General features: G+C 47.4%; 1 protein-coding gene across 2 annotated transcripts; it reads right to left on the bottom strand.

The window, feature by feature from the left end:
• Positions 1-14,606: 14,606 nt before the first annotated feature.
• On the bottom strand, positions 14,607-102,164 carry lca5 (lebercilin LCA5). 2 transcript variants are annotated; one of them, XM_055873433.1, is made up of 10 exons: positions 101,755-102,164; positions 99,960-100,369; positions 97,670-97,917; positions 91,526-91,690; positions 91,184-91,324; positions 87,005-87,142; positions 81,874-81,967; positions 80,763-80,935; positions 18,914-19,067; positions 14,607-18,060 (listed from the first exon to the last, which is right to left on the bottom strand). In XM_055873433.1, the coding sequence occupies exons 2-10, from the start codon at positions 100,345-100,347 to the stop codon at positions 17,168-17,170; spliced, it is 2,394 nt and encodes a 797-aa protein (XP_055729408.1). In that variant the 5' UTR covers positions 100,348-100,369; positions 101,755-102,164; the 3' UTR covers positions 14,607-17,167. The 2 variants fall into 2 exon arrangements, with proteins under 2 accessions (XP_055729408.1, XP_055729409.1); XM_055873434.1 differs by having other exon boundaries at positions 101,769-102,164.
• Positions 102,165-111,506: the final 9,342 nt, after the last annotated feature.

Genomic DNA, 111,506 nt, shown 5'->3' with positions numbered 1-111,506 from the left:
TGCATAGTGAGGATCCCAGCCTATAGAATAACAGCTGTATAGTGAGGATCCCAGCCTATAGAATAACAGCTGTATAGTGTGGATCCCAGCCTATAGAATAACAGCTCCATAGTCCTGATCCCAGCCTATAGAATAACAGCTGCATAGTGTGGATCCCAGCCTATAGAATAACAGCTGCATAGTGAGGATCCCAGCCTATAGAATAACAGCTGTATAGTGTGGATCCCAGCCTATAGAATAACAGCTGCATAGTGAGGATCCCAGCCTATAGAATAACAGCTCCATAGTCCTGATCCCAGCCTATAGAATAACAGCTGCATAGTGTGGATCCCAGCCTATAGAATAACAGCTGCATAGTGTGGATCCCAGCCTATAGAATAACAGCTGTATAGTGAGGATCCCAGCCTATAGAATAACAGCTGTATAGTGTGGATCCCAGCCTATAGAATAACAGCTGCATAGTGAGGATCCCAGCCTATAGAATAACAGCTGTATAGTGTGGATCCCAGCCTATAGAATAACAGCTGTATAGTGTGGATCCCAGCCTATAGAATAACAGCTGCATAGTGAGGATCCCAGCCTATAGAATAACAGCTGCATTGTGTGGATCCCAGCCTATAGAATAACAGCTGCATAGTGAGGATCCCAGCCTATAGAATAACAGCTGCATAGTGTGGATCCCAGCCTACAGAATAACAGCTTCATAGTGTGGATCCCAGCCTATAGAATAACAGCTGTATAGTGTGGATCCCAGCCTATAGAATAACAGCTGTATAGTGTGGATCCCAGCCTATAGAATAACAGCTGTATAGTGTGGATCCCAGCCTATAGAATAACAGCTGCATAGTGTGGATCCCAGCCTATAGAATAACAGCTGCATAGTCCTGATCCCAGCCTATAGAATAACAGCTGCATAGTGAGGATCCCAGCCTATAGAATAACAGCTGCATAGTGAGGATCCCAGCCTATAGAATAACAGCTGCATAGTGAGGATCCCAGCCTATAGAATAACAGCTGTATAGTGTGGATCCCAGCCTATAGAATAACAGCTCCATAGTGTGGATCCCAGCCTATAGAATAACAGCTGTATAGTGAGGATCCCAGCCTATAGAATAACAGCTGTATAGTGTGGATCCCAGCCTATAGAATAGCAGCTGCATAGTGTGGATCCCAGCCTATAGAATAACAGCTGTATAGTGAGGATCCCAGCCTATAGAATAACAGCTGCATAGTGAGGATCCCAGCCTATAGAATAACAGCTGCATAGTGAGGATCCCAGCCTATAGAATAACAGCTGTATAGTGTGGATCCCAGCCTATAGAATAACAGCTGCATAGTGAGGATCCCAGCCTATAGAATAACAGCTGCATAGTGTGGATCCCAGCCTATAGAATAACAGCTGCATAGTGAGGATCCCAGCCTATAGAATAGCAGCTGCATAGTGAGGATCCCAGCCTATAGAATAGCAGCTGCATAGTGAGGATCCCAGCCTATAGAATAACAGCTGTATAGTGAGGATCCCAGCCTATAGAATAACAGCTGCATAGTGAGGATCCCAGCCTATAGAATAACAGCTGCATAGTGAGGATCCCAGCCTATAGAATAACAGCTGCATAGTGAGGATCCCAGCCTATAGAATAACAGCTGTATAGTGAGGATCCCAGCCTATAGAATAGCAGCTGCATAGTGTGGATCCCAGCCTATAGAATAACAGCTGTATAGTGAGGATCCCAGCCTATAGAATAACAGCTGCATAGTGAGGATCCCAGCCTATAGAATAACAGCTGCATAGTGTGGATCCCAGCCTATAGAATAACAGCTGCACGGTGTGGATCCCAGCCTATAGAATAACAGCTGCATAGTGTGGATCCCAGCCTATAGAATAACAGCTGCATAGTGAGGATCCCAGCCTACAGCTGTATAGTGTGGATCCCAGCCTATAGAATAACAGCTGTATAGTGAGGATCCCAGCCTATAGAATAACAGCTGCATAGTGTGGATCCCAGCCTATAGAATAACAGCTGTATAGTGTGGATCCCAGCCTATAGAATAACAGCTGTATAGTGTGGATCCCAGCCTATAGAATAACAGCTGCATAGTGAGGATCCCAGCCTATAGAATAACAGCTGCATAGTGAGGATCCCAGCCTATAGAATAACAGCTGCATAGTGAGGATCCCAGCCTATAGAATAACAGCTGCATAGTGTGGATCCCAGCCTATAGAATAACAGCTGTATAGTGTGGATCCCAGCCTATAGAATAACAGTTTGAGGTAGCTCCTCCCTTCTAAACTCCTCCGTGGTATTGTGCTCCACAAAGGAAAAACGATCTAATTTAAGAAGACCACGAGCAGGGCTTTTATTTCTCAGTCTATTCCGTGCTAATTCACTTTCTTCCCCATAGGCACAAACTCGCGCTGTTGATAGACTGAAATAGCTGCAAATGATCAAGATATCAAAGTCAGTACAAGCGAGGTCAGTACAGGTGCACCACTGCCTGTTCACCCCGCTATCATCCAGAAGGCGAGGTCAGTACAGGTGCATCAAAGCTGGGACTGAGAGACTGAAAAACAGCTTCTATCTCAAGGCCATCAGACTGTTTAAATAGCCATCAATAACACAGAGAGGCTGATGCCTACATACAGACTCAAATATCTGGCCACTTAAATAAATGGATTTAATAAAGGTATCACTAGTCACTTTAAATAATGCCACTTCAATAATGTTTACATATCCTACATTACTCATCTCATGTGTGTTTATATATATATATATATATATATATATATATATATATATATAATATCATCTTACCTATGCTACTCTGTCATTGCTCATCCATATATTTATATATTCTTATTCCATTCCTTTACTTAGATTTGTGTGTATTAGGTAGTTGTTGTGGATTTGTTAGATTACATGTTAGATATTGCTGCACTGTCGGAAAACTAGAAGCACAAGCATCTGCTAACCATATGTATGTGACCAATAACATCTGCTAACCATGTGACCAATAACATCTGCTAACCATGTGACCAATAACATCTGATAACCACGTGTATGTGACCAATAACATCTGCTAACCATGTGCATGTGACCAATAACATCTGCTAACCATGTGTATGTGACCAATAACATCTGCTAACCATGTGTATGTGACCAATAACATCTGCTAACCATGTGTATGTGACCATTAACATCTGCTAACCACGTGTATGTGACCAATAACATCTGCTAACCATGTGACCAATAACATCTGCTAACCATGTGTATGTGACCAATAACATCTGCTAACCATGTGACCAATAACATCTGCTAACCATGTGTATGTGACCAATAACATCTGCTAACCACGTGTATGTGACCAATAGCATCTGCTAACCATGTGTATGTGACCATTAACATCTGCTAACCACGTGTATGTGACCAATAACATCTGCTAACCATGTGTATGTGACCATTAACATCTGCTAACCATGTGACCAATAACATCTGCTAACCATGTGTATGTGACCAATAACATCTGCTAATCATGTGCATGTGACCAATAACATTTGATATGAAGTGTCACCAACAGAAAGGTAAACAATAGGCCTATAGCAAATGCAGCATATGGCATTAATTTTTTCACCTGTAAATAGTACTTTTCAGAGAGAGCAGCATTTATTATTCATCTAGAAGCAATGAGCTCAATCGATCCTCCACGACAACAAAATCATTAACAAACAAAAAAGGCTAATAAGGCTTTAGTTTTGGGGTAATGCTGAGGTAAAACAATTTGGCTAATCTATATTTCCATATTTCCAAGTCCTATTCTTGATGATCAAGGAGTATTAAATGAATTAGGATTACTGGAAATCTGACAGACACCTGTTTTTTTGTTATTACAGTGTATGTAAAGATATAGCCTAATCACACCATAATCTGTAGTAGAAATCAATGGGTTAGAAGAAGCCTACATAACCCATCAAGTAAAATGTAAAATTTTATTGGCCAGCTATGTAAACAAAACAAAAAAAATGGTATCCTGAAATAGATTCAATTTTTTATTGTCTTGTCATTTTAGGGGAAAGTAATTGCCTGAAAGTAATCAGATTACATTACTGAGTTCGGATACTCCAAAAGTTACATTACTTTTTGGACAGGTAACTAGTAACTGTAACAGATTACATTTACAAAGTTACTTTACCCCACTGTCTGTCGCCTTGAGTACTCCAATTTCTCTGTCGACCTGTGTGCACCTACATTATATACTTTAGTTTGTTGGCTAGGTTGTAGTAACCTCATGATGGATGTATGGTACATTCATGTAGTAGTCTAAACCTATTGATGTTACATTGAGCTGGGTGAATGGAATATGAATGGCAGTCATCCAATAGGCTGTTATAGAAATAAGGCCATAATCATTAAAAAAAATGTATCGTCCTCCCTCATCCTAAATGGCACCATCCGCCACTGGCCTCGCTATGTCATGAGTTGGAGTCAGGAAAGCAGTCCTTGAAGTGGCATTTATTAACTTCTTCAAGATGCAGGGTTTTTTTTCTACTAGTTTTAGTAAAAGGAAAAATAAGGAACAAGGTAACTCCCCCTCTGCCAAACCTTGAAATATTGTTGACTTTAAATTAGGCTTAAAGATGGCAAACCAACAATGAATGTGAACATGGGCAACAGTTCAATGTCGGAGCAACGTTTACTGTGCGTTTAACAATCACTGAACGTTTCTTTTCAACGTTGAAGGAAAGTTAAAATAATCTATTCTGGATTTCCTGCTGAACTTATTACAGTATATTTTATTATAGTATATACGTTATTATAGTATATAATTTATTATAGTATATGTTATTATAGTATGTTATTATAGTATATACGTTATTATAGTATATAATTTATTAAAGTATATGTTATTATAGATATGTTATTATAGTATATACGTTATTATAGAATATATGTTATAGTATATGGTATAGTATATATGTTATTATAGTATATGTTATTATAGAATATATGTTATAGTATATGGTATAGTATATATGTTATTATAGTATATATATTTTTAGAGTATACGTTATTATAGTGTATGTTATTATAGTATATGTTAAAGCATATATGGTATTATAGAATATGTCATTATAAAATGTTATTATAGTATGTGTAATTATAGTATATGTTATTATAGTATATGTTACAGTATATATGTTATTATAATATACATGTTATTATAGTATATGTTATTATATTATATGTTATTATAGTATATGTTACAGTATACATGTTATTATAGTATATGTTATTATAGTATATGTTATTATAGTATATGTTACAGTATATATGTTATTATAATATACATGTTATTATATTATATGTTATTATAGTATATGTTACAGTATATATGTTATTATACTATACATGTTATTATAGTATATGTTATTATAGTATATGTTACAGTATATATGTTATTATAATATACATGTTATTATATTATATGTTATTATAGTATATGTTACAGTATATATGTTATTATAATATACATGTTATTATAGTATATGTTATTATATTATATGTTATTATAGTATATGTTACAGTATATATGTTATTATAATATACATGTTATTATAGTATATGTTATTATAGTATATGTTATTATATTATATGTTATTATAGTATATGTTACAGTATATATGTTATTATACTATACATGTTATTATAGTATATGTTATTATAGTATATGTTACAGTATATATGTTATTATAATATACATGTTATTATATTATATGTTATTATAGTATATGTTACAGTATATATGTTATTATAATATACATGTTATTATAGTATATGTTATTATATTATATGTTATTATAGTATATGTTACAGTATATATGTTATTATAATATACATGTTATTATAGTATATGTTATTATAGTATATGTTATTATAGTATAAGTTATTAGAGACATGTTAATATAGTTATGTTATCATAGTATATACATTATTATAGTATATACAGTGGGGCAAAAAAGTATTTAGTCAGCCACCAATTGTGCAAGTTCTCCCACTTAAAAAGATGAGAGAGGCCTGTAATTTTCATCATAGGTACACTTCAACTATGACAGACAAAATGAGAAAAACAAATCCAGAAAATAACATTGTAGGATTTTTAATGAATTTATTTGAGTGGACCACAATAAATATCAAATGCTGAGGATGCTTAATAATAAATCTTGCAGGTAAAATACACCTCTTCAGAATGGCAAAAGGTCCCAAAGTTTTTATATTGATTCTCGGTAATACCAATTACCCCACCGAAGACATCCTTTAAAAAGTATACTCAGTCATAACAGACTTCATTCATACGGCCAACTAAAACTCATAGAATTAAAAAGGAACGTTTTACATCTTCCTGAGTCTGAGGGTGGTTTTAACCTTCCTGAGTCTGAGGGGGGTTTTAACCTTCCTGAGTCTGAGGGTGGTTTTAACCTTCCTGAGTCTGAGGGTGGTTTTAACCTTCCTGAGTCTGAGGGTGGTTTTAACCTTCCTGAGTCTGAGGGTGGTTTTAACCTTCCTGAGTCTGAGGGTGGTTTTAACCTTCCTGAGTCTGAGGGTGGTTTTAACCTTCCTGAGTCTGAGGGTGGTTTTAACCTTCCTGAGTCTGAGGGTGGTTTTAACCTTCCTGAGTCTGAGGGTGGTTTAACCTTCCTGAGTCTGGGGGGGGTTTTAACCTTCCTGAGTCTGAGGGTGGTTTTAACCAATACATAAAGGACAAAATTCACAAATTCTACAGCACACTGGCAGAGTCGTGTCTTAAATGTAAAACTAAAAATGACTCAATAATCCATCCATCATGCCTGCCTTCTGGGAATACTATAACGTCCGGAAGTTATGGGAGGAGTTAGAAAGTTGGCTGTCAGAAATATTACAACGTAACATTTACTTTTAATCCATCTGTCTGCACATTTCAAGACATAGCATGAGGGTGCAGTGAGATACCCGACGAGTTGGAAAATACTTTTCTCGTCAATCACCTTGAAAAAAAACGTATACTCTGGAAAACTGGAAATCAACCAATCCTCCATTGTTAACGCAATGGAAAGGCCAAATGCTTTATTATCTAAATGGTGAAAGTGCTTGGATGACGGAGAGTAACAAAATGGTGGAGTTTGAGGCCGTGTGGCGGAGAGTGATGCAGGAAGCTGAAGATGGGGGTGTGAACAGGTGGGTCTGGGCAGGGTGATGCAGGAAGCTGAAGATGGGGGTGTGAACAGGTGGGTCTGGGCAGGGTGATGCGGGCGCTGAAGATGGAGGTGTGAACAGGTAGGTCTGGGCAGGGTGATGCGGGCGCTGAAGATGGGGGTGTGAACAGGTGGGTCTGGGCAGGGTGAGGGTGGTTGTGGATTTTTGTGTGTCTGTATGTTGTCATTTGTATGAGGATGTTTTGTATCGTTTAAAAAATAGCTCAAAGGGTTAAGGTTAGGGGAAAGGTTAGCTAACAGGGTTAAGGTTAGGGGAAGGGTTAGCTAACAGGGTTAAGGTTAGGGGAAGGGTTAGCTAACAGGGTTAAGGTTAGGGGAAGGGTTAGCTAACAGGGTTAAGGTTAGGGGAAGGGTTAGCTAACAGGGTTAAGGTTAGGGGAAGGGTTAGCTAACAGGGTTAAGGTTAGGGGAAGGGTTAGCTAACAGGGTTAAGGTTAGGGGAAGGGTTAGCTAACAGGGTTAAGGTTATAGGAAGGGTTATCTAACAGGGTTAAGGTTAGGGAAAGGGTTAGAGGATGTTAGTTACTGCAAGAGCTCTGGTAGGTTCGAGGACGTCCTCCGGAAGTTGTCCTGATTACTGTGTAAGTCTATGGAACGGGGTGAGAACCATGAGCCTCCTAGGTTTTGTATTGAAGTCAATGTACCCAGAGGAGGACAGAAGCTAGCTGTCCTCCGGCTACACCATGGTGCTAGCCTACAGAGTGCTGTTGAGGCTACTGTAGACCTTCATTACAAAAACAGTGTGCTTTAGTCAGTTACAAGTGATGTGAATATATTTAATATAGTTTTATCTAAAAAAAGATAACTTTCCTGTTTCACTAGAAAGAAAAAAATGAAATTCACTGAGGAAGATGGTCCTCCCCTTCCTCCTCTGAGGAGCCTCCACCGGCGAGGACATAACGACAAGAACAATAACCCTTTGAGAAACAGTTAGTACTACGCCCCATATTCATACCCAGTGTTCTGATAGAAGATCATTGGGCCAGTATTCATACCCAGTGTTCTGATAGAAGATCATTGGCCCAGTATTCATACCCAGTGTTCTGATAGAAGATCATTGGCCCAGTATTCATACCCAGTGTTCTGATAGAAGATCATTGGGCCCAGTATTCATACCCAGTGTTCTGATAGAAGATCATTGGCCCAGTATTCATACCCAGTGTTCTGATAGAAGATCTTTGGGCCCAGTATTCATTCCCAGTGTTCTGATAGAAGATCATTGGCCCAGTATTCATACCCAGTGTTCTGATAGAAGATCATTGGGCCCAGTATTCATTCCCAGTGTTCTGATAGAAGATCATTGGCCCAGTATTCATACCCAGTGTTCTGATAGAAGATCATTGGCCCAGTATTCATACCCAGTGTTCTGATAGAAGATCATTGGCCCAGTATTCATACCCAGTGTTCTGATAGAAGATCACTGGCCCAGTATTCATACCCAGTGTTCTGATAGAAGTTGGGTGAATTTTGGCCCATTCCTGTCACGTTCCTGACCTTATTTCCTTTGTTTAGTCTTTGTTTAGTTGGTCAGGACGTGAGCTGGGTGGGCATTCTATGTTATGTGTTTCTATGTTGGGTTCATTCAACTAGCCTGATATGGTTCTCAATCAGGGGCAGGTGTTTTACGTTTCCTCTGATTGAGAACCATATTAAGGTAGGCTGTTCTCACTGTTTGTTGGTGGGTGATTGTTGCTGTGTCTGTGTTTGTTCGCCACACGGTACTGTTTCGTTCGTTCGTTTGTTCCTTCCTGTTCGTGCGTTCATTTTTATATGTTCTCAAGTTCAGGTCTGTTCACGTCGTTTATTGTTTTGTAGTTGGTTTAAGTGTTTTTCCGTCTTCGTTTAATAAACAATAAGTATGTATTCAAACCACGCTGCATTTTGGTCCAATCCTTGCTCCTCCTCAGACGAGGAGGAAGATGAGCGTTACAATTCCTCCTGACAGAGCTGGTGTAACTGAGTCAGGTTTGTAAGGCCTCCTTGCTCGCACACGCTTTTTCAGTTCTGCCCACACATTTCCTATAGGATTGAGGTCAGGGCTTTGTGATGGCCACTCCAATACCTTGACTTTGTTGTCCTTAAGCCATTTTGCCACAACTTTGGAAGTATGCTTGGGGTCATTGTCCATTTGGAAGACCCATTTGTGACCAAGCTTTAACTTCCTGACTGATGTCTTGAGATGTTGCTTCAATATATGCACATAATTGTCCCTCCTCATGATGCCATCTATTTTGTGAAGTGCACCAGTCCCTCCTGCAGTAAAGCACCCCCACAACATGATGCTGCCACCCCCGTTCTTCACGGTTGGGATGGTGTTCTTCGGCTTGCAAGCCTCCCCCTTTTTCATCCAAACATAACAATGGTCATTATGGCCAAACAGTTCTATTTTTGTTTTATCAGACCAGAGGACATTTCTCCAAAAAGTACGATCTTTGTTCCCATGTGCTGTTGCAAACCGTAGTCTGGCTTTTTTATGGCGGTTTTAGAGCAGTGGCTTCTTCCTTGCTGAGCGGCCTTTCAGGTTATGTCGATATAGGACTCGTTTTACTGTGGATATAGATACTTTTGCACCTGTTTCCTCCAGCATCTTCACAAGGTCCTTTGCTGTTGTTCTGGGATTGATTTGTACTTTTCGCACCAAAGTACATTCAGAACGCGTCTCCTTCCTGAGCGGTATGACGGCTGCGTGGTCCCATGGTGTTTATGTTTATACTTGTGTACTATTGTTTGTACAGATGAACGTGGTACCTTCAGGCGTTTGGAAATTGGTCCCAAGGAAGATCCAGACTTGTGGAGGTCTACAATTTTTTTCTTCTGAGGTCTTGGCTGATTTCTTTTGATTTTCCCATGGTGTCAAACAAAGAGGCACTGAGTTTGAAGGTAGGCCTTGAAATACATCCACAGGTACACCTCCAATTGACTCAAATTATGTCAATTAGCCTATCAGAAGCTTCTAAAGCCATGACCACATTTTCTGGAATGTTCCAAGCTGTTTAAAGGCACAGTCAACTTAGTGTATGTAAACTTCTGACCCACTGGAATTGTGATACAGTGAATTATAAGTGAAACAATCTTTCTGTAAACAATTGTTGGAAAAATGACTTGTGTTATGCACAATGTAGATGTCCTAACCGACTTGCCAAAACTATAGTTTGTTAACAAGTAATTTACGTACTGCAGGGGGTCTACGTACTGCAGGGGGTCTACGTACTGCAGGGGGTCTACGTACTGCAGGGGGTCTACGTACTGCGGGGGGGTCTACGTACTGCAGGTGGTCTACGTACTGCGGGGGGGTCTACGTACTGCAGGGGGTCTACGTACTGCAGGGGGTCTACGTACGGCAGGGGGTCTACGTACTGCGGGGGGTCTACGTACTGCAGGGGGTCTACGTACTGCAGGGGGTCTACGTACTACAGGGGGTCTACGTACTGCAGGGGGTCTACGTACTGCAGGGGGTCTACGTACTGCAGGGGGTCTACAGGGGGTCCACGTACTACAGGGGGTCTACGTACTGCAGGGGGTCTACGTACTGCAGGGGGTCTACGTACTGCAGGGGGTCTACGTACTGCAGGGGGTCCACAGGGGGTCTATGTACTGCAGGGGGTCTACGTACTACAGGGGGTCTACGTACTGCAGGGGGTCTACGTACTGCAGGGGGTCTACGTACTGCAGGGGGTCTACAGGGGGTCCACGTACTACAGGGGGTCTACGTACTGCAGGGGGTCTACGTACTGCAGGGGGTCTACGTACTGCAGGGGGTCTACGTACTGCAGGGGGTCCACAGGGGGTCTATGTACTGCAGGGGGTCCACGTACTGCAGGGGGTCTACGTACTGCGGGGGGTCTACGTACTGCAGGGGGTCTACGTACTGCGGGGGGTCTACGTACTGCGGGGGGTCCAAGTACTGCAGGGGGTCTACGTACTGCAGGGGGTCTACGTACTGCGGGGGGTCTACGTACTGCAGGGGGTCTACGTACTGCAGGGGGTCTACGTACTGCAGGGGGTTTACGTACTGCAGGGGGTCTACGTACTGCAGGGGGTCTACGTACTGCAGGGGGTCTGCGTACTGCAGGGGGTCTACGTACTGCAGGGGGTCTGCGTACTGCAGGGGGTCTACGTACTGCAGGGGGTCCACAGCTAGTTCTCAAAACATTACATTATTTATTTGTATATTTAGGAATATTACTAACAACAGATTAAACAAATTTGGGCCAAGAGATCTGTGGACTAATACCATTTAGAGGGTGTAATTCAATAAAATACAATGTCATATTATTATTATTAATCTACAATGTATGTTCTTAAACCTGGGAAACATGATCCTGTTAGTATCCACAGTACTCGGTTCTTAAACCTGGGAAACATGGGTCTTGGAAGCTCAGGCCTGGGAAGCTCACGGGGATATTGGTATCCACAGTACTCTGTTCTTAAACCTGGGAAACATGGGTCTGGGAAGCTCAGGCCTGGGAAGCTCACAGGGATATTGGTATCCACAGTACTCTGTTCTTAAACCTGGGAAACATGGGTCTGGGAAGCTCAGGCCTGGGAAGCTCACAGGGATATTGATATCCACAGTACTCTGTTCTTAAACCTGGGAAACATGGGTCTGGGAAGCTCACAGGGATATTGGTATCCACAGTACTCGGTTCTTAAACCTGGGAAACATGGGTCTGGGAAGCTCAGGTCTGGGAAGCTCACAGGGATATTGGTATCCACAGTACTCTGTTCTTAAACCTGGGCAACATGGGTCTGGGAAGCTCACAGGGATATTGATATCCACAGTACTCTGTTCTTAAACCTGGGAAACATGGGTCTGGGAAGCTCACAGGGATATTGGTATCCACAGTACTCTGTTCTTAAACCTGGGAAACATGGGTCTGGGAAGCTCAGGCCTGGGAAGCTCACAGGGATATTGATATCCACAGTACTCTGTTCTTAAACCTGGGAAACATGGGTCTGGGAAGCTCACAGGGATATTGGTATCCACAGTACTCTGTTCTTAAACCTGGGAAACATGGGTCTGGGAAGCTCACAGGGATATTGGTATCCACAGTACTCTGTTCTTAAACCTGGGAAACATGGGTCTGGGAAGCTCAGGCCTGGGAAGCTCACAGGGATATTGATATCCACAGTACTCTGTTCTTAAACCTGGGAAACATGGGTCTGGGAAGCTCACAGGGATATTGGTATCCACAGTACTCGGTTCTTAAACCTGGGAAACATGGGTCTGGGAAGCTCAGGTCTGGGAAGCTCACAGGGATATTGGTATCCACAGTACTCTGTTCTTAAACCTGGGCAACATGGGTCTGGGAAGCTCACAGGGATATTGATATCCACAGTACTCTGTTCTTAAACCTGGGAAACATGGGTCTGGGAAGCTCACAGGGATATTGGTATCCACAGTACTCCACCAACTCAATATGTGTTGTATTCCCCCTAAATGTATTTAATGTTTACATAACTGCACTGTAATTTAAGTGTTAAAACATGAATATTAGCTTTAAAGCTACAACAACAACAAAAATGTGTAGAAATGAAAACGGCAACATATTCTGTCCGATGCCAAGGGCCTTTAAAATGTTCCTTACGGGGCCCAAGACCTGGTTCGTCTGTCCGATGCCAAGGGCCTTTAAAACGTTCCTTCCGTGGCCCAAGACCTGGTTCGTCTGTCCGATGCACCGCCAAAGTCAAACTCCTTGTCTGCTCATTTTAACTGACTGGAGTCGTGTTGTGATTCTGAGGTGGTCCCTGATGAATTTACTATCACAACAGGGGTCCACGGGACACAAAGAGTTTGAGAACCGCTGTTATGGGGAATAAGGTGCAATTTTGGAATGCAGACCTCATGAACCCATATACGCACGCACGCACGCACGCACGCACGCACGCACGCACGCACGCACGCACGCACGCACGCACGCACGCACGCACGCACGCACGCACGCACACACACACACACACACACACACACACACACACACACACACACACACACACACTGAGGAGAGTCAACCATTCAGAGCAGTGGTCACCAACTTTTTCCTGAGTCAAGATCACTTTGAGTCAAAATGAATGCAGAGATCTACTGCTCTGATTCTTTATTAACATGACTTTAAAAAAAAAAAGTAAGCCTATGCAACATTAACCAATTAAAAACAGTTCTGTAGTAATGAGGTTTGTGCAGTAAGATATAGGCCCATTACATTATCACCACATATTGGCTTTGCTTGAATTTGTCAATGCATTGTTTATGTTGGACATTTAAAATATATATATATTTCAAAATTTGAGGTAGGCTATATGATCACACCGGTAATAGATCCATTGTTGGTACTACTTGTGAGACACAGCTTAGTGAGCATACATTTAAATGATTTGATTTCTTATTTTCACCAGGCTGATGGTGCCTGCATCAGTCTCAGCAGAGGGAGAGCGCAGCAGACTGAGGATCCGTCTCTCTACATCCCTCCGCTCTCCCTTTCCTCCACTGACACTGACCCAAAAGGGACACCGTCTTCCGGCAAAACTTGAGTCGCACTAGTTCTGCCTCGTGTACAAATTCATGTTGTTACTCCTATGAACAGAGAAAGTGAAATATTTCTCGATATAAAAAAAAAAAGACCCAAGCCGTTAATAATAACAGGGCCTATAGATAAACTTTCCTCCTCGTTCAATAACAAGCAGTGCTTGATGTAGCGTGGAAATAGGAAGAACAAGCATTTTATGGGTTATAAAAGTGTTGAATACAAAGTGTTGACAGAGCTGAGTAAGAACTTGAAACATGAACTCACTCATAAACACAGCAGCTCTTTGCTGTATTCGTTGACAGTCTCTCTCTAGTCATGGTTTGAAACGTTTAGAAATCTCACAGTATCATCTTTGCCGTAGCTTTCTTTTACGCCCGCTACGTTACTGCAGACTCGGTCATCTGAGCAATCTGATTGGCCAGCGTAGGCATAGTGCACTTGATTTCCTCTCCAGGCCCACCGGGAAGGCAGAGATTGTACCTTCAGACACATGAAATGGCGCGCAGGGAAACTGAATCGGCTGCACCTACCACCAACAGCCCACAGAAATGTTTGGCGATCGACTAGAAATGCCTTGGAGATCGCGATCGATTGGTGACCACTGCTTTAGAGGTTAAGACTGAGGGAGGGGGGGGGGGGGGGGGGGGTTCTACTAAGCTAACATATGCAATTGTTTTAAATTGGGTCATACATATATAAAAAATGATATATATTAAAATTATGAAACATTACATTTGGCCTTACTGCTATTAGCCCAGAGAAGCACTTTGAATAACAGATTCATACATGGAACAACAGATAGGCCCCCCCCCCAAAAAAAACTTTAAAGGAAGTTCTGAAATATCTGTCCTATATCAGAGATATAAAAAAGATCAGGAAACTATTTTATTTTTGACACATATTGAACCCCTTGGGTGTCCTAGAGCAACACAACATACATGCACGTGTTCGTGAGAGACTCACCTTCCCACAGAGGGGTCATATTAGCATGTAGCCTACAGACGTTTTTGTGAGAAGACTGATTTTTCCGGATGTCTCCTGATCTGACAAACACAGCTATTAGCTCGGCCACCCAGATATATCTCTAGGATTTTTTTGCATTATGTTAATTCCATTTCCATGTGGCCGGGGTAATTGACTCAAGAGGGTTAAGAGCAAATTAAAAAAGAGTCTATAAGTTTGAAACCTAACTGCCAAACACGTCAAACACCCTTTGGCCCTTTCAGGGCTCCGACTTAGGTAGTCCCAAATGGCACCCTATTCCCTATATAGTGCACTACTTTGGCCAGAGCTTGATGGGCTGGTTAAAACTAGTGCACCAAATATGGAAAAAAAAGGTGCCATTTGATGCACACTTTAAAATAAAAGGAATAGCTGCACACTCAAGTACACTACATGACCAAAAGTATGTGGACACCTGCTTGTCCAACATCTCATTCCAAAATCATGGGTATTAATATGGATTTGGTTCCCCCCTTAGCTGCTACAAAAGCCTCCACTCTTCTGGGAAGGCTTTCCACTAGATGTTGGAACATTGCTGCTACAACAGCCTCCACTCTTCTGGGAAGGCTTTCCACTAGATGTTGGAACATTGCTGCTATAACAGCCTCCACTCTTCTGGGAAGGCTTTCCACTAGATGTTGGAACATTGCTGCTATAACAGCCTCCACTCTTCTGGGAAGGCTTTCCACTAGATGTTGGAACATTGCTGCTATAACAGCCTCCACTCTTCTGGGAAGGCTTTCCACTAGATGTTGGAACATTGCTGCTATAACAGCCTCCACTCTTCTGGGAAGGCTTTCCACTAGATGTTGGAACATTGCTGCCTGGACTTGCTTCCATTCGGGCACTGATGTTGGGCGATTAGGCCTGGCTCGAAGTCGGCATTCCAATTCATCCCAAAGGTGTTCGATGGGGTTGAGGTCAGGGCTCTGTGCAGGTCAGTCAAGTTCTTCCACACCGATCTCGAACAAACCATTTCTGTATAGATCTAGCTTTGTGCACGGGGGCATTGTCATACTGGAACAGGAAAGGGCCTTCCCCAAACTGTTGCCACAACGTTGGAAGCACAGAAATGTCTAGAATATCATTGTATGCTGTAGCTTTAAGATTTCCCTTCACTGGAACTAAGGGGCCTGAACCATGAAAAACAGCCCCAGACCATTATTCCTCCTCCACCAAACTTTACAGTTGTCTGTATGCATAGGGGCAGGTAGTGTTCTCCTGGCATCCTCCAAACCCAGATTCGTCCGTCAGACTGCCAGATGGTGAAGCGTGATTCATCACTCCAGAGAATGCGTTTCCACTGCTCCAGAGTCCAATGGCGGCGAGCTTTACACCACTCCAGCCGACGCTTGGCATTGCGCATAGTGATATTAGGCTTGTGTGCGGCTGCTCGGCCATGGAAACCCTTTTCCTAAAGGTCCCGACTAACAGTTCTTGTGCTGACGTTGCTCCTAGAGGCAGTTTGGAACTCGGTAGTGAGTTTTGCAACCGAGGACAGACGATTTGTACACGCTATGTGCTTCAGCACTCGCTTGTCCCGTTCTGTGAGCTTGTGTGGCCTACCACTTTGCTGTTGAGCCGTTGTTGCTCCTAGACGTTTCCACATCACAATATCAGGACTTACAGTTGACCGGGGGCAGCTCTAGCAGGGCAGAAATTTGACGAACTGACTTGTTGGAAAGGTGGCATCCTATGACGGTGCCACGTTGAAAGTCACTGAGCTCTTCAGTACGGGCCATTCTACTGCCAATGTTTGTCTATGGAGATTGCATGGCTGTGTGCTACATGTTATATAACTGTCAGGAACGGGTGTGGCTGAAATAGTGAAATCCACTCATTTGAAGGGGTGTCCACATACACTATCTATACAAAATTATCTCTGATGCAACGTTAAAGCTGTCAACGATAAAGCTGCTTCATCAGGGCACCATTCAACGTTAAAGCTGTCAACGATAAAGCTGCTTCATCAGGGCATCATTTGAGGCGGAGCCTAAGTCTGTCTGAAAATGCTGATGTTCTTCCCTGATTTTACAGACTCCCCTGAGCAACATACACACACACACACACACACACACACACACACACACACACACACACACACACACACACACACACACACACACACACACACACACACACACTGAGAGACATTTATCTATCAGATTAAACAGTCCATAACCAGGCTTAGATTTATCTGATATCAGAACAAATACGACTTAGTGCTTTTATAAAACCCTGTGAAACCCCAACCACCGGGTCCACCCGTAGTATAGTGACTAACAGCCTCAACGGCCAATCCAAGTGTCACTTCCTCCTTCGTTGACGAATCAGACGGCGAGTTCCTACTCAACAGACGAATCATAAAATTTTTTTTAAAAAAGTGATTTGATCAAAGTTTGAGTTCCTCGATGTCGTCGTCGAAGGAAGCAATGGCTCGTACGGTCGGCCTGCTCTCGGTCACGTTGAGGGAGGAAAGGAAGGGTGCTGGGGACTTGGGCTCAAAGGGGAAAAAGCCTTCTCTGCAGTTGCGGGGCCCGGTGAGGGTGGAAGTGTGAGGGCTAAGGAGGACGTCTGGGGGGCTGTCGGAGATCGGGGAGGGGCTAGATGGGGGGCCAAACAGCTGCTGCAACAAAGTGGACTTCCTCTCCTTTCCCGGGCCTGGTCCTAGTCCTCCTCTCCCCTTCCCTCTCTCTGACCGCCCCAGCAGCGCGTCCAGAGCCGAGGGCGGGGGAGGGGTCGGGAAGCCTGTACCCCCTCGTGGGGCCGGCCGCCCAAAGGACGGGGCGTAGCTACCGAAAGCCAGGTCCTCGTTTGAGTTCTGAGCCCTCACCCCTCTCCTCCCAGTCCCTGTCCCCGCCCCTGGACCCAAACCGCTCTCTTCCCCCCCTCGCCCTGACTTGCCCCCCTCCCTGCTCCCCGCCTCCCCACGCAGAACGCTCATCTCCTCCGGCTCAGTGAAGCTGAAGACGGAAGGTTTCTGGTTCCGTGGGTCGGAGAACCGTGGAGGAGAACGTGCAGTGGAACCTGAGCTAGACTCCAGGGGTTCTGGGTCAACCTCGTAGAACAACCCGGCGTTCTGGGGGGGCTCGTTCTTCTTGTCAATTTCCCTCAGCTTTGCCAATAGCTGCTCCTTCCTGCGAAGCTCTGCCTCCGCCACTTCCTGACTGGCTAGCGCCTCTTGGTTCCGCCTCGCAACCTCTTCCAGGACTTGGCCACGCCTCTTCCTGTTCTCTTCCTCCTTATGGATCCGCCTCTTCCTCTCCTCCTCCTCTTTCTCCCAGCCTGTGGTGAGACAGAGACATATGGATCAGGATGTGTTTATACGTGCTGGTCAGAGTACGTTCAGGATATGGTTATACGTGTTGGTCAGAGTACGTTCAGGATGTGTTTATACGTGGTGGTCAGAGTACGTTCAGGATGTGTTTTATACGTGGTGGTCGGGGTACGTTCAGGATGTGTTTATACGTGGTGGTCGGAGTACGTTCAGGATGTGTTTATACGTGGTGGTCGGAGTACGTTCAGGATGTGTGGTGGTCAGAGTACGTTCAGGATGTGTTTATACGTGTTGGTCAGAGTACGTTCAGGATGTGGTTATACGTGCTGGTCAGAGTACGTTCAGGATGTGTTTATACGTGGTGGTGCTGGTCAGGGTACGTTCAGGATGTGTGGTGGTCAGAGTACGTTCAGGATGTGTTTATACGTGGTGGTCGGAGTACGTTCAGGATGTGTGCTGGTCAGAGTACGTTCAGGATGTGTTTATACGTGGTGGTGCTGGTCAGAGTACGTTCAGGATGTGTTTATACGTGGTGGTCGGAGTACGTTCAGGATGTGTGGTGGTCGGAGTACGTTCAGGATATGGTTATACGTGCTGGTCAGAGTACGTTCAGGATGTGTTTATACGTGGTGGTGCTGGTCAGAGTACGTTCAGGATGTGTTTATACGTGGTGGTGCTGGTCAGGGTACGTTCAGGATGTGTTTATACGTGGTGGTGCTGGTCAGGGTACGTTCAGGATGTGTTTATACGTGGTGGTGCTGGTCAGGGTACGTTCAGGATGTGTTTATACGTGGTGGTGCTGGTCAGGGTACGTTCAGGATGTGTTTATAGGTGGTGGTGTTGTGGTTGTAGTTCTCTCACCGTCTTTCAGTCTCTTGTTCTTTTCCTCAAGTGTGTCCAACTCCGGGTCAATCCTCTGCTTCTCCCTCTCTCTCTCCTTCTGTACACTCTCTCGGTCCTCTCTCTCCTTTCTCTCCTCAGTCTCCTTCGGCCTTCGCTCTCCTATGTCAACCTCCTGTCCAGAGAAGGAGAGAAAGGGAGAGAGGAAGAGAGGACATCCATCAACAAGCTGTTCAAAACCAGTGGGAACGGTTACATTTTTTCCTTTTTAATTCTATATTATAGGAGGTAGCAGCCTATCAGATTGGAGGAGTGGCTTATTGGAGGCATGGCTTTCTGATAGTTATTTTTGGTAACCCGTTAGCGTAAATGTTTTTGTACACTGAAAATTAAAGTGTTCCATAAACATGTATATTACACATTCTAATATAATATGAATAATATTAACATCGCTGATTACATACAGTAATAGAGTGGTAACTATTCCAACATTGTGATTTGCATAGGAACTCATATACCTCTGTTAGCATCATAGGCTCTTGAGGAACTCATGTACCTCTGTTAGCATCATAGGCTCTTGAGGAACTCATATACCTCAGTTAGCATCATAGGCTCTTGAGGAACTCATATACCTCAGTTAGCATCATAGGCTCTTGAGGAACTCATATACCTCTGTTAGCATCATAGGCTCTTGAGGAACTCATATACCTCTGTTAGCATCATAGGCTCTTGAGGAACTCATATACCTCTGTTAGCATCATAGGCTCTTGAGGAACTCATGTACCTCTGTTAGCATCATAGGCTCTTGAGGAACTCATATACCTCAGTTAGCATCATAGGCTCTTGAGGAACTCATATACCTCTGTTAGCATCATAGGCTCTTGAGGAACTCCTAATTTTATTTTTAAATTTAACCTTTATTTAACTAGGCATAACTGCTATAGCCTACCACCATCTGAATGGTTATGGGTCTGAATTAATAACTGCTATAGTCTACCACCATCTGAATGGGTCTGAATTAATAACTGCTATAGTCTACCACCATCTGAATGGTTATGGGTCTGAATTAATAACTGCTATGGTCTACCACCATCTGAATGGGTCTGAATTAATAACTGCTATAGTCTACCACCATCTGAATGGGTCTGAATTAATAACTGTTATAGTCTACCACCATCTGAATGGTTATGGGTCTGAATTAATAACTGTTATAGTCTACCACCATCTGAATGGTTATGGGTCTGAATTAATAACTGCTATAGTCTACCACCATCTGAATGGGTCTGAATTAATAACTGCTATAGTCTACCACCATCTGAATGGGTCTGAATTAATAACTGCTATAGCCTACCACCATCTGAATGGTTATGGGTCTGAATTAATAACTGTTACAGTCTACCACCATCTGAATGGTTATGGGTCTGAATTAATAACTGCTATAGTCTACCACCATCTGAATGGTTATGGGTCTGAATTAATAACTGCTATAGTCTACCACCATCTGAATGGGTCTGAATTAATAACTGCTATAGTCTACCACCATCTGAATGGTTATGGGTCTGAATTAATAACTGCTATAGTCTACCACCATCTGAATGGGTCTGAAATAATAACTGCTATAGTCTACCACCATCTGAATGGTTATGGGTCTGAATTAATAACTGCTATAGTCTACCACCATCTGAATGTGTCTGAATTAATAACTGCTATAGTCTACCACCATCTGAATGGGTCTGAATTAATTAACTGCTATAGTCTACCACCATCTCAATGGGGCTGAATTAATAACTGCTATAGTCTACCACCATCTGAATGGGTCTGAATTAATAACTGCTATAGTCTACCACCATCTGAATGGTTATGGGTCTGAATTAATAACTGTTATAGTCTACCACCATCTGAATGGGTCTGAATTAATAACTGCTATAGTCTACCACCATCTGAATGGGTCTGAATTAATAACTGCTATAGTCTACCACCATCTGAATGGGTCTGAATTAATAACTGTTATAGTCTACCACCATCTGAATGGTTATGGGTATGAATTAATAACTGTTATAGTCTACCACCATCTGAATGGGTCTGAATTAATAACTGTTATAGTCTACCACCATCTGAATGGTTATGGGTCTGAATTAATAACTGTTATAGTCTACCACCATCTGAATGGTTATGGATCTGAATTAATAACTGCTATAGTCTACCACCATCTGAATGGGTCTGAATTAATAACTGTTATAGTCTACCACCATCTGAATGGTTATGGGTCTGAATTAATAACTGTTATAGTCTACCACCATCTGAATGGTTATGGGTCTGAATTAATAACTGCTATAGTCTACCACCATCTGAATGGGTCTGAATTAATAACTGCTATAGTCTACCACCATCTGAATGGGTCTGAATTAATAACTGCTATAGCCTACCACCATCTGAATGGTTATGGGTCTGAATTAATAACTGTTACAGTCTACCACCATCTGAATGGTTATGGGTCTGAATTAATAACTGCTATAGTCTACCACCATCTGAATGGGTCTGAATTAATAACTGTTATAGTCTACCACCATCTGAATGGTTATGGGTCTGAATTAATAACTGCTATAGTCTACCACCATCTGAATGGGTCTGAATTAATAACTGCTATAGTCTACCACCATCTGAATGGTTATGGGTCTGAATTAATAACTGTTATAGTCTACCACCATCTGAATGGTTATGGGTCTGAATTAATAACTGCTATAGTCTACCACCATCTGAATGGGTCTGAATTAATAACTGTTATAGTCTACCACCATCTGAATGGGTCTGAATTAATAACTGCTATAGTCTACCACCATCTGAATGGGTCTGAATTAATAACTGCTATAGTCTACCACCATCTGAATGGGTCTGAATTAATAACTGCTATAGTCTACCACCATCTCAATGGGGCTGAATTAATAACTGCTATAGTCTACCACCATCTGAATGGGTCTGAATTAATAACTGCTATAGTCTACCACCATATGAATGGTTATGGGTCTGAATTAATAACTGTTATAGTCTACCACCATCTGAATGGGTCTGAATTAATAACTGCTATAGTCTACCACCATCTGAATGGGTCTGAATTAATAACTGCTATAGTCTACCACCATCTGAATGGGTCTGAATTAATAACTGTTATAGTCTACCACCATCTGAATGGTTATGGGTATGAATTAATAACTGTTATAGTCTACCACCATCTGAATGGGTCTGAATTAATAACTGTTATAGTCTACCACCATCTGAATGGTTATGGGTCTGAATTAATAACTGTTATAGTCTACCACCATCTGAATGGTTATGGGTCTGAATTAATAACTGCTATAGTCTACCACCATCTGAATGGGTCTGAATTAATAACTGTTATAGTCTACCACCATCTGAATGGGTCTGAATTAATAACTGCTATAGTCTACCACCATCTGAATGGGTCTGAATTAATAACTGCTATAGTCTACCACCATCTGAATGGGTCTGAATTAATAACTGCTATAGTCTACCACCATCTCAATGGGGCTGAATTAATAACTGCTATAGTCTACCACCATCTGAATGGGTCTGAATTAATAACTGCTATAGTCTACCACCATCTGAATGGTTATGGGTCTGAATTAATAACTGTTATAGTCTACCACCATCTGAATGGGTCTGAATTAATAACTGCTATAGTCTACCACCATCTGAATGGGTCTGAATTAATAACTGCTATAGTCTACCACCATCTGAATGGGTCTGAATTAATAACTGTTATAGTCTACCACCATCTGAATGGTTATGGGTATGAATTAATAACTGTTATAGTCTACCACCATCTGAATGGGTCTGAATTAATAACTGTTATAGTCTACCACCATCTGAATGGTTATGGGTCTGAATTAATAACTGTTATAGTCTACCACCATCTGAATGGGTCTGAATTAATAACTGTTATAGTCTACCACCATCTGAATGGTTATGGGTCTGAATTAATAACTGTTATAGTCTACCACCATCTGAATGGTTATGGGTCTGAATTAATAACTGCTATAGTCTACCACCATCTGAATGGGTCTGAATTAATAACTGCTATAGTCTACCACCATCTGAATGGGTCTGAATTAATAACTGCTATAGCCTACCACCATCTGAATGGTTATGGGTCTGAATTAATAACTGCTATAGTCTACCACCATCTGAATGGGTCTGAATTAATAACTGCTATAGTCTACCACCATCTGAATGGGTCTGAATTAATAACTGCTATAGCCTACCACCATCTGAATGGTTATGGGTCTGAATTAATAACTGTTACAGTCTACCACCATCTGAATGGTTATGGGTCTGAATTAATAACTGCTATAGTCTACCACCATCTGAATGGGTCTGAATTAATAACTGTTATAGTCTACCACCATCTGAATGGTTATGGGTCTGAATTAATAACTGCTATAGTCTACCACCATCTGAATGGGTCTGAATTAATAACTGCTATAGTCTACCACCATCTGAATGGGTCTGAATTAATAACTGCTATAGTCTACCACCATCTCAATGGGGCTGAATTAATAACTGCTATAGTCTACCACCATCTGAATGGGTCTGAATTAATAACTGCTATAGTCTACCACCATCTGAATGGTTATGGGTCTGAATTAATAACTGTTATAGTCTACCACCATCTGAATGGGTCTGAATTAATAACTGCTATAGTCTACCACCATCTGAATGGGTCTGAATTAATAACTGCTATAGTCTACCACCATCTGAATGGGTCTGAATTAATAACTGTTATAGTCTACCACCATCTGAATGGTTATGGGTATGAATTAATAACTGTTATAGTCTACCACCATCTGAATGGGTCTGAATTAATAACTGTTATAGTCTACCACCATCTGAATGGTTATGGGTCTGAATTAATAACTGTTATAGTCTACCACCATCTGAATGGTTATGGGTCTGAATTAATAACTGCTATAGTCTACCACCATCTGAATGGGTCTGAATTAATAACTGTTATAGTCTACCACCATCTGAATGGGTCTGAATTAATAACTGCTATAGTCTACCACCATCTGAATGGGTCTGAATTAATAACTGCTATAGTCTACCACCATCTGAATGGGTCTGAATTAATAACTGCTATAGTCTACCACCATCTCAATGGGGCTGAATTAATAACTGCTATAGTCTACCACCATCTGAATGGGTCTGAATTAATAACTGCTATAGTCTACCACCATCTGAATGGTTATGGGTCTGAATTAATAACTGTTATAGTCTACCACCATCTGAATGGGTCTGAATTAATAACTGCTATAGTCTACCACCATCTGAATGGGTCTGAATTAATAACTGCTATAGTCTACCACCATCTGAATGGGTCTGAATTAATAACTGTTATAGTCTACCACCATCTGAATGGTTATGGGTCTGAATTAATAACTGTTATAGTCTACCACCATCTGAATGGTTATGGGTCTGAATTAATAACTGTTATAGTCTACCACCATCTGAATGGGTCTGAATTAATAACTGTTATAGTCTACCACCATCTGAATGGTTATGGGTCTGAATTAATAACTGTTATAGTCTACCACCATCTGAATGGTTATGGGTCTGAATTAATAACTGCTATAGTCTACCACCATCTGAATGGGTCTGAATTAATAACTGCTATAGTCTACCACCATCTGAATGGGTCTGAATTAATAACTGCTATAGCCTACCACCATCTGAATGGTTATGGGTCTGAATTAATAACTGTTACAGTCTACCACCATCTGAATGGTTATGGGTCTGAATTAATAACTGCTATAGTCTACCACCATCTGAATGGGTCTGAATTAATAACTGTTATAGTCTACCACCATCTGAATGGTTATGGGTCTGAATTAATAACTGCTATAGTCTACCACCATCTGAATGGGTCTGAATTAATAACTGCTATAGTCTACCACCATCTGAATGGTTATGGGACTGAATTAATAACTGCTATAGTCTACCACCATCTGAATGGGTCTGAAATAATAACTGCTATAGTCTACCACCATCTGAATGGTTATGGGTCTGAATTAATACCTGCTATAGTCTACCACCATCTGAATGGGTCTGAATTAATAACTGCTATAGTCTACCACCATCTGAATGGGTCTGAATTAATAACTGCTATAGTCTACCACCATCTCAATGGGGCTGAATTAATAACTGCTATAGTCTACCACCATCTGAATGGGTCTGAATTAATAACTGCTATAGTCTACCACCATCTGAATGGTTATGGGTCTGAATTAATAACTGTTATAGTCTACCACCATCTGAATGGGTCTGAATTAATAACTGCTATAGTCTACCACCATCTGAATGGGTCTGAATTAATAACTGCTATAGTCTACCACCATCTGAATGGGTCTGAATTAATAACTGTTATAGTCTACCACCATCTGAATGGTTATGGGTATGAATTAATAACTGTTATAGTCTACCACCATCTGAATGGGTCTGAATTAATAACTGTTATAGTCTACCACCATCTGAATGGTTATGGGTCTGAATTAATAACTGTTATAGTCTACCACCATCTGAATGGTTATGGATCTGAATTAATAACTGCTATAGTCTACCACCATCTGAATGGGTCTGAATTAATAACTGTTATAGTCTACCACCATCTGAATGGTTATGGGTCTGAATTAATAACTGTTATAGTCTACCACCATCTGAATGGTTATGGGTCTGAATTAATAACTGCTATAGTCTACCACCATCTGAATGGGTCTGAATTAATAACTGTTATAGTCTACCACCATCTGAATGGGTCTGAATTAATAACTGCTATAGTCTACCACCATCTGAATGGGTCTGAATTAATAACTGCTATAGTCTACCACCATCTGAATGGGTCTGAATTAATAACTGCTATAGTCTACCACCATCTCAATGGGGCTGAATTAATAACTGCTATAGTCTACCACCATCTGAATGGGTCTGAATTAATAACTGCTATAGTCTACCACCATCTGAATGGTTATGGGTCTGAATTAATAACTGTTATAGTCTACCACCATCTGAATGGGTCTGAATTAATAACTGCTATAGTCTACCACCATCTGAATGGGTCTGAATTAATAACTGCTATAGTCTACCACCATCTGAATGGGTCTGAATTAATAACTGTTATAGTCTACCACCATCTGAATGGTTATGGGTATGAATTAATAACTGTTATAGTCTACCACCATCTGAATGGGTCTGAATTAATAACTGTTATAGTCTACCACCATCTGAATGGTTATGGGTCTGAATTAATAACTGTTATAGTCTACCACCATCTGAATGGGTCTGAATTAATAACTGTTATAGTCTACCACCATCTGAATGGTTATGGGTCTGAATTAATAACTGTTATAGTCTACCACCATCTGAATGGTTATGGGTCTGAATTAATAACTGCTATAGTCTACCACCATCTGAATGGGTCTGAATTAATAACTGCTATAGTCTACCACCATCTGAATGGGTCTGAATTAATAACTGCTATAGTCTACCACCATCTGAATGGGTCTGAATTAATAACTGTTATAGTCTACCACCATCTGAATGGTTATGGGTATGAATTAATAACTGTTATAGTCTACCACCATCTGAATGGGTCTGAATTAATAACTGTTATAGTCTACCACCATCTGAATGGTTATGGGTCTGAATTAATAACTGTTATAGTCTACCACCATCTGAATGGTTATGGGTCTGAATTAATAACTGCTATAGTCTACCACCATCTGAATGGGTCTGAATTAATAACTGTTATAGTCTACCACCATCTGAATGGGTCTGAATTAATAACTGCTATAGTCTACCACCATCTGAATGGGTCTGAATTAATAACTGCTATAGTCTACCACCATCTGAATGGGTCTGAATTAATAACTGCTATAGTCTACCACCATCTCAATGGGGCTGAATTAATAACTGCTATAGTCTACCACCATCTGAATGGGTCTGAATTAATAACTGCTATAGTCTACCACCATCTGAATGGTTATGGGTCTGAATTAATAACTGTTATAGTCTACCACCATCTGAATGGGTCTGAATTAATAACTGCTATAGTCTACCACCATCTGAATGGGTCTGAATTAATAACTGCTATAGTCTACCACCATCTGAATGGGTCTGAATTAATAACTGTTATAGTCTACCACCATCTGAATGGTTATGGGTATGAATTAATAACTGTTATAGTCTACCACCATCTGAATGGGTCTGAATTAATAACTGTTATAGTCTACCACCATCTGAATGGTTATGGGTCTGAATTAATAACTGTTATAGTCTACCACCATCTGAATGGGTCTGAATTAATAACTGCTATAGCCTACCACCATCTGAATGGTTATGGGTCTGAATTAATAACTGTTACAGTCTACCACCATCTGAATGGTTATGGGTCTGAATTAATAACTGCTATAGTCTACCACCATCTGAATGGGTCTGAATTAATAACTGTTATAGTCTACCACCATCTGAATGGTTATGGGTCTGAATTAATAACTGCTATAGTCTACCACCATCTGAATGGGTCTGAATTAATAACTGCTATAGTCTACCACCATCTGAATGGTTATGGGTCTGAATTAATAACTGCTATAGTCTACCACCATCTGAATGGGTCTGAAATAATAACTGCTATAGTCTACCACCATCTGAATGGTTATGGGTCTGAATTAATAACTGCTATAGTCTACCACCATCTGAATGGGTCTGAATTAATAACTGCTATAGTCTACCACCATCTGAATGGGTCTGAATTAATAACTGCTATATTCTACCACCATCTCAATGGGGCTGAATTAATAACTGCTATAGTCTACCACCATCTGAATGGGTCTGAATTAATAACTGCTATAGTCTACCACCATCTGAATGGTTATGGGTCTGAATTAATAACTGTTATAGTCTACCACCATCTGAATGGGTCTGAATTAATAACTGCTATAGTCTACCACCATCTAAATGGGTCTGAATTAATAACTGCTATAGTCTACCACCATCTGAATGGGTCTGAATTAATAACTGTTATAGTCTACCACCATCTGAATGGTTATGGGTATGAATTAATAACTGTTATAGTCTACCACCATCTGAATGGGTCTGAATTAATAACTGTTATAGTCTACCACCATCTGAATGGTTATGGGTCTGAATTAATAACTGTTATAGTCTACCACCATCTGAATGGTTATGGATCTGAATTAATAACTGCTATAGTCTACCACCATCTGAATGGGTCTGAATTAATAACTGTTATAGTCTACCACCATCTGAATGGTTATGGGTCTGAATTAATAACTGTTATAGTCTACCACCATCTGAATGGTTATGGGTCTGAATTAATAACTGCTATAGTCTACCACCATCTGAATGGGTCTGAATTAATAACTGTTATAGTCTACCACCATCTGAATGGGTCTGAATTAATAACTGCTATAGTCTACCACCATCTGAATGGGTCTGAATTAATAACTGCTATAGTCTACCACCATCTGAATGGGTCTGAATTAATAACTGCTATAGTCTACCACCATCTCAATGGGGCTGAATTAATAACTGCTATAGTCTACCACCATCTGAATGGGTCTGAATTAATAACTGCTATAGTCTACCACCATCTGAATGGTTATGGGTCTGAATTAATAACTGTTATAGTCTACCACCATCTGAATGGGTCTGAATTAATAACTGCTATAGTCTACCACCATCTGAATGGGTCTGAATTAATAACTGTTATAGTCTACCACCATCTGAATGGGTCTGAATTAATAACTGTTATAGTCTACCACCATCTGAATGGTTATGGGTATGAATTAATAACTGTTATAGTCTACCACCATCTGAATGGGTCTGAATTAATAACTGTTATAGTCTACCACCATCTGAATGGTTATGGGTCTGAATTAATAACTGTTATAGTCTACCACCATCTGAATGGGTCTGAATTAATAACTGTTATAGTCTACCACCATCTGAATGGTTATGGGTCTGAATTAATAACTGTTATAGTCTACCACCATCTGAATGGTTATGGGTCTGAATTAATAACTGCTATAGTCTACCACCATCTGAATGGGTCTGAATTAATAACTGCTATAGTCTACCACCATCTGAATGGGTCTGAATTAATAACTGCTATAGCCTACCACCATCTGAATGGTTATGGGTCTGAATTAATAACTGTTACAGTCTACCACCATCTGAATGGTTATGGGTCTGAATTAATAACTGCTATAGTCTACCACCATCTGAATGGGTCTGAATTAATAACTGTTATAGTCTACCACCATCTGAATGGTTATGGGTCTGAATTAATAACTGCTATAGTCTACCACCATCTGAATGGGTCTGAATTAATAACTGCTATAGACTACCACCATCTGAATGGTTATGGGTCTGAATTAATAACTGTTATAGTCTACCACCATCTGAATGGTTATGGGTCTGAATTAATAACTGCTATAGTCTACCACCATCTGAATGGGTCTGAATTATTAACTGCTATAGTATACCACCATCTGAATGGGTCTGAATTAATAACTGCTATAGTCTACCACCATCTGAATGGGTCTGAATTAATAACTGCTATAGTCTACCACCATCTGAATGGGTCTGAATTAATAACTGCTATAGTCTACCACCATCTGAATGGTTATGGGTCTGAATTAATAACTGCTATAGTCTACCACCATCTGAATGGGTCTGAATTAATAACTGCTATAGTCTACCACCATCTGAATGGTTATGGGTCTGAATTAATAACTGTTATAGTCTACCACCATCTGAATGGGTCTGAATTAATAACTGCTATAGTCTACCACCATCTGAATGGGTCTGAATTAATAACTGTTATAGTCTACCACCATCTGAATGGGTCTGAATTAATAACTGTTATAGTCTACCACCATCTGAATGGTTATGGGTCTGAATTAATAACTGTTATAGTCTACCACCATCTGAATGGTTATGGATCTGAATTAATAACTGCTATAGTCTACCACCATCTGAATGGGTCTGAATTAATAACTGCTATAGTCTACCACCATCTGAATGGGTCTGAATTAATAACTGTTATAGTCTACCACCATCTGAATGGTTATGGGTATGAATTAATAACTGTTATAGTCTACCACCATCTGAATGGGTCTGAATTAATAACTGTTATAGTCTACCACCATCTGAATGGTTATGGGTCTGAATTAATAACTGTTATAGCCTACCACCATCTGAATGGTCATGGGTCTGAATTAATAACTGCTATAGTCTACCACCATCTGAATGGGTCTGAATTAATAACTGTTATAGCCTACCACCATCTGAATGGGTCTGAATTAATAACTGCTATAGTCTACCACCATCTGAATGGGGCTAAATTAATAACTGCTATTGTCTACCACCATCTGAATGGGTCTGAATTAATAACTGTTATAGCCTACCACCATCTGAATGGTTATGGGTCTGAATTAATAACTGCTATAGTCTACCACCATCTGAATGGGTCTGAATTAATAACTGCTATAGTCTACCACCATCTGAATGGTTATGGGTCTGAATTAATAACTGTTATAGTCTACCACCATCTGAATGGGTCTGAATTAATAACTGCTATAGTCTACCACCATCTGAATGGTTATGGGTCTGAATTAATAACTGCTATAGTCTACCACCATCTGAATGGTTATGGGTTTGAATTAATAACTGCTATAGTCTACCACCATCTGAATGGGTCTGAATTAATAACTGTTATAGTCTACCACCATCTGAATGGGTCTGAATTAATAACTGTTATAGTCTACCACCATCTGAATGGTTATGGGTCTGAATTAATAACTGCTATAGTCTACCACCATCTGAATGGGTCTGAATTAATAACTGCTATAGTCTACCACCATCTGAATGGTTATGGGTCTGAATTAATAACTGTTATAGTCTACCACCATCTGAATGGGTCTGAATTAATAACTGCTATAGTCTACCACCATCTGAATGGGTCTGAATTAATAACTGCTATAGTCTACCACCATCTGAATGGTTATGGGTCTGAATTAATAACTGTTATAGTCTACCACCATCTGAATGGTTATGGATCTGAATTAATAACTGCTATAGTCTACCACCATCTGAATGGGTCTGAATTAATAACTGCTATAGTCTACCACCATCTGAATGGGTCTGAATTAATAACTGCTATAGTCTACCACCATCTGAATGGTTATGGGTCTGAATTAATAACTGCTATAGTCTACCACCATCTGAATGGGTCTGAATTAATAACTGTTATAGTCTACCACCATCTGAATGGGTCTGAATTAATAACTGTTATAGTCTACCACCATCTGAATGGGTCTGAATTAATAACTGCTATAGTCTACCACCATCTGAATGGTTATGGGTCTGAATTAATAACTGTTATAGTCTACCACCATCTGAATGGTTATGGATCTGAATTAATAACTGCTATAGTCTACCACCATCTGAATGGGTCTGAATTAATAACTGCTATAGTCTACCACCATCTGAATGGGTCTGAATTAATAACTGTTATAGCCTACCACCATCTGAATGGGTCTGAATTAATAACTGTTATAGTCTACCACCATCTGAATGGGTCTGAATTAATAACTGTTATAGTCTACCACCATCTGAATGGGTCTGAATTAATAACTGCTATAGTCTACCACCATCTGAATGGGTCTGAATTAATAACTGTTATAGTCTACCACCATCTGAATGGTTATGGGTCTGAATTAATAACTGCTATAGTCTACCACCATCTGAATGGGTCTGAACTAATAACTGATATAGTCTACCACCATCTGAATGGTTATGGGTCTGAATTAATAACTGTTATAGTCTACCACCATCTGAATGGGTCTGAATTAATAACTGTTATAGTCTACCACCATCTGAATGGGTCTGAATTAATAACTGCTATAGTCTACCACCATCTGAATGGGTCTGAATTAATAACTGCTATAGTCTACCACCATCTGAATGGGTCTGAATTAATAACTGTTATAGTCTACCACCATCTGAATGGTTATGGGTATGAATTAATAACTGTTATAGTCTACCACCATCTGAATGGGTCTGAATTAATAACTGTTATAGTCTACCACCATCTGAATGGTTATGGGTCTGAATTAATAACTGTTATAGTCTACCACCATCTGAATGGTTATGGATCTGAATTAATAACTGCTATAGTCTACCACCATCTGAATGGGTCTGAATTAATAACTGTTATAGTCTACCACCATCTGAATGGTTATGGGTCTGAATTAATAACTGTTATAGTCTACCACCATCTGAATGGTTATGGGTCTGAATTAATAACTGCTATAGTCTACCACCATCTGAATGGGTCTGAATTAATAACTGTTATAGTCTACCACCATCTGAATGGGTCTGAATTAATAACTGCTATAGTCTACCACCATCTGAATGGGTCTGAATTAATAACTGCTATAGTCTACCACCATCTGAATGGGTCTGAATTAATAACTGCTATAGTCTACCACCATCTCAATGGGGCTGAATTAATAACTGCTATAGTCTACCACCATCTGAATGGGTCTGAATTAATAACTGCTATAGTCTACCACCATCTGAATGGTTATGGGTCTGAATTAATAACTGTTATAGTCTACCACCATCTGAATGGGTCTGAATTAATAACTGCTATAGTCTACCACCATCTGAATGGGTCTGAATTAATAACTGCTATAGTCTACCACCATCTGAATGGGTCTGAATTAATAACTGTTATAGTCTACCACCATCTGAATGGTTATGGGTATGAATTAATAACTGTTATAGTCTACCACCATCTGAATGGGTCTGAATTAATAACTGTTATAGTCTACCACCATCTGAATGGTTATGGGTCTGAATTAATAACTGTTATAGTCTACCACCATCTGAATGGGTCTGAATTAATAACTGTTATAGTCTACCACCATCTGAATGGTTATGGGTCTGAATTAATAACTGTTATAGTCTACCACCATCTGAATGGTTATGGGTCTGAATTAATAACTGCTATAGTCTACCACCATCTGAATGGGTCTGAATTAATAACTGCTATAGTCTACCACCATCTGAATGGGTCTGAATTAATAACTGCTATAGTCTACCACCATCTGAATGGGTCTGAATTAATAACTGTTATAGTCTACCACCATCTGAATGGTTATGGGTATGAATTAATAACTGTTATAGTCTACCACCATCTGAATGGGTCTGAATTAATAACTGTTATAGTCTACCACCATCTGAATGGTTATGGGTCTGAATTAATAACTGTTATAGTCTACCACCATCTGAATGGTTATGGGTCTGAATTAATAACTGCTATAGTCTACCACCATCTGAATGGGTCTGAATTAATAACTGTTATAGTCTACCACCATCTGAATGGGTCTGAATTAATAACTGCTATAGTCTACCACCATCTGAATGGGTCTGAATTAATAACTGCTATAGTCTACCACCATCTGAATGGGTCTGAATTAATAACTGCTATAGTCTACCACCATCTCAATGGGGCTGAATTAATAACTGCTATAGTCTACCACCATCTGAATGGGTCTGAATTAATAACTGCTATAGTCTACCACCATCTGAATGGTTATGGGTCTGAATTAATAACTGTTATAGTCTACCACCATCTGAATGGGTCTGAATTAATAACTGCTATAGTCTACCACCATCTGAATGGGTCTGAATTAATAACTGCTATAGTCTACCACCATCTGAATGGGTCTGAATTAATAACTGTTATAGTCTACCACCATCTGAATGGTTATGGGTATGAATTAATAACTGTTATAGTCTACCACCATCTGAATGGGTCTGAATTAATAACTGTTATAGTCTACCACCATCTGAATGGTTATGGGTCTGAATTAATAACTGTTATAGTCTACCACCATCTGAATGGGTCTGAATTAATAACTGCTATAGCCTACCACCATCTGAATGGTTATGGGTCTGAATTAATAACTGTTACAGTCTACCACCATCTGAATGGTTATGGGTCTGAATTAATAACTGCTATAGTCTACCACCATCTGAATGGGTCTGAATTAATAACTGTTATAGTCTACCACCATCTGAATGGTTATGGGTCTGAATTAATAACTGCTATAGTCTACCACCATCTGAATGGGTCTGAATTAATAACTGCTATAGTCTACCACCATCTGAATGGTTATGGGTCTGAATTAATAACTGCTATAGTCTACCACCATCTGAATGGGTCTGAAATAATAACTGCTATAGTCTACCACCATCTGAATGGTTATGGGTCTGAATTAATAACTGCTATAGTCTACCACCATCTGAATGGGTCTGAATTAATAACTGCTATAGTCTACCACCATCTGAATGGGTCTGAATTAATAACTGCTATATTCTACCACCATCTCAATGGGGCTGAATTAATAACTGCTATAGTCTACCACCATCTGAATGGGTCTGAATTAATAACTGCTATAGTCTACCACCATCTGAATGGTTATGGGTCTGAATTAATAACTGTTATAGTCTACCACCATCTGAATGGGTCTGAATTAATAACTGCTATAGTCTACCACCATCTAAATGGGTCTGAATTAATAACTGCTATAGTCTACCACCATCTGAATGGGTCTGAATTAATAACTGTTATAGTCTACCACCATCTGAATGGTTATGGGTATGAATTAATAACTGTTATAGTCTACCACCATCTGAATGGGTCTGAATTAATAACTGTTATAGTCTACCACCATCTGAATGGTTATGGGTCTGAATTAATAACTGTTATAGTCTACCACCATCTGAATGGTTATGGATCTGAATTAATAACTGCTATAGTCTACCACCATCTGAATGGGTCTGAATTAATAACTGTTATAGTCTACCACCATCTGAATGGTTATGGGTCTGAATTAATAACTGTTATAGTCTACCACCATCTGAATGGTTATGGGTCTGAATTAATAACTGCTATAGTCTACCACCATCTGAATGGGTCTGAATTAATAACTGTTATAGTCTACCACCATCTGAATGGGTCTGAATTAATAACTGCTATAGTCTACCACCATCTGAATGGGTCTGAATTAATAACTGCTATAGTCTACCACCATCTGAATGGGTCTGAATTAATAACTGCTATAGTCTACCACCATCTCAATGGGGCTGAATTAATAACTGCTATAGTCTACCACCATCTGAATGGGTCTGAATTAATAACTGCTATAGTCTACCACCATCTGAATGGTTATGGGTCTGAATTAATAACTGTTATAGTCTACCACCATCTGAATGGGTCTGAATTAATAACTGCTATAGTCTACCACCATCTGAATGGGTCTGAATTAATAACTGTTATAGTCTACCACCATCTGAATGGGTCTGAATCAATAACTGTTATAGTCTACCACCATCTGAATGGTTATGGGTATGAATTAATAACTGTTATAGTCTACCACCATCTGAATGGGTCTGAATTAATAACTGTTATAGTCTACCACCATCTGAATGGTTATGGGTCTGAATTAATAACTGTTATAGTCTACCACCATCTGAATGGGTCTGAATTAATAACTGTTATAGTCTACCACCATCTGAATGGTTATGGGTCTGAATTAATAACTGTTATAGTCTACCACCATCTGAATGGTTATGGGTCTGAATTAATAACTGCTATAGTCTACCACCATCTGAATGGGTCTGAATTAATAACTGCTATAGTCTACCACCATCTGAATGGGTCTGAATTAATAACTGCTATAGCCTACCACCATCTGAATGGTTATGGGTCTGAATTAATAACTGTTACAGTCTACCACCATCTGAATGGTTATGGGTCTGAATTAATAACTGCTATAGTCTACCACCATCTGAATGGGTCTGAATTAATAACTGTTATAGTCTACCACCATCTGAATGGTTATGGGTCTGAATTAATAACTGCTATAGTCTACCACCATCTGAATGGGTCTGAATTAATAACTGCTATAGACTACCACCATCTGAATGGTTATGGGTCTGAATTAATAACTGTTATAGTCTACCACCATCTGAATGGTTATGGGTCTGAATTAATAACTGCTATAGTCTACCACCATCTGAATGGGTCTGAATTATTAACTGCTATAGTATACCACCATCTGAATGGGTCTGAATTAATAACTGCTATAGTCTACCACCATCTGAATGGGTCTGAATTAATAACTGCTATAGTCTACCACCATCTGAATGGGTCTGAATTAATAACTGCTATAGTCTACCACCATCTGAATGGTTATGGGTCTGAATTAATAACTGCTATAGTCTACCACCATCTGAATGGGTCTGAATTAATAACTGCTATAGTCTACCACCATCTGAATGGTTATGGGTCTGAATTAATAACTGTTATAGTCTACCACCATCTGAATGGGTCTGAATTAATAACTGCTATAGTCTACCACCATCTGAATGGGTCTGAATTAATAACTGTTATAGTCTACCACCATCTGAATGGGTCTGAATTAATAACTGTTATAGTCTACCACCATCTGAATGGTTATGGGTCTGAATTAATAACTGTTATAGTCTACCACCATCTGAATGGTTATGGATCTGAATTAATAACTGCTATAGTCTACCACCATCTGAATGGGTCTGAATTAATAACTGCTATAGTCTACCACCATCTGAATGGGTCTGAATTAATAACTGTTATAGTCTACCACCATCTGAATGGTTATGGGTATGAATTAATAACTGTTATAGTCTACCACCATCTGAATGGGTCTGAATTAATAACTGTTATAGTCTACCACCATCTGAATGGTTATGGGTCTGAATTAATAACTGTTATAGCCTACCACCATCTGAATGGTCATGGGTCTGAATTAATAACTGCTATAGTCTACCACCATCTGAATGGGTCTGAATTAATAACTGTTATAGCCTACCACCATCTGAATGGGTCTGAATTAATAACTGCTATAGTCTACCACCATCTGAATGGGGCTAAATTAATAACTGCTATTGTCTACCACCATCTGAATGGGTCTGAATTAATAACTGTTATAGCCTACCACCATCTGAATGGTTATGGGTCTGAATTAATAACTGCTATAGTCTACCACCATCTGAATGGGTCTGAATTAATAACTGCTATAGTCTACCACCATCTGAATGGTTATGGGTCTGAATTAATAACTGTTATAGTCTACCACCATCTGAATGGGTCTGAATTAATAACTGCTATAGTCTACCACCATCTGAATGGTTATGGGTCTGAATTAATAACTGCTATAGTCTACCACCATCTGAATGGTTATGGGTTTGAATTAATAACTGCTATAGTCTACCACCATCTGAATGGGTCTGAATTAATAACTGTTATAGTCTACCACCATCTGAATGGGTCTGAATTAATAACTGTTATAGTCTACCACCATCTGAATGGTTATGGGTCTGAATTAATAACTGCTATAGTCTACCACCATCTGAATGGGTCTGAATTAATAACTGCTATAGTCTACCACCATCTGAATGGTTATGGGTCTGAATTAATAACTGTTATAGTCTACCACCATCTGAATGGGTCTGAATTAATAACTGCTATAGTCTACCACCATCTGAATGGGTCTGAATTAATAACTGCTATAGTCTACCACCATCTGAATGGTTATGGGTCTGAATTAATAACTGTTATAGTCTACCACCATCTGAATGGTTATGGATCTGAATTAATAACTGCTATAGTCTACCACCATCTGAATGGGTCTGAATTAATAACTGCTATAGTCTACCACCATCTGAATGGGTCTGAATTAATAACTGCTATAGTCTACCACCATCTGAATGGTTATGGGTCTGAATTAATAACTGCTATAGTCTACCACCATCTGAATGGGTCTGAATTAATAACTGTTATAGTCTACCACCATCTGAATGGGTCTGAATTAATAACTGTTATAGTCTACCACCATCTGAATGGGTCTGAATTAATAACTGCTATAGTCTACCACCATCTGAATGGTTATGGGTCTGAATTAATAACTGTTATAGTCTACCACCATCTGAATGGTTATGGATCTGAATTAATAACTGCTATAGTCTACCACCATCTGAATGGGTCTGAATTAATAACTGCTATAGTCTACCACCATCTGAATGGGTCTGAATTAATAACTGTTATAGCCTACCACCATCTGAATGGGTCTGAATTAATAACTGTTATAGTCTACCACCATCTGAATGGGTCTGAATTAATAACTGTTATAGTCTACCACCATCTGAATGGGTCTGAATTAATAACTGCTATAGTCTACCACCATCTGAATGGGTCTGAATTAATAACTGTTATAGTCTACCACCATCTGAATGGTTATGGGTCTGAATTAATAACTGCTATAGTCTACCACCATCTGAATGGGTCTGAACTAATAACTGATATAGTCTACCACCATCTGAATGGTTATGGGTCTGAATTAATAACTGTTATAGTCTACCACCATCTGAATGGGTCTGAATTAATAACTGCTATAGTCTACCACCATCTGAATGGTTATGGGTCTGAATTAATAACTGCTATAGTCTACCACCATCTGAATGGTTATGGGTCTGGATTAATAACTGCTTTAGTCTACCACCATCTGAATGGTTATGGGTCTGAATTAATAACTGCTATAGTCTACCACCATCTGAATGGGTCTGAATTAATAACTGATAGTCTACCACCATCTGAATGGTTATGGGTCTGAATTAATAACTGCTTTAGTCTACCACCATCTGAATGGGTCTGAATTAATAACTGCTATAGTCTACCACCATCTGAATGGGTCTGAATTAATAACTGATATAGTCTACCACCATCTGAATGGTTATGGGTCTGAATTAATAACTGTTATAGTCTACCACCATCTGAATGGTTATGGGTCTGAATTAATACCTGCTATAGTCTACCACCATCTGAATGGTTATGGTCTGAATTAATAACTGCTATAGTCTACCACCATCTGAATGGGTCTGAATTAATAACTGCTATAGTCTACCACCATCTGAATGGTTATGGGTCTGAATTAATAACTGCTATAGTCTACCACCATCTGAATGGTTCTGAATTAATAACTGCTATAGTCTACCACCATCTGAATGGTTATGGGTCTGAATTAATAACTGCTATAGTCTACCACGATTGCGTGTTCACTCTTCTTTCAAACTATTGACTGCTGTATTTAACATTCAGCAAACAATATCTTGCTTCCGTCTTCAAATAGTCTAAAAGATTCTGCATGGCCCTCTCAGATCCTCAACAACGCCTCTCCCCCCTCAGGAGGCTATAAAGATTCTGCATGGCCCTCTCAGATCCTCAACTCAACAACGCCTCTCCCCCCCTCAGGAGGCTATAAATATTCTGCATGGCCCTCTCAGATCCTCAACTCAACAACGCCTCTCCCCCCCTCAGGAGGCTATAAAGATTCTGCATGGCCCTCTCAGATCCTCAACAACGCCTCTCCCCCCCTCAGGAGGCTATAAAGATTCTGCATGGCCCCCTCAGATCCTCAACAACACCTCTCCCCCCCTCAGGAGGCTATAAAGATTCTGCATGGCCCTCTCAGATCCTCAACAACGCCTCTCCCCCCCTCAGGAGGCTATAAAGATTCTCCATGGCCCTCTCAGATCCTCAACAACACCTCTCCCCCCCTCAGGAGGCTATAAAGATTCTGCATGGCCCTCTCAGATCCTCAACAACGCTTCTCCCCCCTCAGGAGGCTATAAAGATTCTGCATGGCCCCCTCAGATCCTCAACTCAACAACGCCTCTCCCCCCCTCAGGAGGCTATAAAGATTCTGCATGGCCCTCTCAGATCCTCAACAACGCCTCTCCCCCCCCTCAGGAGGCTATAAAGATTCTGCATGGCCCTCTCAGATCCTCAACAACGCCTCTCCCCCCCTCAGGAGGCTATAAAGATTCTCCATGGCCCCCTCAGATCCTCAACAACGCCTCTCCCCCCTCAGGAGGCTATAAAGATTCTGCATGGCCCCCTCAGATCCTCAACAACGCCTCTCCCCCCCTCAGGAGGCTATAAAGATTCTGCATGGCCCCCTCAGATCCTCAACAACGCCTCTCCCCCCTCAGGAGGCTATAAAGATTCTGCATGGCCCTCTCAGATCCTCAACCCAACAACGCCTCTCCCCCCTCAGGAGGCTATAAAGATTCTGCATGGCCCTCTCAGATCCTCAACAACGCCTCTCCCCCCCTCAGGAGGCTATAAAGATTCTGCATGGCCCCCTCAGATCCTCAACAACGCCTCTCCCCCCTCAGGAGGCTATAAAGATTCTGCATGGCCCCCTCAGATCCTCAACAACGCCTCTCCCCCCCTCAGGAGGCTATAAAGATTCTGCATGGCCCCCTCAGATCCTCAACTCAACAACGCCTCTCCCCCCTCAGGAGGCTATAAAGATTCTCCATGGCCCCCTCAGATCCTCAACAACGCCTCTCCCCCCCTCAGGAGGCTATAAAGATTCTGCATGGCCCTCTCAGATCCTCAACAACGCCTCTCCCCCCCTCAGGAGGCTATAAAGATTCTGCATGGCCCCCTCAGATCCTCAACAACGCCTCTCCCCCCTCAGGAGGCTATAAAGATTCTGCATGGCCCTCTCAGATCCTCAACAACGCCTCTCCCCCCCTCAGGATGCTATAAAGATTCTGCATGGCCCCCTCAGATCCTCAACAACGCCTCTCCCCCCTCAGGAGGCTATAAAGATTCTGCATGGCCCTCTCAGATCCTCAACAACGCCTCTCCCCCCCCTCAGGAGGCTATAAAGATTCTGCATGGCCCTCTCAGATCCTCAACAACGCCTCTCCCCCCCTCAGGAGGCTATAAAGATTCTGCATGGCCCTCTCAGATCCTCAACAACGCCTCTCCCCCCCCCAGGAGGCTATAAAGATTCTGCATGGCCCTCTCAGATCCTCAACAACGCCTCTCCCCCCTCAGGAGGCTATAAAGATTCTGCATGGCCCTCTCAGATCCTAAACAACGCCTCTCCCCCCCTCAGGAGGCTATAAAGATTCTGCATGGCCCCCTCAGATCCCCAACAACGCCTCTCCCCCCTCAGGAGGCTATAAAGATTCTGCATGGCCCTCTCAGATCCTCAACAACGCCTCTCCCCCCCTCAGGAGGCTATAAAGATTCTCCATGGCCCCCTCAGATCCCCAACAACGCCTCTCCCCCCCTCAGGAGGCTATAAAGATTCTGCATGGCCTCCTCAGATCCTCAACTCAACAACGCCTCTCCCCCCTCAGGAGGCTATAAAGATTCTGCATGGCCCCCTCAGATCCCCAACAACGCCTCTCCCCCCCTCAGGAGGCTATAAAGATTCTGCATGGCCCTCTCAGATCCTCAACAACGCCTCTCCCCCCCTCAGGAGGCTATAAAGATTCTGCATGGCCCTCTCAGATCCTCAACAATGCCTCTCCCCCCTCAGGAGGCTATAAAGATTCTGCATGGCCCTCTCAGATCCTCAACAACGCCTCTCCCCCCCTCAGGAGGCTATAAAGATTCTGCATGGCCCCCTCAGATCCTCAACCCAACAACGCCTCTCCCCCTCAGGAGGCTATAAAGATTCTGCATGGCCCTCTCAGATCCTCAACAACGCCTCTCCCCCCCTCAGGAGGCTATAAAGATTCTGCATGGCCCTCTCAGATCCTCAACAACGCCTCTCCCCCCTCAGGAGGCTATAAAGTTTCTGCATGGCCCCCTCAGATCCTCAACTCAACAACGCCTCTCCCCCCCTCAGGAGGCTATAAAGATTCTGCATGGCCCTCTCAGATCCCCAACAACGCCTCTCCCCCCTCAGGAGGCTATAAAGATGATGCATGGCCCTCTCAGATCCTCAACAACACCTCTTCCCCCTCAGGAGGCTATAAAGATTCTGCATGGCCCCCTCAGATCCTCAACAACGCCTCTCCCCCCCTCAGGAGGCTATAAAGATTCTCCATGGCCCTCTCAGATCCTCAACAACGCCTCTCCCCCCCTCAGGAGGCTATAAAGATTCTGCATGGCCCCCTCAGATCCTCAACAACGCCTCTCCCCCCCTCAGGAGGCTATAAAGATTCTGCATGGCCCCCTCAGATCCTCAACAACGCCTCTCCCCCCCTCAGGAGGCTATAAAGATTCTGCATGGCCCTCTCAGATCCTCAACAACGCCTCTCCCCCTCAGGAGGCTATAAAGATTCTGCATGGCACCCTCAGATCCTCAACAACGCCTCTCCCCCCCTCAGGAGGCTATAAAGATTCTGCATGGCCCTCTCAGATCCTAAACAACGCCTCTCCCCCCCTCAGGAGGCTATAAAGATTCTGCATGGCCCCCTCAGATCCTCAACAACGCCTCTCCCCCCCTCAGGAGGCTATAAAGATTCTGCATGGCCCCCTCAGATCCCCAACAACGCCTCTCCCCCCCTCAGGAGGCTATAAAGATTCTGCATGGCCCTCTCAGATCCTCAACAACGCCTCTCCCCCCCTCAGGAGGCTATAAAGATTCTGCATGGCCCCCTCAGATCCTCAACCCAACAACGCCTCTCCCCCCCTCAGGAGGCTATAAAGATTCTGCATGGCCCTCTCAGATCCTCAACAACGCCTCTCCCCCCCTCAGGAGGCTATAAAGATTCTGCATGGCCCTCTCAGATCCTCAACAACGCCTCTCCCCCCCTCAGGAGGCTATAAAGATTCTGCATGGCCCCCTCGGATCCTCAACTCAACAACGCCTCTCCCCCCCTCAGGAGGCTATAAAGATTCTGCATGGCCCTCTCAGATCCCCAACAACGCCTCTCCCCCCTCAGGAGGCTATAAAGATGATGCATGGCCCTCTCAGATCCTCAACAACACCTCTTCCCCCCTCAGGAGGCTATAAAGATTCTGCATGGCCCCCTCAGATCCTCAACAACGCCTCTCCCCCCCTCAGGAGGCTATAAAGATTCTGCATGGCCCTCTCAGATCCTCAACAACGCCTCTCCCCCCCTCAGGAGGCTATAAAGATTCTCCATGGCCCCCTCAGATCTTCAACAACGCCTCTCCCCCCTCAGGAGGCTATAAAGATTCTGCATGGCCCTCTCAGATCCTCAACAACGCCTCTCCCCCCTCAGGAGGCTATAAAGATTCTGCATGGCCCCCTCAGATCCTCAACAACGCCTCTCCCCCCCTCAGGAGGCTATAAAGATTCTGCATGGCCCTCTCAGATCCTCAACAACGCCTCTCCCCCCCTCAGGAGGCTATAAAGATTCTGCATGGCCCCCTCAGATTCTCAACAACGCCTCTCCCCCCCTCAGGAGGCTATAAAGATTCTGCATGGCCCCCTCAGATCCTCAACAACGCCTCTCCCCCCCTCAGGAGGCTATAAAGATTCTGCATGGCCCCCTCGGATCCTCAACAACGCCTCCCCCCCCTCAGGAGGCTATAAAGATTCTGCATGGCCCCCTCAGATCCTCAACAACGCCTCTCCCCCCTCAGGAGGCTATAAAGATTCTGCATGGCCCTCTCAGATCCTCAACAACGCCTCTCCCCCCCTCAGGAGGCTATAAAGATTCTGCATGGCCCTCTCAGATCCTCAACAACGCCTCTCCCCCCCTCAGGAGGCTATAAAGATTCTGCATGGCCCTCTCAGATCCTCAACAACGCCTCTCCCCCCCTCAGGAGGCTATAAAGATTCTGCATGGCCCTCTCAGATCCTCAACAACGCCTCTCCCCCCCTCAGGAGGCTATAAAGATTCTGCATGGCCCCCTCAGATCCTCAACAACGCCTCTCCCCCCCTCAGGAGGCTATAAAGATTCTGCATGGCCCCCTCAGATCCTCCAACAACGCCTCTCCCCCCTCAGGAGGCTATAAAGATTCTGCATGGCCCTCTCAGATCCTCAACAACGCCTCTCCCCCCCTCAGGAGGCTATAAAGATTCTGCATGGCCCTCTCAGATCCTCAACAACGCCTCTCCCCCCTCAGGAGGCTATAAAGATTCTGCATGGCCCCCTCAGATCCTCAACAACGCCTCTCCCCCCCTCAGGAGGCTATAAAGATTCTGCATGGCCCTCTCAGATCCTCAACAACGCCTCTCCCCCCCTCAGGAGGCTATAAAGATTCTGCATGGCCCCCTCAGATCCTCAACAACGCCTCTCCCCCCCTCAGGAGGCTATAAAGATTCTGCATGGCCCCCTCAGATCCCCAACAACGCCTCTCCCCCCCTCAGGAGGCTATAAAGATTCTGCATGGCCCTCTCAGATCCTCAACAACGCCTCTCCCCCCCTCAGGAGGCTATAAAGATTCTGCATGGCCCCCTCAGATCCTCAACCCAACAACGCCTCTCCCCCCCTCAGGAGGCTATAAAGATTCTGCATGGCCCTCTCAGATCCTCAACAACGCCTCTCCCCCCCTCAGGAGGCTATAAAGATTCTGCATGGCCCTCTCAGATCCTCAACAACGCCTCTCCCCCCCTCAGGAGGCTATAAAGATTCTGCATGGCCCCCTCAGATCCTCAACTCAACAACGCCTCTCCCCCCCTCAGGAGGCTATAAAGATTCTGCATGGCCCTCTCAGATCCCCAACAACGCCTCTCCCCCCTCAGGAGGCTATAAAGATGATGCATGGCCCTCTCAGATCCTCAACAACACCTCTTCCCCCTCAGGAGGCTATAAAGATTCTGCATGGCCCCCTCAGATCCTCAACAACGCCTCTCCCCCCCTCAGGAGGCTATAAAGATTCTGCATGGCCCTCTCAGATCCTCAACAACGCCTCTCCCCCCCTCAGGAGGCTATAAAGATTCTCCATGGCCCCCTCAGATCTTCAACAACGCCTCTCCCCCCTCAGGAGGCTATAAAGATTCTGCATGGCCCTCTCAGATCCTCAACAACGCCTCTCCCCCCTCAGGAGGCTATAAAGATTCTGCATGGCCCCCTCAGATCCTCAACAACGCCTCTCCCCCCCTCAGGAGGCTATAAAGATTCTGCATGGCCCTCTCAGATCCTCAACAACGCCTCTCCCCCCCTCAGGAGGCTATAAAGATTCTGCATGGCCCCCTCAGATCCTCAACAACGCCTCTCCCCCCCTCAGGAGGCTATAAAGATTCTGCATGGCCCCCTCAGATCCTCAACAACGCCTCTCCCCCCCTCAGGAGGCTATAAAGATTCTGCATGGCCCCCTCAGATCCTCAACAACGCCTCCCCCCCCTCAGGAGGCTATAAAGATTCTGCATGGCCCCCTCAGATCCTCAACAACGCCTCTCCCCCCCTCAGGAGGCTATAAAGATTCTGCATGGCCCTCTCAGATCCTCAACAACGCCTCTCCCCCCCTCAGGAGGCTATAAAGATTCTGCATGGCCCTCTCAGATCCTCAACAACGCCTCTCCCCCCTCAGGAGGCTATAAAGATTCTGCATGGCCCTCTCAGATCCTCAACAACGCCTCTCCCCCCTCAGGAGGCTATAAAGATTCTGCATGGCCCTCTCAGATCCTCAACAACGCCTCTCCCCCCCTCAGGAGGCTATAAAGATTCTGCATGGCCCCCTCAGATCCTCAACAACGCCTCTCCCCCCTCAGGAGGCTATAAAGATTCTGCATGGCCCCCTCAGATCCCCAACAACGCCTCTCCCCCCCTCAGGAGGCTATAAAGATTCTGCATGGCCCTCTCAGATCCTCAACAACGCCTCTCCCCCCCTCAGGAGGCTATAAAGATTCTGCATGGCCCCCTCAGATCCTCAACTCAACAACGCCTCTCCCCCCCTCAGGAGGCTATAAAGATTCTGCATGGCCCCCTCAGATCCTCAACAACGCCTCTCCCCCCCTCAGGAGGCTATAAAGATTCTGCATGGCCCTCTCAACTCAACAACGCCTCTCCCCCCCTCAGGAGGCTATAAAGATTCTGCATGGCCCCCTCAGATCCTCAACAACGCCTCTCCCCCCCTCAGGAGGCTATAAAGATTCTGCATGGCCCCCTCAGATCCTCAACAACGCCTCTCCCCCCCTCAGGAGGCTATAAAGATTCTGCATGGCCCCCTCAGATCCCAACTCAACAACGCCTCTCCCCCTCAGGAGGCTATAAAGATTCTGCATGGCCCTCTCAGATCCTCAACAACGCCTCTCCCCCCCTCAGGAGGCTATAAAGATTCTGCATGGCCCTCTCAGATCCTCAACAACGCCTCTCCCCCTCAGGAGGCTATAAAGATTCTGCATGGCCCCCTCAGATCCTCAACCCAACAACGCCTCTCCCTCCCTCAGGAGGCTATAAAGATTCTGTATGGCCCTCTCAGATCCTCAACAACGCCTCTCCCCCCCTCAGGAGGCTATAAAGATTCTGCATGGCCCCCTCAGATCCTCAACCAACAACGCCTCTCCCCCCTCAGGAGGCTATAAAGATTCTGCATGGCCCCCTCAGATCCTCAACCCAACAACGCCTCTCCCCCCTCAGGAGGCTATAAAGATTCTGCATGGCCCTCTCAGATCCTCAACAACGCCTCTCCCCCCCTCAGGAGGCTATAAAGATTCTGCATGGCCCTCTCAGATCCTCAACAACGCCTCTCCCCCCCTCAGGAGGCTATAAAGATTCTGCATGGCCCCCTCAGATCCTCAACAACGCCTCTCCCCCCCTCAGGAGGCTATAAAGATTCTGCATGGCCCCCTCAGATCCTCAACAACGCCTCTCCCCCCCTCAGGAGGCTATAAAGATTCTGCATGGCCCCCTCAGATCCTCAACCAACAACGCCTCTCCCCCCCTCAGGAGGCTATAAAGATTCTGCATGGCCCTCTCAGATCCTCAACAACGCCTCTCCCCCCCTCAGGAGGCTATAAAGATTCTGCATGGCCCTCTCAGATCCTCAACAACGCCTCTCCCCCCCTCAGGAGGCTATAAAGATTCTGCATGGCCCCCTCAGATCCTCAACAACGCCTCTCCCCCCCTCAGGAGGCTATAAAGATTCTGCATGGCCCTCTCAGATCCTCAACAACGCCTCTCCCCCCCTCAGGAGGCTATAAAGATTCTGCATGGCCCCCTCAGATCCTCAACAACGCCTCTCCCCCCCTCAGGAGGCTATAAAGATTCTGCATGGCCCCCTCAGATCCTCAACAACGCCTCTCCCCCCCTCAGGAGGCTATAAAGATTCTGCATGGCCCCCTCAGATCCCAACTCAACAACGCCTCTCCCCCCTCAGGAGGCTATAAAGATTCTGCATGGCCCTCTCAGATCCTCAACAACGCCTCTCCCCCCCTCAGGAGGCTATAAAGATTCTGCATGGCCCCCTCAGATCCTCAACCCAACAACGCCTCTCCCCCCCTCAGGAGGCTATAAAGATTCTGCATGGCCCTCTCAGATCCTCAACAACGCCTCTCCCCCCCTCAGGAGGCTATAAAGATTCTGCATGGCCCTCTCAGATCCTCAACAACGCCTCTCCCCCCCTCAGGAGGCTATAAAGATTCTGCATGGCCCCCTCAGATCCTCAACAACGCCTCTCCCCCCTCAGGAGGCTATAAAGATTCTGCATGGCCCTCTCAGATCCTCAACAACGCCTCTCCCCCCCTCAGGAGGCTATAAAGATTCTGCATGGCCCTCTCAGATCCTCAACAACGCCTCTCCCCCCCTCAGGAGGCTATAAAGATTCTCCATGGCCCCCTCAGATCCTCAACAACGCCTCTCCCCCCCTCAGGAGGCTATAAAGATTCTGCATGGCCCTCTCAGATCCTCAACAACGCCTCTCCCCCCCTCAGGAGGCTATAAAGATTCTGCATGGCCCTCTCAGATCCTCAACAACGCCTCTCCCCCCTCAGGAGGCTATAAAGATTCTGCATGGCCCTCTCAGATCCTCAACAACGCCTCTCCCCCCCTCAGGAGGCTATAAAGATTCTGCATGGCCCACTCAGATCCTCAACCCAACAACGCCTCTCCCCCCTCAGGAGGCTATAAAGATTCTGCATGGCCCTCTCAGATCCTCAACAACGCCTCTCCCCCCTCAGGAGGCTATAAAGATTCTCCATGGCCCTCTCAGATCCTCAACAACGCCTCTCCCCCCCTCAGGAGGCTATAAAGATTCTGCATGGCCCCCTCAGATCCTCAACAACGCCTCTCCCCCCCTCAGGAGGCTATAAAGATTCTGCATGGCCCTCTCAGATCCTCAACAACGCCTCTCCCCCCCTCAGGAGGCTATAAAGATTCTGCATGGCCCCCTCAGATCCTCAACAACGCCTCTCCCCCCCTCAGGAGGCTATAAAGATTCTGCATGGCCCCCTCAGATCCCCAACAACGCCTCTCCCCCCCTCAGGAGGCTATAAAGATTCTGCATGGCCCTCCTCAGATCCTCAACTCCAACAACGCCTCTCCCCCCCTCAGGAGGCTATAAAGATTCTGCATGGCCCTCTCAGATCCTCAACAACGCCTCTCCCCCCCTCAGGAGGCTATAAAGATTCTGCATAGCCTCCTCAGATCCTCAACCTCAACAACGCCTCTCCCCCCCTCAGGAGGCTATAAAGATTCTGCATGGCCCCCTCAGATCCTCAACAACGCCTCTCCCCCCCTCAGGAGGCTATAAAGATTCTGCATGGCCCTCTCAGATCCTCAACAACGCCTCTCCCCCCTCAGGAGGCTATAAAGATTCTGCATGGCCCTCTCAGATCCTCAACAACGCCTCTCCCCCCCTCAGGAGGCTATAAAGATTCTGCATGGCCCCCTCAGATCCCCTCAACAACGCCTCTCCCCCCTCAGGAGGCTATAAAGATTCTGCATGGCCCTCTCAGATCCTCAACAACGCCTCTCCCCCCCTCAGGAGGCTATAAAGATTCTGCATGGCCCCCTCAGATCCTCCCAACAACGCCTCTCCCCCCCTCAGGAGGCTATAAAGATTCTGCATGGCCCCCTCAGATCCTCAACAACGCCTCTCCCCCCTCAGGAGGCTATAAAGATTCTGCATGGCCCTCTCAGATCCTCAACAACGCCTCTCCCCCCCTCAGGAGGCTATAAAGATTCTGCATGGCCCCCTCAGATCCTCAACAACGCCTCTCCCCCCCTCAGGAGGCTATAAAGATTCTGCATGGCCCTCTCAGATCCTCAACAACGCCTCTCCCCCCCTCAGGAGGCTATAAAGATTCTGCATGGCCCCCTCAGATCCTCAACAACGCCTCTCCCCCCCTCAGGAGGCTATAAAGATTCTGCATGGCCCCCTCAGATCCTCAACAACGCCTCTCCCCCCCTCAGGAGGCTATAAAGATTCTGCATGGCCCCCTCAGATCCTCAACAACGCCTCTCCCCCCCTCAGGAGGCTATAAAGATTCTGCATGGCCCCCTCAGATCCTCAACAACGCCTCTCCCCCCTCAGGAGGCTATAAAGATTCTGCATGGCCCTCTCAGATCCTCAACAACGCCTCTCCCCCCCTCAGGAGGCTATAAAGATTCTGCATGGCCCTCTCAGATCCTCAACAACGCCTCTCCCCCCTCAGGAGGCTATAAAGATTCTGCATGGCCCTCTCAGATCCTCCAACAACGCCTCTCCCCCCCTCAGGAGGCTATAAAGATTCTGCATGGCCCCCTCAGATCCTCAACAACGCCTCTCCCCCCTCAGGAGGCTATAAAGATTCTGCATGGCCCCCTCAGATCCTCACCCAACAACGCCTCTCCCCCCTCAGGAGGCTATAAAGATTCTGCATGGCCCTCTCAGATCCTCAACAACGCCTCTCCCCCCCTCAGGAGGCTATAAAGATTCTGCATGGCCCTCTCAGATCCTCAACAACGCCTCTCCCCCCCTCAGGAGGCTATAAAGATTCTGCATGGCCCCCTCAGATCCTCAACAACGCCTCTCCCCCCCTCAGGAGGCTATAAAGATTCTGCATGGCCCCCTCAGATCCTCAACAACGCCTCTCCCCCCCTCAGGAGGCTATAAAGATTCTGCATGGCCCCCTCAGATCCTCAACCCAACAACGCCTCTCCCCCCTCAGGAGGCTATAAAGATTCTGCATGGCCCTCTCAGATCCTCAACAACGCCTCTCCCCCCCTCAGGAGGCTATAAAGATTCTGCATGGCCCTCTCAGATCCTCAACAACGCCTCTCCCCCCCTCAGGAGGCTATAAAGATTCTGCATGGCCCCCTCAGATCCTCAACAACGCCTCTCCCCCCCTCAGGAGGCTATAAAGATTCTGCATGGCCCTCTCAGATCCTCAACAACGCCTCTCCCCCCCTCAGGAGGCTATAAAGATTCTGCATGGCCCCCTCAGATCCTCAACAACGCCTCTCCCCCCCTCAGGAGGCTATAAAGATTCTGCATGGCCCCCTCAGATCCTCAACAACGCCTCTCCCCCCCTCAGGAGGCTATAAAGATTCTGCATGGCCCCCTCAGATCCCAACTCAACAACGCCTCTCCCCCCTCAGGAGGCTATAAAGATTCTGCATGGCCCTCTCAGATCCTCAACAACGCCTCTCCCCCCCTCAGGAGGCTATAAAGATTCTGCATGGCCCCCTCAGATCCTCAACCCAACAACGCCTCTCCCCCCCTCAGGAGGCTATAAAGATTCTGCATGGCCCTCTCAGATCCTCAACAACGCCTCTCCCCCCCTCAGGAGGCTATAAAGATTCTGCATGGCCCTCTCAGATCCTCAACTCAACAACGCCTCTCCCCCCATCAGGAGGCTATAAAGATTCTGCATGGCCCCCTCAGATCCTCAACACAACAACGCCTCTCCCCCCTCAGGAGGCTATAAAGATTCTGCATGGCCCTCTCAGATCCTCAACAACGCCTCTCCCCCCCTCAGGAGGCTATAAAGATTCTGCATGGCCCTCTCAGATCCTCAACAACGCCTCTCCCCCCCTCAGGAGGCTATAACGATTATGCATGGCCCACTCAGATCCTCAACCCAACAACGCCTCTCCCCCCTCAGGAGGCTATAAAGATTCTCCATGGCCCTCTCAGATCCTCAACAATGCCTCCCCCCCTCAGGAGGCTATAAAGATTCTCCATGGCCCTCTCAGATCCTCAACAACGCCTCTCCCCCCCTCAGGAGGCTATAAAGATTCTGCATGGCCCTCTCAGATCCTCAACAACGCCTCTCCCCCCCCTCAGGAGGCTATAAAGATTCTGCATGGCCCTCTCAGATCCTCAACAACGCCTCTCCCCCCCTCAGGAGGCTATAAAGATTCTGCATGGCCCCCTCAGATCCCCAACAACGCCTCTCCCCCCCTCAGGAGGCTATAAAGATTCTGCATAGCCTCCTCAGATCCTCAACTCAACTCAACAACGCCTCTCCCCCCCTCAGGAGGCTATAAAGATTCTGCATGGCCCTCTCAGATCCTCAACAACGCCTCTCCCCCCCTCAGGAGGCTATAAAGATTCTGCATGGCCCCCTCAGATCCTCAACAACGCCTCTCCCCCCTCAGGAGGCTATAAAGATTCTGCATGGCCCTCTCAGATCCTCAACCCAACAACGCCTCTCCCCCCTCAGGAGGCTATAAAGATTCTGCATGGCCCTCTCAGATCCTCAACAACGCCTCTCCCCCCCTCAGGAGGCTATAAAGATTCTGCATGGCCCCCTCAGATCCTCAACAACGCCTCTCCCCCCTCAGGAGGCTATAAAGATTCTGCATGGCCCCCTCAGATCCTCAACAACACCTCTCCCCCCTCAGGAGGCTATAAAGATTCTGCATGGCCCCCTCAGATCCTCAACAACGCCTCTCCCCCCCTCAGGAGGCTATAAAGATTCTGCATGGCCCCCTCAGATCCTCAACTCAACAACGCCTCTCCCCCCTCAGGAGGCTATAAAGATTCTCCATGGCCCCCTCAGATCCTCAACAACGCCTCTCCCCCCCTCAGGAGGCTATAAAGATTCTGCATGGCCCTCTCAGATCCTCAACAACGCCTCTCCCCCCCTCAGGAGGCTATAAAGATTCTGCATGGCCCCCTCAGATCCTCAACAACGCCTCTCCCCCCTCAGGAGGCTATAAAGATTCTGCATGGCCCTCTCAGATCCTCAACAACGCCTCTCCCCCCCTCAGGAGGCTATAAAGATTCTGCATGGCCCCCTCAGATCCTCAACAACGCCTCTCCCCCCTCAGGAGGCTGTAAAGATTCTGCATGGCCCTCTCAGATCCTCAACAACGCCTCTCCCCCCCCTCAGGAGGCTATAAAGATTCTGCATGGCCCTCTCAGATCCTCAACAACGCCTCTCCCCCCCTCAGGAGGCTATAAAGATTCTGCATGGCCCTCTCAGATCCTCAACAACGCCTCTCCCCCCCCCAGGAGGCTATAAAGATTCTGCATGGCCCTCTCAGATCCTCAACAACGCCTCTCCCCCCTCAGGAGGCTATAAAGATTCTGCATGGCCCTCTCAGATCCTAAACAACGCCTCTCCCCCCCTCAGGAGGCTATAAAGATTCTGCATGGCCCTCTCAGATCCTCAACAACGCCTCTCCCCCCCTCAGGAGGCTATAAAGATTCTCCATGGCCCCCTCAGATCCCCAACAACGCCTCTCCCCCCCTCAGGAGGCTATAAAGATTCTGCATGGCCCCCTCAGATCCCCAACAACGCCTCTCCCCCCCTCAGGAGGCTATAAAGATTCTGCATAGCCTCCTCAGATCCTCAACTCAACTCAACAACGCCTCTCCCCCCCTCAGGAGGCTATAAAGATTCTGCATGGCCCTCTCAGATCCTCAACAACGCCTCTCCCCCCCTCAGGAGGCTATAAAGATTCTGCATGGCCCCCTCAGATCCTCAACAACGCCTCTCCCCCCTCAGGAGGCTATAAAGATTCTGCATGGCCCTCTCAGATCCTCAACCCAACAATGCCTCTCCCCCCTCAGGAGGCTATAAAGATTCTGCATGGCCCTCTCAGATCCTCAACAACGCCTCTCCCCCCCTCAGGAGGCTATAAAGATTCTGCATGGCCCCCTCAGATCCTCAACAACGCCTCTCCCCCCTCAGGAGGCTATAAAGATTCTGCATGGCCCCCTCAGATCCTCAACAACGCCTCTCCCCCCGTCAGGAGGCTATAAAGATTCTGCATGGCCCCCTCAGATCCTCAACAACGCCTCTCCCCCCCTCAGGAGGCTATAAAGATTCTGCATGGCCCCCTCAGATCCTCAACTCAACAACGCCTCTCCCCCCTCAGGAGGCTATAAAGATTCTCCATGGCCCCCTCAGATCCTCAACAACGCCTCTCCCCCCCTCAGGAGGCTATAAAGATTCTGCATGGCCCTCTCAGATCCTCAACAACGCCTCTCCCCCCCTCAGGAGGCTATAAAGATTCTGCATGGCCCCCTCAGATCCTCAACAACGCCTCTCCCCCCTCAGGAGGCTATAAAGATTCTGCATGGCCCTCTCAGATCCTCAACAACGCCTCTCCCCCCCTCAGGAGGCTATAAAGATTCTGCATGGCCCCCTCAGATCCTCAACAACGCCTCTCCCCCCTCAGGAGGCTATAAAGATTCTGCATGGCCCTCTCAGATCCTCAACAACGCCTCTCCCCCCCCTCAGGAGGCTATAAAGATTCTGCATGGCCCTCTCAGATCCTCAACAACGCCTCTCCCCCCCTCAGGAGGCTATAAAGATTCTGCATGGCCCTCTCAGATCCTCAACAACGCCTCTCCCCCCCCCCAGGAGGCTATAAAGATTCTGCATGGCCCTCTCAGATCCTCAACAACGCCTCTCCCCCCTCAGGAGGCTATAAAGATTCTGCATGGCCCTCTCAGATCCTAAACAACGCCTCTCCCCCCCTCAGGAGGCTATAAAGATTCTGCATGGCCCCCTCAGATCCCCAACAACGCCTCTCCCCCCTCAGGAGGCTATAAAGATTCTGCATGGCCCTCTCAGATCCTCAACAACGCCTCTCCCCCCCTCAGGAGGCTATAAAGATTCTCCATGGCCCCCTCAGATCCCCAACAACGCCTCTCCCCCCTCAGGAGGCTATAAAGATTCTGCATGGCCTCCTCAGATCCTCAACTCAACAACGCCTCTCCCCCCTCAGGAGGCTATAAAGATTCTGCATGGCCCCCTCAGATCCCCAACAACGCCTCTCCCCCCCTCAGGAGGCTATAAAGATTCTGCATGGCCCTCTCAGATCCTCAACAACGCCTCTCCCCCCCTCAGGAGGCTATAAAGATTCTGCATGGCCCTCTCAGATCCTCAACAATGCCTCTCCCCCCTCAGGAGGCTATAAAGATTCTGCATGGCCCTCTCAGATCCTCAACTCAACAACGCCTCTCCCCCTCAGGAGGCTATAAAGATTCTGCATGGCCCTCTCAGATCCTCAACAACGCCTCTCCCCCCCTCAGGAGGCTATAAAGATTCTGCATGGCCCCCTCAGATCCTCAACCCAACAACGCCTCTCCCCCTCAGGAGGCTATAAAGATTCTGCATGGCCCTCTCAGATCCTCAACAACGCCTCTCCCCCCTCAGGAGGCTATAAAGATTCTGCATGGCCCTCTCAGATCCTCAACAACGCCTCTCCCCCCTCAGGAGGCTATAAAGTTTCTGCATGGCCCCCTCGGATCCTCAACTCAACAACGCCTCTCCCCCCCTCAGGAGGCTATAAAGATTCTGCATGGCCCTCTCAGATCCCCAACAACGCCTCTCCCCCCTCAGGAGGCTATAAAGATGATGCATGGCCCTCTCAGATCCTCAACAACACCTCTTCCCCCTCAGGAGGCTATAAAGATTCTGCATGGCCCCCTCAGATCCTCAACAACGCCTCTCCCCCCCTCAGGAGGCTATAAAGATTCTCCATGGCCCTCTCAGATCCTCAACAACGCCTCTCCCCCCCTCAGGAGGCTATAAAGATTCTGCATGGCCCCCTCAGATCCTCAACAACGCCTCTCCCCCCCTCAGGAGGCTATAAAGATTCTGCATGGCCCCCTCAGATCCTCAACAACGCCTCTCCCCCCCTCAGGAGGCTATAAAGATTCTGCATGGCCCCCTCAGATCCTCAACCCAACAACGCCTCTCCCCCCCTCAGGAGGCTATAAAGATTCTGCATGGCCCTCTCAGATCCTCAACAACGCCTCTCCCCCCCTCAGGAGGCTATAAAGATTCTGCATGGCCCTCTCAGATCCTCAACTCAACAACGCCTCTCCCCCCATCAGGAGGCTATAAAGATTCTGCATGGCCCCCTCAGATCCTCAACACAACAACGCCTCTCCCCCCTCAGGAGGCTATAAAGATTCTGCATGGCCCTCTCAGATCCTCAACAACGCCTCTCCCCCCTCAGGAGGCTATAAAGATTCTGCATGGCCCTCTCAGATCCTCAACAACGCCTCTCCCCCCCTCAGGAGGCTATAACGATTATGCATGGCCCACTCAGATCCTCAACCCAACAACGCCTCTCCCCCCTCAGGAGGTTATAAAGATTCTCCATGGCCCTCTCAGATCCTCAACAATGCCTCCCCCCCTCAGGAGGCTATAAAGATTCTCCATGGCCCTCTCAGATCCTCAACAACGCCTCTCCCCCCCTCAGGAGGCTATAAAGATTCTGCATGGCCCTCTCAGATCCTCAACAACGCCTCTCCCCCCCCTCAGGAGGCTATAAAGATTCTGCATGGCCCTCTCAGATCCTCAACAACGCCTCTCCCCCCCTCAGGAGGCTATAAAGATTCTGCATGGCCCCCTCAGATCCCCAACAACGCCTCTCCCCCCCTCAGGAGGCTATAAAGATTCTGCATAGCCTCCTCAGATCCTCAACTCAACTCAACAACGCCTCTCCCCCCCTCAGGAGGCTATAAAGATTCTGCATGGCCCTCTCAGATCCTCAACAACGCCTCTCCCCCCCTCAGGAGGCTATAAAGATTCTGCATGGCCCCCTCAGATCCTCAACAACGCCTCTCCCCCCCTCAGGAGGCTATAAAGATTCTGCATGGCCCTCTCAGATCCTCAACCCAACAACGCCTCTCCCCCCTCAGGAGGCTATAAAGATTCTGCATGGCCCTCTCAGATCCTCAACAACGCCTCTCCCCCCCTCAGGAGGCTATAAAGATTCTGCATGGCCCCCTCAGATCCTCAACAACGCCTCTCCCCCCTCAGGAGGCTATAAAGATTCTGCATGGCCCCCTCAGATCCTCAACAACACCTCTCCCCCCTCAGGAGGCTATAAAGATTCTGCATGGCCCCCTCAGATCCTCAACAACGCCTCTCCCCCCCTCAGGAGGCTATAAAGATTCTGCATGGCCCCCTCAGATCCTCAACTCAACAACGCCTCTCCCCCCTCAGGAGGCTATAAAGATTCTCCATGGCCCCCTCAGATCCTCAACAACGCCTCTCCCCCCCTCAGGAGGCTATAAAGATTCTGCATGGCCCTCTCAGATCCTCAACAACGCCTCTCCCCCCCTCAGGAGGCTATAAAGATTCTGCATGGCCCCCTCAGATCCTCAACAACGCCTCTCCCCCCTCAGGAGGCTATAAAGATTCTGCATGGCCCTCTCAGATCCTCAACAACGCCTCTCCCCCCCTCAGGAGGCTATAAAGATTCTGCATGGCCCCCTCAGATCCTCAACAACGCCTCTCCCCCCTCAGGAGGCTGTAAAGATTCTGCATGGCCCTCTCAGATCCTCAACAACGCCTCTCCCCCCCCTCAGGAGGCTATAAAGATTCTGCATGGCCCTCTCAGATCCTCAACAACGCCTCTCCCCCCCTCAGGAGGCTATAAAGATTCTGCATGGCCCTCTCAGATCCTCAACAACGCCTCTCCCCCCCTCAGGAGGCTATAAAGATTCTGCATGGCCCTCTCAGATCCTCAACAACGCCTCTCCCCCCCTCAGGAGGCTATAAAGATTCTGCATGGCCCTCTCAGATCCTAAACAACGCCTCTCCCCCCTCAGGAGGCTATAAAGATTCTGCATGGCCCTCTCAGATCCTCAACAACGCCTCTCCCCCCCTCAGGAGGCTATAAAGATTCTGCATGGCCCCCTCAGATCCCCAACAACGCCTCTCCCCCCCTCAGGAGGCTATAAAGATTCTGCATGGCCCCCTCAGATCCCCAACAACGCCTCTCCCCCCCTCAGGAGGCTATAAAGATTCTGCATAGCCTCCTCAGATCCTCAACTCAACTCAACAACGCCTCTCCCCCCCTCAGGAGGCTATAAAGATTCTGCATGGCCCTCTCAGATCCTCAACAACGCCTCTCCCCCCCTCAGGAGGCTATAAAGATTCTGCATGGCCCCCTCAGATCCTCAACAACGCCTCTCCCCCCTCAGGAGGCTATAAAGATTCTGCATGGCCCTCTCAGATCCTCAACCCAACAACGCCTCTCCCCCCTCAGGAGGCTATAAAGATTCTGCATGGCCCTCTCAGATCCTCAACAACGCCTCTCCCCCCCTCAGGAGGCTATAAAGATTCTGCATGGCCCCCTCAGATCCTCAACAACGCCTCTCCCCCCTCAGGAGGCTATAAAGATTCTGCATGGCCCCCTCAGATCCTCAACAACGCCTCTCCCCCCTCAGGAGGCTATAAAGATTCTGCATGGCCCCCTCAGATCCTCAACAACGCCTCTCCCCCCCTCAGGAGGCTATAAAGATTCTGCATGGCCCCCTCAGATCCTCAACTCAACAACGCCTCTCCCCCCTCAGGAGGCTATAAAGATTCTGCATGGCCCCCTCAGATCCTCAACAACGCCTCTCCCCCCCTCAGGAGGCTATAAAGATTCTGCATGGCCCTCTCAGATCCTCAACAACGCCTCTCCCCCCCTCAGGAGGCTATAAAGATTCTGCATGGCCCCCTCAGATCCTCAACAACGCCTCTCCCCCCTCAGGAGGCTATAAAGATTCTGCATGGCCCTCTCAGATCCTCAACAACGCCTCTCCCCCCCTCAGGAGGCTATAAAGATTCTGCATGGCCCCCTCAGATCCTCAACAACGCCTCTCCCCCCTCAGGAGGCTATAAAGATTCTGCATGGCCCTCTCAGATCCTCAACAACGCCTCTCCCCCCCCTCAGGAGGCTATAAAGATTCTGCATGGCCCTCTCAGATCCTCAACAACGCCTCTCCCCCCCTCAGGAGGCTATAAAGATTCTGCATGGCCCTCTCAGATCCTCAACAACGCCTCTCCCCCCCCTCAGGAGGCTATAAAGATTCTGCATGGCCCTCTCAGATCCTCAACAACGCCTCTCCCCCCCTCAGGAGGCTATAAAGATTCTGCATGGCCCTCTCAGATCCTCAACAACGCCTCTCCCCCCCTCAGGAGGCTATAAAGATTCTGCATGGCCCCCTCAGATCCTCCAACAACGCCTCTCCCCCCTCAGGAGGCTATAAAGATTCTGCATGGCCCTCTCAGATCCTCAACAACGCCTCTCCCCCCCTCAGGAGGCTATAAAGATTCTCCATGGCCCCCTCAGATCCCCAACAACGCCTCTCCCCCCCTCAGGAGGCTATAAAGATTCTGCATGGCCCTCCTCAGATCCTCAACTCAACAACGCCTCTCCCCCCTCAGGAGGCTATAAAGATTCTGCATGGCCCCCTCAGATCCTCCAACAACGCCTCTCCCCCCCTCAGGAGGCTATAAAGATTCTGCATGGCCCTCTCAGATCCTCAACAACGCCTCTCCCCCCCTCAGGAGGCTATAAAGATTCTGCATGGCCCTCTCAGATCCTCAACAACGCCTCTCCCCCCCTCAGGAGGCTATAAAGATTCTGCATGGCCCTCTCAGATCCTCAACTCAACAACGCCTCTCCCCCCTCAGGAGGCTATAAAGATTCTGCATGGCCCTCTCAGATCCTCAACAACGCCTCTCCCCCCCTCAGGAGGCTATAAAGATTCTGCATGGCCCCCTCAGATCCTCAACCCAACAACGCCTCTCCCCCCCTCAGGAGGCTATAAAGATTCTGCATGGCCCTCTCAGATCCTCAACAACGCCTCTCCCCCCCTCAGGAGGCTATAAAGATTCTGCATGGCCCTCTCAGATCCTCAACAACGCCTCTCCCCCCTCAGGAGGCTATAAAGATTCTGCATGGCCCCCTCAGATCCTCAACTCAACAACGCCTCTCCCCCCCTCAGGAGGCTATAAAGATTCTGCATGGCCCTCTCAGATCCTCAACAACGCCTCTCCCCCCTCAGGAGGCTATAAAGATTCTGCATGGCCCTCTCAGATCCTCAACAACGCCTCTCCCCCCTCAGGAGGCTATAAAGATTCTGCATGGCCCCCTCAGATCCTCAACAACGCCTCTCCCCCCCTCAGGAGGCTATAAAGATTCTCCATGGCCCTCTCAGATCCTCAACAACGCCTCTCCCCCCCTCAGGAGGCTATAAAGATTCTGCATGGCCCCCTCAGATCCTCAACAACGCCTCTCCCCCCCTCAGGAGGCTATAAAGATTCTGCATGGCCCCCTCAGATCCTCAACAACGCCTCTCCCCCCCTCAGGAGGCTATAAAGATTCTGCATGGCCCCCTCAGATCCTCAACAACGCCTCTCCCCCCCTCAGGAGGCTATAAAGATTCTGCATGGCCCTCTCAGATCCTCAACAACGCCTCTCCCCCCCTCAGGAGGCTATAAAGATTCTGCATGGCCCCCTCAGATCCTCAACAACGCCTCTCCCCCCCTCAGGAGGCTATAAAGATTCTGCATGGCCCCCTCAGATCCTCAACAACGCCTCTCCCCCCCTCAGGAGGCTATAAAGATTCTGCATGGCCCTCTCAGATCCTCAACAACGCCTCTCCCCCCCTCAGGAGGCTATAAAGATTCTGCATGGCCCCCTCAGATCCTCCAACAACGCCTCTCCCCCCCTCAGGAGGCTATAAAGATTCTGCATGGCCCTCTCAGATCCTCAACAACGCCTCTCCCCCCCTCAGGAGGCTATAAAGATTCTGCATGGCCCTCTCAGATCCTCAACAACGCCTCTCCCCCCTCAGGAGGCTATAAAGATTCTGCATGGCCCCCTCAGATCCCTCAACAACGCCTCTCCCCCCCTCAGGAGGCTATAAAGATTCTGCATGGCCCTCTCAGATCCTCAACAACGCCTCTCCCCCCCTCAGGAGGCTATAAAGATTCTGCATGGCCCTCTCAGATCCTCAACAACGCCTCTCCCCCCTCAGGAGGCTATAAAGATTCTGCATGGCCCCCTCAGATCCTCAACAACGCCTCTCCCCCCCTCAGGAGGCTATAAAGATTCTGCATGGCCCTCTCAGATCCTCAACAACGCCTCTCCCCCCCTCAGGAGGCTATAAAGATTCTGCATGGCCCCCTCAGATCCTCAACAACGCCTCTCCCCCCCTCAGGAGGCTATAAAGATTCTGCATGGCCCTCTCAGATCCTCAACAACGCCTCTCCCCCCCTCAGGAGGCTATAAAGATTCTGCATGGCCCCCTCAGATCCTCAACAACGCCTCTCCCCCCTCAGGAGGCTATAAAGATTCTGCATGGCCCTCTCAGATCCTCAACAACGCCTCTCCCCCCTCAGGAGGCTATAAAGATTCTGCATGGCCCTCTCAGATCCTCAACAACGCCTCTCCCCCCCTCAGGAGGCTATAAAGATTCTGCATGGCCCCCTCAGATCCTCAACAACGCCTCTCCCCCCTCAGGAGGCTATAAAGATTCTGCATGGCCCTCTCAGATCCTCAACAACGCCTCTCCCCCCCTCAGGAGGCTATAAAGATTCTGCATGGCCCCCTCAGATCCTCAACAACGCCTCTCCCCCCCTCAGGAGGCTATAAAGATTCTGCATGGCCCTCTCAGATCCTCAACAACGCCTCTCCCCCCCTCAGGAGGCTATAAAGATTCTGCATGGCCCCCTCAGATCCTCAACAACGCCTCTCCCCCCCTCAGGAGGCTATAAAGATTCTGCATGGCCCCCTCAGATCCTCAACAACGCCTCTCCCCCCCTCAGGAGGCTATAAAGATTCTGCATGGCCCCCTCAGATCCTCAACAACGCCTCTCCCCCCCTCAGGAGGCTATAAAGATTCTGCATGGCCCCCTCAGATCCTCAACAACGCCTCTCCCCCCCTCAGGAGGCTATAAAGATTCTGCATGGCCCTCTCAGATCCTCAACAACGCCTCTCCCCCCCTCAGGAGGCTATAAAGATTCTGCATGGCCCTCTCAGATCCTCAACAACGCCTCTCCCCCCCTCAGGAGGCTATAAAGATTCTGCATGGCCCTCTCAGATCCTCAACAACGCCTCTCCCCCCCTCAGGAGGCTATAAAGATTCTGCATGGCCCTCTCAGATCCCCAACAACGCCTCTCCCCCCCTCAGGAGGCTATAAAGATTCTGCATGGCCCCCTCAGATCCTCAACAACGCCTCTCCCCCCTCAGGAGGCTATAAAGATTCTGCATGGCCCCCTCAGATCCTCAACAACGCCTCTCCCCCCCTCAGGAGGCTATAAAGATTCTGCATGGCCCTCTCAGATCCTCAACAACGCCTCTCCCCCCCTCAGGAGGCTATAAAGATTCTGCATGGCCCCCTCAGATCCTCAACAACGCCTCTCCCCCCCTCAGGAGGCTATAAAGATTCTGCATGGCCCCCTCAGATCCTCAACAACGCCTCTCCCCCCCTCAGGAGGCTATAAAGATTCTGCATGGCCCCCTCAGATCCCAACTCAACAACGCCTCTCCCCCCTCAGGAGGCTATAAAGATTCTGCATGGCCCTCTCAGATCCTCAACAACGCCTCTCCCCCCCTCAGGAGGCTATAAAGATTCTGCATGGCCCCCTCAGATCCTCAACCCAACAACGCCTCTCCCCCCTCAGGAGGCTATAAAGATTCTGCATGGCCCCCTCAGATCCTCAACCCAACAACGCCTCTCCCCCCTCAGGAGGCTATAAAGATTCTGCATGGCCCTCTCAGATCCTCAACAACGCCTCTCCCCCCCTCAGGAGGCTATAAAGATTCTGCATGGCCCTCTCAGATCCTCAACAACGCCTCTCCCCCCCTCAGGAGGCTATAAAGATTCTGCATGGCCCCCTCAGATTCTCAACAACGCCTCTCCCCCCCTCAGGAGGCTATAAAGATTCTGCATGGCCCCCTCAGATCCTCAACAACGCCTCTCCCCCCCTCAGGAGGCTATAAAGATTCTGCATGGCCCCCTCAGATCCTCAACCCAACAACGCCTCTCCCCCCTCAGGAGGCTATAAAGATTCTGCATGGCCCTCTCAGATCCTCAACAACGCCTCTCCCCCCCTCAGGAGGCTATAAAGATTCTGCATGGCCCTCTCAGATCCTCAACAACGCCTCTCCCCCCCTCAGGAGGCTATAAAGATTCTGCATGGCCCCCTCAGATCCTCAACAACGCCTCTCCCCCCCTCAGGAGGCTATAAAGATTCTGCATGGCCCTCTCAGATCCTCAACAACGCCTCTCCCCCCCTCAGGAGGCTATAAAGATTCTGCATGGCCCCCTCAGATCCTCAACAACGCCTCTCCCCCCCTCAGGAGGCTATAAAGATTCTGCATGGCCCCCTCAGATCCTCAACAACGCCTCTCCCCCCCTCAGGAGGCTATAAAGATTCTGCATGGCCCCCTCAGATCCCAACTCAACAACGCCTCTCCCCCCTCAGGAGGCTATAAAGATTCTGCATGGCCCTCTCAGATCCTCAACAACGCCTCTCCCCCCCTCAGGAGGCTATAAAGATTCTGCATGGCCCCCTCAGATCCTCAACCCAACAACGCCTCTCCCCCCCTCAGGAGGCTATAAAGATTCTGCATGGCCCTCTCAGATCCTCAACAACGCCTCTCCCCCCCTCAGGAGGCTATAAAGATTCTGCATGGCCCTCTCAGATCCTCAACTCAACAACGCCTCTCCCCCCCTCAGGAGGCTATAAAGATTCTGCATGGCCCCCTCAGATCCTCAACACAACAACGCCTCTCCCCCCTCAGGAGGCTATAAAGATTCTGCATGGCCCTCTCAGATCCTCAACAACGCCTCTCCCCCCCTCAGGAGGCTATAAAGATTCTGCATGGCCCTCTCAGATCCTCAACAACGCCTCTCCCCCCCTCAGGAGGCTATAAAGATTCTCCATGGCCCCCTCAGATCCTCAACAACGCCTCTCCCCCCCTCAGGAGGCTATAAAGATTCTCCATGGCCCTCTCAGATCCTCAACAACGCCTCTCCCCCCCTCAGGAGGCTATAAAGATTCTGCATGGCCCCCTCAGATCCTCAACAACGCCTCTCCCCCCCTCAGGAGGCTATAAAGATTCTGCATGGCCCTCTCAGATCCTCAACAACGCCTCTCCCCCCCTCAGGAGGCTATAAAGATTCTGCATGGCCCCCTCAGATCCTCAACAACGCCTCTCCCCCCCTCAGGAGGCTATAAAGATTCTGCATGGCCCCCTCAGATCCCCAACAACGCCTCTCCCCCCCTCAGGAGGCTATAAAGATTCTGCATAGCCTCCTCAGATCCTCAACTCAACTCAACAACGCCTCTCCCCCCCTCAGGAGGCTATAAAGATTCTGCATGGCCCTCTCAGATCCTCAACAACGCCTCTCCCCCCCTCAGGAGGCTATAAAGATTCTGCATGGCCCCCTCAGATCCTCAACAACGCCTCTCCCCCCCTCAGGAGGCTATAAAGATTCTGCATGGCCCCCTCAGATCCTCAACAACGCCTCTCCCCCCCTCAGGAGGCTATAAAGATTCTGCATGGCCCTCTCAGATCCTCAACAACGCCTCTCCCCCCCTCAGGAGGCTATAAAGATTCTGCATGGCCCTCTCAGATCCTCAACAACGCCTCTCCCCCCCTCAGGAGGCTATAAAGATTCTGCATGGCCCCCTCAGATCCTCAACAACGCCTCTCCCCCCTCAGGAGGCTATAAAGATTCTGCATGGCCCTCTCAGATCCTCAACAACGCCTCTCCCCCCCTCAGGAGGCTATAAAGATTCTGCATGGCCCCCTCAGATCCTCAACCAACAACGCCTCTCCCCCCCTCAGGAGGCTATAAAGATTCTGCATGGCCCCCTCAGATCCTCAACAACGCCTCTCCCCCCTCAGGAGGCTATAAAGATTCTGCATGGCCCTCTCAGATCCTCAACAACGCCTCTCCCCCCCTCAGGAGGCTATAAAGATTCTGCATGGCCCTCTCAGATCCTCAACAACGCCTCTCCCCCCCTCAGGAGGCTATAAAGATTCTGCATGGCCCCCTCAGATCCTCAACAACGCCTCTCCCCCCCTCAGGAGGCTATAAAGATTCTGCATGGCCCTCTCAGATCCTCAACAACGCCTCTCCCCCCCTCAGGAGGCTATAAAGATTCTGCATGGCCCCCTCAGATCCTCAACAACGCCTCTCCCCCCCTCAGGAGGCTATAAAGATTCTGCATGGCCCTCTCAGATCCTCAACAACGCCTCTCCCCCCCTCAGGAGGCTATAAAGATTCTGCATGGCCCCCTCAGATCCTCAACAACGCCTCTCCCCCCCTCAGGAGGCTATAAAGATTCTGCATGGCCCCCTCAGATCCCCAACAACGCCTCTCCCCCCCTCAGGAGGCTATAAAGATTCTGCATGGCCTCCTCAGATCCTCAACTCAACTCAACAACGCCTCTCCCCCCCTCAGGAGGCTATAAAGATTCTGCATGGCCCTCTCAGATCCTCAACAACGCCTCTCCCCCCCTCAGGAGGCTATAAAGATTCTGCATGGCCCCCTCAGATCCCCAACAACGCCTCTCCCCCCCTCAGGAGGCTATAAAGATTCTGCATGGCCCCCTCAGATCCTCAACAACGCCTCTCCCCCCCTCAGGAGGCTATAAAGATTCTGCATGGCCCTCTCAGATCCTCAACAACGCCTCTCCCCCCTCAGGAGGCTATAAAGATTCTGCATGGCCCTCTCAGATCCTCAACAACGCCTCTCCCCCCCTCAAGAGGCTATAAAGATTCTGCATGGCCCCCTCAGATCCCCAACTCAACAACGCCTCTCCCCCCTCAGGAGGCTATAAAGATTCTGCATGGCCCTCTCAGATCCTCAACAACGCCTCTCCCCCCCTCAGGAGGCTATAAAGATTCTGCATGGCCCCCTCAGATCCTCAACCCAACAACGCCTCTCCCCCCCTCAGGAGGCTATAAAGATTCTGCATGGCCCCCTCAGATCCTCAACAACGCCTCTCCCCCCTCAGGAGGCTATAAAGATTCTGCATGGCCCTCTCAGATCCTCAACAACGCCTCTCCCCCCCTCAGGAGGCTATAAAGATTCTGCATGGCCCCCTCAGATCCTCAACAACGCCTCTCCCCCCCTCAGGAGGCTATAAAGATTCTGCATGGCCCTCTCAGATCCTCAACAACGCCTCTCCCCCCCTCAGGAGGCTATAAAGATTCTGCATGGCCCCCTCAGATCCTCAACAACGCCTCTCCCCCCCTCAGGAGGCTATAAAGATTCTGCATGGCCCCCTCAGATCCTCAACAACGCCTCTCCCCCCTCAGGAGGCTATAAAGATTCTGCATGGCCCTCTCAGATCCTCAACAACGCCTCTCCCCCCCTCAGGAGGCTATAAAGATTCTGCATGGCCCTCTCAGATCCTCAACAACGCCTCTCCCCCCTCAGGAGGCTATAAAGATTCTGCATGGCCCTCTCAGATCCTCAACAACGCCTCTCCCCCCCTCAGGAGGCTATAAAGATTCTGCATGGCCCTCTCAGATCCTCAACAACGCCTCTCCCCCCCTCAGGAGGCTATAAAGATTCTGCATGGCCCTCTCAGATCCTCAACAACGCCTCTCCCCCCCTCAGGAGGCTATAAAGATTCTGCATGGCCCCCTCAGATCCTCAACAACGCCTCTCCCCCCCTCAGGAGGCTATAAAGATTCTGCATGGCCCCCTCAGATCCTCAACAACGCCTCTCCCCCCCCTCAGGAGGCTATAAAGATTCTGCATGGCCCCTCAGATCCTCAACTCAACAACGCCTCTCCCCCCCTCAGGAGGCTATAAAGATTCTGCATGGCCCCCTCAGATCCCCAACAACGCCTCTCCCCCCCTCAGGAGGCTATAAAGATTCTGCATGGCCCTCTCAGATCCTCAACCCAACAACGCCTCTCCCCCCCTCAGGAGGCTATAAAGATTCTGCATGGCCCCCTCAGATCCTCAACTCAACAACGCCTCTCCCCCCCTCAGGAGGCTATAAAGATTCTGCATGGCCCCCTCAGATCCTCAACCCAACAACGCCTCTCCCCCCTCAGGAGGCTATAAAGATTCTGCATGGCCCCCTCAGATCCTCAACAACGCCTCTCCCCCCCTCAGGAGGCTATAAAGATTCTGCATGGCCCCCTCAGATCCTCAACAACGCCTCTCCCCCCCTCAGGAGGCTATAAAGATTCTGCATGGCCCCCTCAGATCCTCAACAACGCCTCTCCCCCCTCAGGAGGCTATAAAGATTCTGCATGGCCCTCTCAGATCCTCAACTCAACAACGCCTCTCCCCCCCTCAGGAGGCTATAAAGATTCTGCATGGCCCTCTCAGATCCTCAACAACGCCTCTCCTCCCCTCAGGAGGCTATAAAGATTCTGCATGGCCCTCTCAGATCCTCAACAACGCCTCTCCCCCCCTCAGGAGGCTATAAAGATTCTCCATGGCCCCCTCAGATCCTCAACAACGCCTCTCCCCCCCTCAGGAGGCTATAAAGATTCTGCATGGCCCCCTCAGATCCTCCCAACAACGCCTCTCCCCCCCTCAGGAGGCTATAAAGATTCTGCATGGCCCTCTCAGATCCTCAACAACGCCTCTCCCCCCCTCAGGAGGCTATAAAGATTCTGCATGGCCCCCTCAGATCCTCAACAACGCCTCTCCCCCCCTCAGGAGGCTATAAAGATTCTGCATGGCCCCCTCAGATCCTCAACTCAACAACGCCTCTCCCCCCCTCAGGAGGCTATAAAGATTCTGCATGGCCCTCTCAGATCCTCAACAACGCCTCTCCCCCCCTCAGGAGGCTATAAAGATTCTGCATGGCCCCCTCAGATCCTCCCAACAACGCCTCTCCCCCCCTCAGGAGGCTATAAAGATTCTGCATGGCCCCCTCAGATCCTCAACCAACAACGCCTCTCCCCCCCTCAGGAGGCTATAAAGATTCTGCATGGCCCTCTCAGATCCTCAACAACGCCTCTCCCCCCCTCAGGAGGCTATAAAGATTCTGCATGGCCCCCTCAGATCCTCAACAACGCCTCTCCCCCCCTCAGGAGGCTATAAAGATTCTGCATGGCCCCCTCAGATCCTCAACAACGCCTCTCCCCCCCTCAGGAGGCTATAAAGATTCTGCATGGCCCTCTCAGATCCTCAACAACGCCTCTCCCCCCCTCAGGAGGCTATAAAGATTCTGCATGGCCCCCTCAGATCCTCAACCCAACAACGCCTCTCCCCCCCTCAGGAGGCTATAAAGATTCTGCATGGCCCTCTCAGATCCTCAACAACGCCTCTCCCCCCCTCAGGAGGCTATAAAGATTCTGCATGGCCCTCTCAGATCCTCAACTCAACAACGCCTCTCCCCCCCTCAGGAGGCTATAAAGATTCTGCATGGCCCCCTCAGATCCTCAACCCAACAACGCCTCTCCCCCCTCAGGAGGCTATAAAGATTCTGCATGGCCCTCTCAGATCCTCAACAACGCCCCCCCCCCCCCCAGGAGGCTATAAAGATTCTGCATGGCCCTCTCAGATCCTCAACAACGCCTCTCCCCCCCTCAGGAGGCTATAAAGATTCTCCATGGCCCCCTCAGATCCTCAACAACGCCTCTCCCCCCTCAGGAGGCTATAAAGATTCTGCATGGCCCCCTCAGATCCTCAACCCAACAACGCCTCTCCCCCTCAGGAGGCTATAAAGATTCTGCATGGCCCTCTCAGATCCTCAACAACGCCTCTCCCCCCTCAGGAGGCTATAAAGATTCTGCATGGCCCCCTCAGATCCTCAACCCAACAACGCCTCTCCCCCCTCAGGAGGCTATAAAGATTCTGCATTTTCCCCTCAGATCCTCAACAACGCCTCTCCCCCCCTCAGGAGGCTATAAAGATTCTGCATGGCCCTCTCAGATCCTCAACAACGCCTCTCCCCCCTCAGGAGGCTATAAAGATTCTGCATGGCCCTCTCAGATCCTCAACAACGCCTCTCCCCCCCTCAGGAGGCTATAAAGATTCTGCATGGCCCTCTCAGATCCTCAACAACGCCTCTCCCCCCCTCAGGAGGCTATAAAGATTCTCCATGGCCCCCTCAGATCCTCAACAACGCCTCTCCCCCCCTCAGGAGGCTATAAAGATTCTGCATGGCCCTCTCAGATCCTCAACAACGCCTCTCCCCCCCTCAGGAGGCTATAAAGATTCTGCATGGCCCCCTCAGATCCTCAACAACGCCTCTCCCCCCTCAGGAGGCTACAAAGATTCTGCATGGCCCCCTCAGATCCTCAACAACGCCTCTCCCCCCTCAGGAGGCTATAAAGATTCTGCATGGCCCCCTCAGATCCTCAACAACGCCTCTCCCCCCCTCAGGAGGCTATAAAGATTCTGCATGGCCCCCTCAGATCCCCAACTCAACAACGCCTCTCCCCCTCAGGAGGCTATAAAGACTCTGCATGGCCCTCTCAGATCCTCAACAACGCCTCTCCCCCCCTCAGGAGGCTATAAAGATTCTGCATGGCCCCCTCAGATCCTCAACAACGCCCCCCCCCCCCCCCAGGAGGCTATAAAGATTCTGCATGGCCCCCTCAGATCCTCAACAACGCCTCTCCCCCCCTCAGGAGGCTATAAAGATTCTAAATGGCCCTCTCAGATCCTCAACTCAACAACGCCTCTCCCCCCCTCAGGAGGCTATAAAGATTCTGCATGGCCCCCTCAGATCCTCAACCCAACAACGCCTCTCCCCCCTCAGGAGGCTATAAAGATTCTGCATGGCCCTCTCAGATCCTCAACAACGCCTCTCCCCCCCTCAGGAGGCTATAAAGATTCTGCATGGCCCCCTCAGATCCTCAACAATGCCTCTCCCCCCCTCAGGAGGCTATAAAGATTCTGCATGGCCCTCTCAGATCCTCAACTCAACAACGCCTCTCCCCCCCTCAGGAGGCTATAAAAATTCTGCAGGGCCCTCTCAGATCCCCAACAACGCCTCTCCCCCCTCAGGAGGCTATAAAGATTCTCCATGGCCCCCTCAGATCCTCAACCCAACAACGCCTCTCCCCCCCTCAGGAGGCTATAAAGATTCTCCATGGCCCCCTCAGATCCTCAACTCAACAACGCCTCTCCCCCCCTCAGGAGGCTATAAAGATTCTGCATGGCCCCCTCAGATTCTCAACAACGCCTCTCCCCCCCTCAGGAGGCTATAAAGATTCTGCATGGCCCCCTCAGATTCTCAACAACGCCTCTCCCCCCCTCAGGAGGCTATAAAGATTCTGCATGGCCCCCTCAGATCCCCAACTCAACAACGCCTCTCCCCCTCAGGAGGCTATAAAGACTCTGCATGGCCCTCTCAGATCCTCAACAACGCCTCTCCCCCCCTCAGGAGGCTATAAAGATTCTGCATGGCCCCCTCAGATCCTCAACCCAACAACGCCTCTCCCCCCCTCAGGAGGCTATAAAGATTCTGCATGGCCCTCTCAGATCCTCAACAACGCCTCTCCCCCCCTCAGGAGGCTATAAAGATTCTGCATGGCCCTCTCAGATCCTCAACTCAACAACGCCTCTCCCCCCCTCAGGAGGCTATAAAGATTCTGCATGGCCCCCTCAGATCCTCAACCCAACAACGCCTCTCCCCCCTCAGGAGGCTATAAAGATTCTGCATGGCCCTCTCAGATCCTCAACAACGCCTCTCCCCCCCTCAGGAGGCTATAAAGATTCTGCATGGCCCTCTCAGATCCTCAACAACGCCTCTCCCCCCCTCAGGAGGCTATAAAGATTCTGCATGGCCCTCTCAGATCCTCAACAACGCCTCTCCCCCCCTCAGGAGGCTATAAAGATTCTGTATGGCCCCCTCAGATCCTCAACAACGCCTCTCCCCCCCTCAGGAGGCTATAAAGATTCTGCATGGCCCCCTCAGATCCTCAACAATGCCTCTCCCCCCCTCAGGAGGCTATAAAGATTCTGCATGGCCCTCTCAGATCCTCAACTCAACAACGCCTCTCCCCCCCTCAGGAGGCTATAAAAATTCTGCAGGGCCCTCTCAGATCCCCAACAACGCCTCTCCCCCCTCAGGAGGCTATAAAGATTCTCCATGGCCCCCTCAGATCCTCAACCCAACAACGCCTCTCCCCCCCTCAGGAGGCTATAAAGATTCTCCATGGCCCCCTCAGATCCTCAACTCAACAACGCCTCTCCCCCCCTCAGGAGGCTATAAAGATTCTGCATGGCCCCCTCAGATTCTCAACAACGCCTCTCCCCCCCTCAGGAGGCTATAAAGATTCTGCATGGCCCCCTCAGATCCCCAACTCAACAACGCCTCTCCCCCTCAGGAGGCTATAAAGATTCTGCATGGCCCCCTCAGATTCTCAACAACGCCTCTCCCCCCCTCAGGAGGCTATAAAGATTCTGCATGGCCCTCTCAGATCCTCAACAACGCCTCTCTCCCCCTCAGGAGGCTATAAAGATTCTGCATGGCCCTCTCAGATCCTCAACTCAACAACGCCTCTCCCCCCCCTCAGGAGGCTATAAAGATTCTGCATGGCCCCCTCAGATCCTCAACCCAACAACGCCTCTCCTTCCTCAGGAGGCTATAAAGATTCTGCATGGCCCTCTCAGATCCTCAACAACGCCCCCCCCCCCCCCCCCCCAGGAGGCTATAAAGATTCTGCATGGCCCTCTCAGATCCTCAACAACGCCTCTCCCCCCTCAGGAGGCTATAAAGATTCTGCATGGCCCTCTCAGATCCTCAACAACGCCCCCCCCCCCCCCCAGGAGGCTATAAAGATTCTGCATGGCCCCCTCAGATCCTCAACAACGCCTCTCCCCCCTCAGGAGGCTATAAAGATTCTGCATGGCCCCCTCAGATCCTCAACCCAACAACGCCTCTCCCCCTCAGGAGGCTATAACGATTCTGCATGGCCCTCTCAGATCCTCAACAACGCCTCTCCCCCCCTCAGGAGGCTATAAAGATTCTGCATGGCCCCCTCAGATCCCCAACAAACGCCTCTCCCCCCCTCAGGAGGCTATAACGATTCTGCATGGCCCTCTCAGATCCTCAACCCAACAACGCCTCTCCCCCCTCAGGAGGCTATAAAGATTCTCCATGGCCCTCTCAGATCCTCAACAACGCCTCTCCCCCCTCAGGAGGCTATAAAGATTCTGCATGGCCCCCTCAGATCCTCAACAATGCCTCTCCCCCCCTCAGGAGGCTATAAAGATTCTGCATGGCCCCCTCAGATTCTCAACAACGCCTCTCCCCCCCTCAGGAGGCTATAAAGATTCTGCATGGCCCTCTCAGATCCTCAACAACGCCTCTCCCCCCCTCAGGAGGCTATAAAGATTCTGCATGGCCCCCTCAGATCCTCAACTCAACAACGCCTCTCCCCCCCTCAGGAGGCTATAAAGATTCTGCATGGCCCTCTCAGATCCTCAACAACGCCTCTCCCCCCCTCAGGAGGCTATAAAGATTCTGCATGGCCCTCTCAGATCCTCAACTCAACAACGCCTCTCCCCCCCTCAGGAGGCTATAAAGATTCTGCATGGCCCCCTCAGATCCTCAACCCAACAACGCCTCTCCCCCCTCAGGAGGCTATAAAGATTCTGCATGGCCCTCTCAGATCCTCAACAACGCCCCCCCCCCCCCCAGGAGGCTATAAAGATTCTGCATGGCCCTCTCAGATCCTCAACAACGCCTCTCCCCCCCTCAGGAGGCTATAAAGATTCTCCATGGCCCCCTCAGATCCTCAACAACGCCTCTCCCCCCTCAGGAGGCTATAAAGATTCTGCATGGCCCCCTCAGATCCTCAACCCAACAACGCCTCTCCCCCTCAGGAGGCTATAAAGATTCTGCATGGCCCTCTCAGATCCTCAACAACGCCTCTCCCCCCTCAGGAGGCTATAAAGATTCTGCATGGCCCCCTCAGATCCTCAACCCAACAACGCCTCTCCCCCCTCAGGAGGCTATAAAGATTCTGCATTTTCCCCTCAGATCCTCAACAACGCCTCTCCCCCCCTCAGGAGGCTATAAAGATTCTGCATGGCCCTCTCAGATCCTCAACAACGCCTCTCCCCCCTCAGGAGGCTATAAAGATTCTGCATGGCCCTCTCAGATCCTCAACAACGCCTCTCCCCCCCTCAGGAGGCTATAAAGATTCTGCATGGCCCTCTCAGATCCTCAACAACGCCTCTCCCCCCCTCAGGAGGCTATAAAGATTCTCCATGGCCCCCTCAGATCCTCAACAACGCCTCTCCCCCCCTCAGGAGGCTATAAAGATTCTGCATGGCCCTCTCAGATCCTCAACAACGCCTCTCCCCCCCTCAGGAGGCTATAAAGATTCTGCATGGCCCCCTCAGATCCTCAACAACGCCTCTCCCCCCTCAGGAGGCTACAAAGATTCTGCATGGCCCCCTCAGATCCTCAACAACGCCTCTCCCCCCTCAGGAGGCTATAAAGATTCTGCATGGCCCCCTCAGATCCTCAACAACGCCTCTCCCCCCCTCAGGAGGCTATAAAGATTCTGCATGGCCCCCTCAGATCCCCAACTCAACAACGCCTCTCCCCCTCAGGAGGCTATAAAGACTCTGCATGGCCCTCTCAGATCCTCAACAACGCCTCTCCCCCCCTCAGGAGGCTATAAAGATTCTGCATGGCCCCCTCAGATCCTCAACAACGCCCCCCCCCCCCCCCCCCCAGGAGGCTATAAAGATTCTGCATGGCCCCCTCAGATCCTCAACAACGCCTCTCCCCCCCTCAGGAGGCTATAAAGATTCTAAATGGCCCTCTCAGATCCTCAACTCAACAACGCCTCTCCCCCCCTCAGGAGGCTATAAAGATTCTGCATGGCCCCCTCAGATCCTCAACCCAACAACGCCTCTCCCCCCTCAGGAGGCTATAAAGATTCTGCATGGCCCTCTCAGATCCTCAACAACGCCTCTCCCCCCCTCAGGAGGCTATAAAGATTCTGCATGGCCCCCTCAGATCCTCAACAATGCCTCTCCCCCCCTCAGGAGGCTATAAAGATTCTGCATGGCCCTCTCAGATCCTCAACTCAACAACGCCTCTCCCCCCCTCAGGAGGCTATAAAAATTCTGCAGGGCCCTCTCAGATCCCCAACAACGCCTCTCCCCCCTCAGGAGGCTATAAAGATTCTCCATGGCCCCCTCAGATCCTCAACCCAACAACGCCTCTCCCCCCCTCAGGAGGCTATAAAGATTCTCCATGGCCCCCTCAGATCCTCAACTCAACAACGCCTCTCCCCCCCTCAGGAGGCTATAAAGATTCTGCATGGCCCCCTCAGATTCTCAACAACGCCTCTCCCCCCCTCAGGAGGCTATAAAGATTCTGCATGGCCCCCTCAGATTCTCAACAACGCCTCTCCCCCCCTCAGGAGGCTATAAAGATTCTGCATGTTCCCCTCAGATCCCCAACTCAACAACGCCTCTCCCCCTCAGGAGGCTATAAAGACTCTGCATGGCCCTCTCAGATCCTCAACAACGCCTCTCCCCCCCTCAGGAGGCTATAAAGATTCTGCATGGCCCCCTCAGATCCTCAACCCAACAACGCCTCTCCCCCCCTCAGGAGGCTATAAAGATTCTGCATGGCCCTCTCAGATCCTCAACAACGCCTCTCCCCCCCTCAGGAGGCTATAAAGATTCTGCATGGCCCTCTCAGATCCTCAACTCAACAACGCCTCTCCCCCCCTCAGGAGGCTATAAAGATTCTGCATGGCCCCCTCAGATCCTCAACCCAACAACGCCTCTCCCCCCTCAGGAGGCTATAAAGATTCTGCATGGCCCTCTCAGATCCTCAACAACGCCTCTCCCCCCCTCAGGAGGCTATAAAGATTCTGCATGGCCCTCTCAGATCCTCAACAACGCCTCTCCCCCCCTCAGGAGGCTATAAAGATTCTGCATGGCCCTCTCAGATCCTCAACAACGCCTCTCCCCCCCTCAGGAGGCTATAAAGATTCTGTATGGCCCCCTCAGATCCTCAACAACGCCTCTCCCCCCCTCAGGAGGCTATAAAGATTCTGCATGGCCCCCTCAGATCCTCAACAATGCCTCTCCCCCCCTCAGGAGGCTATAAAGATTCTGCATGGCCCTCTCAGATCCTCAACTCAACAACGCCTCTCCCCCCCTCAGGAGGCTATAAAAATTCTGCAGGGCCCTCTCAGATCCCCAACAACGCCTCTCCCCCCTCAGGAGGCTATAAAGATTCTCCATGGCCCCCTCAGATCCTCAACCCAACAACGCCTCTCCCCCCCTCAGGAGGCTATAAAGATTCTCCATGGCCCCCTCAGATCCTCAACTCAACAACGCCTCTCCCCCCCTCAGGAGGCTATAAAGATTCTGCATGGCCCCCTCAGATTCTCAACAACGCCTCTCCCCCCCTCAGGAGGCTATAAAGATTCTGCATGGCCCCCTCAGATCCCCAACTCAACAACGCCTCTCCCCCTCAGGAGGCTATAAAGATTCTGCATGGCCCCCTCAGATTCTCAACAACGCCTCTCCCCCCCTCAGGAGGCTATAAAGATTCTGCATGGCCCTCTCAGATCCTCAACAACGCCTCTCTCCCCCTCAGGAGGCTATAAAGATTCTGCATGGCCCTCTCAGATCCTCAACTCAACAACGCCTCTCCCCCCCTCAGGAGGCTATAAAGATTCTGCATGGCCCCCTCAGATCCTCAACCCAACAACGCCTCTCCCCCCTCAGGAGGCTATAAAGATTCTGCATGGCCCTCTCAGATCCTCAACAACGCCCCCCCCCCCCCCCCCCCCCAGGAGGCTATAAAGATTCTGCATGGCCCTCTCAGATCCTCAACAACGCCTCTCCCCCCTCAGGAGGCTATAAAGATTCTGCATGGCCCTCTCAGATCCTCAACAACGCCCCCCCCCCCCCCCAGGAGGCTATAAAGATTCTGCATGGCCCCCTCAGATCCTCAACAACGCCTCTCCCCCCTCAGGAGGCTATAAAGATTCTGCATGGCCCCCTCAGATCCTCAACCCAACAACGCCTCTCCCCCTCAGGAGGCTATAACGATTCTGCATGGCCCTCTCAGATCCTCAACAACGCCTCTCCCCCCCTCAGGAGGCTATAAAGATTCTGCATGGCCCCCTCAGATCCCCAACAAACGCCTCTCCCCCCCTCAGGAGGCTATAACGATTCTGCATGGCCCTCTCAGATCCTCAACCCAACAACGCCTCTCCCCCCTCAGGAGGCTATAAAGATTCTCCATGGCCCTCTCAGATCCTCAACAACGCCTCTCCCCCCTCAGGAGGCTATAAAGATTCTGCATGGCCCCCTCAGATCCTCAACAATGCCTCTCCCCCCCTCAGGAGGCTATAAAGATTCTGCATGGCCCCCTCAGATTCTCAACAACGCCTCTCCCCCCCTCAGGAGGCTATAAAGATTCTGCATGGCCCTCTCAGATCCTCAACAACGCCTCTCCCCCCCTCAGGAGGCTATAAAGATTCTGCATGGCCCCCTCAGATCCTCAACTCAACAACGCCTCTCCCCCCCTCAGGAGGCTATAAAGATTCTGCATGGCCCTCTCAGATCCTCAACAACGCCTCTCCCCCCCTCAGGAGGCTATAAAGATTCTGCATGGCCCTCTCAGATCCTCAACTCAACAACGCCTCTCCCCCCCTCAGGAGGCTATAAAGATTCTGCATGGCCCCCTCAGATCCTCAACCCAACAACGCCTCTCCCCCCTCAGGAGGCTATAAAGATTCTGCATGGCCCTCTCAGATCCTCAACAACGCCCCCCCCCCCCCCAGGAGGCTATAAAGATTCTGCATGGCCCTCTCAGATCCTCAACAACGCCTCTCCCCCCCTCAGGAGGCTATAAAGATTCTCCATGGCCCCCTCAGATCCTCAACAACGCCTCTCCCCCCTCAGGAGGCTATAAAGATTCTGCATGGCCCCCTCAGATCCTCAACCCAACAACGCCTCTCCCCCTCAGGAGGCTATAAAGATTCTGCATGGCCCTCTCAGATCCTCAACAACGCCTCTCCCCCCTCAGGAGGCTATAAAGATTCTGCATGGCCCCCTCAGATCCTCAACCCAACAACGCCTCTCCCCCCTCAGGAGGCTATAAAGATTCTGCATTTTCCCCTCAGATCCTCAACAACGCCTCTCCCCCCCTCAGGAGGCTATAAAGATTCTGCATGGCCCTCTCAGATCCTCAACAACGCCTCTCCCCCCTCAGGAGGCTATAAAGATTCTGCATGGCCCTCTCAGATCCTCAACAACGCCTCTCCCCCCCTCAGGAGGCTATAAAGATTCTGCATGGCCCTCTCAGATCCTCAACAACGCCTCTCCCCCCCTCAGGAGGCTATAAAGATTCTCCATGGCCCCCTCAGATCCTCAACAACGCCTCTCCCCCCCTCAGGAGGCTATAAAGATTCTGCATGGCCCTCTCAGATCCTCAACAACGCCTCTCCCCCCCTCAGGAGGCTATAAAGATTCTGCATGGCCCCCTCAGATCCTCAACAACGCCTCTCCCCCCTCAGGAGGCTACAAAGATTCTGCATGGCCCCCTCAGATCCTCAACAACGCCTCTCCCCCCTCAGGAGGCTATAAAGATTCTGCATGGCCCCCTCAGATCCTCAACAACGCCTCTCCCCCCCTCAGGAGGCTATAAAGATTCTGCATGGCCCCCTCAGATCCCCAACTCAACAACGCCTCTCCCCCTCAGGAGGCTATAAAGACTCTGCATGGCCCTCTCAGATCCTCAACAACGCCTCTCCCCCCCTCAGGAGGCTATAAAGATTCTGCATGGCCCCCTCAGATCCTCAACAACGCCCCCCCCCCCCCCCCCCCCAGGAGGCTATAAAGATTCTGCATGGCCCCCTCAGATCCTCAACAACGCCTCTCCCCCCCTCAGGAGGCTATAAAGATTCTAAATGGCCCTCTCAGATCCTCAACTCAACAACGCCTCTCCCCCCCTCAGGAGGCTATAAAGATTCTGCATGGCCCCCTCAGATCCTCAACCCAACAACGCCTCTCCCCCCTCAGGAGGCTATAAAGATTCTGCATGGCCCTCTCAGATCCTCAACAACGCCTCTCCCCCCCTCAGGAGGCTATAAAGATTCTGCATGGCCCCCTCAGATCCTCAACAATGCCTCTCCCCCCCTCAGGAGGCTATAAAGATTCTGCATGGCCCTCTCAGATCCTCAACTCAACAACGCCTCTCCCCCCCTCAGGAGGCTATAAAAATTCTGCAGGGCCCTCTCAGATCCCCAACAACGCCTCTCCCCCCTCAGGAGGCTATAAAGATTCTCCATGGCCCCCTCAGATCCTCAACCCAACAACGCCTCTCCCCCCCTCAGGAGGCTATAAAGATTCTCCATGGCCCCCTCAGATCCTCAACTCAACAACGCCTCTCCCCCCCTCAGGAGGCTATAAAGATTCTGCATGGCCCCCTCAGATTCTCAACAACGCCTCTCCCCCCCTCAGGAGGCTATAAAGATTCTGCATGGCCCCCTCAGATTCTCAACAACGCCTCTCCCCCCCTCAGGAGGCTATAAAGATTCTGCATGTTCCCCTCAGATCCCCAACTCAACAACGCCTCTCCCCCTCAGGAGGCTATAAAGACTCTGCATGGCCCTCTCAGATCCTCAACAACGCCTCTCCCCCCCTCAGGAGGCTATAAAGATTCTGCATGGCCCCCTCAGATCCTCAACCCAACAACGCCTCTCCCCCCCTCAGGAGGCTATAAAGATTCTGCATGGCCCTCTCAGATCCTCAACAACGCCTCTCCCCCCCTCAGGAGGCTATAAAGATTCTGCATGGCCCTCTCAGATCCTCAACTCAACAACGCCTCTCCCCCCCTCAGGAGGCTATAAAGATTCTGCATGGCCCCCTCAGATCCTCAACCCAACAACGCCTCTCCCCCCTCAGGAGGCTATAAAGATTCTGCATGGCCCTCTCAGATCCTCAACAACGCCTCTCCCCCCCTCAGGAGGCTATAAAGATTCTGCATGGCCCTCTCAGATCCTCAACAACGCCTCTCCCCCCCTCAGGAGGCTATAAAGATTCTGCATGGCCCTCTCAGATCCTCAACAACGCCTCTCCCCCCCTCAGGAGGCTATAAAGATTCTGTATGGCCCCCTCAGATCCTCAACAACGCCTCTCCCCCCCTCAGGAGGCTATAAAGATTCTGCATGGCCCCCTCAGATCCTCAACAATGCCTCTCCCCCCCTCAGGAGGCTATAAAGATTCTGCATGGCCCTCTCAGATCCTCAACTCAACAACGCCTCTCCCCCCCTCAGGAGGCTATAAAAATTCTGCAGGGCCCTCTCAGATCCCCAACAACGCCTCTCCCCCCTCAGGAGGCTATAAAGATTCTCCATGGCCCCCTCAGATCCTCAACCCAACAACGCCTCTCCCCCCCTCAGGAGGCTATAAAGATTCTCCATGGCCCCCTCAGATCCTCAACTCAACAACGCCTCTCCCCCCCTCAGGAGGCTATAAAGATTCTGCATGGCCCCCTCAGATTCTCAACAACGCCTCTCCCCCCCTCAGGAGGCTATAAAGATTCTGCATGGCCCCCTCAGATCCCCAACTCAACAACGCCTCTCCCCCTCAGGAGGCTATAAAGATTCTGCATGGCCCCCTCAGATTCTCAACAACGCCTCTCCCCCCCTCAGGAGGCTATAAAGATTCTGCATGGCCCTCTCAGATCCTCAACAACGCCTCTCTCCCCCTCAGGAGGCTATAAAGATTCTGCATGGCCCTCTCAGATCCTCAACTCAACAACGCCTCTCCCCCCCTCAGGAGGCTATAAAGATTCTGCATGGCCCCCTCAGATCCTCAACCCAACAACGCCTCTCCCCCCTCAGGAGGCTATAAAGATTCTGCATGGCCCTCTCAGATCCTCAACAACGCCCCCCCCCCCCCCCCCCCAGGAGGCTATAAAGATTCTGCATGGCCCTCTCAGATCCTCAACAACGCCTCTCCCCCCTCAGGAGGCTATAAAGATTCTGCATGGCCCTCTCAGATCCTCAACAACGCCCCCCCCCCCCCCCCAGGAGGCTATAAAGATTCTGCATGGCCCCCTCAGATCCTCAACAACGCCTCTCCCCCCTCAGGAGGCTATAAAGATTCTGCATGGCCCCCTCAGATCCTCAACCCAACAACGCCTCTCCCCCTCAGGAGGCTATAACGATTCTGCATGGCCCTCTCAGATCCTCAACAACGCCTCTCCCCCCCTCAGGAGGCTATAAAGATTCTGCATGGCCCCCTCAGATCCCCAACAAACGCCTCTCCCCCCCTCAGGAGGCTATAACGATTCTGCATGGCCCTCTCAGATCCTCAACCCAACAACGCCTCTCCCCCCTCAGGAGGCTATAAAGATTCTCCATGGCCCTCTCAGATCCTCAACAACGCCTCTCCCCCCTCAGGAGGCTATAAAGATTCTGCATGGCCCCCTCAGATCCTCAACAATGCCTCTCCCCCCCTCAGGAGGCTATAAAGATTCTGCATGGCCCCCTCAGATTCTCAACAACGCCTCTCCCCCCCTCAGGAGGCTATAAAGATTCTGCATGGCCCTCTCAGATCCTCAACAACGCCTCTCCCCCCCTCAGGAGGCTATAAAGATTCTGCATGGCCCCCTCAGATCCTCAACTCAACAACGCCTCTCCCCCCCTCAGGAGGCTATAAAGATTCTGCATGGCCCTCTCAGATCCTCCACAACGCCTCTCCCCCCCTCAGGAGGCTATAAAGATTCTGCATGGCCCCCTCAGATCCCCAACAACGCCTCTCCCCCCCTCAGGAGGCTATAAAGATTCTGCATAGCCCCCTCGGATCCTCATAAAGTTCTACACCTGCATCATTTAGAGCATCTTGACTGGCTGCCTAAAAATGATCAAAAGACTCCAGCCACCCAAGACAAACTGTTCTCTCTGCTACCGTCTAGAACCAACAGGACCCTGAATAGATTCTACCTCCATGCCATAAGACTACTAAATAGTTCAATAGCTACCCGGACTTTCTGCATTGATCCTTTCTGCACTCTTTTTGACTCGTCACATACGTTGCTGCTACTGTTTATTATCTGTCATTTTATTCCTAGTCATATGTACATCTCTACCTCAAACTACCTCGTACCGCTGCACATCGACTCGGTACTGGTACCCCGTGTACATAGCCATGTTATCGTTACTCATTGTGTATATATTCTTTGTGTTATTATTTTTCTATTTTCTTGTAAATATTTTTTCTTTTGCATTGTTGGGAAGCGTTAGTAAGCATTTGACTGTTGGTCTTACACCTGTTGTTTACGCATGTAACAAAATGACATTTGATTTGTATCTGATGTGTCTAGGTGGTTTAATACATAATCCACAGAATAATTATTAACTTGACCATGCTTAAAGAGATATTCAATGTCTAGATTTGTTATTGTTACCAATCCACCAATCACTGCTCTTCTTTATGAGGCTTTCAAAAAGTTTAATATGTGCTTGAAATTCAATAGTTGACCGAGGGACCTTGCAGATGTTGTATGTACGAGGGACAGAGGAAGGGGTTAGTCATTCTAAAAGCATGTCAACCCCTATTATTTCACACATAGTATGACTATACTATACTATACTATAGTTATGAATTTATTATTTATCCTAAAATATATGTACTTCCCCCCCACACTTTGACAGAGTATTTTCTGTAGATTGTTGACAAAAAAATTACAATTAAATCAATTTTAATCCCACTTTGTAACACTTGGAAGAAATCCAAGGGATCTGAATACCTTTGTAAGGCACTGTATGTAGGGAATAAGGTTCAAAAGTAGTGCACTATAGAGCAAATAGGGTACAATTTGTGACTCACGCTAGAGCTGTAAGGTGTACTAGAGACACCTGGCTTGAGTGACAGGTAGTCATCAGGGGCTTGGTCGTTGTAGTGATAGTTGCCCTCGGTGACGGCCGGGGGCGGTGACGGGAAGTCTAGACTTGAGTTCTCGTTCACTGTCTGTACTGCCTTAGAGCTGGACTTACTGGGGCCTATACACACACAGTATAGATTCACGTAAACACAGACAGACAGAGCAGTAGGGTGCAACCAAACTTGACATTTTAGTACAATTTATTTATTACAATTTCTTCTCTCTAACTGTGTATTATTATTATTACCTTTAGGCTCCCCTACTGGTGTATATATATATATAAACAATATACCTTTAATCTCCCCTACTGGTATATATATATAAATTAAACAATATACCTTCAATCTCCCCTACTGGTATATAAATATATATAAATTAAACAATATACCTTCAATCTCCCCTACTGGTATATATATATATATATAAATTAAACAATATACCTTTAATCTCCCCTAGTGGTGTATATATATAAATTAAACAATATACCTTTAGCCTCCCCTAGTGGTATATATATATAAATTAAACAATATACCTTTAATCTCCCCTACTGGTATATATATATAAATTAAACAATATACCTTTAGCCTCCCCTAGTGGTATATATATATATAAATTAAACAATATACCTTTAGCCTCCCCTAGTGGTATATATATATATAAATTAAACAATATACCTTTAGCCTCCCCTAGTGGTGTATATATATAAATTAAACAATATACCTTTAATCTCCCCTAGTGGTGTATATATATAAATTAAACAATATACCTTTAGCCTCCCCTAGTGGTATATATATATATAAATTAAACAATATACCTTTAGCCTCCCCTACTGGTATATATTATATAAACAACGTCACTTTCTCCAAATGACAAATTATTAAATACATGTACCTCAATAGTTTTCTTGGAGTGACTTAAATTTTTTCTTAGTTGAGCAGGACTAGTGGCATCCAGGGAAAGTGTTATTTTTTTTGGGGGGTGACAAAATGGTTTCTGTGAGACTTACAGGAGGGGGACGTTTAACCCTGGAGTGCGTTTAACGCCAAGCGACCCTACCTTTCCTCTTTGTGGTGTTGTCCATGTTCCTGGGCGATGGTTTCAACAAGCGGTTGGCATAGATATTCCTAGTGTCCAGTTCCCTCTCCTTCTCCTACAAGGGTTAGAGTTCGCTTTTATAAACGCACCGTACAGTGTGTGTGTGTGTGTGTGTGTGTGTGTGTGTGTGTGTGTGTGTGTGTGTGTGTGTGTGTGTGCCTTCATGTGTGTGTTTGTGTGTGTGTCCAGGTGTGCATTCGGAAAGTTTTCAGACCCCTTGACTTTTTCCCACATTTTGTTACATTACAGCCTTATTCTGAAACGGATTAAATAGAAAATGTTCCTCATCAATCTACACATAATACCTCATAATGACAAAGCGAAAACACTTGTGAAGAATTTTTGGAAAATTGATTAATAAAAAAAATATATGAAATACCTTATTTAAATACATACATATTTACAAACGTTTGGACACACCTACTCATTCAAGTTTTTTTTTAACATGTTTTACTATGTATTACATTGTAGAATAATAGTGGAGACATCAAAACTATGAAATAACACATATGGAATCATGTAGTAACCAAAAAAAGTGTTAAACAAATAAAAATATATTTTAGATTCTTCAAAGTAGCCACCCTTTGCACACTCTTGGCATTCTCTCAACCAGTTTCATGAGGAATGCTTTTCCAACAGTCTTGAAGGATTTCCCACATATACTGAGCACTTCTTGGCTGTTTTTCCTTCACTCTGTGGTCCAACTCCTCCCAAACCATCTCAGTTGGGTTGAGTTCGGGTGATTGTGGAGGCCAGGTCATCTGATGCAGCACTCCATCACTCTCCTTCTTGGTCAAATGGCCCTTACACAGCCTGGAGGTGTGTTTTGGGTCATTGTCCTGTTGAAAAACAAATGATAGTCCCACTAAGCGCAAACTGGAGGGGATGGCGTATCCCTGCAGCATGCTGTGGTAGCCATGCTGATTAAGTGTGCCTTGAATTCTAAATAAATCACCGATAGTGTCACCAGCAAAGCACCTCCTCCTCCATGCTTCACGGTGGGAACCACACATGTGGAGATCATCTGTTCACCTACTCTGCGTCTCACAAAGACATGGCGGTTGGAACCAAAAATCTCAAATTTGGACTCATCAAATCAAAGGACATATTTCCACCAGTCTAATGTCTGTTGTTTCTTGGCCCAAGCAAGTCTCTTCTTCTTATTGGTATCCTTAGTAGTGGTTTCTTTGCAGCAATTCAACCATGAAGGACTGACTCACGTAGTCTCCTCTGAACAGTTGATGTTGAGATGTGTCTGTTACTTGAACTCTGTGAAGCATTTATTTGGGCTGCAAGCTCGGGTGCACTTAACTCTAATGAACTTATCCTCTGCAGCAGAGGTAACTCTGGGTCTTTCCTTTCCTGTGGCGGTCCTCATCGGAGCAAGTTTCATCATAGCGCTTGATGGTTTTTGTGACTGCACTTGAAGAAACTTTCAAAGTTCTTGGAATTTTCCGGATTGACTGGCCTTCATGTCTAAAAGTAATGATGGACTTTGAGCTGTTCATGCCGTAATATGGACTTGGTCTTTTACCAAATAGGGCTATCTTCTGTATACCACCCGTACCTTGTCACAACACAACTGATTGGCTCAAATGCATAAAGGAAAGAAATTCCAAAAATTAACTTTTAACAAGGCACACCTATTAAATGAAATGCATTCCAGGTGACTACCTCATGAAGCAGGTTGAGAGAATGCCAAAAGTGTGCAAAGCTGTCATCAAGGCAAAGGATGGCTACTTTGAAGAACCTAAAATATAAAATATATTTAGATTTGTTTAACACTTTTTTTGGTTCCTACATGATTCCATGTGTGTTATTTCATAATTTTGATGTCTTCACTATTATGTAAAATGTTTAAAAAAAATCAAAATAAAGAAAAACCCTGGAATGAGTAGGTGTGTCCAAACTTTTCACTGGTACTATAACAATTCAGACCCTTTGCTATGAGACTCGAAATTGAGCTCAGGTGCATCATGTTTCCATTGATCATTCCTGTGGTAATTCAATTGATTGGACATGCTTTGGAAAGGCACACACCTGTCTAAATAAAGTCCCATAGTTGACAGTGAATGTCAGAGCAAAAATGAACCTATGAGGTCAAAGGAATTGTCCGTAGAGGTCCGGGACAGGACTGTGTCGAGGCACAGATCTGGGGAGGAATACCAAAAAATGTCTGCAGCATTGAAGGTCCCCAAGAACACAGTGGCCTCCATCATTCTTAAATGGAAGAAGTTTGGAACCACCAACTCTTCCTAGAGCTGGCCACTCGGCCAAACTGAGCAATCAGGGGAGAAGGGCCTTGGTCAGGGAGGTGACCAAGAACCCGATGGTCACTCTGACAGAGCTCCAGAGTTCCCCTGTGGAGATGGGAGAACCTTCCAGAAGGACAACCATCTCTGCAGCACTCCACCAATCAGGCTTTTATGGTAGAGTGGCCAGACGGAAGCCACTCCTCAGGAAAAGGCACATGACAGCCTGCTTGGAGTTTGCCAAAAGGCACCTAAAGACTCTCGGACCATGAGAAACAAGATTCCCTGGTCTGATGAAACCAAGATTGAACTCTTTGGCCTGAATGCCAAGCGTCACGTCTGGAGGAAACCTGGCACCATCCCTACGGTGAAGCATGGTGGTGGCAGCATCATGCTGTGGGGATGTTTTTCAGCGGCAGGGACTGGGAGACTAGTCAGGATTGAGGTAAGGATGAATGTAGCAAAGTACAGAGATCCTTGATGAAAACTTGTTTCAAAGAGCTCGGGACCTCAGACTCGGTCGAAAGTTCACCTTCCAACAGGACAACACACGCAAGAGTGGCTTCGGGACAAGTATCTGAATGTCCTTGAGTGGCCCAGACTTGTACCCTACCGAACATCTCTGGAGAGACCTGAAAATACGACACTACAGCGGTAGGCTTGATTACCAACAACGACGAGACGGCCTACAGGGAGGAGGTGAGGGCCCTCGGAGTGTGGTGTCAGGAAAATAACCTCACACTCAACGTCAAAAAAACAAAGGAGATGATTGTGGACTTCAGGAAACAGCAGAGGGAGCACCCCCCTATCCACATCGACGGGTCAGTAGTGGAGAAGGTGGAAAGTTTTAAGTTCCTCGGTGTACACATCACGGACAACCTGAATTGGTCCACCCACACAGACAGCGTTGTGAAGAAGGCGCAGTAGCGCCTCTTCAACCTCAGGAGGCTGAAGAAATTCGGCTTGTCACCAAAAGCACTCACAAACTTCTACAGATGCACAATCGAGAGCATCCTGTCGGGCTGTATCACCGCCTGGTACGGCAACTGCTCCGCTCACAACCGCAAGGCTCTCCAGAGGGTAGTGGGGTCTGCACAACGCATCACCGGGGGCAAACTACCTGCCCTCCAGGACACCTACACCACCCGATGTCACAGGAAGGCCATAAAGATCATCAAGGACAACAACCACCCAAGCCACTGCCTGTTCACCCCGCTATCATCCAGAAGGCGAGGTCAGTACAGATGCATCAAAGCAGGGACCGAGAGACTGAAAAACAGCTTCTATCTCAAGGCCATCAGACTGTTAAACAGCCACCACTAACTTTTAGTGGCCGCTGCCAACATACTGACTCAACTCCCGCCACTTTAATAATGGGAATTGATGGAAATTATGTAAAAATGTACCACTAGCCACTTTAAACAATGGCACTTAATATAATGTTTACATATCCTACATTACTCATCTTATATGTATATACTGTACTCTATATCATCTACTGCACCTTGCCATCTTTATGTAATACATGTATCACTAGCCACTTTAAACTATGCCACTTTATGTTTTTTATTTTTTTTACCTTTATTTAACTAGGCAAGTCAGTTAAGAACAAATTCTTATTTTCAATGACGGCCTAGGAACAGTGGGTTAACAGCCTGTTCAGGGGCAGAACGACAGATTTGTACCTTGTCAGCTCGGGGATTTGAACTTGCAACCTTCCGGTTACTGGTCCAACGCTCTAACCACTAGGCTACGCTGCCGCCCCAATTATGTTTATATACCCCACATTACTCATCTCATATGTATATACTGTACTCTATACCATCTACTGCATCTTGCCATCTTTATGTAATCCATGTATCACTAGCCACTTTAAACTATGCCACTCTATGTTTATATACCCTACATTACTCATCTCATATGTATATACTGTACTCTATACCATCTACTGCATCTTGCCTATGCCGTTCTGTACCATCACTCATTCATATATCTTTATGTACATATTCTTTATCCCTTTACACTTGTGTGTATAAGGTAGTAGTTGTGGAATTGTTAGGTTAGATTACTCGTTGGTTATTACCGCATTGTCGGAACAAGCATTTCACTACACTCGCATTAACATCTGCTAACCATGTGTATGTGACAAATAATTTTTTTGATTTTATTTTATTTGAAAATAGCTGTGCAGCGACGCTCCCCATCCAACCTGACAGAGCTTGAGAGGATCTGCAGAGAAGAATGGGAGAAACTCCCCAAATACAGGTGTGCCAAGCTTGTAGCATCATACCCAAGAAGACTCGAGGCTGTAATAACTGCCAAAGGTGCTTCAACAAAGTACTGAGTAAAGTGTCTGAATACTTATGTAAATATTATTATTTTAGGGTTTTATTTTAAATACATTTGAAAAAAAAAATGAAAAGAAACATTTTCGCTTTGTCATTATGGGGTATTGTGTGTAGATTGGTGAGGGAAAAAAACTATTGAATCTATTTTAGAATAAGGCTGAAGCATAAAAATTGTAGCATAAAAATTGTGGAAAAATTTATGGGCTCTGAATAGTTTTCAGAATGCAGTGTACACATGATATACAGTAGATGGAGTATAAAGGTCAATAAGCAACGTACAGTGTGTGTGTGTGTGTGTGTATCCGTGTATGTTTGTCCATGTGTGTGTTTGTCTGTGTGTGTGTCCGTGTGTGTGTGTGTGTGTCCGTGTGTGTGTGTGTGTATCCGTGTATGTTTGTCCATGGGTATGTCCGTGTGTGTGTGTGTGTGTGTGTGTGTGTGTGTGTGTGTGTGTGTGTGTGTGTGTCCGTGTGTGTCCGTGTGTGTGTGTACCTTGAGTTTGTTGCTGAGTCGTTCCACCTCCTCCTGTAGATCTGAGACCTGGTCCTGGGAACTGATGGTCTTCCTCCTCTCTGTAGCTAGCTGTCTCTGGTAACTACTGCTGCTCAGTTCCACTCTGCGCTCCAGATCCTAAACACACACACACTATAATTTGCCTTATAGAAGCTAACTCTAACCCTTGTAGGAGAAGGAACTGGACACTAGGAACATCAACAACTAAGTTTTAAAAGGAGAAGTAGACATTGATCTGAAGCCGGGAAAAGAAAGGAAATTCACATGAGCACCACAATGCCTACTCCACCCATGCTCTACCAAGGTTTTACAGCACCACAATGCCTACTCCACCCATGCTCTACCAAGGTTTTACAGCACCACAATGCCTACTCCACCCATGCTCTACCAAGGTTTTACAGCACCACAATGCCTACTCCACCCATGCTCTACCAAGGTTTTACAGCACCACAATGCCTACTCCACCCATGCTCTACCAAGGTTTTACAGCACCACAATGCCTACTCCACCCATGCTCTACCAAGGTTTTACAGCACCACAATGCCTACTCCACCCATGCTCTACCAAGGTTTTACAGCACCACAATGCCTACTCCACCCATGCTCTACCAAGGTTTTACAGCACCACAATGCCTATTCCACCCATGCTCTACTAAGGTTTTACAGCACCACAATGCCTACTCCACCCATGCTCTACCAAGGTTTTACACCACCACAATGCCTACTCCACCCATGCTCTACCAAGGTTTTACCGCACCACAATGCCTACTCCACCCATGCTCCACCAAGGTTTTACAGCACCACAATGCCTATTCCACCCATGCTCCACCAAGGTTTCCCAGCACCACAATGCCTACTCCACCCATGCTCCACCAAGGTTTTACAGCACCACAATGCCTATTCCACCCATGCTCCACCAAGGTTTCCCAGCACCACAATGCCTACTCCACCCATGCTCCACCAAGGTTTTACAGCACCACAATGCCTACTCCACCCATGCTCCACCAAGGTTTCCCAGCACACAGCTTTGACCTACTACAGTAGCTACGTTGTCCTCTTGTACTTCAGACAATGTAGGCAGGTTGCTTAGAATTCAAACCTTCTCAAACAGCATCATTCATACTCCCACAGTAATGTGATTTGTACCCCATACAAGGTAATGTATTGCATTACTCCCACCCCACACTAAGACATTATCCCATTCCACTATCTTTTCAAGCTTTGTTGTTGTACTTACAACACCACCAGGCTTGATTGGGTGAGCTGTTTTCTAGTAATGTGGTGGCTGCCTGTATTTATGCCTCTACCTACACCACGTCCTATATCTACTGACCAAAAAATAAGTTATGAAATATATTTATTGCTAAATTAAAGGTTTAAAACCTGTTACGATTAGGGGTTCCGCTATCGGTGAAATTGCAGAGCGCAAAACACTAATTAAATTATTAGAAATATTTTACTTTCATAAAATCACAAGTGCAATACACCAAAATGAAGCTTAACTTCTTGTTAATCCAGCCACCGTGTCAGATTTCAAAAAGGCTTTACGGCGAAAGCAAAGCATGCCATTATCTGAGGCCAGTGCCATACCAACACATGAAAATCATATTTCAACCGTGCAGGTGCGACATGAAAGTCAGAAATAAGGATATAATTAATGCCTTACCTTTGAAGATCTTCTTCTGTTGACACTCCAATATGTCCCAGAAACATCACAAATGGTCGTTTTGTTCGATAAATTCCTTCGCTATATCCCCAAAATATCCATTTATTTGGCGCGTTTGATTCAGAAAATACACCGGTTCCAACTCGCCCAACATGACTACAAAGTATCTAATAAGTTACCTATAAACTTGGTCCAAACATTTCAAACAACTTTCCTAATCCAACTTTAGGTATTTTAAAACGTAAATAATCGATAAAATTTAAGACAGAATATACTGTGTTCAATAGCGGATCAAATTAAAGTGGAGCGAGTTCCAGGTCGTGCGCACTAAACAAAAAAGTACACTTGGCTTGACACTCAGAAAGGAAAACATCAACCAATTTCTAAAGACTGTTGACATCTAGTGGAAGCCATAGGAACTGCAACCAGGTGCCTCATAAATCTAGTTCCCCATAGAAAACCAATTGAAAACACAGTGATCTCAACAACAAAAAAATCCCTGGATGGGTTTTTGCCTGACAAATAAGTTCTGTTATACTCACAGACATGATTTTAACAGTTTTAGAAACTTTAGAGTGTTTTCTATCGGAATCTACCAATTATATGCATATCCTAGCTTCTGGGCCTGAGGAACAGGCAGTTTACTTTGGGCACGCTTTTCATCCGGTTGTGAAAATACTGCCGCCTAGCCCAAAGAGGATAACAACATGTGGTGGTGTGTTGGACTCAGTCTCTCAGATAGATACAGAGGTCTACAGAGCATGTCTGCATTACTGGTTTCTGGAGCCGTTAGCGTACCTGGAACCGTTAGCGTACCTGGAACCGTTAGCGTACCTGGAACCGTTAGCGTACCGGGAACCGTTAGTGTACCTGGAACCGTTAGCATACCAGGAACCGTTAGAGTACCTGGAACCGTTAGCGTACCTGGAACCGTTAGCGTACCTGGAACCGTTAGCGTACCTGGAACCGTTAGCGTACCTGGAACCGTTAGCGTACCTGGAGCCGTTAGCGTACCTGGAGCCGTTAGCGTACCTGGAACCGTTAGCGTACCTGGAACCGTTAGCGTACCTGGAGCCGTTAGCGTACCTGGAGCCGTTAGCGTACCTGGAGCCGTTAGCGTACCTGGAGCCGTTAGCGTACCTGGAACCGTTAGCTACCTGGAACCGTTAGCGTACCTGGAGCCGTTAGCGTACCTGGAGCCGTTAGCGTACCTGGAGCCGTTAGCGTACCTGGAACCGTTAGCGTACCTGGAACCGTTAGCGTACCTGGAACCGTTAGCGTACCTGGAACCGTTAGCTTACCTGGAACCGTTAGCGTACCTGGAACCGTTAGCTTACCTGGAACCGTTAGCGTACCTGGAACCGTTAGCGTACCTGGAACCGTTAGCGTACCTGGAGCCGTTAGCGTACCTGGAACCGTTAGCGTACCTGGAGCCGTTAGCGTACCTGGAACCGTTAGCGTACCTGGAACCGTTAGCGTACCTGGAGCCGTTAGCGTACCTGGAACCGTTAGCGTTCCCTGGAGCCGTTAGCGTTCCCTGGACCCGTTAGCGTACCTGGAACCGTTAGCGTTCCCTGGAGCCGTTAGCGTTCCCTGGACCCGTTAGCGTACCTGGAACCGTTAGCGTACCTGGAACCGTTAGCGTACCTGGAACCGTTAGCGTACCTGGAGCCGTTAGCTTACCTGGAGCCGTTAGCTTACCTGGAACCGTTAGCGTACCTTGAGATAAACATTTCAAACATGGTCCTGGTTTATCAGTTGCTGTGCTGATCAATGGACAATTCATTACCTCTATCAAATTTAATATGGAGCTTAAAGTTGTGTGTATTTGTATATTTTTTTTGCAATGAAGAATATACATTAAAAAAAACATACAGCCTAATGAGATTATATATATATATATATAGATTTGTTTATGATACTACATGATTCCATATGTGCTATTTGATAGTTTTGATGTCTTCACTATTATTCTACAATGTAGAAAATAGTTAAAATAAAGAAAAACCCTTGAATGAGCTTTTGACTGGCACTGTATCAGAAATGCTACAAAAAGGTAGCACATCGTTGGTTCTTAATGGACAGAAATTAGCATGTGAAACCGATAAATGATACATTTAATAAAACTGTTGCACCCACAAACTTAAGATAATCTGAATTTTTTTTAAAGTCCAATAGTCGCTTTATGGACGCTATAGTCTCGTTGTAATCCGGTAGGTGCAGGAAATACTCTGAAAACTAAAATGCTAACGACCCTGTTAAAAATCTGGTATGTGGAATTCTCTGCTCTGCCTGCCTGTGTGTGTGTCTGTGTGTGAACTAGTGTCCTGTACTTCACCTTTAGAGCTCTGTGATGTGTGATCTTCGTTTAACAGGTGCAGGAGATGGACTCTGTAGTGTGTCAGTAGCTACTGTACCTTGATCCTTAGTTGGTTCTCCTGGTCTTTGGTCCTGCTCCTGCTCCAGTCTGTAGTGTGTCAGTAGCTACTGTACCTTGATCCTTAGTTGGTTCTCCTGGTCTTTGGTCCTCTCCTGCTCCAGTCTCCTGGTGAGCTCCTCCCTGGGACCTAGCTCCTGCTGTTCTGCCAGACGCCTCAGACGACCCAGGGACGACTGGCTACGCTGCAGCTGCTCCTGGAGGGAGGGAGGATGAAGGGAGGACGGAGGGAGGATGTAGGGATGGAAGGAGGATGGAGGGACAGTCAGACAGACAGACAGACACCTCTGCTCAGCTCACACTTAAACCTATTTGATTTATTTCGTACTCTTCCAACAAAAAGCCAACACTTTCTACATTTAGATCTGGTCAAGTATGAGCCCTTTGGCTTTCCGTACCTGTGTGTCTTTGAGACGCCTCTCAGCGTCCCTCTCCCTCTCCTGTGTCCGCCGTAGACGTTCCCGCAGAGCTGTGGTCTCGTTGGCGTGGCGCGACAGCAGCTGGGAGATCTCACTCTCCGTATCGTCGTATCGCTGCAGCGCCCTCTCCTGGCGGTGCTGTAGCTTTAGGAATCACACACACACACACAGGCTCATTGAAATAGAGGATTCTGGGTTATTATGGCGTCTGTGACAGCACCATTGAGGCTATCTCCATTTTAAAGTAGTCCATTTTATTCTACTTTTAATGTTTTTGAAAAAAAAGCATAAACCTTATATTGGTGATTGACCTAAACCAAATATCATATGTCATTAATTTGTTGTGGCCACTAAATGGCAGTGATATAGCTTTAAAGTAATTTACAAATCACAGGCAACCCAACATGGAAAACACAATACTCTGATCATTGGCTGATCCCATTGGAAACCATACAGAGTTGACTACTTTTAAATTGTGGAAGCCCTTGGCAATGCCCATGCTAAAAGGGGTTTTATCCATCAATAGTCCTCTATCTCTATGGACAGGCTGTATTATAGTAACTGTACAATAAAAATGACATTGGAGGGACACAAGGCGACTAAGTACCGTCGCTGTTACCTGATTTAGAGTTAGAAAACATGGGAATTGTTTTGAAGTTACTGGAATTTTTCAACCCTAGTCAGAACGTTAGGCAATACATGTCTGAGGGTCAGGGCTAGTTAGGTTACCTGTCTGAGGGTCAGGGCTAGTTATGTTACCTGTCTGAGGGTCAGGGTTAGTTATGTTACCTGTCTGAGGGTCAGGGGTTAGTTAGGTTACCTGTCTGAGGGTCAGGGTTAGGGGATAGTTAGGTAACATGTCTGAGGGTTAGGGGATAGTTAGGTAACATGTCTGAGGGTTAGGGGATAGTTATGTTACCTGTCTGAGGGTCAGGGTTAGTTAGGTTACATGTCTGAGGGTCAGGGATAGTTAGGTTACCTGTCTGAGGGTCAGGGTTAGTTAGGTTACCTGTCTGAGGGTCAGGGTTAGTTATGTTACCTGTCTGAGGGTCAGGGCTAGTTATGTTACCTGTCTGAGGGTCAGGGCTAGTTATGTTACCTGTCTGAGGGTCAGGGCTAGTTATGTTACCTGTCTGAGGGTTAGGGGTTAGTTAGGTTACCTGTCTGAGGGTCAGGGTTAGGGGATAGTTAGGTAACATGTCTGAGGGTTAGGGCTAGTTATGTTACCTGTCTGAGGGTCAGGGCTAGTTATGTTACCTGTCTGAGGGTCAGGGTTAGTTATGTTACCTGTCTGAGGGTCAGGGCTAGTTATGTTACCTGTCTGAGGGTCAGGGCTAGTTATGTTACCTGTCTGAGGGTCAGGGTTAATTATGTTACCTGTCTGAGGGTCAGGGCTAGTTATGTTACCTGTCTGAGGGTCAGGGCTAGTTATGTTACCTGTCTGAGGGTCAGGGTTAGTTATGTTACCTGTCTGAGGGTCAGGGTTAGTTAGGTTACCTGTCTGAGGGTCAGGGCTAGTTATGTTACCTGTCTGAGGGTTAGGGTTAGTTATGTTACCTGTCTGAGGGTCAGGGTTAGTTATGTTACCTGTCTGAGGGTCAGGGCTAGTTATGTTACCTGTCTGAGGGTTAGGGTTAGTTATGTTACCTGTCTGAGGGTCAGGGCAAGTTATGTTACCTGTCTGAGGGTCAGGGCTAGTTATGTTACCTGTCTGAGGGTCAGGGCTAGTTATGTTACCTGTCTGAGGGTCAGGGTTAGTTATGTTACCTGTCTGAGGGTCAGGGTTAGTTATGTTACCTGTCTGAGGGTCAGGGCTAGTTATGTTACCTGTCTGAGGGTCAGGGTTAGTTATGTTACCTGTCTGAGGGTCAGGGTTAGTTATGTTACCTGTCTGAGGGTCAGGGTTAGTTATGTTACCTGTCTGAGGGTCAGGGTTAGTTATGTTACCTGTCTGAGGGTCAGGGCTAGTTATGTTACCTGTCTGAGGGTCAGGGCTAGTTATGTTACCTGTCTGAGGGTCAGGGTTAGTTATGTTACCTGTCTGAGGGTCAGGGGTTAGTTAGGTTACCTGTCTGAGGGTCAGGGTTAGTTATGTTACCTGTCTGAGGGTCAGGGCTAGTTATGTTACCTGTCTGAGGGTCAGGGCTAGTTATGTTACCTGTCTGAGGGTCAGGGTTAGTTATGTTACCTGTCTGAGGGTCAGGGGCTAGTTATGTTACCTGTCTGAGGGTCAGGGCTAGTTATGTTACCTGTCTGAGGGTCAGGGTTAGTTATGTTACCTGTCTGAGGGTCAGGGTTAGTTATGTTACCTGTCTGAGGGTCAGGGTTAGTTATGTTACCTGTCTGAGGGTCAGGGCTAGTTATGTTACCTGTCTGACGGTCAGGGTTAGTTATGTTACCTGTCTGAGGGTCAGGGCTAGTTATGTTACCTGTCTGAGGGTCAGGGCTAGTTATGTTACCTGTCTGAGGGTCAGGGCTAGTTATGTTACCTGTCTGAGGGTCAGGGTTAGTTATGTTACCTGTCTGAGGGTCAGGGCTAGTTATGTTACCTGTCTGAGGGTTAGGGTTAGTTATGTTACCTGTCTGAGGGTCAGGGCTAGTTATGTTACCTGTCTGAGGGTCAGGGCTAGTTATGTTACCTGTCTGAGGGTCAGGGCTAGTTATGTTACCTGTCTGAGGGTCAGGGTTAGTTATGTTACCTGTCTGAGGGTCAGGGCTAGTTATGTTACCTGTCTGAGGGTCAGGGTTAGTTAGGTTACCTGTCTGAGGGTCAGGGTTAGTTATGTTACCTGTCTGAGGGTCAGGGTTAGTTAGGTTACCTGTCTGAGGGTCAGGGCTAGTTATGTTACCTGTCTGAGGGTCAGGGTTAGTTAGGTTACCTGTATGAGGGTCAGGGTTAGTTAGGTTACCTGTCTGAGGGTCAGGGTTAGTTAGGTTACCTGTCTGAGGGTCAGGGTTAGTTAGGTTACCTGTATGAGGGTCAGGGTTAGTTAGGTTACCTGTCTGAGGGTCAGGGTTAGTTATGTTACCTGTCTGAGGGTCAGGGTTAGTTAGGTTACCTGTCTGAGGGTCAGGGCTAGTTAGGTTACCTGTCTGAGGGTCAGGGCTAGTTATGTTACCTGTCTGAGGGTCAGGGCAAGTTATGTTACCTGTCTGAGGGTCAGGGTTAGTTAGGTTACCTGTATGAGGGTCAGGGTTAGTTAGGTTACCTGTCTGAGGGTCAGGGCTAGTTATGTTACCTGTCTGAGGGTCAGGGTTAGTTATGTTACCTGTCTGAGGGTCAGGGTTAGTTAGGTTACCTGTATGAGGGTCAGGGTTAGTTAGGTTACCTGTCTGAGGGTCAGGGTTAGTTATGTTACCTGTCTGAGGGTCAGGGTTAGTAGGTTACCTGTCTGAGGGTTAGGGGTTAGTTAGGTTACCTGTCTGAGGGTTAGGGGTTAGTTAGGTTACCTGTCTGAGGGTCAGGGTTAGGGTTAGTTAGGTTACCTGTCTGAGGGTCAGGGTTAGGGGATAGTTAGGTAACATGTCTGAGGGTCAGGGTTAGTAGGTTACCTGTCTGAGGGTCAGGGTTAGTTAGGTTACCTGTCTGAGGGTCAGGGTTAGGGTTAGTTAGGTTACCTGTCTGAGGGTTAGGGGATAGTTAGGTTACCTGTCTGAGGGTCAGGGTTAGTTAGGTTACCTGTCTGAGGGTCAGGGCTAGTTATGTTACCTGTCTGAGGGTCAGGGCTAGTTATGTTACCTGTCTGAGGGTCAGGGCTAGTTATGTTACCTGTCTGAGGGTCAGGGTTAGGGGATAGTTAGGTAACATGTCTGAGGGTTAGGGGATAGTTAGGTTACCTGTCTGAGGGTCAGGGTTAGGGGATAGTTAGGTTACCTGTCTGAGGGTCAGGGTTAGTTAGGTTACCTGTCTGAGGGTCAGGGTTAGGGTTAGTTAGGTTACCTGTCTGAGGGTCAGGGTTAGTTAGGTTACCTGTCTGAGGGTCAGGGTTAGGGGATAGTTAGGTTACCTGTCTGAGGGTCAGGGTTAGGGGATAGTTAGGTAACATGTCTGAGGGTTAGGGGATAGTTAGGTTACCTGTCTGAGGGTCAGGGTTAGTTAGGTTACCTGTCTGAGGGTCAGTGTTAGTTAGGTTACCTGTCTGAGGGTTAGGGTTAGTTAGGTTACCTGTCTGAGGGTCAGGGTTAGTTAGGTTACCTGTCTGAGGGTCAGGGTTAGTTAGGTTACCTGTCTGAGGGTCAGGGTTAGTAGGTTACCTGTCTGAGGGTTAGGGGTTAGTTAGGTTACCTGTCTGAGGGTCAGGGTTAGTAGGTTACCTGTCTGAGGGTTAGGGTTAGTTAGGTTACCTGTCTGAGGGTCAGGGTTAGGGGTTAGTTAGGTTACCTGTCTGAGGGTCAGGGTTAGTTAGGTTACCTGTCTGAGGGTTAGGGGTTAGTTAGGTTACCTGTCTGAGGGTCAAGGTTAGTTAGGTTACCTGTCTGAGGGTCAGGGTTAGTTAGGTTACCTGTCTGAGGGTCAGGGGTTAGTTAGGTTACCTGTCTGAGGGTTTGGGTTAGTTAGGTTACCTGTCTGAGGGTTAGGGGTTAGTTAGGTTACCTGTCTGAGGGTCAGGGTTAGTTAGGTTACCTGTCTGAGGGTTAGGGGTTAGTTAGGTTACCTGTCTGAGGGTCAGGGTTAGTTAGGTTACCTGTCTGAGGGTTAGGGGTTAGTTAGGTTACCTGTCTGAGGGTCAGGGTTAGTTAGGTTACCTGTCTGAGGGTCAGGGTTAGTTAGGTTACCTGTCTGAGGGTCAGGGTTAGTTAGGTTACCTGTCTGAGGGTCAGGGTTAGTTAGGTTACCTGTCTGAGGGTCAGGGCTAGTTATGTTACCTGTCTGAGGGTCAGGGTTAGTTAGGTTACCTGTCTGAGGGTCAGGGTTAGTTAGATTACCTGTCTGAGGGTCAGGGTTAGTTAGGTTACCTGTCTGAGGGTCAGGGTTAGTTAGGTTACCTGTCTGAGGGTCAGGGTTAGTTAGGTTACCTGTCTGAGGGTCAGGGTTAGTTAGGTTACCTGTCTGAGGGTTAGGGTTAGTAGGTTACCTGTCTGAGGGTCAGGGTTAGTTAGGTTACCTGTCAGACTACAGGGTTAGTTAGGTTACCTGTCTGAGGGTCAGGGTTAGTAGGTTACCTGTCTGAGGATGCGTTTCTCCTTGGTTACCTGTCTGAGGGTGCGGTTCTCCTTGGTTACCGGTCTGAGGGTGCGGTTCTCCTTGGTTACCTGTCTGAGGATGCGGTTCTCCTTGGTTACCTGTCTGAGGATGCGGTTCTCCTTGGTTACCTGTCTGAGGATGCGGTTCTCCTTGGTTACCTGTCTGAGGATGCGGTTCTCCTTGGTTACCTGTCTGAGGATGCGGTTCTCCTTGGTTACCTGTCTGAGGATGCGGTTCTCCTTGGTTACCTGTCTGAGGATGCGGTTCTCCTTGGTTACCTGTCTGAGGATGCGGTTCTCCTTGGTTACCTGTCTGAGGATGCGGTTCTCCTTGGTTACCTGTCTGAGGATGCGGTTCTCCTTGGTTACCTGTCTGAGGATGCGGTTCTCCTTGGTTACCTGTCTGAGGATGCGGTTCTCCTTGGTTACCTGTCTGAGGATGCGGTTCTCCTTGGTTACCTGTCTGAGGATGCGGTTCTCCTTGGTTACCTGTCTGAGGATGCGGTTCTCCTTGGTTACCTGTCTGAGGATGCGGTTCTCCTTGGTTACCTGTCTGAGGATGCGGTTCTCCTTGGTTACCTGTCTGAGGATGCGGTTCTCCTTGGTTACCTGTCTGAGGATGCGGTTCTCCTTGGTTACCTGTCTGAGGATGCGGTTCTCCTTGGTTACCTGTCTGAGGATGCGGTTCTCCTTGGTTACCTGTCTGAGGATGCGGTTCTCCTTGGTTACCTGTCTGAGGATGCGGTTCTCCTTGGTTACCTGTCTGAGGATGCGGTTCTCCTTGGTTACCTGTCTGAGGATGCGGTTCTCCTTGGTTACCTGTCTGAGGATGCGGTTCTCCTTGGTTACCTGTCTGAGGATGCGGTTCTCCTTGGTTACCTGTCTGAGGATGCGGTTCTCCTTGGTTACCTGTCTGAGGATGCGGTTCTCCTTGGTTACCTGTCTGAGGATGCGGTTCTCCTTGGTTAGCTGGTCGGTGTGGAGCTGTAGCTCAGCCAGGGTGTTGCGTAGCTCGTTGATCTTCAACAGGCGGGCCGACAGCATGCGTTTGGTCACCAGGTCAAGATCTTTAGGGGGCGCCGTGGAGTCCTTGATCAGGCTCTGGGACTCGGTCCGTACCCCCCAACGCTGAGGCCGCTGGGGCTGGGCACCCAAACGGGGAGGGCGAGACACACCCCGACGCACACCTATGGAGGAGAAACACACACACACAGGGTTACACAGAGTACACACCTGGGGGACACACACAGGGTTACACACAGTACACACCTGGGACACACAGGGTGACACACAGTACACACCTGGGACACACACAGGGTAACACACAGTACACACCTGGGGGACACACACAGGGTTACACAGAGTACACACCTGGGACACACACAAGACAAAGGACATGAAACTATGCATCACTCCCTCAGGATGTCACGCTTAGCCAGTACCACATCCTTCTGATTCAGCACATACCTGGATCCAACCCAGGCCCTCTGCATTACAAACACACATGACTGTCCTCCCTCAAGCGTCTCACCCGGTCGCTCCACTCAAAAGCTAGCTCTTACATCTGAGGAGTAAGTTTCATACATCTCTCTGTGTTACACCTACATAACGAGGACATCTCTCTGTGTTACACCTACATAACGAGGACATCTCTGTGTGTTACACCTACATAACAACGAGGACATCTCTCTGTGTTACACCTACATAACAACGAGGACATCTCTCTCTGTGTTACACCTACATAACAACAGGGACATCTCTCTGTGTTACACCTACATAACAACAGGGACATCTCTCTGTGTTACACCTACATAACAACAGGGACATCTCTGTGTGTTACACCTACATAACAACAGGGACATCTCTGTGTGTTACACCTACATAACAACAGGGACATCTCTCTGTGTTACACCTACAAAACAACGAGGACATCTCTCTGTGTTACACCTACATAACAACGAGGACATCTCTCTGTGTTACACCTACATAACAACGAGGACATCTCTCTGTGTTACACCTACATAACAACGAGGACATCTCTCTCTGTGTTACACCTACATAACAACGAGGACATCTCTCTGTGTGTTACACCTACATAACAACGAGGACATCTCTGTGTTACACCTACATAACAACGAGGACATCTCTCTGTGTTACACCTACATAACAACTAGGACATCTCTGTGTGTTACACCTACATAGCAACGAGGACATCTCTCTGTGTTACACCTACATAACAACAGGGACATCTCTCTGTGTTACACCTACATAACAACTAGGACATCTCTGTGTGTTACACCTACATAACAACAGGGACATCTCTCTGTGTTACACCTACATAACAACAGGGACATCTCTGTGTGTTACACCTACATAACAACGAGGACATCTCTCTGTGTTACACCTACATAACAACGAGGACATCTCTCTGTGTTACACCTACATAACAACGAGGACATCTCTCTCTGTGTTACACCTACATAACAACGAGGACATCTCTCTCTGTGTTACACCTACATAACAACGAGGACATCTCTCTGTGTGTTACACCTACATAACAACGAGGACATCTCTGTGTGTTACACCTACATAGCAACGAGGACATCTCTCTCTGTGTTACACCTACATAACAACGAGGACATCTCTGTGTTACACCTACATAACAACGAGGACATCTCTCTGTGTTACACCTACATAGCAACGAGGACATCTCTCTGTGTTACACCTACATAACAACAGGGACATCTCTCTCTGTGTTACACCTACATAACAACAGGGACATCTCTCTCTGTGTTACACCTACATAACAACGAGGACATCTCTCTGTGTTACACCTACATAACAACGAGGACATCTCTCTGTGTTACACCTACATAACAACGAGGACATCTCTCTCTGTGTTACACCTACATAACAACGAGGACATCTCTCTCTGTGTTACACCTACATAACAACAGGGACATCTCTCTGTGTTACACCTACATAACAACGAGGACATCTCTCTGTGTTACACCTACATAACAACGAGGACATCTCTCTGTGTTACACCTACATAACAACGAGGACATCTCTCTGTGTTACACCTACATAACAACGAGGACATCTCTCTGTGTTACACCTACAAAACAACGAGGACAGGAGTAGTACAGAGACCCTATTTGAAGTGTGCTAGCTAGCTACACTGCTATCTACTGGACACATTGCGTGGGTGGGTGTGGGTGTAGAGTACCTGTTTTGTGTAGAGGACTGCTGGACACCCTCTTGGCACGAGGTCCCTTTCTGCGAGGGCTGGGGGAGGGCGTACGGGAGTAGGGCGACAGCGTGTGTTCCGAGGGTGTTAGGTTCTCGTAGTCCTCAGAGTAGAATGAGCTGCTCCTCCTATGCTCTCTGTCTGACATGCGATCCCGGTCCGGATCCGGTTCCTGTGTCCGTGTCTTAGCCTGGTCCCCAGCACGGCTATCCCTCTCATCTCTTTCTCCGTCCCGACTCTTGTCCCGTTTCAGAGTTCGTACGGACGCCTCGGAACCTTTCCCGGCCGTGCTCCTGCGGGACTGACGACTCTGGCGCTCCGCATCACGGTTGTCCTCGTAAGGGTGAGGAATGTTCTCGGTATCCATGTTGTCCCTCTGACAGGAGATTCTTCATGGATATGGATAGATGGATACACAGAAGAAGTCATCCGATGATTCTAGTCCTATTACACTGTCTGTATCACTGACTGTGTAGGCTCCCTACCAGTCAATAACATTGATATAACCTAGTGTACTACAAAGGCAATAGGGTGCCATTTGGTACACAGCCTTAATCATTCTCTCTAAGGCATAACATCCTAGCCTAGTCAGTCTGTTGATTGCTTTAGCCATTTTGTCATTGTATTTCACAGTAATGCAATTCAGTAGGACACATTTTTTGGACAGGTCTGAGAAGCTTTCACTTTAAAAAAAAATGTATGTAACCTTTATTTAACTGGGCAAGTCAGTTAAGAACAAATTCTTATTTACAATGACGGCTTACACCGGCCAAACACGGACAACGCCGGGCCAATTGTGCGCCGCCCTATGGGACTCCCAATCACGGCCGGTTGTGATACAGCCTGGATTCGAACCAGGGTGTCTGTAGTGACATCTCTAGCACTGAGATGCAGTGCCTTAGACCACTGGGATGTTCAAATCAAATACACAAATATGAATAAAGTGACAGATAGTGAACAGTAGCAGTTGCGTGTGATGAGTCCAAAAAGTTAACTCAAACAAACGTTTTGAACAAAAAATTGTGTTTCTATTGGACAAATTCAGGTAGGTCCTGCCCCGTTTCGTTCTGTTTCCTCTGTTTGGTTCTTAAACAGTAAACGTACAGATATTTCACTGGATGTATAAATGTGAAGCATCCGGTTGGCGTTTCCTCTCACTACCAAATTTGGTAGTGCCCACTGGCGGGCAGTGGGAGAAGACGGAACGAGATGGATTTTGGCCGAGATTCTGCAAATCTTCTCATCAATTAAACATTTGATCTCCATACAGTTTTCTGTTACCAAAACTAAAATATGTTATGAACAGAACGGACTACGTTTTGTAGACTTCACCCTTTGCAAAAGTTTTTATTTTATTTTAATCACGCTGTTTATAAAGGAGTGCAAAGGTGAGTTAAGTTATTGCATACCCGCATTTCAAAGAGTATGCGTTCCCTAACGGAAATATGCAGATGTATACTTGACTGCGTCAATAAGATATCCCCAGCGGGTGTTTCGCTTAGCAAGCCACCTTCTTGCTTCTTCCGGACACTATGACTCATTTATTCCCATTGGAAACGACAAGCTGTGGTCTATCTTGGTTTAGGTATAAAAGCCTTTCCGTTGCAAAACGTAATCCCCAGCTAGCCCCCCATCATTGTTAAGAAAGCAACATGGGGCTAATGTTAGCTAGCTGCTACGTCACCTGATTTAATCAACATTTATTTGAGTCAATTTGCTATTTGTTTAGGCAAATTTTAAATTAAAAGTTTGGAAAGAGGCATTATCAACCCACCTCGTTTAGATTACCTTGGCGTCACGTCTCCATGACTTCTCCCTTTCGCGGAATGGTCTCTGTCTGGTCAACTTGGTAGCTAACTAGTCTAGATATTTGTCTTGCTACCTAGCACCGGTCGTTAGCTCTGAATAGCTAGTTATATAGCTAACGACGTTAACGTGTTAACTAAATTAGCAACCTAGCTAACAACAACAAAGCCTGCCACCCTAGTAACATTTTACCCTGCATTTATGCCAGAATATGTCCATGGCTCTTTAGCTATCTATTTAGGATATTGGTAATGTATAGCCCTCGAATTGGGGTGGATCTACTAAAAGCTAGCTAGGGATAGGCACAGGACTCGCCGCCAGCTACATGGCAGATTCCACGCCTAGCCCTTTGGTCGGTCCGCTCTGGTCACTGTGACGCGGTGCCATGGCAACCCCCGTACCACTTTACGGTGTAGTTCCGCAGTTGCGCCAGGGAGAGACGCTGTGACCACTTGTTGCATGAACCCAGAGATCATCCAGATTAATTCATTCCAGGAACCGAAGGGATCCATCCTGATATATTTGCATGTTAAAAAAAAAGGTGGATTTTGTAGCATTTATTGCAATGGTCATAAACTGTACACACAAGCACAAACGGAGAATAAATTGGAAAACATTTTATTTATTCAGCAGCAGAATGCTTTTTGGGTCTCAATGAGTTTACAGTCGAGGCAATGCAAAAAAATCATGTCAAAGGATGTGACTTGAATTTGAATGTGACTTTTTTTTATTGTATGTGTCTGTTTTTGTATTTTTTTATTATGGATTTGTTTTTCTTCTATAGTTTAGCAACCCATACAGTAGGTAGCAGCATGCGCCTCAAATCAAAGTTTATTTGTCACGTGCGCCGAATACAACAGGTGTAGTAGACCTTACAGTGAATTGCTTCCTTACAGGCTCTAACCAACAGTGCAAAAAAGGTATTAGGTGAACAATAGATAAGTAAAGAAATAAAACAACAGTAAAAAGACAGTGAAAAATAACAGTAGCGAGGCTATATACAGTAGAGAGGCTATATACAGTAGAGAGGCTATATACAGTAGAGAGGCTATATACTGTAGCGAGGCTATAAACAGTAGTGAGGCTACATACAGTAGAGAGGCTATATACAGTAGAGAGGCTATATACAGTAGAGAGGCTATATACAGTAGTGAGGCTATATACAGTAGAGAGGCTATATACAGTAGAGAGGCTATATACAGTAGAGAGACTATATACAGTAGAGAGGCTATATACAGTAGTGAGGCTATATACAGTAGAGAGGCTATATAGAGACACCGGTTAGTCAGGCTGATTGAGGTAGTATGTACATGTAGATATGGTTAAAGTGACTATGCATATATGATGAACAAAGAGTAGCAGTAGCATAAAAGAGGGGTTGGCGGGTGGTGGGTGGCGAGACAATGCAGATAGCCAGGTTAGCCAATGTGCGGGGGCACTGGTTGGTTGGGCCAATTGAGATAGTATGTACATGAATGCATAGTTAAAGTGACTATGCATATATGATAAACATAGAGTAGCAGCAGCGTAAAAGAGGGGTTGGGGGGGAGGGCACACAATGCAAATAGTCTGGGTAGCCATTTGATTACCTGTTCAGGAGTCTTATGGCTTGGGGGTAAAAACTGTTGAGAAGCCTTTTTGTCCTAGACTTGGCACTCCGGTACCGCTTGCCATGCGGTTGTAGAGAGAACAGTCTATGACTAGGGTGGCTGGGATCTTTGACCATTTTTAGGGCCTTCCTCTGACACTGCCTGGTGTAGAGGTCCTGGATGGCAGGCAGCTCAGCCCCAGTGATGTACTGGGCCTTACTCACTACCCTCTGTAGTGCCTTGCGGTCGGAGGCCGAGGAATTGCTGTACCAGGCAGTGATGTAACCAGTCAGGATGCTCTCGATGTTGCAGCTGTAGAACCTTTTGAGAATCTGAGGACCCATGCCAAATCTTTTAAGTTTCCTGAGGGGGAATAGGTTTTGTCGTGCCATCTTCACGACTGTCTTGGTGTGTTTGGACCATGATAGTTTGTTGGTGATGTGGACACCAAACAACTTGAAGCTCTCAACCTGCTCCTCTACAACCCAGTCGATGAGAATGGGGACGTGCTCGGTCCTTCTTTTCCTGCAGTCCACAATTATCTCCTTAGTCTTGGTTACGTTGAGGGATAGGTTGTTGTCCTGGCACCACACAGCCAGGTCTCTGACCTCCTCCCTATAGGCTGTCTCATCGTTGTCGGTGATCAGGCCTACCACTGTTGTGTCATCGGCAAACTTGATGATGGTGTTGGAGTCATGCCTGGCCGTGCAGTCATGAGTGAACAGGGAGTACAGGAGGGGACTGAGCACGCACCCCTGAGGGGCTCCAGTGTTGAGGATCAGCATGAGCGACATCTAGCTAGAGGCCTGCCCAGCGTTATACAATTGCTAGCGGGCTGGCCCACATGGGGGGAAATGTAGGGAAAATGGCACAGCTACAGGTAAAGTCACTTTCAAACTAGGGATTTCATGGCTAATTGACCCATACTTGGGGTAAGTTGTTCCAAGAGACCACTTTTTTGGGGGGGGTGGGAAAAAGCTATGTTTTCTAAATGAATGTGTACATGAATTCTGTTTATTTCCAGGGATACACAGCCAGTTTATAAATCAGAATATATCATCATTAATATAATATAACTGCTTTATACTTTCTGTCAATAAAATAATCATGTTATTCCATTAGGCTTGACTGACTTGTCGAATGTGAGACGAACTCCAATGTGAAGATTATACTGTGATAGTGTTCAGCAGGCCTGCCTCTTTTAGTCTGAATACTACACGTTTGCTGTGTGTTCCTGGGCCCAGGGTTACAATGTCGTTTGCTGTGTGTTCCTGGGCCCAGGGTTACAGTGTCGTTTGCTGTGTGTTCCTGGGCCCAGGGTTACAATGTCGTTTGCTGTGTGTTCCTGGGCCCAGGGTTACAATGTCGTTTGCTGTGTGTTCCTGGGCCCAGGGTTACAATGTCGTTTGCTGTGTGTTCCTGGGCCCAGGGTTACAATGTCGTTTACTGTGTGTTCCTGGGCCCAGGGTTACAATGTCGTTTACTGTGTGTTCCTGGGCCCAGGGTTACAATGTCGTTTACTGTGTGTTCCTGGGCCCAGGGTTACAATGTCGTTTGCTGTGTGTTCCTGGGCCCAGGGTTACAATGTCGTTTGCTGTGTGTTCCTGGGCCCAGGGTTACAATGTCGTTTGCTGTGTGTTCCTGGGCCCAGGGTTACAATGTCGTTTACTGTGTGTTCCTGGGCCCAGGGTTACAATGTCGTTTGCTGTGTGTTCCTGGGCCCAGGGTTACAATGTCGTTTACTGTGTGTTCCTGGGCCCAGGGTTTCAATGTCGTTTGCTGTGTGTTCCTGGGCCCAGGGTTACAATGTCGTTTACTGTGTGTTCCTGGGCCCAGGGTTACAGTGTCGTTTGCTGTGTGTTCCTGGGCCCAGGGTTACAATGTCGTTTACTGTGTGTTCCTGGGCCCAGGGTTTCAATGTCGTTTACTGTGTGTTCCTGGGCCCAGGGTTACAATGTCACAAAATATCTCTCGTTGTGCAACATTGTGACCAGAATGTCTTTCAAAACAACGGGAGTATTTAACAATGTCTGTCTATTCCAGCTTCCCTCCCTTTTCTTAGTTTCTTGCTCTCCTCTCTGTATGACTTCTTCCTTCTTCCTCTTTCTTTCTTTTAGTATTTGTATTTATTATAGATCCCCATTAGTTCCTGCCAAGGCAGCAGCTACTCTCCCTGGGGTCTATTATAGATCCCCATTAGTTCCTGCCAAGGCAGCAGCTACTCTTCCTGGGGTTTATTATGGATCCCCATTAGTTCCTGCCAAGGCAGCAGCTACTCTTCCTGGGGTTTATTATGGACCCCAATTAGTTCCTGCCAAGGCAGCAGCTACTCTTCCAGGGGTTTATTATGGATCCCCATTAGTTCCTGCCAAGGCAGCAGCTACTCTTCCTGGGGTTTATTATGGATCCCCATTAGTTCCTGCCAAGGCAGCAGCTACTCTTCCTGGGGTTTATTATGGATCCCCATTAGTTCCTGTCAAGGCAGCAGCTACTCTTCCTGGGGTTTATTATGGATCCCCATTAGTTCCTGCCAAGGCCACAGCTACTCTTCCTGGGGTTTATTATGGATCATCATTAGTTCCTGCCAAGGCAGCAGCTACTCTTCCCGGGGTTTATTATGGATCCCCATTAGTTCCTGCCAAGGCAGCAGCTACTCTTCCTGGGGTTTATTATGTATCCCCATTAGTTCCTGCCAAGGCAGCAGCTACTCTTCCTGGGGTTTATTATGGATTCCCATTAGTTGCTGTCAAGGCAGCAGCTACTCTTCCTGGGGTTTATTATGGATCCCCATTAGTTCCTGCCAAGGCAGCAGCTACTCTTCCTGGGGTTTATTATGGATCCCCATTAGTTCCTGCCAAGGCAGCAGCTACTCTTCCTGGGGTTTATTATGGATTCCCATTAGTTGCTGTCAAGGCAGCAGCTACTCTTCCTGGGGTTTATTATGGATCCCCATTAGTTCCTATCAAGGCAGCAGCTACTCTTCCTGGCGTTTATTATGTATCCCCATTAGTTCCTGTCAAGGCAGCAGCTACTCTTCCTGGGGTTTATTATGGATCCCCATTAGTTCCTATCAAGGCAGCAGCTACTCTTCCTGGCGTTTATTATGTATCCCCATTAGTTCCTGTCAAGGCAGCAGCTACTCTTCCTAGGGTTTATTATGGATCCCCATTAGTTCCTGCCAAGGCAGCAGCTACTCTTCCTGGGGTTTATTATGGATCCCCATTAGTTCCTGCCAAGGCAGCAGCTACTCTTCCTGGGGTTTATTATGGATCCCCATTAGTTCCTGTCAAGGCAGCAGCTACTCTTCCTGGGGTTTCTTATTACATTTCAAAACAGATTTCACAACATATTAAGTGTTTTCTCTCAGGCCACTACTCTACTACCACATATCTACAATACAAAATACGTGTATGTGTCACGGGTTACACCACGATCCTGGTCGTTGTGGATCGGTTCTCTAAGTCCTGTCGTCTTCTCCCTTTGCCCGGTCTCCCTACGGCCTTACAAACTGCGGAGGCTCTGTTTACACATGTTTTCCGGCATTATGGGGTGCCTGAGGATATAGTGTCTGATCGGGGTCCCCAGTTCACGTCAAGGGTCTGGAAGGCGTTCATGGAACGTCTGGGGATCTCGGTTAGTCTTACCTCAGGTTTTCACCCCGAGAGTAATGGGCAGGTGGAGAGAGTTAACCAGGATGTGGGCAGGTTTCTGCGGTCCTATTGCCAGGACCGGCCGGGGGAGTGGGCGAAGTTCGTTCCCTGGGCAGAGATGGCCCAGAACTCGCTACGTCACTCCTCCACTAACCTTACCCCTTTTCAATGTGTATTAGGTTATCAGCCGGTTCTGGCTCCTTGGCATCAGAGTCAGACCGAAGCTCCTGCGGTGGTCAATTGGTTTCGGCACGCTGAGGAAACTTGGGAGGCAGCCCACGTCCACCTTCAGCGTGCCATAAGGCGCCAGAAAATTGGCGCAGACCGTCGCCGCAGTGAGGCCCCGGTGTTCGTACCAGGGGACAGGGTCTGGCTCTCGACCCGAAACCTGCCCCTCCGCCTGCTCTGCCGGAAGCTGTGTCCGCGGTTTGTGGGGCCGTTTAAAGTCCTGAGGAGAGTGAACGAGGTATGTTATAGATTACAACTGCCCACTAATTACCGTATTAACCCCTCGTTCCATGTGTCTCTCCTCAGGCCGGTGGTGGCTGGCCCGCTCCAGGAGGCTGAAGTGCGTGAAGTTCCTCCGCCTCCTCTAGACATCGAGGGGGTCCCGGCGTACGCTATTCGATCCATTTTGGATTCGAGACGTCGGGCGAGGGGCCTTCAGTACCTCGTGGACTGGGAGGGGTACGGGCCGGAGGAGAGATGCTGGGTTCCGGTGGAGGACGTTTTAGATCCTTCCATGTTAAAAGAATTCCACCGCCTCCATCCGGATCGCCCTGCACCTCGCCCTCCGGGTCGTCCCCGAGGCCGGTGTCGACGCGCTGCTGGAGCCGCGCGTCAGGGGGGGGGTAATGTCACGACTTCTGCCGAAGTCGTTGCCTCTCCTTGTCCGGGCGGTGTTCGGCGGTCGACTGCACCGGTCTTCTAGCCATCATCGATCCATTTTTCATTTTCCATTGGTTTTGTCTTGTCTTCCCACACACCTGTTGTCAATCCCATTCATTACCTGTTGTGTATTTAACCCTCTGTTTCCCTTCATGTGTTTGTCAGAGATTGTTTTATGTCAAGTGTTGTTTTATTAGTGTATAGGTGTGCGACGGGTCCTCGTACCCATTTTATTTTGATATATGTATATTTTCTCGTGTTTGGAGCATGTCATGGACATTTATTAAAAGTCTCCATATACACTTCGTTTACTCTCCTGCGCCTGACTTCCCTGCCACCTGTACACACGACGTTGACAGTATGTATAGTGAGTATGCTATTGTGTGTATAGTGTGTATGTTATTGTGTGTATAGTGAGTATGTCATTGTGTGTATGTTATTGTGTGTATAGTGAGTATGTTATTGTGTGTATAGTGAGTATGTTATTGTGTGTATAGTGTGTATGTTATTGTGTGTATAGTGAGTATGTTATTGTGTGTATAGTGAGTATGTTATTGTGTGTATGTTATTGTGTGTATGTTAGTGTGTGTATAGTGTGTATAGTGTGTATGTTATTGTGTGTATGTTAGTGTGTGTATAGTGTGTATAGTGTGTATGTTATTGTGTGTATGTTAGTGTGTGTATAGTGTGTATAGTGTGTATGTTATTGTGTATAGTGAGTATGCTATTGTGTGTATGTTATTGTGTGTATAGTGTGTATATTGTGTATGTTATTGTGTGTATAGTGTGTATATTGTGTATGTTATTGTGCTTGTATGTGTGTCTCTTTATAGTCCCCGCTGTTCCACAAGGTGTTTTTGTATCTTGCTTTTAAATTTGATTCTACTCCTGCATCAGTTACCTGATGTAGAATAGAGTTCCATGTAGTCATGGCTCTATGTAGTACTGTGGAATAGAGTTCCATGTAGTCATGGCTCTATGTAGCACTGTGGAATAGAGTTCCATGTAGTCATGGCTCTATGTAGTACTGTGGAATAGAGTTCCATGTAGTCATGGCTCTTTGCAGTACTGTGGAATAGAGTTCCATGTAGTCATGGCTCTATGTAGTACTGTGGAATAGAGTTCCATGTAGTCATGGCTCTATGTAGTAATGTGGAATAGAGTTCCATGTAGTCATGGCTCTATGTAGTACTGTGGAATAGAGTTCCATGTAGTCATGGCTCTATGTAGTACTGTGCGCCTCCCATAGTCTGTTCTGGACTTGGGGACTGTGAAGAGACCTCTGGTGGCATGTCTTGTGGGGTATGCATGGGTGTCCGAGCTGTGCGCCAGTAGTTCAAACAGACAGCTTGGTGCATTCAACATGTCAATACCTCTCATAAATACAAGTAGTGATGAAGTCAATCTCTCCTCCACTTTGAGCCAGGAGAGATTGACATGCATATTATTAATGTTAGCTCTCCATGCTGCCCTGTTCTGGGACAATTGTAATTTTCTTAAGTCCCTCTTTGTGGCACTTGACCACATGATTGGACAGTATTCCAGGTGCGACAAAACTAGGGCCTGTAGGACCTGCCTTGTTGATAGTGTTGTTAAGAAGGTAGAAACTAGGGTCTGTAGGACCTGCCTTGTTGATAGTGTTGTTAAGAAGGTAGAAACTAGGGTCTGTAGGACCTGCCTTGTTGATAGTGTTGTTAAGAAGGTAGAAACTAGGGCCTGTGGGACCTGCCTTGTTGATAGTGCTGTTAAGAAGGTAGAAACTAGGGCCTGTAGGACCTGCCTTGTTGATAGTACTGTTAAGAAGGTAGAAACTAGGGCATGTAGGTCCTGCCTTGTTGATAGTGTTATTATTAAGAAGGTAGAAACTAGGGCCTGTAGGACCTGCCTTGTTGATAGTGTTGTTAAGAAGGTAGAAACTAGGGCCTGTAGGACCTGCCTTGTTGATAGTGCTGTTAAGAAGGTAGAAACTAGGGCCTGTAGGACCTGCCTTGTTGATAGTGTTGTTAAGAAGGTAGAAACTAGGGCCTGTAGGACCTGCCTTGTTGATAGTGTTGTTAAGAAGGTAGAGCATAGCTTTATCATGGACAGACTTCTCCCCATCTTAGCTACTGTTGTGTCAACATGTTTTGACCATGACAGTTTACATTCCAGGGTAACTCCAGGCAATTTAATCTCCTCAACTTGCTAAAGGTCCATATTATTCATTACAAGATTTTGTTGAGGTTTTGTGTTTAGTGAATGATTTGTCCCAAAATACAATGCTTTTAGTTGTTGAAATATTTAGGACAAACTTTTTTGTCATCCACTCTGAAACTGACTGCAGCTCTTTAAGTGTTACAGTGATTTAACTTGCTGTAGTAGCTGACGTGTAAAGTGTTGAGTCATCAGCATACATAGACACACAGGCTTTACGTTACTACCATGCTGTGTTGTCATGTGTTGCTGCCTTGCTGTGTTGTTGTCTTAAGTCTCTTTATGTAGTGTTGTGTCTCTCTTGTCGTGATGTGTGTTTTGTCCAACATCTTTTATTTTTATTTTTATTTTTATTCCCAGCCCCCGTCCCCGCAGGAGGCCTTTTGCCTTTTGGTAGGCCGTCATTGTAAATACGAATTTGTTCTTAAAACTTCTTGTGAATAGGGGGCGCTGTTTTCACTTTGGGGAAAAATTGTGCCCAATTTAAATGGCCTCGTACTCTATTCTAGATCGTACAATATGCATATTATTATTACTATTGGATAGAAAACACTCTCAAGTTTCTAAAACTGTTTGAATTATATCTGTGAGTAAAACAGAACTCATTTGGCAGCAAACTCCCAGACAGGAAGTGAAAAATCTGAAAACGATGCTCTGTTTCAGGGCCTGCCTATTTAATTGCCTTATATTTATGGATTTGCATGCACTGCATACGCCTTCCACTAGATGTCAATAGGCAGTGGAAGGTGGAATGGGGTGTCTAGCTTGATCTGAGGTCGAACAAGAGCTCTTGGAATGACGTGACGAGAATTTCCTTTCTCTACCTAGGCGCGGGAAGGACATCAACATTGGCTTCTGAAAAGCGTTCGGTATACACGGCGGATATCTCCGGCTCTGATTTTATTTGATACATATGAGAAAAACATCATAAAGTAGTTTTTTTCAACCGAGTTTTATCAGTTTATTCAACGTTTATTGCGACTTTTGGAATTTTCCTTTCTTTGCGTCAGGAGAAGATGGGCATGTTCGCGCCACATGGTTGCTAATTCGACAGGAGAAAAGGACATTCTAAAACCAAACAACGATTTATTCTGGACCTAGGACTCCTTGTACAAGATTCTGATGGAAGCTCAGCAAAAGTAAGAACAATTTATGATGTTATTTCGTATTTCTGTGGAAAATGTTGAGTCCTATTTTCCGCCCTTTTTGTGGGCGCTGTCTCACTATAACGTAAGCTGTTTCTTATGGTAAAGTTATTTTAAAAAATCTAAAATGGCGGTTGCATTAAGAACTAGTGTATCTTTCATTTGCTGTCCAACATGTATTTTTTAGTAAAGTTTATGATGAGTTCTTTGGTCAGATTAGGTGAGTGTCCAAACTAGCTCCGGACAATTTGGTGA

Source organism: Salvelinus fontinalis, chromosome 20, assembly GCF_029448725.1.
Source record: "Salvelinus fontinalis isolate EN_2023a chromosome 20, ASM2944872v1, whole genome shotgun sequence".
NCBI lineage: Eukaryota > Metazoa > Chordata > Actinopteri > Salmoniformes > Salmonidae > Salvelinus > Salvelinus fontinalis.
The sequence above is the reverse complement of the archived record's forward strand: the minus strand, read 5'-3'. Positions and strand labels throughout refer to the sequence as shown.

What these genes read in the sequence shown, in the direction of transcription:
- lca5 (XM_055873433.1), bottom strand. Translation starts at nt 100,347, where the DNA reads ATGGATACCGAGAACATTCCTCACCCTTACGAGGACAACCGTGATGCG. An exon ending in AGAACCGCATCCTCAGACAG is followed by an intron (nt 91,691 to 97,669) that starts GTAACCAAGGAG and finishes TGATTCCTAAAG; the next exon opens with CTACAGCACCGCCAGGAGAG. An exon ending in GACTCAGCAACAAACTCAAG is followed by an intron (nt 81,968 to 87,004) that starts GTACACACACAC and finishes TAACCCTTGTAG; the next exon opens with GAGAAGGAGAGGGAACTGGA.